We start from the raw sequence: 123,091 nt of genomic DNA on the forward strand, positions 1-123,091 counted from the left end.
CGATTTATTGTGCTCATGTTAACTTGCCTTGCTATAGAGCCATCATTGAAGTGATGAAGATTACAAGCTGCCTATTGTTGAGCTTTTGTCATTAGCTTTCCGCTCAAAGACTTTAGGTTCTTGGACCACTGCATCGAATGGACACCTTCTACACCACGTGATTGTGTGTTTGTCAGTGTGAACGGGCGCGGTGTGTGAAAAAGCGGGATATGTTTAGACTTCATATAAAAGCTGTGAGAACAACTCTCATGCTAACTGTTGCCTAAAGTGGACTAAAAAGGTTTTTATACAAAATTAAAAACAATAAAACACTCATTTCAAAAATGATCAAGAGTTATGTTTGTTGTGTTCATCTTAGCGGGGAGAGAAACCATTTTTATCTGATCAAAAAAAAAGCCTTTAAATTCAGTTTATTCTTCTATTAAAAACCTTTTTCCCTAAAATAAACTATTCCTCAGCTATCTAGATTTAAAATGTCTTTTATTAGTCTTTATGTAACTCCCGTCATCATCATGTTCTTTTTGTTTAAATTTAAAGGGGAAAATGTAATCAAAATAAAATTGATTCAGATATGTAGCTATTTCCAATCACATGAATATTACATAAAAGTAGATTAATTAGCCGTTTGTTTGTTTTGTCAATGGAGGATTGATATCCGTAGATATATTCTCAGTCACTCTGAAGCCAGAGATTGTGAATCCTTTGTCCTCGTCCAGACTCTGGAGGTCATGTCAATGACTGCCTGAGCGGTGCAGTACACTCTCTGACCACTAGATGACAGTAGCACATTCTTATGAAGCAAACTGTAGATTCTTTGTTTCTCATCCAGGATTCATTTACAGAAGTTATGGAAGTCTGAAGTGTAAATCTTGGAGACATGGACACAGCAGACAACATGTTGTCTTTGGAGTGGATCCTTCTAACAAGCCAAAACAAACAAAGAAAAAAATGTGCCTCTTATACAGTACAGTCGAGTTCAACACTGTTCCTGACCTGGCTTAGCTTTCTCAGAATAATCAGTGGCAGAAAAAAAACGTTTTTTTATCAGAGTTGCCTCTGGCTTATAGGGGTGCTCTGGACTTCACAGGGTGTAACAACAACTGATTATGGAAGCCAACATGTTTGCTCTTTCTTCTCTTCAATGGCAGGAAGTTGCTGGCTGGATAAAGTGACACAATGGCTCCCCTCTGTTCCCCGTTTACCAGCACCAGAAGTGGCAGCTTGTCAAGTGGCTCTTGTGCAACGGCATGCAGGATGCAGCCTTACTTTTCTGACTCTTACTTGACCGTTTCGTCAACATTGCTAAAATGTTAAAGAGAATGATCATAGGGCTATATTAAAGACGATCCACACTTGAACACAAGACACGTGAAGTTCAGATTACCATCTTCATTTTCTGAACTGGAACAGAATATGTTAGTCATACATTTAGCTTGTTGCACTCAGCTCAGACACGTTGCGCACCCTGGCAAACTTTCAAAAGCTGCAAAAATAAAATAATAATCACACAGTTAGCTGGCATAGATTGTATATACAAATGGACAGCCTGCTTCAGATGAAATGACCAAACAGTCTGTGCAGAAGAGGCAGAAGAGAATAACTGGAAGAGCTGCAGTCTGGACTTTAAGCTGCTTCCTCTTTAAACTTATTTATAAAACAGCAGAATTCCCTCATGTGAGAACTGTCCACGGCTGAATAGATTCTTGTGTCCGTTTGAAGCAGACATTCTGGGTTGATAATTCTGTGACTTTTGAAATGATGTTTGTCATGGTTTCTCTCTCTGTTTTTGCTCTACTTTGCTCATCCCCTGCACACAGCGCCACCAAGCTGTCAGTCATGGCATGTTATATATATATATATATATATATATATATATATATATATATATATATGTCTGTGTGTGTGTGTTTGTGTGCATTTTGATTTTATATTTGGACTCATAATAGAAGACAAATTCCTCGTATATGTACATGTACTTGGCAATAAAAACCCATTCTAAGTCTGACTCATGCCCCATCTATTAACATACCCAGTTTATGACCCATGCTGCAGCAGTCAGCAGACAGGGCCTCACTCTCAGACAGCTGATGTGCTCGCCCATCTGAATATACAATCTATGATTACAGTGAGCTGAACACACCGCACAAGAACAGAAAGACATTTTAGCACGGAGGCTAGTTGGCTGACATTGGAATAAATGATGGGTTTTTTTTTTCTTGGACATCATACTGCTTATAATTTACAACAGGAGACGTTAATGTATCTCTTAAGAAATAAAAGTAAACATGCTTTTTTTTTAAACACATTGCTGCCTGTCACTTTAAATGGCAACATCTCAGAGCTGCCAGCAGGAATATTTTCTCGGCCTCAGGGAGGGCACCTTTGGGCCAATAAATCCAAATAATAAAACACAAAAACTTATAAGCATTTTATTTTCCTACAAAAAGGGAAACATCGCCATGTAATGACAATAAAGGTGTTCTAATTTGTTAAACGTGCTTTGGATGTGTTCTTCTTCTTTTCAGGCAGCATGTAACCAAACACCAGCCATCTCCAGCCTGTGTATTTTATTTATGTATTTATTTGAAATCTAAATAAGTTTAAGATGTTACGTTATGTTTGGGGGTTCTTCATGAAAAGGCTGGCGAGCAGGATTATGGGACATGTAGGATCAAGTTTTTTTGGAGCTCCAAAAGTCAGGATATATCTTTTGCTTACACTCTCTGACTGCATCATACAAGTGCAAGTACCTCCTTAAGTATGCCTCTTCACTTGGATTACCTTAAATTTCACTTCTGCTCTGTGCCAATCTCCATGTGTTTTTGTTTGTATGTTTGCCATTACTCACTGAGCCAGAAGCCTGACAGCAGGCCCGCACGCATGCAAACAAACACCACAAACATGCAGAAACAAATTACCTCTGGAACCTCTGGAACAATTGTGCCCCTAGTCTACAGCTCTCAGAACTGTGCATCATTTGTTGGACCTTTTCCGGCCTCTTGTTTTCTATTGTTCTTTCTCTCCAATCGCAGGAAGAAGTCAGTTAGGTCTGATAGGTTCAGAGCTGATGAAGGAGTCCATCACGAGCCACTGGAAATATTTGGAAAGGACATCAACATAACATCATACTCAGAGGAGAGAATGACTCCCACAATCATTTCAGAGTGCGATGACAGACATGTAAAATCACCAGCTTTATCTGGGTTTCAAATTAATGTTGTGACTGGACAGGACCAGTGAGAGCAACTGGGCATTAGAAGAGTGACGTATGTGAGATGGAAAATATCCACACCAGCTCGCCCCAGTCTATCCGTCTGAAAGTGCTGCTCCAGCGCCTGGAAAGAATGCTCCTTCTTTTCTCCCGATGACGCCAATGCTATGGCATCATTAGGGCCTACACCGAAACCAATCCCTTTTAAATAGCACTATTCATAAAAACGGCTTGTGCTTTGCACTGCTCCTCACGTGCAGATTGGACCAAGAAGGGAAATCCAGACCAAAAGGTAGAAAGTTCACCCAGTGTGCGCAGATGAGAGGATCCAAATGTCCCCGTGAAGGCAGGAAGAGGGAAAGAGGGAGGGCAGTATTGGTCAAAATAAAACTTTGGCTGCTCAATTTTTTTCTTAAAATAATAATTACGTAATATCTCTTGTGTATGGTCGACATATATGCTGCTGTACGTGAAGATAAAAATGTACGTGGAAATAATATGTAATCCTTTCTAATTTAAGATAAGATATTCCTTTATTCACCTCACAACAGACACATTTACATTGTCACAGCAGCAAAGAGCAAAGATTGCCAACAAAAGAAACTAGAAATTTAAAGAAAAATAGACAATATTGAAATGTATAAAATATAGATACAAGAAACATAAATAGCAGAGACCTGCAGTTTTTAACACAATGATTTCCTCTTTTTCACACTCACTTTCTCTCAATAGCAAAGTAGTTCCAAAGCTGATACCAACAAAATAGCATCTTCTCTGAACTTTTTTTTTTTTTTTACCTTGATATGTAAATCTCATGGCATGTAAGACTACATAATTTATAAAATTGTGCTTTAGATTAAAAAAAAATACTTAGGATATAATCTGCTGAAAAGGGACATTTGTGTCTGATGTGAATCTGCGAAAGAAAAATCCCTTATGTGTTTAAACCAAAGTTACAGGTCTTTTTTGAAAACGCAGTACAAATATTTTTTATAAAATTGAAAGAGAAAATGGAAACAATGAAATGTTCAAAAATGAAATACTCAAGTAAAGAAACGGAAATCGTAGCTCAAGACTTTTTTTGCTTACAGTCCACAAATTGCACGATTCCTAAATGTCAGTTCACTCCACTGTGTAGGTTTCGCGAAGTTTGAGTGGCAAGAAAACAGTGAAGCCAAAAGTCGAAGCTTTCTATTATGTCATCATGATGTGGCTTTAAGATGGCACTGCTAGAACAAGCAGAAAAGCAAACTGGATGAAAGCAAAGCATGGCAGCAGAGCTGTGTGACTCCCACCAGAACCAGAAAAACAGCTGTGTGTCCACAGCTGTGTGAAATATGATGTGTCTTGCTCTGCCTGCTGCTCCCCAAGGATGCATCCGTCATTGCTGCATCCAAGTTCCCCAACAACAAAACTATGGAAGTCACTGAAAAACCCAGCATGTTTCTGTTCATGTGCATGTCTCCTTGTGGTTTTGTATTTTACATGTTTTGTTTCCTCTCAGTACTGTAATAAAACCCATCCTATTAGCCCAAGAAGCTGGCTGTGTGCCCGGCTTTCCTCGAGGTGGAAGTTTAAACATCTATAAGCTTACATAGTCTCTTAACAATAACCAGTGGGAAACCTCATGTGAATGTTTTCTGTCTTACCCCGTAGGGAGAGAAAGAAATGACTTCATATCAGAGGTATCTAGGAAGAGGAGTCTGCATCTCCAGCTGAACTCTTGAGGCTTTGAGGATGCATTGCATCAGCGCAATCAAATAAATCTTTTCAAACCGGCTTTTGTAATTTGGTGAATTTCTTAAAAAGGTCCAAACTGGCAGAGGTGGACTATAAGTTAAAAAGGACAAGAAGGGGAATGACTGTTGAAGTGGGAAATATTTACTTTTTTCTCGATTTTATAAACATAAAAATTCCAACTTAAAAAACCCAAACATAATAGATATTCTAGGCTGTGTAATATTGGACCATTAGAGTATTTGGTTTTACCATAATATGATAATATATTTCAGTCCCCCCAGTCACATTTACCCTGTGGGGAAATAAATAAAAACAAAATCTGTTAAACACATTCACTGGTAGCTGAACCACATGACATTGACATTTGTATCTCTGTTTCTGTATTCATAAAAACTCCACTTCCAAGTCCCATCCATTGTCATTTGTTATACTTCTGTATGACTATATATTTACCACAGTCACCTGAATCGATATACACTGTCTCACATGTACCTGATTCCCCAATTACCTGTCCTTATATATTTGCCTCTTTTCCACAATCAGTGGTAAGCTCTTCAAGTTTTCTGCACCTTCAGCAACCAGTAGACTACCTGTTTTTACCCTTCCAGTGCCTCCTCTAAATCATAACCTGCTCAAAGTCTTCCTGCCTCGAGTTGTATGATTGTTTGGACTATCGTCCTGCTCCTATAGTGTTGAAGCCTGTTACTTATAGCAAATTTATAATAATGAAAAAAAAAAACCTTACATTTAAATCATTTAATCTATCAATACAATTTTGGCCACTAGAGGGCAGCAGGAACAAGGGGACACAGCTCATTTCAAAACTTGTTAGCCAATTCAGCTGTAAGGAACCATGTGGCCACCTGGAGAACCTGCTCGACTGTCATTTAGCTCAACCCGACTATTTACCTGCTAAATGCTCTAGCTAAATGTTGTCTAGCTAGTCACTAAAGTTTCTTGAATTATTAATTATTATTATAATTATCTCACTATTAGCTACCTTTCTTAAAGAGATTATTATTTTCAATGGATTTTGTTTAAAAAACGATTAGATATATATATTTTAATTAAGATTATTTATTGCCAATGTTAGCATGCTAACAGGTGAACGTTTCTTCTTTGTGCCAGAGCACATGTTAGCATGCTATCACCAACATTTCTCTTAAAACAAAGCTGTGTATCTGAGTTAAACCTTAAAGAGGCTACACAGTTGTTGGTTGCTTCGTGTGTCTTTTTTTAAAACAGTTTCTATTCTGCAGATTGAACATGTAAAAAAAGTTGTAAATGTTGTTTTCTGATCCTGCTGCTGTCTCCTCAAGCTCACATGACCAATAGCATAGTTTGTCAGGGTCAGACTTTGTGTTGTAGAGGTGGTGGGAATAAGGGATGTGTTTTTGCAAATCTGGGAAAGGATGTAGAATCACTTCCTGTCCATGTGCCCTATCCCCTAATGGACAATTAAGTGAATCATGTAAAAGTCCCTGCTTGTGGTAAACGTCTCACTAACCCCCATCACGGCAGGAAAGTCACTCCTCGACCTTAATGAATACCATATTCCTACAGTACTGTTTTGTGTTTTTCTCTTCCATGCATAAAACTGGCATTCTCCCAGCAGGAGCTCGGCTGTGCTGACATTTATAGAAGTGAGGCTTTACAGTAGCGGTTTTGTATTTTGATTGTTTTATGCAGATGACCTCATTTCCTGTAACAAAAGGGGTTCACTGGTCTACCTGTGAAAACAATGCTTTGCCCTGTACTCTCTGGCGATTAGAGTTTCCATATTGTGTGTGCCGAGCTAGCACATTTGTGTCTTGGAAATGGCATGGAAATCTGTGTGTGTGTGTGTGTGTGTGTGTGTGTGTGTGTGTGTCTGGTGGTATGTGTAAGGAAGGCATGTTAAAGGGTGGTGGTCTTTCCATTTGTGGAATAATCTGACTGGGTAGGGTGTACACAGGAAACTTGCTGATAAAGCTAACAGGTGCAGTGTTGAAAGCATGAAGCTAATGAGATAACTTGTATGTATAATGTGTTTTTTAATACCTTGTAGTAGATATAACAGCGAGGAGATAAAATACATCAACTTTATTACATCGACTGAGAGAACCTCAGGATTTTACAGCGTGTTACCATGGCTTTGGAGAGATTTGTTTTTTGATGGAGTAAGTTCAATTTTCCTCAAAGGGATAGTTCTGTAACAGTTCTGTAATCTATGTACAGTAGATAACAGTAAGTACGCTCCGTGTTTGAAGACTCTGGTCAGAGTTACACGAAAGCTATGTACCACTACAGATGAGGTCAGGGGAAACACGCACTTTAGCCACTAATAAAAAGCCTTAAATGTAGGACAACATTTCAGTTCAAGTGTACACCGTATATCCTACCCAAACTAATTTTTTTTACCTGCTGTCTCACTGGTGCCAGTGTGTGCTGGGATTCAGGGCTTGATCTCGGGTTACTGCTGGGAAACAGGCGTAGCGAGAGTCCAACAGGTGATGCGCTTGATGGAGCGACTTGTCATAACACTGCAGCGCTCCATCACAAGAGGGCCGCTGCTGAAAATTAATTACACATCGGGATGACTTCAGGAGGTTATTTATAGTGTCTCTCTGGGATTTCAGCTGAAAGGGGATCCCCTCGGAAAGATTGGAAGTATCTCCAAGAATAATCTGCTCCTCTGGACTCTGAGTATCATCCTGTTTGACTTGTGGACTACACAAAGTAATGGGAGGTCATTCAGAGGCTTTGGATTTTTAAAGCTCTGCTCTGCATCTGTGAGGGGATGTCAAGTTTTAAGTGTTGGCAATCAGTAACAGACAACAGATCTGTTCAGCCAAATGAAGAATAGGTTAAGCTCGCTGACGCTCTGGAATGTCGAGTTGGTTTCTGTTTACTCTGTTCTCTCCACTTTTTTTAAAAGTTCACATTTCATATAAATCACCAAAAAGCAAAACAGATGCGCAATAAATACAACAAACCAAAAGAAGGCGTTTGTCTTTTTATAACTTTTACTCAGTTTAGAATTGTTCACTGTTCAGTTTTCATAGGATATCAATACTGCAGAGTCCCCTGAGCTGTTTAAACCAGCAGAGATTATACAGCATTAAGAGGGCACAATAAGAAGGTCAAAACACTGTCTTACATCAGTTTGATCTCAGTCTCCTTCCTGTAATGACCAGACACTCCAAGCTGCTCATGCAGAAGATGTTATGGTTCAACACATCGATGGCGTTCCCCCTTCAGCTCCTCAAAGGGAATCAGACAGAAATCTGGTCATCAGGATCGTCTTTTGTCTGGGTTTTAAGGGTTAACTGAGTTTCTCAAAACATCAGGGGACTTCATTATGATCCTCGAACAGATTTACTTCACTTCTGTGTCAGACAGCATCCTGATAAAATATTTCAATAGAAACCTAAAACCTAGAGATTAAGCTCCCAAAGAGAGAGAGAGAGAGAGAGAGGAGACGAGGAGTTCAAACTGCCATAAATTCTTGGCGGAGTAACGTGAACTGGAGCGACGGTTAATGATTAGAAAATGTCCTGATCTGCCTCATTTCATCCTAGGGTGCTGTTTCCCACAAGCCAAACTCTTTTTCCATGAAGTTGTTGCACTGAAAGTCATTGTTTTGTGTGGGGCAGGGATGCTTATATTTGATGCAATTAGTCTTCTTTCTTGCGTGATAAAACTTTCAAATAAAGATCATTGTCTGGTGTTGGATGTTTTGGGAAATGCATTCCTCTTAGGTTGGTACAGACTTCTCTGGGATGTTTTGGATATGTGAGTGGAGTGTCTTTTCCGAGCATAAGTCATGGCTTCTGTCCCAGAGAGTGAAGGGTAATCCCCATATTTCATATCCTTGGCTGAAAGATATTTTCCTGTAACTGTGCCACTTTTCAAGCTCCCTTTCTCTTTTAAGGGTTGGTTTGACTTGTAATTCAGCCAAAGTGCCCTTTAACAGTTAGTTTACCTACATTATTAAAAAACTATGTTTTCTCATGCCCCTTCTTTGCTGGGATGTTGGTTTTACTTGGGCAGGTTTTGAGACTGTAAAAACATTGAATTGCTGGTATTATTCAGGTTATTACTGTTACAGCGACAACTGTCATTAGATCACTGGAATAAACTTTCCAAGCCATCCTTTTACGTCATGTCCTGCCTATTGAGACACCGTCCCACCTGTCCAACGGGGAACATCTCCTGCTGTAAAGTGCATACCTGAACAGGCAGGTCAAGAAGATTTTATGGGCAGCCTGTCAAGGAATTTCCCAGAAATATTCATGAGTGGATGTGCGAAAATGTCTGAAGTGAGAAATACTGTTGTTGTTGTTTTTTTTTTTTAGAGAATTAGCCCTTTTAGTGTTAGTTAGCAGTCACACATACACTCAACACGTGTATTGGCTGTCTGCGCTCTGCATTGAGTGTCTCTAGATTAAAGGGTTTTGTGGTTTCTCGCTCACATTAGACTGTGACCCTGCAGGCGTCATTGTGCTTTTGGGCCTCTTCATTAGGCCCCTGCAGAGTGTGGCCACTCACCCAGGGAGGAGAGGTCATCTCCCAGCCTTTAACTAATCACAACCTCCCTCCCCCTTAGCAGCCAGAACCCCTCACCCGCAGCTGGCAGGTGAATCAACGCACTCTTTGTCGAATCACCTGAAGGTCTGTTTTCTCCCCTGCAATCTTTTTGTGTGTGTGTGTGTGTGTGTGTGTGTTGTTGCTGATTACAGGGGGGAAAGGCTGTGAGTCAGAGAAGTACCTTTTGTTTGTTTGAACCAACAGCTGCTCCTCATTCATCACTTCAGTTTCTTCTTTCATTATTTATCATCATGGAGGACTCTTGTGAGACATGGTTTGTGATCATGTCTACGATACGTCTGCAAAATCCTAAATTTATGCTTCGACAATTTATGTATGGAAAGTTTGGTAAATGGATAACTGACGGATAAAATCAGGTATAAGAGAGGGATTAAGGAGGAGGAATGGAGAAGTTGGGAATCCAGAGAACAAGATGGATGAATGTAGGATTTTGACAGGCCCTATATCAGAGAGCAAAGTTTAAAACACTTTGCTTTAAATCACTATGGCTGGAAGGCGTGTCCCTGAAGCTGGAGGGAAGTAGAAGCCCCATGCTGTGGTAATAAGGGTGCCCGGTGCCTTGACTCAGCATGGGTGCTCCTTCAAGCTGAGCATGTTTGCGGGAAAATTCAGCTGCAGCGAAGTGTAATTGACGGGATCTGGGTAGAACATTGTTTTTTGTGTTTTTCATCAGAAGAACCGTCGAAAAAATTCCACAAGTTTAGAAACTCAGCATAAGGAAATATGAGCTGGATATGAGGAAAGCGATGAAATGTGGGATTATTTCACATGGATAGTTAAGTCATCAATGAGCGCCCAGGAGAATTATAAAATCTATTCTCTACAGAAAGACAGTACAGACACAGATAGCAAACTAATAGGTCTGACTTTTTTTTAAATGTAGCTGTTTGTACTTATAAACAGATCAAACAAATGCACTTTAAACCCCAGTATGTTAAAAAGTGAAGCACAGGAGTCAGCAGCCTCACTCTGATGACGACTGCAGGAAGTCTTCGTGCCCTCCTGTGAAACCACCACTTGTTCCTGTTGCATCACCCGACACAGCTCAAAGTCTCCCCAGTGAACAGACGTCATTGAACTCACATGGAGTGAGCAGGAGTGAAGTCACAGACGAAAGGCAGACCAAGTTATACATGAATCATGTCATCGTCTGTCAGGTCGCCTTTATGTCCAAATCCTGGTAAACAATGCGTTCCATTGTTTTTAATCATCAGATGATCTGAGAGTGAAACTTATCATGTGGTTAATAACGCCAAAGAAGAAGCAGGCCACCCTTTTAGATGAGTGATAATGTTCTAAATAAAGACACTTCAGATCCCGAGAATTGGGAACAATCAACCGTTGTTCTCTCAAACACACAGATCCAGCTTGCCTCGATTGAGTTTCTTTGTGATGTGGGGTGAGAGCGAGGTTGGTATCAGTGAATCATTTCAGCTGTCAGTGGGAGTCCTCAAGTAAGTCACACGTGTTTGTCCTTGTATCACCTCAAATCTGCGTTTTAATAGACCAGTCTTCTTCCAGACGAGGACACCTGGCAGGTTTGGAGTCAGAGGAACCAGATGACACCTGCAGATCTCAGACAGCTCACCTGCTGAAGCATCCAAACACCTGGTTCAGTCTGGACACTGAGGTCGTTCAGTTCGCCGAAAAGAGTTTGATCGACTGTCTGTGAGTTTATCAGACTGACGCGTTGACAACAGAGGAGAGAAAAATCACATCTTGGAAGCTTGTGCAGATTTTCAGCAGAGTCACGGATCAAAAAGTTTGCTTTAACTGAAAGATTTATAAATCTTTCAACATGTGCCAAATAAATGTATCAGCAATTCATAGCTCAGTCGGAGCCTTCACTGTGTGACTTGAGGCTGTATCTGAACAGACTTTTGGATTACAGCAGGTCTCATTTTAAAGCCAAATTTCAGCTCCATCACGGGTCGTTTGCCTGCAGTCTACAGTGAGATTTTGTTTGGCCCATTGCACCAAGCCAATTCCCCAACTTCAGGCAATTAACCTTTTCTAAAAGCACGAGTACACACTGTGATATGAAAGAAATAAAAAATAATTTACGGACAAAGCCATGTCAGTCGAGCTGTGATGACAGCAGGCATGCCTGACGTTCTGTATTAGCATCTAGCATCAGCTTCAAAAGAAACTTTCTCAATTGTCAGCACACCCTCCTAATTTAACCTGTACAGTGTGAGGACTCAGGTCATTCATGAAAAAAAATTGTGCAGAGCATGTCCAGCCTTAGGGTCTTTAACATATCAAAGATAGGCCAACATGCACGAAATAAACCTGATTCCTTTTCATCTAAGCATATGGTGGTGGTTAATTGGCTGTAGGGGGTTGTGGTTTAAGACCTAAGGATGGTTTACATGACTAAAATGGAAATAGCAGGTTATGAGCTTAAGGAAAGCCTTACTCATACAGCGCACGCAGAGAGGCCTCCAGAGCTGTGTCATCAGGACTCTCAGCTGAGAGAATGGTTCCTCTAAATGACCCCACCCAGCTGGTCCCTGTTGTCCCAAAAAAATAAAAATCTCTACTCTCTCTCTTTCTCTCTTCACCTCTCCCTAAGTCACATCACCAGCAAGGCCCGCACCACAACTGAGAAACATGGCAGCAATTATAGCTGCAGGACCGGGAACATGCAGGGTGAAGTCAAATCTCAACAAGCTAAGGAAATCAAAGCTCTCTCTCTGTGTGTGTGTGTGTGTGTGTGTGTGTGTGTGTGTGTGTGTGTGTTAGCATGCAAGAAGACAGATCGTCTTTTCAGCAGGATGTCTGGAGGATGGGTGTTGGTTAAAATGTGTTAAAAGGGATCCAGACTATAACCAGCTGTTTGTGAACACGGTTGTATGATGTCAGTCTGAAAAATATTTTTTTTGGTTTAGTTTTTGGGATACAATGACCAAATCCCTGGTGCCAAATGTTGATTTTTAATGAAGAAAAGATTAACGCTCTTAATGAATGACATGAGTTCATGAATCCTTATGGTGCGGCTTATGACATCAATTATGGTCATGTGAATGGGAGCTACTTGGCCAAACGTTTGCACTGGCAGTGCCTACTGTATGTTCTAAAGACCAATGCACTTTCATGTTACTGTGGCCAGCATGTCACTTTGCACGCAGGTCTCTTGAGACTCAGTTGAAAGTAAATAAACGTTTAGAACATGGTTGTGCTCATCAATGTCACTCCTACCTCAGCATCCAATCAAAATCAAGACAGGACAAGACTTCAAATTTCAACAGCTTTCAGTTTCTCTCATCCCGACTCAATTTTTAGGTTGTATAATTTCTAGGACAGATTTGGACTTTTCTTTTCAGGCTTTTTTTTTTTTTTGTAAAATTCCCTTGAAAAGAAACTCACTTTTAAGCCATAGAGGAACTTGAAACAGACTACCAAGGAAAGCGGAAGTGCTACAACTTAAACTAGCAACAGTAAGTGCAGATAAATAGGATTCTGAAATTGAGGTTATGAATGTTATCAGGGCAAAAAGCACCGTGATTCTTTTAATTCTTTCATTTTACCAGAGCTTTGTTTTATGTTTTCCCCGTGCTTTTCAATCAGACAGAGGTCTTTATTGTTCACATCACATGGGGTATTACAACACAACAAGGTATTTCTTCCAAGCATAATCTAATTCCTCAGTGACTGTGGTTCAGCCAGATCCTGATGAGCTGAGATGGGTCCGTCCAAAAAAACTGGACTCGCCCATGACAGCAAACTCCTCCGGGAGTCCAAACTTCCTTGTTACTCATGGAAACTGTTGTACTTACACAGATAAGTTTACTCAATTTTTCCGGTTGTCATTGTCCCCTGGTTGCTGAGTTAGGACAATGACGAGGGGCTAATCTCGATTTTTTTTATCGTATGTGAATATGTGTGCGTGTCAATGAGAGAGACAGATTCAAACTGGCGGCTGTGTTGTTAAAGGGGGAAATTTCTGCCCTAACAGCTCCTGTACCTTTGCAGAACGCACGCATGGCTTGTTCCAAAGCACTAATAGAAACCAGACACATTGCGAATAAGGACCGAGGCTTTCTCTGCACAGCTCCAAAGGGAACCACTGAGGGAGTGACGTGATGGAGGAGGAGAGGCAGAGAGGAGGGAAAACCAAGAAAAAGGGGGAGAAATAAAGAAAGGAAAGAATAACTAATACAATTAGTAATGCAATTTTATATGGAAAATAACTGAAGCACGGACAAAAGGAGACAAGGCAGGGGGGACAACGGGAAGTTGTGGACAATTAAAAGTCAGAGTCGGGAGAAGTTTGGGGTTGACTGAAGGGTCAAAGAAATGCAAAACGTTGTCTCATAAGCAGATTGTGTTTAGTTTAACCAACAATTGAGTATTTATTTAGGGAGTTAACATAAGTAACTGGCAGTTTCCATCATTATTAAAAGAAGTTGAGATTAGCTTTGGTACATTAGGAGTGTAACAGATGCAGTCTAATAAATCATGGGAAGGATTAGAGTACACTAAACAAGTTCAGAACGGTGTAGATAAACTGTTTGCCTCTGAGCCTGCCTGAGATGTAAGCGCTCACTCCCTTTCGGAAATTTCTCCATCAACCCGCAAGATGAGCAACACTGACGGACAAGGGTGAAGCCCACATAGCACTTAACTGAGATAATTCTGAAAATCTGATCCTCCTGTACATGTGAGAAAATACTCCACTACTTGACATATTTGTGATTTGAATTTAATGGGGGAGAGCACCTAACTACAACCACATGTACACACAGATAACCACCCAGCTTCAACTCTGAACTCACTGACAGCACACTGAAATGAAGCCAGCAGAGTGTCAGAAGATAAACACTGACAGAGAAAATGTGAGAAGTTGAGGATGGTGTAATAGCTTTTTTTTTTCTCCTGTTAAACAAACTCTACTTGAAATGGGGATAGAGGGGGAACAATTGGAAATATTGTGTAATTTCGAACATTGAGACATCAGATGAGTCATCATCATTTTACGAATCAGATATTTTCACAAGAACTCGAAACCCTTATCCTGCTTACAGCTGCCTCCCATCACGTCTCTTCTCCTCTCATATTTGAAGAAAACTTCCCATCACATTTTCTTCTTGCTCTGTGTTGCTTTGTGTTAAACGTCCTGGGGGTAAGAACAGAGACGTCCCCTCAGACTTTTTCTGCATGCTTGTAATGTTTGTCAGGTCATAAGCTGGGACAGTAAGTACCAGTTATTTGGTTACGTGCTGATAAAACACTGCTGAGAAACTCGCTGCCTTATTTAGAATTCAAGTTTAAAGAGGCTTTGAGTCACGAGGCATCAGCAGCACAGTCTCTCCCAAGGGAATGGAATGAATCAGTATTTTAACACTATGTGTTAGAGTTAGTGTTCAGCAGTCTTTGTCGAGGTAAGGTATTACCATGAATGGGCAATTCTCCCCGGGATGAGATATTTAGTCTCCAGGTGGTGATGAATCAGCTTTAGGAACGGTGTCACTTCCTCCAGGAGTCTTTAAAACTTGAAACAAGCAGGTTAAATGTTGTTTTATGTTCATTTCTAAACAGCTCTTAAAACAGAGAAACAGGAAATGGATCAGTCATCATTGATTTTTTTATCGTGAAAATCATCATGCTTAAATACACACGAAGTCAACTTTTCTCGAGCTGCCCTTCAAATTGAGCATGGACCAGAAAACCAAGGTCAACTTTTCTTTGAACTTCAAATGTGTTTCCTCATTGACTTCCATTTTTACCCATGTCACAGAAAGGAACATAGAAATGCTCTCATAAGTCTTCCTTTCCAGTTTAATAATGTCCTTATATTACTTATTATTATTTTGGTTTATATGCATCTCATGGAGTAGTTTTATATAGGAAAATGGCTGAAGGCAAGATTATGCCTTCCTGTTGTTTTCTAATGGGGTGCTTCTCTTTTTTTAAATGTTATTTTCATTTAAATAAGAGAAAAAACCTCTTGTTGTTAATTTTTTTTGGACATTTTCCCGTAGGGAAGACACCACAGCTGCTCCAGCACATAGGAGGTCCTTCACTAAGCCCTGAGCTGTGTTATGTTACATTACGGGTTATGTCTGCTATGTGTGGTCAGGATAAAGCATTTTGTCACTACATGAAATATAATTACAAAAGTATTCTGTAAAAGCCAGACTGAAGTGCAGTGGAAGTGTTTGTCATGATTTTCCAATAAAGAAAATAATGTTTTTGTTTTTTCGTAAGGGGCCTGCAGAAAGAACAACCACACGGAGACTTTAACACATCCAGCTAAACAACATGTGACGTTAGCTCAGTTGTGAAATGTATTTTTCCCCTTGATAAAGCAAGTGATTCATCAGCAGCACCAAAACACAACATTCCTCAACACAAACACAGGAAGATGTGGATTGTTTGACCTCCGTACTTTGCTGTAACAACATGGCACTCTCTTAATAATGCAGCAGTAAAGCATGCCAAGGGAACCAATTAGCAATAGCCACACATTTTGGTTATACAGAGGTACACTTTAAAAGTGCCTTGCTAATGTGTTTGGGGTTTGGTTTTAACTTTTACTAAGAAAAATAAAAAGCAAGCTGGAAAAGCTATTTTTAGTCCAGAGACATTTGTTTGAATTATGGATTCCTTGCAGACAGGAGAGTAGTTGTACAAGCTGTTGCAGATTCAGTTTTAACGACTACCCCAGAAGCAAAAAGCCCACTAAAAAGATTTTCCATGGAGAAGGCCCAGTGCTGGATGCAGCTGCAATAAAAATACCTGCCTGGATTTTTCCCTCTATTAGTTATTGTTTGAATTAAAAGATGATTTTTAAACTACATGTTCAGGTTGTATGACTGTCTGCTGGTTAAAACATCTGCTTGTATATTTAAAAGCTCGTATATCACTGAACAAATAAATTCAGAGAACAGGTGGAGGTTTGGTGGATGTTTAACACGTGAACATGTGTTGTGTCAGATTTCAAATAGAGGAAAAAACCTGCAGTTGAATCTCAATACTTCTGACCTTGCACCATGTCATTCGAAATCACACTTCCTTGACCCTCTCTGCTGTTTGCTTGTGTTTGTTTGAGATGTAACTCCATCCAGGCTTCATGCCAAGTTGTCTCTAATACCTTCATCAATCTTAAACCCCTCTATACACAGACATTTCCACGCCAGTCATCTCCCATTACCACTCATCTTTGTGCCTGGAGGGACCCACATGCATATAAGGGATGGGTATGAGATGCTTTACCAGACCACCATCGGATGTGACCTCTCTGTGACTTGTACATTAGCAAGATGACAGAATACCCCTTCGCATGTTTGTTCACACCGACTGATACGACGAATGCACTCGTCATAAACCCCTAATGGCTTCTATATAAGGTTGTGCAACTGTGCATGACACCTCGGTGGTCTGGACAGCATTAACATCAACATTGACTTATAAGGAGGAGTGGGGGGCAGATTAAAGGGAGTCAAGAGGAGGTGTAACATTTTAACAGTCATTGTGTGTCCTAGTTCCAAACATTGTTTTTAATGTTTACAGAAAGTGACAAGGCTGAAGTATGGCACATTCTTTTAGGACTTCCACATTCAAGAGCCATAACGATATTAAACAGTCTCGGCTAAGTACAGTCTGGACCGGACATGAAACACAATACACCAGGAAGTTGTTGAAAAAGTGGGAATAACAGTGATTTTTAAATGGTGAGTCACCAGAAATGATTTTCTCAACACTGTGTCTGTTAAAAGAAATCATTTTAAAAAAAGATTACAATTATTAACTTTATATGTGCTTTTTTTTCTCCATGTCGACAAAAACTTGGATTGAGGGCTGACTTTCAGCGAGGGAGCTGCTCTGCACGAAACCCTATATATATATATATATATATATATATATATATATATATATATATATATATATATATATATAAAAACATAAATAAGGTGCTCAGGAAGTGGACTGGCACCTCTCTAGCTACCAAACCAATTTCCAGACTTCGTCCATGCCAGGACTTGAACCAGTGACCCTCCCAACCGAAGTCCCTACAGACTGAGCTACTGCCACCCAATGCCTGCCATACTTCATGTTAGCGTTAAACATTTTGAGCACGTAAACATTTAACTAATTTACAGCTGTGCCTCAACCTTACAGAGCAGCTAATGGCTGCAGACTTTTAGCCTTGTCATATGAATCAAAAGGAAAACAGTTCATGTATATAAACATGTAGGCTTGCTAAATGATCCTGTACTTCATAGCTGTAAAAAAAAAAAAAAAAAAACCTGTGATAAATGTAAACCCCCACCACAGGAAGGAAGACAGAACTTGAAGAGATAAACCAGAAACATTCAGGAAACCACAGTATATTCAAAAGTTATGCTCGTAAATTGGTGTTGAATGTTACACGGTGAAAGCAATTGTAAGGAGCGCACTCTGAAAAAAACATATTGCTCTATTGTATAACACTAAGAGGAGATATTATGTGTAGCCTTTGTTTTTGCAGACTCATTGTTCCATCAGTCCATCTCAGTCAGTCAGTGGAGGAAACACATGTCACCATTCAGCTGATGAAGTATTGAAAGCCACTAAAGTGTTATTGTGTCTCCTGATTGGGATACAATTATACATCTAATACAGATTTGGATTGGCTTAAAATTGTCATCTCTATTCTCTGTCATGTTGTTTTGGAAACAATAACAGGAGGTTGTAAAAAGAAGAAAAAAGAAAATGTTTATGTCTGTGATTAAAAGAAGAAACAGTATGGTTCTCTTTTCTTATCCGTTTCTTCTTTAAGTGCAGTTTGTTTTGGTCATGGGAAGCCGGGTGCCCTGTTTCCATTTGCATTGTGTCAACCATGTTTGGCTCAGGGAGTGGGTGTGGGAAAGTAACAGCGGCAAATTGGAGGGAATGTGTGGATGGTTAAACAAGTGTGTGTGTGTGTGTGTGTGTGTGTGTGTGTGTGTATTTGTGTGTGAAACAATACCCCGAGGCTCTCCAGTGATCACACCGGTTCACTGCCCTCTCCCGCTGTACCCCAAGATTCACACACACATTTTACAGCTACATTCCTTCACTCTGAGGCCAAGCAGCACGCTCGCCCCAATAGCAAAACACAGGAGAGGGTCAGGGGGCACGCCATTACTCTGAGAGACAAATAAGCCATCCAAATAAAACATGACACCATGAACACTGGACCTGAATGCCAAACTGGGTGACTCGCTGGGCACACGTCTTCATCTTTCAAGTCAAACATTCCTGTTCACAAGTTTTCACAATGAAGGAAAGTGACCTGCTGTTGGAATCATACCCTCTGTGGTTTATTTGTTGTTCCTCTTCTAGTATGATGACTTGCAAATATGGCCGGCTGTGATCCAGCTCAGAGTGTTGAGGGTTTTATATTTCATTCATGGTATTTAAAAGGAATTTTCAGCAGCCTTATATAAACCCCTGATACATGATGACAGAAAAAGTAGTTGAAAAGACTTATTTGCCCTATGTGAGATAGTTGAAGCTAAAAAGCTAAATTCCCACTGATTGTGCCATGACATTAGTGCCTTCATATACCAGGATGCATTGCTCAAAAGCGGCTGCAAAGTCTGCTTGCCCTACTGAAGTTAATGCTGGAACTGCTGGTATAAATAGTGAAACATTTTATAAGTTACCAAAGTTTTGTTCTCATTATCATCCTTTTTATCCATATTTAAGTTGTTGTTTTTTGTTTGGTTTTTTTGTAGTATGTTTTGTAGATAGCTTGCAAGCTAAGCAAGCCTAGCTTGCCATTTTTGTTTGGCTGTGGGATTTCATCATCTTGGTTTGTCTACTTGACCACTCTACCCCAGTGACCTCCCATTAAATGATGTCAAGCATTTTAACCTGCCTCTTAAAAGTTGTGTTTTAAAGCAAACAAGTTCAGTGATGTGGGACAGAAACTAAACACTTCCTGAAGCACGAGGCTGGCTGTAAATAAAGGGGGGTCAGAGCTGCTGCCATGGGACACTTGTTGTGTGTTATAGAGTGTAGAGAGAGGCTGATGAGGGGTCGTTCCCCCCCCAGCAGCTCGCATGCAGCTGCTTTACAGCTCTGCTGCCTTGCACTGATTAGCAGATGTACATAAAAAACAAAACTGCTCATTTTCAGGCGTTTTGTGGCTGTTTTAACGAGGTAACTAAACAATGGACAATGTTTGGATAATCTTGCTCCCCACACACGATGTCTCAATTTGTCCGGATTGACAGTAAAAGTTCAGAAGAGAAAACAGTGATGCAGAAACTGGGTAGGCGAATCTGCTTTGTAAGGAGCCTCAGGGATGCATTCTGGTTCTAAAACAATCATATGATTCACTCAGCTGCTGCGTTGCTAAGAGCTTGTGTTGAAAACAATGGACAGTCCACTTAACAACACCGTCCAGCTCAGGACTTCCACCGAAATGACAAATCTGTCATCCAGTATGCAATGAATCGCAGACCGGCTTGAGTAATCAGTAACACCTCAACGCCCTTCCTCCTTATATATGGGGAATGTTACAGAGCTGAAAGTGTGTGTAACGTAGATACAAGGAGTAGCAGCTAGTTGAAACAGGAAGCACAGGCTGACTTTTACATTGGAGGAATTTCCTGTCTCTAAGATGTGTATCACTGTTTCTACAGTTTAGGAGAGACGGAGGGAAAGGGGAAAAGGAAGGAGGAGGGAGAGAAGTTCACCCTGTGTTTAAAAGACATTGGCAGACAGGTTTTAGGCATGAAGTCTAGATCACATGCAGGTTTTAATATAAGCCACAGTAGCCCATTCTTCTGAAACACTATTTTCAACAGTATAGCCATTCACACACCACATTTTCCATCCTTGATGAACAAGACATTTCATTGAATGATAAATAAATTTAAATTAATATTAATTTAATATGTCCTAAAGGCACTGACAATTTCTTCAAGCTAATAGTAATACACATTTACAGTTTAAAATGTAGCTAGCATAATGGTGAAATGGTTGAAGTAGTTAGCTTAAAGAAATTTACATGTGATTTAAATAACTAGCTAAAATAACCAAAAACAATTTAAAAAAAAATTGAGATTATTAGCTGAAGTAGCCTAATGGATAAACAGTTGGAACAATAAGCTTGACTGACACAACAACATTCATACATCCTACATAAAAAGGTTGGTAACCACTGGCTAAAAGGAACAAACAAAAGTGATACACACACACACACACACACACACACACACACACACACACACACACACACACACACACACACACACACAGTGACAACAGTCAAGGGGATGTGTGTGTGTGTGTGTGTGTGTGTGTGTGTGTACAAGCTATCAAGTTGCCTGTTGTAGCCTTTATTTGCTGTCTATTCTCAAGTGGTAAAATGGTGTTTGCTCTGTGACTTAAAACACTTACAGTTCCCGAATGGCAGACTTCCTGGTGTCTCCCCTCCTTGCCCTATTTGAGCCCATCAGTGTCAGCTTAATGTTTGTGCTGGAAAGAGAAATTATATGAGGTAAGCTAGGTGCCTCTGGAGCATATAAGTCATTGGAAAGTGATAAAAAAAAATTAAAAAAAATCTTTTTTTTCAGAATTTAGAACTGAAAACACTTACGTTTGAAGTTAAAGAAAAAATTTAGACAATTAAGGACATTTTGGAAAAGGGTGAAGTATTCCTTGAAGGCTTTTTATGATTGCAGGTGACAGTTTGCAGCATGTGTTTTAAAATTGTTAAACTGCCTCAAAAATATGTTTCAGGTGCAAAACAAAGGAGAAGCAGTGGCATGAGAACAGAGTTGACACTTTCTCCGATAAAACCATGTGACCACTAAGTGGCCTTCTGGTAAAGCTATAAATAATCTGTCCCACTATATCGGAAAACATATGGCCAGTTACCAAATTGGGAGAGAGTCAGTGTGTGTAGGTGTGTGTGTGTGTGTGTGTGTGTGTGTGTGTGTGTGTGTGTGTGTGTGTGTGTGTGTGTGTGTGCATATCAGCATGTACATATATGCCTGGCCTTGCAGTAGTGCAAATGTGTCAGGTCTATTTAAAAAGTCGGCCAGCAGTGTGCAGTCCGGTGAAATGCTCTTTAAGTGTTTTGCTGCTCTTCAGACCTGTTGCCATAGCGGCCAAGTCATGATGTCAAAGCAGAGGCATTGGAATAAAACCACACCCCCTTGCAACAGAAATCACAGTTGGAGGGAAATGGAAAATATTGTTCAGTTAGCCAAACCCAATTACACGTCATCAAAAAAACAGAACAGACTCTGGCCTCACACAGAAAATATGGGACACAGTTGTGTACACGGATTTGTTGGTTAAATTGCTACTGGATGACTCTAAATCAGGAGAGTGGGAAAAGGAAGAGACCAACCTTTAGATCAGGGATTCTCGACTGGTCTAGCCTCAGCACCCACCACCAAAACAGCTCCTTATGTCTAAAGTCACGATTAACAAAATGAAATGGGCAACACTGAAATGTAACGAAAACTTAATTCTAAGAAACCTGTTGTTACCCAGCCTAAATACTTGATTTGGATAAAAGTCCCGCCTCTGACAAGGCAAACAACCAATCGTAGTTCAGGTCAGTATTTATATATCCACCCAAACAGGCTGACAAGAAGCATACTGGCATGTTTGGTCCAAAATTAGCGAGCATTATCTAAAAGACAGAAAATCCCATCAAATAAAAGTAAACTTTAAATAAAGCTGTTTTCAAAATGAAGCGGCAGAAGTATACAGATATTTATCTTACAAAACAGAGTTAAAGAAACAGGAAAGTAGAGGTACTCATGTAAAGTGCAGATACTTAATGCCTCTGCTTCACTACATAAACAAACTATGTGTACCTTGGTCACCTCTGAATCATTAAGACTCTAAAGAGACAATGACTCAGCTTATATCAGTTTTATCTCTTCCCCCAAATATGTGCTGTCCCACCTCTGACTAACCTCAAACATGAGGTCATGGGACTTTGTGGAGGACTATGATGACTGCCAGTGGCTTTAAAATATACAGACACAAATTCAAGTGGTATGAGTTCACATGTAATTCATTTTAATTCATTAGTGCCTTTGCGGCAAACATTTTCTCAAGAAAATCTCTCATGGAGTTTTTGAAAACCAGACCTTGACTTCAGAGGGAAAGTTTAAACTTCAAATAAACTGGCTTTCTGTCAACCACATCTTCAACTCTGAGCTCTCCTTCATCTACAATCCTGTCCTGAGGAACCAAAAACAGAGTGAGAGAATGAGATCCCTCCAGGATTAGGGCTTTGAACCATCAAGTGCCCCCAACAGCTGTGAAGTGGCCCCCCAAACAGACACTCTGGATTACTCCTCATCTGTCTACGAGCAGACTTCCAGACCGGTTATAAATACGAGCAGCACTTGACTGAGAGTTCATGTTGCTACTGCCACACGGCCAAATTTAACCCCTGTGTTCAATCCCCGAGGCTTCAAGTGAATCAGCTAAACCAACAAGCACTAATTCCAGCCGGCCCTGGATAGGTTTATTAAAGGTCTCATTTCTGTGAGTAGTTGCTTTACGCAGCCTAACCACTTTCCTCGGTCTCGTGTGACTCACAGGCAGGAATACATAATCTTCCCACACCCTCACCAACAGCATCAGAGGACATCATGTGCCCGACTTAGAACCACTGTAATTAGCTAGAAATACATATGGATCACACATTGAGTTTCAAGGGTGTGTGAAAAAAGTAATTAGTGAGGAGATGTTAATATAAGTCCCTGCATCATCATGAGAGGTGTAACTTTGAGATGTTTACTCTAAATGTGGAGCAGAACTTATTTCTGAACGCAGCAACGACAGAAAGGAAGAGATGTTACATACAGCACAGCTTGTTAAAAACATCAACACTAAACCTGTTCATGATCGTTGCCACTGTGACATCACCTTTGACATCATCATCACCTTTTTTACTTTCTTTTTTTGAGCCCCGATGTTCTTATTCTGGGTCTCGCCATGTTGTTTTTACGCCAGTCAGCAGTGGATGGTTGTTTTAATTAGTATAAAAAATAAAAAACTTTATTAATCTGGTACCTTAAAAACATACAAGAGCTTTGGTTAACAAACGAACCCCCCAAAAGTCAGAACTACATGACTGGATGCATCACAACAATATGAATGTTGAGTCAATAGGGATTCAGTGCCTTGCTTAAGGGCACCTCAGCAGTATACTCAAGAAGTGCCCTGGCACCTCTGTAGCTATACCAGACCAGCTTCCATATTTTGATCCACAGTGGGTCTTGAACCGGTGACCTTCTGGTTTTGCAACCTGGTAAGGCTAGCAGCACCCAATAGGGTTAGGTTCATTTTTCTTGGTACCCCCTTTGGGTAGATTCCCTTTTGGAGTCAGTCTCAAAGGGCCGAATGAAGGGTTGCATTCAGTAAATCTAAGTTGTCTTCAGCTTTTTGGCATCAGAGATTGCTGCTTTAAATGAGGGCTTGAAATTCTGGCAACAGAGAACAAAGCAGTGCTTCATAGCAGTTTGGATTCCTGACTTATCTATGAAAACCCAAAGAGATAAAAACCACAAGATTTTCTAGCATAAGTATCTAAACATCCAAGTATGTTGGTTTAAAATGTTAAGCTGATTGACAGTGTTAAAAAAAAGTTCCAGATAATTGAGAGATAAACTCAAAAGGAGGATTCTTCTTTTTGTTAATGATCTCTGTGTCGCTGATAACAAAGCCTCTGATCTCAAAAGTATAAAAGGTGACTACATCTTATAGCACACTGGTTATCAGACATTATATATACATATACATATATTTATAGCATTTATTTATATTTATAGCATCCCAATAATCCATCCAGCCATATATACCTAATAATTCACTTTTCTTTAACCACATCTGTAAATGTTATAATCACTGTACATATTTAGCACGAACTCTTGCACTTCTGGTGAGATGCCAAACCTCATTTCGTTGCACTATACTTGTATATGTGTGATGACAATAAAGTTGAATCTCATCTCATCTCATCTCATTAGTGGATGATGTTTTTGTAGAGGGGAATCACAGGCTCCTCCTCCCCCTCCAAACTTTGTCACGGCTGTGGGAACTCCCAGCCTCATGTATCATGAGTAGGTGAGCAGAGGAGGCGTGTGTCTGGAGAGAGAGAGAGAGAGAGAGAGAGGCAGAGAGGAGCGAGGACGCACAGAGGAGCTGACGGAGCATTAATGACATACTGGCCGGTTAGAGTTACAGGGATGCAGTTTTAGCCATAATCCACCACTGTTTCAAGCTCGAATCTGCGGTCTCGAGCGCGCCGAGAAACTGGAAACAATTTCGCCATTTGACAAAGGCTTTAGTGGATTAATTTATTCTCAGTGATGGGCTTGGAAGGATTTGACGCGAAGACGTCGGGGATAGCGGACCTCCTCGCACGCTCAGTCCTTTGTATGATCGGACTATTACTCACTTTTTCTCAGCCTGTCTGTGAGGCGTTTAACTTGGACGTGGAGAGCCCAGCTGTTTACAGCGGACCTGAAGGGAGCTACTTCGGATACTCTGTTGACTTTTATTTGGCTGATTCTGCCAGGTGAGTTTCTCTCCAACCCACAGTTAAAGTAAATAAATAATTGTTATCTATACAAGAGGGGCTTTTTCCCCTCAGCAAACCAACACCAGACCAAAGCCTGAAACATTTGTTTCTGATTGAAGTCATCACTTGTTGAACATTTTGCCTTCTAACTTTCCATTGCCTCAGTTTTACCGGAGAACTTCAGGACATTTCCGACCCCTCTCTAAAGGTTACAGGGCAAACTTCCAAAAGGGAATTACAGGATTCAGCCAACTTTTTTTTTTTGGATGTTGAATGTTCTGCCTCTGACACTGAATCTTGGCTTTGTGTACATACTGTGATCTCAGGACACATGTATCCTTTACGCACAGTGCGCACGCCCTCCCTGTACATGCAAGTCACTGTGATTCAATGTATTTAGGAAATTACATTTCTGTCCTAAGTGACGTAAACATTAAAGCCACTGTACTGCTAATCTAAAAGAGTGGCTTTTTCCATCATTGAAAAAGAATCAACCCCGACGAGGATCAAAAAACCTTTGGAAACCCCCCTCAAAACCGTAATCTCATTCCGCCACATAATGACATTTAACTCTGACCTTTTAATCTGATCTTGCTTGATAAAGCCTATTAACTGCAACCCTAAGTAATCACATTTTATTGGTTTGTGACGCTGCTGAGGGTTGAGATGCTTCCATGCTCTGTTGGGATGTGATCTCTGTGACACCCAGCATGCTGGAAATGTCTCGGCATTCTTTCTGAAGAGATTTTGGCGTCAGTCATTTTGAGATTATTAAAGTCATTCACACATGCCTGTGGTCAGGTCCAATTCCCCAGCAGTATGAGGAGAAAATACTAGTGTGTGACATCCTGGCTGTCTTAGGAGCGTTAACAACAAAATACAGGAAAAAACAAAAGGAACCAGGGTTTTGGATGCTGACAGATTTGCCTTTGGGTTTTGTACATACTGTCAAGCTTTGGACCCAACCCTGTAATGCTAATAATGACTAGCAAAAGGTTCTGTGGCCAGAGTCAAGGTTTCACTCAGACGTAATCAGACTTCCTGGCTCAGCCTGTGCCTCTGCCCACTGTTCGACCAGCCAGCATGCTGGGATTTGAGAAAGGGCTTTGTGCCGAGTGGGCCTTCAGCCTTCAGCAGCAGCTCTAGTTTCCCCTGTTTCTCCTCCCTGTTTCCCTGGACGGCAGACACTCAGACATGGGGAAACGTCTCCCCCACCTCCTCCCCTCTTCCCCCTGCCTTTAAAAGCCTGCTGCTATTGCTCTTCGTGTCCCAGCCTGGGAAGCTTCAGGAGAGTGGTATGATTTAGGACGTGAAGCTTGAATGCATAGACCCTCTTCTCTCCTCAACACCCCCTCCTTATTTTCCTCCTATGCTGATGTCATCCTGCAGGGCTTTTTAATTCATCCACCACCTATAACCCCCCTCCAACCACCCAACCCACTGTCTAGCCTCCCCATTATTCCCCCCCTTCGTCTCATTATGTGTGAGACACAGGAGACGTCATCATACTGATGACTTAATCTGAAGTTTTCTTGAGTCGAGAAGCCGTTGAGGAGGAGTCGAGACAATGGTTTATACAAGCAGAGAAAAAATAATGTAAATGTAGCTTCCTGAAAACCTGTAATTTTCCTTTGGATGATGTGTGCTCAGAAGTCACATGTCAAACAAAACAAAGTGAGAGCAGATTTAAGAGCATGAATCGGAGCTTAATCTGGAAACCACATACATCTGCCACTTTTCATCCCCGGTTTCTTAGAAGTCGACACATGAAAAAATATCAGCAGAGTCTGGAAATGAGTTTCTGTTATCTCTTGTTACTGCCGTCACATCATCATCTCCCACACTTTGGGGAGACAGGGAGAGGGGGAGTAGATAGACTCCCCGGGTGAGGTCAGTTGAGGGTTGAAGAGGGAGTTGTAGTGGAGCTGCTGTAAGCCTGGCTCTGACCTTTATGAACAAAATAGTTGCTGCTTTTGAAAAACTTTATTGTCGACTGAATGACCAATCGCTGCTGTAGATGCGGAAACAAGGGAGCTAGATAGTTCTCACATCCATAAACGCTTGTCAGCCCTCCAAACACAAAGGCTCACTTTCTCTCACTTTGGCGCTCGTCATTGACATCGAGTTTATATATCTGTCGTGCCCTCCGGCCTCCGCTAATAAAATTAAGTTTGGACGCTGTCAGACAGCCCACCATGGAAGAACGCCTGAGGACAGAGTCTGTGAACTGTGTGCGACGGCTCCTGTCAGAAACAGACAAAAAGGGCAGGAGGATATATGGTCCCCTGTTGTGCTTGTATGTTATTTCATGTTCTGTGAAGATGAACTCTTCTGATACACGCGCTCCTCTTTATGACTTCTGAGGGCTGACACTCTCCAAAAACTAAACAATCACACACCGCTAACAGACTCCTCTTTGGTTTTCACCGGTGCCAGGCAGTGATAAGGGAGTGGATCATTCCGAGATAGAAGAGGTCAGAGATCAGAGGGTGTAAATAATAACAGACCTTTCCTGGAGGGAATGAGGGGATGAGATAGCTACTGGTACAAGTCCACAAAAAAAAAAAAAAGCAGAACTTTCGAGGGATCATGCATTTTAAAACAATGTTTTGCTCTAAGTGAGATACTTGTGGCGGCCACTTTAAAGCTGAACAAACTTTTCTGAAAAGAAAAGTCTTTGACCAATCAAAGTCAGATTTTTTTGTTGAGTTAGAGATTTTATCAATGAAGGACCGGCAACTTTTCGGCTGTCTGGGCAAACCTCTAAATTCTCAGCATGCTCCTGTGGATGAATCAGTTTCCCATTCACAGTTGCCTTATGGTTTATGACGATCACAGTAATTCTTGCCAACATTCAACATTGAGCAAGTTAGCCTCTTAGCAGCATATAGCTAGACTGTAGCTAATAAAATCACACTACATAAACCAGTGTTAGACTCAAGTGTCAATAACCAAAGCAGGGGATGGGAAAAAAATGAGTGTTGACATAGCAGTCTGCTAACAATGTTTCTGTTACAGAGTTCACAATGGTTCTTGCAAAATTATTTTTCAGCCCGAGATCTCAAAATATTGTCTTTAACTGAAATGTATCAATAACTTAATTAATATTGACGTTAATATTTTAAAGTGACTGCTGACTGACGAGGCAAGCCCTCTTAGTCTGAAGAGGATATGCGATGACAAAGAACCCTCCGGTAGAGTTAGTAATCTGTTCCAGTCCACACACATGTTTCAGGGATGTGCCGATGATGTGTGTTGAGTCACCGAGGGTTCGACCATGACGATCACATGCAGAGGTCAACCAGTCCATGTAGGTCACTCTCCTGGAGTTCACCCTCTCCAAAAAGGGTTCGAGTTATACTAATATTGACATTGGCCTGGTCTCTCGTTTGACCACTAAAGCATCAATGTTTTCTCTGACTACGCTGAAGTCCCTCTCCATTTAAGATCACTCTCTTCTCTGTTATTGTTTTCACCAGTGTCCTCTTTCTATGGACTTATTTCTAAATCAAACCAGTTAAGTGTTTGAGCTGCAGGAGCCCCGTTTATATATTTGAGCTGCCAAGTCTTTCTTCATCCAGGTTCTCGTCATTGCCTGCAGACAATAGAGCCCTTTGTCCTCACGACAACATGTTTACTTGTTTTCCATTTTAGGAGTTAATTAAACAAAGCTTCTGTAATTCTCTGTTGTCAAACTTTATATGCACCTATGAGTATCAGGCTGGTAGGCTGGGCATGTAAGTGTCTGTTGTTGTAAAGGTCAGTGAGGATATACTTAGCATGGCTACACAGCCACTCTCACATTGTAATGTTCCCGTCTAACTTTTTCTGGTCTGCTGGTAAAGGGAGCTTTACAAAATGAGCCTGTGTGTGTTTGACTTGAAAATGATGTCTGCGTTGATTGTGACGACGTGTTTAAAGGAGCCATGGAGCCTGCTCCTGTCACGTCTGCAGCAGTGGGTTTGGGAATACCCCGAGGACGTCATGTCTACCTTTAAATGGAGTCAGCCATTGGTCAGGGTCGTCCTTACTCACACTTAGCTAGATTTGAATCTCTTACTGCCAGGAGGCCTGCTTTGTTTTAACCCCAGGTCATGAAATGACTCACATGTATGGTAACTTGATAAAGGCTATCCTTTATAGAGAAACAGGCCAATGACGCCATCGTCCAATGAAATCCTCCTGGATGAAATTCAAATTTGCATCAGAATTCATATTAAAGATGGTAATAGGTTACTCTATTACTGTCTCTGGTTTGTATGTATGCATGTGCGGGTTAAGTCAGAGTTGGTGGGGGGGGGGGGGTTGCAGATGAAGTGTTTCAACAGCTGCCAACCCCCCTTGCCCCAATCACCACATTTAATACAACAGCCCCTCTCTCCTGAGGTGAGAGGACTGGACCCCCTGACGTGGGCATTGTGGAGAGGTGTGAACCACCAGCAGTTAAACTCCCCGCGGGAAGATTTTAGAGCAGTTTGACTGTGAAAGGCGAAGGACGGATGGTATTTGGGGGTGGGGTGGGCACAGTTTGGTATGAGAAAATGCATAGGCCTGAACACAAGTCATCTTGATGTTGCAGGACGGTTCACATTTCTCACTTGCCACTTGTGAAATGCTAACTTCCTAAAAGTGTAAAATCATCTTGTCTAAACTTATTTCAAATTGGTTTTGGATGTCTGAACGCTTTCCTGTGTGACAATAAACAACGTTGTTGGATTTCCTGCTCTAGCAGCACTTGTAATTTGCAGACCACCTGTTGTTAAACCCAACTATCCTTTTGAGGATACCAAGGAAGCCGTTTTGTGGTGATGGTGGAATCAGATCCTGGACTGTTTATCTGATCAGATCTGGTTGGTGCGGGTTCAGATCTCAGCTGCTCTCTTTCAACTTCATTCAAGCATGTGGAAAAGTTTATAAATTGTTAAAGTCCTGACATGCTCCAGGCTTTAAGAGCAACAAACAACTCCCTTATCTCTTTCTGCGTCTTGCAGTACCATCTGACCGTTCGTAAAAAAAATGTGGCTTTTGTACAGCACAGTAAACTCTCTGTAGACAGCACACGCCATCCCAACAGGCACTGCTACTCTCATCATCCCCAGACTCCTGGACAGCAGTACTGAAAACACGTGCGTGTGTGTGTGTGTGTGTGTGTGTGTGTGTGGATATCGAGCGTCCAGATCATCCATATGGCAGTACAGACTCAAACAGCTTCTGTCTGGCCTTGGCTTTGAGAAGACGCAAGCAAACTCATATGGCTGAATGTGGTCTAGGATGAGTCAACACACACTCATTTCTGTCATTCAGCTGAGCTCACTCTTAGTGCAAATGCATTTATCTAAAAGTCAGTGTTACAGACAGTGACATCATTCAACTATCAATTAATATATTGACTATGGGCACTAACAACCCAGCTCAATTATCTAATTCCCATTGGTCTTAGCAATGTTTAATTTTGTAGATGAAGTAATTCTTTAGAATAGGTTGGACATGTTTGTTGTATTTGGGCAAGCTTCATTTATTCTCTGTCTGAGTGAGAGTCATGAAGGTCAAGTGCTGCCTCTGGCTCAGATCAGGTCACGGCATTTAAAAGATATATAACCACTTCACTGTTCAAGCATGTGTTGATAACTCAGTGTACACTCCATGGGTCACTGTACATGTTTTACAAAGGTGTTGCTGAGGTTTGAAGGCCTCGACTCCCCCCCCTCCCACCCCACCCCAACATCTATGTTCTAGGGTTTGTTAAACCATGTTTATGACTGCAGATGGTGACTTTGGCAGGCTTAGCGAATGCAATTTTTTCCCCTTACTTTCGAGATTAAAGCTTTTATAATAGTGTTCGAGTGACATCAGCTTTGCAGCTGGGTGGAAGACAATTAAAAGTAGAATGGGGGGGTTCTGGGCTCAAAGAGAGGGGGCAACAGAGGAATTTGCCCTCTTTTAACCCCATTCTGTAACCTCATCATAAACCATATTAGCAATGGCTAAGCACGCATGACCGTGTCATATCAGCAAGTTCCAGCACCCCTTATTTCTCAACCCCACATAAAAAAGTGGTTTACAATCTGCCAATTATGGTGTGGTGGGAGATTTTTGGTAGCATTTTAGCTTCACATGAGACAAACACACTCTCTGTTAATCGTGAAGCTGTTGTTTACACATTCCAAACGTGCAGCTCGAATCATTTACAGTAGTTTTAATTAATGCTTAATTGTCAGCTGAGTGGTTAAGGTCATTTGTGGCTGCTGTGTGGCAGCTGGTGGGGCTGACTTTGCAAGACATGTGAAGCTAATGTTTCTCCTCAAATGAATCCCCCACTAAGGCATTGCAGACGTCGCTTGTGAAATAGGTTTGCTTTTTCTCCATGGCAACATGACACTTAGAAATGAGCAAGTGAGGATGGCTTTAATTCTCCAGTAGCCAAAACATTTGACTAAAGTTTGGTTATGGCTTTTCAGCTTTGCCTGCTGTGATCCCTATCAATCTCTCTGTGAACAGCCTTTGGTCTGAACTCACTTTAGCAAGTTTTGCTCAGCCTGAGGAGTCTGTTGTTATGCAGAACAGCTGCCCACCTACAGTTACATATATTTGCATACCCATCCCAAGAGCCGGCAATACACTCAACCTTTTCTTAAAAAGGAATTTGTAATTCAGCTCTCAGACGACTGCACTTACAGCTTCATTAAATGCTAATGATACAAAAGCTTTACCTTTAGAGCACACAGCGAGCAGATAAAGTGTTGGGCGGTTTAGACAGATCCTTGTCTGATAAGGCACCCATTAAATGCTAATTTCTCCTAATTTGCAATACTTTTAGATAGCCATCTTTGAATGTGTGTCCTCACATGTGTTACTTTCCTTATAGGGAAAATGTGCTCCAGCTGCAAACTTCCTGAAAGCATGTGCTGCTTGTTTTGTTATTTCCTTTATTATTTCCCTCTGAAAAGCTGTCATGGTCAATTATGCCTGGACTCATTTCAGATCTGTAGCTTCCAGTGTCCTTGGCTTCCTGAGTGTGTACATTCTCCTTCAGTGGTGTCATGCACTGCATCAATGTGCTTACACTTAGTTTACTTTTTTTTAAAATTTGCCCAAGAAAAATCAGGGAATTTCCACATATTATTACATAAATTCATCTTTTTATTCAGCAGAGTTTTATCTCTAGATGAAGACATAATGAGCCCCACAATTTAAAATAAAAGAAACAGCTTGACAGAGTATGATTGTCAGATATTTACAGAATGTGTATTTGTGTGAAAGTTTTGAGGCAGCAAACAGGAGATCCCGAGCTGTCTCAGTGTGAGGATCCCTGAACACAAAGCCTCCTCTGCAGGTGGAGCTCAGCTGCTCTGGGTATTCCTTTGTCTGCAAACGAGGTCCGAAACTGTTTCTTGCTCTCAAAGTCAAATTGTTTCTTTTTTCTCTCTTTCAACCCAAACCAGGATTTACTGGTCTACATTCAAAATTGGCATTGTACATCCTCTGAAATATCTAGACCAAATATAATGGTTGGATCCTAAACTCATAACTTCTGCTCGTAGTCCATCCTTTTGTTCTGCGTCAGTTGTGTGCTTACAAAAACTTGGACTCTGACATGATTTAAAAGCTTTGTACTGACCACCAACAAACCCTGACCTACTTCTGTAACATTTGTCCACAAGCTAGTGAGTGCTTTTTGTGTTTTGTCATCTGAGGTTATCAATCGCTTCTGAGGGATGAATTTGTCCCACAAACAAAGCCTGAAACTATTTACCATAAGCAGATAGTTATCATGTTAAAGTCTTGTAGAGCTGTATCTGCTTTGTCAGCCAAGTCGGAAAATAGAGTCGAGTTATTTTCCTGTAAATAACCAAAAGCAAAAGGAGTAAGCTATATAAATAAACTTGTCTTGAATTGACCAAAATGTCAATCTTATACTGAGGTAATAGTAACCAAATAGCGTGTTTAAAAGTTAAAAAGGTATCTCTTGGGCTAAATGATGTGTTCTATTCGAAATATCTCTCTCTCTAGATGTCCACTGTCAGTTTAGTTGCTCAAAAAGTCGAGGACCGATAAACCTGAATGATATATCTGATGCTCTCAGAAAAAAAGGATCACACAGCAGTGCCACATTAAAACAGCATTGGAGCTCCGACCCTGAGCGTGACATCATATAAATATGGTAAATTACTCGTTTAACTACAGTTTGACTCATGCAAGCTCCCTGTCTCCCTCTGCACCCTTTATGAGTAATACCCCAAGGGCAGGATGCTAAGTTTAGCTAAATTGTAAACCTTCATGCACTATTGGAAGATCAGGGGCCGGAAAGGGTGGTCTCTTCCTGTTTAGTAGCCCCCTAGACACCATCGAGTCTCTATGGTGCCATGCCTCTTTAACCCACATCAATGCCAGCGATTTTTCTGTGGTGCTTGTTGGGTCAAATCGGTCCAGAATGATGTAATGGCTAATCTGTGCACTTTAGCAGCTCAGTCTACTGGGGAATATTTTTTTGAACTTCCCCATGCTGGCGTTGAGGCTTCTCTAGTGGCATATCATCCCTCACTGCCCCTTCTTCTTCTCTTTCATCTTATAATTCTGTCCTGTGTTTTATTGGTCCTGGACTATTCATTACCGCTGGGATTTCTTTTCTATGTCAGTTGAAAACGTCTGTTCCCTTTCTTTTTTTGTACACTGTATCTCAAAGGACAGGGAAGTTTGGTGTCACAGCTGTAGAAACACGAGTGTGACTCCACTTAGCCCGTCTGCTTTCTTGTTTTCCTATTCAATCTGCCCCTCAGGGATGCATGTGTGACTGTGTGAGTGTTTCTCCTTGTGTGTCTGAATGTACAAGTGGCGTGTATGTGTTTTTCAGGCATCACATGTGCACATGTCAAAGCATCAGTTTCCCCTGGCTGTATGGGATTATGTAAAACAGTGCTGCAACCTGTTAAAATATTTTGCCTCTGAGTCAGAAGATAGCTAGGTAAGCGGTAAAATGTGCACACTGCAATGTGTCGAGGGGGGAGGTCTGGAATGCAATTTTTAATCAAGGCCAGGTTAAGAGCTTCAAACCTTTTCAATTTGCAGGTTTGTGGATCCTGTGGTTTGGTTAATGAGTAACATCAGATTTAGAGTAACTTTCCTCTCTATCTGCCTTTTTTTTTTTGCAGTGCAAGTGTAGTAATAGGAGCACCCAAGGCCAACACATGGCAGGTTAATGTTACAGAGGGCGGATCTGTCTTCTACTGTCCATGGAGTCTCAACCAGTCAGATTGCCATGCCATCGCGTTTGATTCTGAAGGTAAGACTTTTATGAGACCTGTTGGTTATTCTGACTTTTTCTGTTATTCATTCATCTGCCAGATTACCTGAGACAAATATCTACACTTAATCCACTCATGAACTCCCAAAAATGTGGCATCTCAACATTTCATGAACATGTCCGGAGTTTAGCATGAAAAAGCTACTGAGTATTCAATGACCTGTTTATGGATGATGAAGTGGAGGTCCAGTTTAAACCATTTGAATATACCTGAGGTTTTGCTGATCACTTTTGAAGCCACTAGAGCATTTCCTTTTGTCAGCAGCAGGTCTGGATCAGGCGTCATCGTTCCACTCCACTGAACTTCCTGGACGCATGATCCTTTCTTCCTGTGTGCATCGTCTCTTTAGGGGCCAAAAGGATAATAGGGTGTTGAAGAAAGGATTTTTTTTTTAAAAGTATTCTCCTTCCTTCCTTTAGGTTGTGTTTGTTATGCCTTGCCCCAGGAAATTTGGGAGATAAGCAACCAATAAACAAATAGATCAGACAAAGAAATGTGCTGTTTGTGTATGACAGGTGAAGTAGACATCACCGGTTGTGACAAAAGAACTGGGCAAAGTGGTTTTTGGGAACAAAAGGAAGTGTGTAAGATTGTCTTACGATGGATTTATGTTTCGGTGTGTTGACAGAGTTACTCTGAGTCTGTTTGGCATAATGGAGCCATGGAGAAGTAAAGAGGGACAATGAAAGCAGAAAGACAGTGTTGTGACTAGATTTAAGATTAACCACTAAAAACGCACAGTAACAGTATGTATTACACATATAAGGAGACAGTTCCTGCTGTACTCTTGGCTTCTTTCCATAGAAATCAAAGCTTAGCATTTTGCGCCAACTTAAATTTACAATCCGTAGTGCACAATAGGGAAAGATATTCCACTGAGTGTTTCACAAGCCTGCTTTAACAACATTTATTTTATTGGACACCGCTGCTTGGTACCCTACTTTTGTGCTGCTTTTCCTGCAACATAAAATGTGTTGCACATCCAGGGGTGCTGGCTGGAGGCCACAGTGAGTGATGTCATGTGCAAGCGGCGAGGCCTTACAGTGAAGGCTAGTCCCCCGGGTTGTCAGAGAATGTCCTTCAGATATTTTAAAGGGGCTTTGAAGGAGCTGATTTGAGTGCCAGAGGTGGCTCTGACATCTGGACCATGGCAGGATTTCCTTGTTGTCAAGCGGAACATGGACATCTGCATGCAAATGTGGCCATGCCAAACAGCTGTTACATGGATGACATTTACTACTGTGATTCATTTACTGTAGCTCCTTTTCTTTCCAATCCTGATAGTAAATACCACAGCAATAAAAAGGACAAGCAATGATGATACTGGCTGTTCATCACGTTCTGAATCCCAAGACGTCAAACACTGCAGCCTTGTCAATGGTCCAAAGCTTTAAAATATGTCCAAGGGTACAGCTCTACCTTTATTTCTAGACTCCTATTGTTCATAATGTTCATGTGGCAGCAGAGAGAGGAACAATGAACCTGGCTTTCATCCAGATGATTAGAGTTCAATTTCAAGGTGGGACAAATACTCAACATTTACCAAGTGAAGTTAAACAATTAGGCATGTAAAGGTTAGTTTTTGTGTTTGTTTTATAAACCCAAACTATGATCTTTTTCATATTGCTAACTAAATATAACATCATACTGATAGTTAAACTTTTTCCTTAATAGATCTGAGATCTTTTTCCATATTTTTTAACACCAAACCAGTTACCTCCAGTTTTAATAAATACCATTTTTTTTAAGTGAGTTGACACGGAGACTTTTGCAACATTTAAGGGATGCTAATGATTTATGTACATCGTAAATTCAAACAAACATATTTCTTTTGTAGTTTCCAAGCTATATTTTGAACATTATCATTAAGGTTTCTTTATTAATTGTCACTGATGCTACAGTGGTTCCCAGATTATCATAAATCAAAGGGTCAAATAGACAGGACACAGTCTTTCCTCAGAGAAAAGGAGTGCTGCTCAATTATAATTGATCTTCTTCTGGATTATTGCTTACTGGTATATTTTTCTAACAAAGTGGTGTCATAGGTCTCTCAGTCTCTCGGTATGTTTGAGCTCTGACCCACAGGCCACAGACCCTCTTAATTAGCCTAACTAATTAGGTCAAAGTGGCTCGAGGCCCCCTCCCATCCACTTCCTCTATCATTGAGATAAGAGCCTTTCTATGGATCTGAGATGTGAGCGAGGGCAACAGGGATGGTCACAGAGGGGTACATACAGGATGGGAGGAAGAGAGGCAGGTTGAGGAAGCAGGGGGCGAGTAAGGGGAGGGAGGAAAGAGGGAGAAACCAGACCCCCTTTCCTCTGCTCTGTCCCCCTCTGCTCTCCCGCTGTCGGTACTCCCACAGGGGGCGGCTGATGTGATGAGTGAATTTGGCCATTTGTCTTCCATAGTGACACACAGATACACACACGCACACACACAAGGAGAGGCTCTAGCCTCACTAATGGCCATCCTCACACACGCAGTTCAAAGGCAGACCAAGTCTATGAATGCACTCAAGCTCCCTGCACTCTTCTGCTCGTCCCGGGAGAGACCAAGCCGGGCACCATGTCACATCAGGGCTAACTGTCCCAGGAGCTTTCAGTCCGATTACATGCTTTTCCTTCGCGGTCCATCTCTGGGTTCCCCGGCTATCTCCACTCTGGATCTCCCTTTTTTTCATTTGCATTTCACGTGACTCCGGCTGGCCGGTTTCACTCAACTCCTAGACAACAAACAGAACTTTTCATCGCCCATTAAAGTGACACAGAACAGGACTAATGCTAGAACTAATGCTAACATATGAGAACTTGGCCTCTTGACCTCTTTGGGCGGTGAGGCTGGTGTGTTTCCTCTGACTCACAAAGACTACAGTGACCCAATTAGTCTTATTTTTTCTATAACCCCAAAATACAACAACACATATCTCAGGTTACCTGAAGAGCAGGTCTGGATGGTAGTCTCTGATAGATAACCAACATTGATCCACCGATGAGCAAGCCCTTTGCAGTCGTAACAGGCCAAAACCTCTGGCAGAACAGAAATGAATTTTAACGTTCATGAATGCGTAAAGATGTAGAGAGAGAGGATCATAGTAATACTACATGGATTACAAGATTACTTGTCCGCTACTACTCGCGCTTGCAGTGGTAACACGACTCAAATTAACACGGCCACTGCTCAGCTCTTACCTCTGTGGTGGCTTTACATCGGCCTTATCTAAACAAAGACCCCCCCCATATATTAAAATACATAAGGCGCTTAAAGGAAAAGCAGCGTGCAGCTCGGGCAGATTAGTTAAAGTAACAAGCCCATAAAGATCTGTTTGAAGTGGCGGTCATGTTATTGCCTGTATGGCTAAAGCACTTCTTTTCACACATTAACTTCTGACCACACCGAGGGGGAAGGTCTCCTGTTAGCCCACAATAAATAACATAAGCAGAAAAGCCCAGTGTTGGAGATTAAGCAGAAATACGGTCAGGTTATTAAAAACTATAATCTCTCTGCTTACTGTCTTGGGTGAAGTGAAGCTGGAGAGCAAAATCTCCAAAGACAAAAAAAAAAGGCTAGTAAAAGAAAATGGATGGCAAGATGGATATAATATTAAAAATGAAAACATAGACTAGGGAGACAGAAGTGTGTGCCTAAACAGAGATGACTGCGAGGTTGCTATGAGGAAACTGGGCCAGAGTGTGTATGTTTTCGTTGGACCCCCGCCCCCTTTCGCTGTTTCCACAAAGACACAGAGCAGCTCCAGGCTGCCGTGTTGGCTGGGGAGGAAAGCCCAGGGGCGGACAGGAGTGGACGGAGAGGCCTGACACACAGCCTGCTTTCTTCAAACCCACATTAGAGGTTGTGATCTTGGCAGTGTCCATCAGTTCTCAGTATAAATGATGCTCTGCACATGCCGGGGGGGGGGGGGGGGGGGGGGGCTTTAAGGACTGTGAAGAGTCAAGCAGATTGGTTGTCTCACATCGGCTTTGGAGGCTTTTGACCTCACATTTGCACTTTCCTTGTCGATGTAATCTCATACTGATTTCATGTCCTCGCACAGTGTCTGAGACTTCCTTGCCAAATCAATTTGTTTGCACTTCAATCTTCCCTGCAGCACAGATGCTACATCTGTCTTCCAATAAAGTTGTGTTTAAAACCTGACTCCCCAGACCATCTGTCATGTCACCTGTTGCTGTCAATGCGTTGAAGTGGGAGATCAGCAGGGTTAGTGACCAGGTGGTCAAACACAGTGAAAAGGTCAGTGAGGTTAAGTTAAGTTAGCCCAGTCCAAACCAAGAAGAACTAAGAGCTCTTACTAAGAGATGTCTTAGATGGAGATGTTCAGATTTGACCTTGCCAACACTAATCCTGAAACATACCGACTACACTTCTGATATTATTGTGATTAATGTGAAGAAAAGCTTCGAGTAACATTACACTCTGTACTGTACACACACTTTACCTCAAACCAGCTCACTTTTTGGCAGCTGAGTTGAAGTCATTTGTTGATTCCAGTATTGTTATCTGGACGAGTCTAGTCCTGACCACTGGTCTGGCAGAAAGCACCTTTTTTCATTTTCTTCATATGATTGTCTTTCGGTGAAAAAGGGTGAAACTAGAATCAATTGTCCAGATGTTCACGGGGGTCTGGAAAGATTTCCGATATTCAATGTCCAACTGATGGAACGTATTTTTTTTGTCAAACAGCTTTAGCTCAGTGTCATTTTTCTGTTTTTTTCTCCTTCTTTTTTTCTAGGGGATCGCACCACCTTGATAAATGAAACAAAACATCAGATCGATTTCAAGTCCCACCAATGGTTCGGCGCCACTGTTCGGTCTCACGGTGACACAATCCTGGTAAGGAAACACTCTCAGGCATGATGTGGGAAGATGACAAAGAGTGTTAGCGTTTCCACTTTTCACCACACCACTGGTTCTCTCATGTTATGACTCGGGCTCTCAGCCACTAAGGGGTTAAAAACTCTCTACTTTGATGTGTTACCATGACGTCAGGGGGAACAGGTATTTTCTTCGTCAGAAATTTGTCTTTGACATTAATGCCCATTAAGCTGTTGACATCCAAGTACAATTTTCACCTCCTGTGACTCTACTCACTGTAAAGAAATATTTCTGCCCTCCTCTGGGACATCAAAGTTTAGCCGCCTCTTGTTTGGTCTGATAGTTGGGGTTGTGACCTGGGTTGAGTTACACGAATACCCCGCTCCAGATGTACCAGTGACCTCAGCCCAGGTCTCCTCCTGAGTTCACCGGGGTGTTGTTGCAACTGGAAAAACATCTCCCACCTAAAAGCTCACCCCATACATCAACGCATCTCTCTCCCCCTCCCCATCTCTCTCCCCCTCCCCCTCCCATCCACCCCAGGCCTGCGCCCCTCTTTACTCCTGGAGAACAGAAAAGGATGTCCCCCGCTCTGATGCTACCGGAACATGCTACCTCTCAGCGCATAATTTCACCAAGTTTGTGGAGTACGCTCCCTGTCGAACAGGTACTTGAAACCTCTGTATTGTAATCCTTCAGTGATGTAAGCTTTGACCAGTCATAAACATAGCTTGTGTTGAAATGACCCTACTCCTCTGAAATGGAGTTGGGACAGGATAAGGTGTCATAAATCAGGTGTCTTTTCCTGTCATTTGTACTAGTATTATTTCTTTTTCTTTTTCGATTGTATGCCTCGAAACAAGATGTTCTGGGACGTTTTCACTTTGAATAATTCACCTCCTGTTTTTAGAGATCAGTGATGAGATGGGACAGGGCTACTGTCAGGGAGGATTCAGCGCTGACTTCACAACGGTAAATCTGTGTTTCTTTGAGGCAACCACCTTAACTTTCTGTCATTATAATTTCCTTTAAAAACTTTATTTAGATTTAAATGGATAAGAAAAGTCTACAGAGTCATAGTTGGTCATATATAACTTCGAGAGTGATAAACTTTTCAATGTTGTACACTAGTAATCAAAACGTAGCAAAATAGTAAATTGGCCTTTCTTCATATAAACAGAAAGAACACATATACGATCATCATTTCTCCCAGAAATTATTCCACTTGTTTTTCTGAAGCTTTAATGAGAATGTGCTCAGTATTTTAAGTGTCTTGTTTTAGTAGAGATTCATGTTACCTGCCCTGTAAGTGTTGATAAAAAGTTTGAACAGGTTGTTTTCAAGAACAGTCCACTCTCCGATAAAAGACGTTTTTTCTTCTGTCTCATTGTAGTAATGCCAATGTTTTTATCTTTCAGGATGGCAAAGTGGTATTAGGAGGACCAGGCAGCTACTACTGGCAAGGTATGGTGGACAAACCAATCCACTGCATTGAAATCCAACCTAAAAAAATCCCACTTCAAGTTGATTTTCATTCCTTTTTGGTTCTACTTTAGGTCAGGTTATCTCTGCAGCTAAGGAGGACATCATCAAAGCGTACTACCCAGGCTATTTCATACAGTCTGTGGAGAACCAGATCGAAACCAAACAGATTCAGTCTAAACATGACGACAGCTACCAAGGTAAAGAAGCAAGCGTCGCCTTGGCACCTCTATTAAAACAATCTTTTTTTTTATTCTGCCATGCACACTAAGACTGTATTTGTACCCTCACCTACAGGCTACTCAGTCGCTGTTGGGGAATTTAGTGGCGATCAGGTGGAGGGTAAGTCAATAAAGTCAAGTATGTACCGTCATGGCCAATGTTTGGTGAAGGAGAACACATAAATATTACAGCTGAAGTGAACTCTATTCGATGTCAGCTACAATATTTTACCTGATTATTGAGCTGGAAAGTAATCACTAATGGAATTCTCTGATCCTCCTGCTGTGTTTGATCTGGATATTTCCCTCCTAAATCTTTGCTTCGTTTCTCTGTGCCCCTCGCAGATTTTGTGGCTGGCATTCCAAAAGGACTCAAACTTTATGGTTTGGTAAGAAAGCTTAATCATCGCTCTCCTTTTGGCCCTCATTTTGGTGCTTTCAGAATAAAACGACGGGGGTTTAAGATTTGGGGCTGTTACAGGAAAAAAGAAAAAGAAAGAAAATAGTCTGAGTGCTATTGTCACAGTGGGATTTATTTTTGCAGCAAATTCCATACCAGAGTCTGTGCTTATATGAGACCATATAAAAAAAGAAGTTCACCATATGTGGCTGCTGTGTTGCAGGTGTCTATCCTGAATGGTACAGATCTGAAGACCATGATTAACTACACTGGCGAGCAGGTGAGTCTGAAAGCTCTTATCTCGAACCCTCAACAAAAAGCTCCTTCACGCTCCACGTCCTCTGTATTTTCTTTGCCCTTTTCATCAATTTGTTGAGTCAATGTAAGAAACAATAATTTCCTTCGCAGCAGTTTCTTAACTAGGTTTTGGTCTCCTTGGTGGTTTGCTTTAAAGCTCAATTATTGAGGGGAAAGAGCAGTCGCAATTTGTGCAAATGGTTCTGGGAATAGAAAGCACCAAGCTCGTTTAAACACTGATGATGGATTCAGCTGAATAAATAAAATCACAAGAGAATTTTGCTTACGCACTGTAATTCAGACTGTTTCTTCAAAGCAATGTTTGTGCTTTTTAGATTAAAGTTCATGGCAAAATATTCAGAAAATTGAACCGACCTGGAACAGAACCAGTAACAAACTGGGCTGAACCTGTAAAATCCATCAAGCCTTCATGTTTCCTTCAATGCTCTCGTTTTTCTTAAAGAGCGAGTTTAAAGGTTTTTTTTTTTCGTTTAATTTGAGAACAAGCTCACTCATGATGGTTTTTTTGGATTAAGAAAATCATGGAAACACTTGTGTTTACAGATGGGATCATACTTTGGCTATGCAGTGGCAACAACAGACATCAACAGTGATGGGTGAGTAGCAGCCTTTTTCTTGTTTTTCCCACCCTGTCTCTCACGTCCTCTTTTGTGGCCAGATAACAAGTTGGCAGAACCCAGATTGGATGCCACCACTACTCATTAAAGGCGTCCTTTTGTCTGAGCTGGAATGACTTTGTGTGATTTAACTTCACTTGTCTGCAGGAGGGCTGATCTGCTGGTGGGAGCACCAATGTTCATGGTCCGAGGCTCCGACGGGCGTCTGGAAGAGATGGGCCGGGTCTATGTTTATCTACAGCAAGGCCTCCTGAAGTTGACACTCCTCCTACCTCACCTGACCGGCACGCAGGTCTTTGGGAGATTTGGCAGCACCATTGCACCATTGGGAGATCTGAACCAGGATGGTTTCAATGGTAAGAATGAGGGAAAAGTTCAACTGAAGTCATTTTCGAAATACATTTAAAAGAATTTTGCCAGAAAAGACAAAAATTAAATTTGGTCAAAAGAAATAAAGTTCATCTCATATAAGTACATTTCTAAGCTGCTCTTTATATTTAAAATATTGATAACAATAATTGATAAGATAATCAAGTTTGTAAATGCTTGCCGTCTTCCTTAGTAAACCTGAAACTGTATGTTTTTTTTTATTTCCTCCAGCCCGTTATTCATTTGCTAAAACATTGTTTTATGACCACATACTAGCTGAAGTAATGACATAATTAGCCTCAGATGTATTCTGTTTTTACTGCTTATTAGCAAACATTAGCATTAAGCTTGACTCCCCGTTGCGCCTTTGCTGGCTGTGGACTCTTGTTATTTAGAAGACGTTTGAATGTGAATGTTGGTGTGTTCACATTTTTGAGCGCTTATTTAATAAGACTCTAAAACTTTTTCTGACTTCGATCCTTTGGCAGACGTGGCAATCAGCGCCCCGTTTGGAGGTGAGGATCGGCAGGGACTGGTCTACATCTACAACGGATACTCAGGAGGTCTCAGGGAAACTCCGTCTCAGGTGATCGCTGGTCAGTGGGCTGCTGGGACTTTCCCTGCCAGCTTTGGATTTGCCCTCAGAGGTGATAAGGACCTGGACATGAATGGGTACCCAGGTGAGCGAGGTTTGATGTGTGCGAAAAGACTTACTAACTTTAAAAATAACTTTTTTGAATATGTTAATAGTCCCTTTCTTTGTCCCACAGATCTCATCGTTGGTGCGTTTGGTGTTAATAAGGCAGTTCTCTACAGGTATGTTGTTTTGAATCATACACTTCATGTTATCCCTTCATATGTTTGTTTCAAATCTAAAGTCAGTGTCGAAAAATTCTGTATACTTCTTTGAATGTTTGATGAGAAAACCAAAAGGCCTACTTGACTTTTTACTAAAAATGAAACAAAAACTTGCAGTTAGCGGTTACTGACTCAGTGTCTTTCTCCTACATCCTCTTTGTGACCAACAGATCGCGCCCAATTGTGAACACCAGTGCCTCTCTGACAGTTTACCCCACTATGATCAACCCCGAGGAGAAGAACTGCATGATCTCTAATGGAAACAACAGCGTTCCTGTTTCCTGGTGAGTGTTCAGCTTGTCCCGTCGCAACACTCAGCATCCTGTGACTCAGGCTTCATTTCTGCTCTGTTGCTATTTGTTTGACCTATCTCCACAAAGATGGGCTTCCCAATTTCCCCTCACATGCATAAACAATCCAATCCTGCAGGAAGTTCTGATAAGAAATATCCTCTCCATCAGCAGTCACGGTATTAATAACGTACTGTGGGCTGCTCTTATCTGACCTATTTTCAAAATGTCTCAATATCACACAGTTTCTGTAGTGCAGCATTGAAATAACATGCTGAATAGCAGCATTGTTAGCCCTTTATGGCCTCCTCCAAATGTGCACAGTGTTCAGTTCCAGAAAAGGGGAAAGGAAACAGACGTTTGCTCGCTGCTCGACATGGTTGACACTGCACTCATGTGTCTGCCCCCCCCCCCCCCCCCCCCCCCATTCCAGATCCTGATCCATGAAGGAAACTCTTGTATACACATGTGTCTTGATTATACTACGTTGCCTGGCGATGAGGAGTTTTTTGGTGGGGGTGAAAAGGAGAGCAACAAGGGATAATGGGAGGGAGAGGAGGGGCTGAAAGTTTTTTTCTGCTGTTGCTTTGAATGAGATATTGTTTAGTGGTGGAGCACAGCTGGGAAACATCAGGACACGTAGACTACTGCGAGTGCGCACGGAAAGACACAAGAGCGAACGTAGAAAGTCATTGCTACTCCCGCGTCTTTCTGTCTCATTTTTCCGCCCTTCTTTCCTTTTCCTTCCCTTTTTTCTCTCCTCACTTCCTTGACTATCTGCTCGGTTTCCCTTGTGTGGGTTTACATGTAAAGGATTAGGGGTTTTTGGGGTTGCAGACTGTTGGACAGCAGCAGCGTGTTGTGCAGCTGATGTCATGGGAGAGAGCTACAGGCTTATATAGACAGCCATTGACTGGTCAGCACTGAAACCCGAGTCGTTGGCCCAATTTCACCCTTCTTAACTCTGCTATGTCTTTGTGTGTGGGGCGGCTGAGGGTGGGAAACAGATACGAAGCAGTCAGATGCCAGGATGCCTCCAAAAACGTGGCATGTCATTCATAGTATTCAATGTTTTCCCATTACGCCTGGAGCCCTGTGAACATGTGGACCATGTAAGGACACAAGCAAAGTGGGCTGTGAGAGAAAATTGGAGAACAACCGAGGGCATTTAAGGTGTCTTGTGTGAACTTAATATTTCAATGAAATGAATGAACATGCGTCCCTCATTGTCTCCTTGTCCCTTTTTGTTCATAACAGCGTCAACCTGAGTTTCTGCATAACTGCAGATGGGAAGCACCTTCCAGACATCCTGGGTGAGCCAACTTTTCTCATCTGCACTTCATTACATGAGCGGAAACTGTCAAAAAGCCACCAATGGTAATGTTTTAAATCCATAATAGTCTCTAGGTTAAAGTGTTTTGGCAGGTGATGAAGCTTTTCGAACTGTGTTGTCACAGAAAAACGAGCGCAGTATGCCAAACATCTTCATTTATCAGCCTCAGACCTCTCAGTCCCTGTCTGTATCAACCCGTGCTTATTATCGTTAATCACTTCATCCTTTATATACGAGCGTTCCTTCTGCCATTAACTCCTTGTCGCGTGGGCTACATTGTGTGAGCGTCTGGGTATTTATGGCAGTCGTATATAAACCTGTCATTAGGTGACTCAAGAACATTAATCATGCTGTGAATACTCATTTGTGCGTGTGTTTGCTACGTGTTGCAGATTTCCAGGTGGAGGTGCAGCTCGATAGCCATAAGCACAAGCAGAAAGGGGCGGTGAAGAGGGCTTTGTTTTTGGATTCACAGCAGCCGTCACAGCAGAAAACTGTGACGGTGAGGCGTGGCGAGCGTGTTTGCAACCACACCAAGATCTACCTGAGGGTAAGCAGTATTTCACACGGGTGGAGGAGGATGGTGAAGAGGATTTTCCTTGTTACTGAAGTCATAAAAAAATCCAAAGCAGTGAATGTTGTGTTTTATTTTGTAGAAAATGATCAATTCTTCGTCATTCTTTCAAGCATCCTCTCCTTTTAAACACCAAAACAAACGTTGGTATTTGTTCTCCTAACTGCAGGAAGAGAAAGAGTTTAGGGATAAACTCTCCTCCATATTTGTGGCCTTGAACTTCAGCTTGGATCCGTCAGCGGCCGCGGACTCCCAAGGCCTGCGTCCTATCCTCAACTATCAGACCACCAGTGTGATTGAACAGAAGGTACTTTGATGCTCTTTTTATCAGAGTTAACTAAGCCTGGAGTGATCTTCAGTGAATCCAACATCAATATGAGGAGGAAGAGTGCTCCCTCAAACTGCACATATGGTTCTAAGATGGTTCAGACTCATTCTCTCTGGACTGATGATAAGAAAATCGGCATCATTCCCCGTATCACCGGCCAACTTCTCCCTGTTTTCCTCTTGTCCTCGATGAAAGACTGAATCTGTTCCTTTTTAATGTAACTCCTTAACTACTCTGCTGGGAGAAGGTTCAGGATGTCTGGAAAGCTGTCTAAAAGAAAATGTGAGGCATATGCACAGTGGAGTAAAAGCCTTTCCCAGCAGTCTTTGCTCTCAGTCTGTTTGCGTGCATAACAGTACGCAGGTGAGATTTAGACACAGAAAGTTGGTATATTTTTCAAGGCAGGGTACAGCCCATCTGTTTGAAATCTCTCGGCATTTCGCCGCTTTCCTTCAGGCGGTGAGTTGATTTTGCTCGACATGTGGCATCCTCTCAGCTGTGGCACAGCACGCACCATATGTGAGTGCAGCATCAGGACTATTTGAAGAATCAGCAATCATCGTAATCGTATCCCCCCCCCTCCCCCTCCCTCTCTCTGTCCTGGTGTGTGTTCTATCCTTTTCACTGCTGGATCAGAATAAACCCTGTCATTGATGCTTTTTCTAGAAATCAGAGCAGCCAGGCCTCCAACAGATGTGGTCCTTTGTTGAGTTGAGACCTTGAGACAAGCCCGGGCTAAAATATTGACGTTAAACCTGAAAAAAGCAATTTTTCGCCAAGTGTGATCTGTGTTTATGCGTTAGTGAAAGGGGAGTCAGAGGGCTGCCAACATATTTCATTAATCTTTTTTTTGGACTGTGTGAATGAAACAGTGTGTAATCACAGTGCAGGGTGACTTTAATACAGCAGCCATGGCCTTGATCAGACACATTATGCCCTATTGATTTCCACATATGCTGAGAGAATGTGTGGCAGGCCTCGTAACATTTCATCGTCTCTGCCAAACTCTTTCTCTCTTTAAGTGTGAGAGTTAAAGAGGGTTGATTTGCTCAGGAAATTTGAACTCGGTTCTCCTCTTAAACATATTCCACATGTTTCTATAAGGAGTCGTGGCACGATGACGGATCTATTAATTGTCACAGCTCTCAGATCGGCGTCTGTTTGTGCTAAAGCAACTGTTGTCACCTTAAGGAAGCCTGGAAATTGATGAAGTTGTGCATCAATGCCCTCATTGTTCTCAAAATGAAAAACATCTGAACACATGAGCGTCAATTTGATTAATGACCTCAGCTCATCTTGCCAAGTTAGCGTTTTGATTTCCTCTGCTCGCCCTCATTATGTCACATGAAGAGGCCGTTGTTGTTGCCATGCACAGATGTACAGATCATACTCGCAGCATGTTGTTTACCATAGTGTCCACAATTAGAGCCTCATGCACGGTGTAATGACAAGGGTGGGCACTTGGCTCTCTCTAATCACCTCTTCCATTTCTATTTATTATCCTCATCGTCAGGAGCATCATCGCACTGTCACAGTCGCAGCGGGATGCAATTTAGCGAGCCGCAGGGCTTCCCTGCCACACGCTCAGCGGTTATCCACTTATCCAGCCGTGTTTCTGCTCCTTTGTTGTCTTTCCCCTGACTGTAATCTCTAAACCCTCGTTTCTGCCTTTCAGGTCAACATACAGATTCTATGTCTCAGTATGTTCCTTTAGGCTACACACCCCTCCCTCTCCATATGATCATATGCTGCTGTGGTTGGCAGGGTGGCGCAGTGTGTGGTGAAAGTGCGGTTCGCCACTTAGTGCTATGATGTGGGACGCTGGTGAGAGCAGTGGAGCGTGCAGCTTTGTGCGCAGCTCCACTGGAGTATCTCCTCTCCTGCGCTGGACTCTTCCACCGTTCACCATTTCCTACCCCTTACGCCACAAACAGAAAGCATGTGTGCGTGTTTTCCGGGGACAGCTGGTTTAGGGGAGTGTGTGTGTGTGTGTTTGTGTGTGTGCCTGTTATGACCTCACTGAGTCAGTCATCGTCCCTCTGAGGCACAACATTGTTTTGAACTGTCTGATGGGCAGCAATGATGTCTCGTCATTAAAAGGGATTACAGTGCAGGTGTTTGGTGGTGGTCGAGAGGAAGAGTTGGAATGTATTACTCATACCACATGTTGCATCTTGCTACACTCATCCTGTTGTCTCCTTTAACAAAATAGATGTGATTTATTTCCTGTGCCTAATTCCCTTCACGTGTAAAGAACTGTGTTTTACTGCGAGATCATTATTCTCTGCAGCCTCTATTAAAGTTTTTATCGTCCCCTTTGTGCATCTTTCAGACTCAGATTCTGCTTGACTGCGGAGAAGACAACATCTGTGTTCCTGACTTGAAGCTGGCAGTGCACGGGTGAGTCTGTTCATTTCCTTATAAAAACCCTGAAGCATGTCAGATGCATGGAATATGTCAAAATGTGAACAGTGAGCAGGGTCATAGACGTTGAACTCTTCACCTTCACAATAGAAGTGGGGCCTTGGATTTAAGTACTAAATTGTAAATACAGCTGGGTTTTTTTTGTTCCTCTGCTTTGTTTAGCTTAGCATACCAGAGGGGGCTGTTAATAGCCTCAGTGTTAGAGTGGAGCAGGGATACGCCATCCTCTGAAAACAGGAAGCCTCTCTGCTCTACAGGTGCTACAACAAACAAGTTAAGGGTAAAAGACGGGCGAGATGAAAGGGATCAGCTTGGAAAGAGTCCCAACCTCGCCTACGTCTGCAGCCGTCAGGAGCTCGCCACACTTTGATTCGAGAAATCTGCTAGCATTTTTCTCAAAAATAACAGCCTCCCTGATACTCCCTTCTCTCCTCTGTCATTTTGATCTCACATTCCTATATTTATCTACCATCTGCCTCCATCTTTTTTCAATGTATAGCTGATCCATAGCATATGGTACAACTGGCTCAGGATGTGTGTTAGCAATGTGGCTACTGCAACTCAACAAATCGTGCCATAGACGCCGTCACTACTACCACTTTCTTTAGTGCCTCATAGAAGTTAAAGGTATTTACTCAATGCTCATGGTTCAGTGGGGGGAAGAAATGATTAATCAATTCGGCCATTGACCATATCTACATCACCCTTGGGCTATAAACCAAATGTCATTCAAAAGTATCTTCTGTGCTAACTTGGCCCTCATGTCAAAGTAAAACTGTTTTAAATATCCCGTAAGCTTCCACTTGAAAAATGCTTCAGAAGTTCCTTTCTTACATTTTCAATGAATACACGAAACAATAATACAAACGTTTACTCTGAGACGCTAGCTCGGCAGTAGCTAATGGTGGACTGCTGACAGAAACGTTTGTGTTGTCTGCCCTCGTGGCTACAAAAATGTAGCTTCATTTATTGAAGTAAGGACCACTGTTCCTTTAGGGTTTCATTATCAAGTGTCACTCAGTTGACTTTCACCCATTTGGATGAAATGGTTAAATAATCTTTTGTCATACATTTACAGTGTTTAACGTGGAGCACAGTAACAGTGGCCTACAACAACACAACAGTGTTTGAGCTTCCCGACCTCAGCATGACATCAGTATGTGACGGCTTTGGTGTGAATGTAGTTAATGGAGCTTCTTTTTTTGCTCTTCCAAAGCAAATAAACTACATGACAAAAATATCCCTCAGTGGAGCTTAAAGGTTTTGTGGCGTTTTCAGTTTTGAGCCTGTGTTTGGTTTGAGAAGCACTATGCCAGTTTGAATCAGACGATTATTTACGCACATGCTCCCCCCCCTCTACTTTATAAGAGGGGGATGTAATTAAAAGCGTCTGTGTGGTCCTCCATATGGAATTTCTCATTGTTCTTAGTTGCAGAAAGAGTAAGAGGGAGTTAAGGAGGGAGAGAAGGCAAGAAAAGGGGGAGGCGTTAAACACTCCTACGGTCTGTTTTACAGCATGTAAGACTTTATTACCACATCGGAAAAGTTTTTGTTTAATGGGAGGTGGGCCGAGGGAGATAAATCCTTGTGATGTTGTTTTCTGCAGTTGGGCACTTGGGGTAAAATAGAAGCATGAAATGTTATTGGTTTCATTCGAGCAACAAGGATTTAATGCCCGCTCCTCTGTCAGCAAAAACAAACAAAGTCTGTCATTGTTTATCAAATATCACAACACAACTTTAGCCATCTTTATTTGTTTAAGGAACCCTGACACCATTTAACCCCCCTTATTGACCTTATTAGTAAAACATTTTTTTTCTCTTCTGCCCCTTAGGAACAGGAAGGAAGTCTACCTGGGTGATGACAACTCGCTGACCTTGACTTTCAACTACAGGAATGAGGGTGAGGGAGGGGCGTACGAGTCAGAGCTGTATGTAGTGCTCCCTCCTGAAGCTGACTACAGCGGTATCGCCCGAAATAATGAGGTGAGAAATGCAAACTCCCAACAACTTATTTACCATTATTATTGTTTTTTTTGCTGTGGTTTGACCAACCTGGCCTCATTTTTCTCAGAGCCTGACCCAGCTGTCCTGCATTTATGACACGGAAAACCAGACCCGATACCTCAGCTGTGATTTAGGCAACCCCATGAAGCCTGGTACCGACGTAAGAATAATACAGCTTCTAATCCTTTCCCCCCTTAAACTGTAAAAGGACTAATGGTTGAGAAGACACACAACTGAAACCAAAGCGTACTGAAAGTGGTTAAAAAGTTCACACTATCATCATTTCCTGCTCTTTAATGGAAAAAATGACATGTTATCAACAGGTTGAGTGTGAACAGCACAGGAAAAGTCAGAATGTGTCAGGAAATGTTGTGACAGGACGCACAGACTGTGCCCTCAGCTCCCTGCTGGGTAGAGTTCCCCTTTTTAATGATGGAGTCACAAGCTGGCAAGCTGGCACACTGTTAATAGGTCTGTGAAGGAAAATGTTGTCAAGTGTTAACTGGAAGAGAAGAATAGACTATTCAAAGTTCAAACTTTGTGTTCGTGAAGAATCTGCTGCTGTGTTCTTGTGTGAGATTATCAGATTGTAGCATTATTAATGTAAATGTAATGACAGGAAGCTTGTGTCTGCTGGCAAAGCATTCCCAGACCGGCACACCCAACAATATAACATACCTTGTAAATGACGAGATTATGAGGAAAGCCTGAGAGTATTGTACAGGACAAAGTATACTAACCTCATAGAGACCTGCTATAGTTTTAGTTTCGATACATCAAAATATTTTTTCCTTCATATATCTTGTTTTTTCAGAATTAGTTCGATGTGCCGGGTTCATATAGTGTTTATAAACTGACTAATGAATGCCTAAAATCAGATATCTGTGTGCAAAAAGCAACTAAAACTCTGCTCCAAGATTGTTTTCCTAAAAACCAATCACTCCCTCGTCAGAATGTTAATTATGGCAACTGCTGATCAAACCAAAAGCTCTGAAAAGTTAGCTTCCAGCGGCCGTATCATTGCCAGACAACTGCTTATTGGTCTCAAGATGTTTTTTACCCTTTATGTGTGATAAACATTTTGATGTTTTATGAGACGTTCCCATTCTTCAGATTTAGACAGTTCTATTGCCAGAGTTTGCTTCTGCACTTACAAATGTTTTACTAAAACAAGATTCACAACACTATTTTGAATATGCAACTTGGATGCAACTTGAGCTTGAATCTGCCTGAGACAATTAAAATTGTTTTAAAGAAATACAGAGAACCCAGGGCTTGTTTTCCTCTTAGTCTTAAATCACCTCTGCCAGACTTTTCCTTATGAAGATAAATCTGGTTATCCAGAATGAGGTAAATGGAAAATGTTATATTTTGTAATCTACCCTCCCTTATTTAGAGATGATGATGATTAATGTGCTGGATCTCTTTGCAGCTGTGGGCGGGTCTGCGTTTCACGGTGCCACGGCTGAAGGACTCTCACAAAACTGTCCAGTTTGAGCTGCAGATTCGCAGGTACGACTTGATGTGACCATGTAACACAGTCTGTCAGTGCGTTTTGATTCTGCTTCGTTTGCACGAACTTTGATGTCTGGAGTGATTCCAGTGTCCGCTAATCAAATCTTTGTTTCCACAGCAAAAATGAGAATAATTCCCACAGCGAGGTTGTCCCCTACAAGCTGGAGGTGGTTGTTCAGGCTGATGTCATTCTTCAAGGGTGAGTTGAGTGTTAAAACTCCCTCATTTGATCTTTTTGGAATTTCATTAAGCCTGGAGTTCTCACAGCCTCTCTTCTCTCTTTAAAGCGTGTCTCGGCCAGATAAGGTCTTCTTCCCGCCGGCCAACTGGAAAGTGACCAAAAACCAAGAGGTGGAGCAGGATGTCGGTCCTGCAGTGGAACACATCTATGAGGTAATCAGCTGTGTATCTGAACTGGGCAGACTCAGTGCGGCTGAGTGGACCAGAATAGAAAGAATAAAGCAAGTCGAGTTCCCAATGCCGCAGAAGAGAAAAACTTAAGAAAACACACTTCAGATAAGAAAGTGGGATTTATTTTCTGTAAGAATGAACAGTGTTTTACTAAAATGTACTGTAACATAAAACAGAAGTAATAATTCCTTGTGGAACTCAGTTCTGCGCTGCTAGTAAAGCATAGAAAACTTTGTGAAAGGAATGCCAGAACAAACTTAAATATGCTAAACCAGTTCAACAGTGGATAATAAAGAGCGGTTACACTGTGTAGAGTGCCTGAAAGTGAGAGCTTCCAACAGTTGCAATTTGCTTCTTTTTTTTTTTTTTGCTGACAATGTGTTAGATAAGTTCTCAAGGTTTGGTGGTTTGTTCTTGTCTAAAAAAGGGGAACCTGGCAGAAATGTTTGCACAAAGTCTGAGACAGAGGAAGACGTAATGCTGTTTGTAGCGTTGCTGCCACAATACAAAATAAAAGTTTCTTACAGTAGTGTTACAATGCCACATTTGTAGATTAAAGAAAATATGTGGAATATTTCTGTTTCAGCATTGGAAGGAGATGTTACAGCAATCAAGCTGCTCTTATAATTCTCTGACTTCAATTTGATTTCCTTCTTCCAGCTTGTGAACAACGGACCCAGTCGGATCAGCAACACCCACCTTGAACTCCGCTGCCCGCTCAGCGTGCAGGGCCAGACCCTCCTTTACCCCCTGGAGTTCTCCACAGAAGGCCCCATCAACTGCACCGCCGACAACCACATGAACTACCTACACCTCAAAGTAGGTTGTCTCGCACGAAAACACACGCTTCTCGGGTTCATGTGAGGCCAAAAAAAAATCAGACGGCAAACATCCCCCACTGGTTCCCAGTTAGATGTATGATTAACAGTTGTCTCTCTGCTGGTTGGTCCACACCCACCTTCCTCCTCCCAGCTTCTCAGCCCCACCCAGGACACTTGCCCCACCACACCTTTGAAGTTGCAGCTCTTCCCTTTGCTCAGCACAGCATGATGAACCATGTCAGACAGCAACACGCAGCTTTGGGATTTTGTTGACATTTGGTGCATTTGTTTACTTGACATATGTTTTACAGGGCTGTTGGTGGTCATCCATTTTAGCAGTAATCTAATGGGGGTTTTTTTCCCTGGTGAATTGTTAAGTACTGTTTGTTTCCAATAGAATCCATGTGGAGCAGAGTCCACATGCTTCTGATTAATGACGAAAAGCCTCAAGGTCACGCTAACATTTAGCTCTCATATTGACAGAAAGGGTGGTGTGCTCTTCTGCCTGCTGAGGTCACTTTCTCTGTAATCCTAATAGGTTGTGTGTGTGTGTGTGTGTGTGTGTGTGTGTGTTTGTGTTCGCTCCTCTCTTAGCTCCAGCGCACATCCACAGAAGCACCGATCCTCGCACTAAAGGCTCACGAGCATCGAGTCGAGAGGAGAGACGTCAACAGAAATCAGCTTGCTCATTTGACAAACTTGGTAAGTTGCTAAAAAAGTCAATTCAGCTGCCCATTAAAAGTCAATGACTCATTAATCCCAGGAAGCCCAAAAGTTGTCACATATTCTGCCATTTGATTCACTGCACTCTTGTTTTTTTTCACCTGCGTCATTGTGCACGGATCAGTGCAGAAGCAACAGATCAGAAAGCCACGAATTGAACTGTCACATGATGACTTTTCTGGAGATTATTGTTACCCAGATTTTTACTGGGAGCCCAAAAACCCACACAAACCTCCCCCTTTAAAAAAACCCCGACAGACCCCAATATCAGAACTATAATCACTAAGTAGATAAGTTTTCAATCACGACTATATTTCAGAGATAGGACAGTGGTATATATATATATATATATATATATATATATATATATATATATATATATACACACAGCCAGATATCCACCGTATTACATGTGTGAATGAACACCACCAGGCCAAGAGGTAAAGTCTAATGTAATAGTCGACTTTAAAGTGAGGGAATGAGGAGCTTCAGTTAACAGTTTAGAGTTAATGTGTTTATGTTGTTAAAACTCTTAATGTGTCACTTCCAGGGCAGCTCTGGACTTTGTGCTAAGCACGAAAAAAGATGGTAGATGTTGCTCCATCACTTTAATTGAAGTGAAGAGGTCTGGCTCTGGTCTTATATGAGGCTCCTGGGATTGGCTAATTAGGTTATGATGTCGTTAAAAGGGAGGGGTCAGAGGGCACAGGCTTGGTCCCCTTGTGGTGATTAACATTAAAGAGTCTTTAGTAGTGGTGGAGGGAAAGGAGGCTGAGGGGACAGGGGGCAGAGGAGGATTCTTAACAGTGAAGCAATGGTTACTTCACAGACCACTCTGTAATTTTCAGCTCAGGGTGTTGTGAGGCCCACACACACACACACACACACACACACACACACACTGGCCCTATTGATCCACCCAGCTGCAGGTAGCTCCTCGCTCTGCCTCCGTCTGTGGATACCTGCGTCAACCAAAGAGCTCTTTGTCCTTGTGCCTGTCGCTTCTGACTGTGCTCGTTTATCACACATGTCCAACGGCACGTTAGCATAAAGGACCCCATTCTGCTGTTTTCCCCAAGTCTGCACTTTCAGTTTTCTATGCCAGAGAGGACTGAAAAAGTGTCTCTTGATCAAAGAGTTTGGCGATGCATGGCTGAAGCTGTCAAATGAGGTCACAGTGAGAGACTTTTTAAATGACCTGCTGTCATTGAAGAGCTCAGTTTGCATGAAGAACAAAGGACTAGCTTTAATCGCAGTAATCATCAAAAGTCATGTTTTTAATGATATGGAAACTTTTTTTTAAATGTTTTTCCAATACTCTCAGGTTGTCATACTTGATTTTTGTTTTTATGGAGAATGTCATTACTCATTCAATCATCATTGTAAAGATTGTATGTTTAGACAAATAGCTCTACAATGATCAATAATTGGAGAATAGATCATTCCAGGTTGTTCAGTGCAGAAAAAACTTGCAGAGATTATGGATCAAAACCAAGAAGTGTATAAAACGTAGACATAATTTAAGCGATGTCACCTATTGGTTTCTGAAGAGGCGTCATGATGCCGAGTAAAAAAGGTGGCCATATTGGAAATGCTACCTCAACCTAACTTTGGATCAATCTTGTCACAGGCAGCTGAAGTGGGCCTCAAGCCTCCTGGCAAACAGCTAACACGTCCACCTGTCAGTCACATCAGAATTTAGGTCAATGTAATGTAACTGCCTGACAGTTCGCTTCAATATAATCTAAACAGGTGAGTTATAAACAAAACTCCCTGTGCTGTTTTTGCTAACATCACCCAAAACTGCTTCTCAGATGCTGCCTAGCAAGGCCAACATTTAATTTGATCAATCTATGGGAACAGCCTCTGTGCCCCCTGAAGCTCCAGATCATGACCACATAATCCCACCAGGGAGGAAATGTGGGGTCTGAGGCATCTTTGGCACGGGTCCATGTTCGAGTCATTTCCAGAGACCCGGTGCCCGCGGGCATGAAGGAGGTCTACCACAAGGAAGTGGACTGATACGCTCTGAGTCTGTCTGAATACTCTCATTAACTCTAAGACTGAGCCTGAAGGAACGAGGCAGGGTCTCTGCTCTCCTCCTGTGTTTGCCCTTCTCGCTGTAATAAGTAAACTGATGCGATCCCTCAGGAAACCCGCTGAAACCTCTGTGTCTGGTTGGTGGTCTCGCTGCAGACTGTGCAGCTCTGAAGCACAGTCTGTGCATGTTTTACAGTGTAAAAAGTATCAAGCGGCATTATGGGGATCTAATAAAGACTGAGTCTTCTACAGTCAGGAAAACGGGTTGGTTTCAGTGGTTGGGCAATAATATGGAGAGTGGCGCATGCTGCATTTTTACAGTCTCATGACATTCCTTCAATCTAATTTGAAGCAGGCGTGGAATACAGATCATAACATTGGCCTCTTTGTTTTATTCATCCAACATGCAGCATTAACACGGCTGTTATTTACCCTTCAAACATCTTCTCTACCAGAGTTTTTCTTTCTTCTGTTTTTACGTCACCTGAACATTTGTCGTTTCACAACGCAGGATCAACTTTGTGTGGATAATGTTCACATGTATGCAACCAAGTGACTTAAATAACCTCTTGTCTCTCTGTTCCTGTAGTCGTGTTCTAACGCTGAGTGCTGGACGCTGCAGTGCAAAGTGGGTCTGCTGGAGAAAGGGACAACAGCTATCCTCAAAGTGCGATCCCGCGTCTGGGCCGAGACTTTCATCGAGGTTTGTCAGAGATGACTCTCGCCTTGTCACACTCACTACACATACGTTCTTCATTAACATGTCGACAGAGACGAGGCTTAGATGGCTGACAATATAAATGAGTCTTCACCCCAAAATGTCACTGCGTATTTTCTCAGTTCAGGCCTTGGCGAGAAACAAGGGAGCTATTTTTCATTTCGCCTCAAAGAAGAAAACTCAGGGAGTTAAAACCTTAAATGTGGCTGTGGCACAGATACAGAGCTGCAGTAGTCAGTCTCACATATTTGTTGATGTTGAATTGGCCCCAGCATTGATTCTGGCTCAGTTCTTAAAGCTGCCAGATTGAACAGTCTCGCATAACTGTCTCAACAAATGCGACAACAGTTGCTGAGTGAAGCCGACTGCAGATTCTGCGACTTTGCAATTTTTGATTCTGTCATATGTGCCGTGTTTTTAGCTACAGACTGTTTACCCACCCTGCATGCTGGAACACATGGCATATTTGTGAATGCGCTGTAAATTCATGATCCGGTTTCACTGCTGCTCTCCCGATAGGAATGCTGAAGTGAATTTCCTCTAAAGCGCACATGCAGTCTTTGTTGCCACCTAGTGTTGAACTGGTGTACTGCATATATGTGTGTGTCTTATATTTTTTTCTCAAACCGTGTGTTTTTGGCCCCTCAGAGATCCTACAAGCAGTATGTGATGGAGTGTCTGGCCAGATACAGCGTGAAGAAGATGCCGTACGCCATCCTGCCCAAACATTCTCCAAGTGGACACAAAAAGGTACTTTTGATCTTTTATTTTTTGTTGTTGTTTTGTTTTAATTCATTGGTTAATCAGAGGCCCTACTTCAAACATTTTGTTGATTTTAATTGTTGAGTTCATCTCATGAGCTTGTCTTTCTGCTCTCAGGTGGTGACCCCAGTTGTGTGGAACAAGCCTGATATCGAGAACTCGGTTCCTCTGTGGATCATCATATTGGCCATTTTGGCAGGTTTACTGCTCCTGGCTCTGCTAATATATGTCCTATATAAGGTCAGTGCTTATGCATGTAATTATTACGGTATAATTAATAATCTTGACTTTTAACTGATTTGACATTTTCCTATTCCTAATGTCTGCTCGTCTAAAAATTATTCTTGCAGTTCGGCTTCTTCAAAAGGTCTCTACCGTACGGCACGGCCATGGAGAAAGCTCAGCTCAAACCACAGGCTGCCTCCGAGGCCTAGGCGGGCTAACAGAACCACAGTACCTGGCCATATGATTGCAATGGAGAAACTCGATGGATGTAGAGTGGATCAGGATGCAGTTGAACGAAAAGAGAGACCACTGGAACTCCACTGTGCTGCACTAGAAGAGACAAAAATCCAAAGATCTCCAAGCCAAATGAATGTTTCTTTAGTTTTTTATTTATGTTTTTGAGGACAGGTTGGGATTGTTATAAGTAGAACTTTCTCTCAATGCCTCGAGGCTAACATGAGACTGAACGTGTAGGAAGTGACTACAGTCGAGGCGCGGGCTACAATCAAGTATGATTATGTGGTTTCTCATGATGGAGAGTTCTGTGTTAGCCTTGTTTTGGTGCTAGTGATCTGATGCTTTCACATGTAGCATGTGGCAGCCAGGAGCTGTGATTTATGCTGCCTGCTGAGGGTTAAAAGTATCTGTCTGGTGTCTCCTGAACACGTGGTTCTATTGACAGAAGATCAGTAAACAGGTTTCCGTTAAAAATGCAAACCCGGCCCAATGCAGAGGATTATTACCTGCCTAGAGTTTGAGGACACATCCAGTGATAACTCATTTTTTAATATTTAAGTATGACATAATTCAATCCCTTATCTGCTTCTGCTCTTGCCTGATGCATGCTGGGAAAGGCTAGCCCAGCACCCTGCGACCCATGAGCAGGATAACGCGACATAGAAGACGCACGGGTGGATGTCTCTGAACTGTTCATGATACTGATCACTCTCACTCAGGTTGGTGGACAGCGCTGGGTTGTTTTTGCACTCAAAGGAAATCTACTGATATAAATCCAAAGACACCTGAGACTGACTGACTGACCTTCCTTTGAGTTCTTATTTTGACTCCTACTGATGAATGAATTTGTTGGAATATTTCTTTCCTGTTTTGCTCATGTTCAGAGTTACCAGTGTTTGTGTAGTCAACTGGGATGGGACTGGAACCACCACAGACCTGTGGAACCTCACATCAGGCCTCGGAGCAATGTGGTGCCTCTGCAAAACAATGGTGCTCTTTTAGAGAGTATTTTGCTGTTTTGGCTCCTGCTTGATTTAGAAACCATGTGCAAGCAAATGACTTTAAGAGAAAACCACAAGTTTATAAGCCATGTTGTTTATAAGTCTTGATCCAAAGAGGGGACAATCAGCTGTTCTGTAGCCTGTAACAGAAAGTTTTAGTGTCGGAGCAGGTGGGATCAATGCTTCCTTATCAAGTGTGGAGGATCCATTTTGTGCTCACAGTCTGTTACTGTGAACTCAGAAATGTACTCGATTTGTTCTGAGTAATAGAAGACCCATTTTTAGCAAAAAAAAATGGCTGAAATTCCCCTTCCAAAAGGCTACAGGGACTGAACATTGAAATGCTTTGTGTTTTTATGTACATACATTTGATGTGCCTTAAATGTCAATACTTCATGTCTGAGGGTTCGAGGTGAGAGATGTGCGAGTTTGCATGTACCTAAGTGTGACTACATGCATTTGTGTGAATGGTATATTTATGAATGTTTGTTTTCTGTATGACTTGGTTATTATCTGTCCCGTTGCTTAGTCTTGTTTGTCCCCGTCACCTCTGTAGCTTCAGATGATTGAGGTTAAGCCATTCTGTGCGTCTGTTGGCCACGTAAAGAAAGTCAATATTCAAGATTCAGGTTGCAAATACAATAACAAGAACCTCAGTGGAAATAATGGAGAAAAAGCTGCCGTCCAGATGTTAGCGTCCAACAGGATGTTATGTACCTCGAACAAAGGGATAACAACTCGGCACTGGGAACTCAATGTTGTTTGGAAGTGCAATATTTATATCTTTTCTTTTTCTTTTTTTTAACAGTGCTTTCTTTTGTTTCATGTTTTATTTTGTGAAAAAAAAACCCAGAACATTTTGTGTCATTGTCTGTCATAAGCACAATCAAAATCATGTGTGACGTTCTGGCTTTTCACTGTCACGCTTTCACACCAAGTGCGATTCGTTTTTTTTTCTCTCCACTCAAATTGTACTCACCACTGCGGTTTTCAACGTCATAAAAGTAGAATTTTAAACTGTGTCGTGATAAACTAACAACTATATTGACACCTGTTTCGATACCATGGCAACAAAAAAATATAAGTGCTAGAAACCAAGTCATGCAATTTAGACTTTAATTTAATGCATTCACATCTGTCCGACATGTTTTATAAAATAGATGTTTTTTAATGCTTCGGCGCTTTTCATTCATTAACGTTGTGCAGATTGTATTGTTTTAAAAAGCGTGGTATCGAAAAGTTTCAACACTTTTTGACAACCTTACTTCATGGCTGGACCACTTTTCTGATTGTACTGAGCTTTTCCAAACCACTGTCTGATGCAGAACCCCCCCCCCCCCGCCCCAGAAGAGTCCAATATGTGAGTTGAGCGCTGGTATGTTGAAATCATCGGATATTTTTTGTATGCGCTCTGCAGCTGCACCTGTCCAAACACCAACATGATACTAACCATATGTTGAACAGTTGTTTCCCTCATCACACTCTTTTCCCTTCCCTATAAGAAAGTGATTTACTATTCGTGAAAAGATCCACAAAATCCCCATTTGGGTTTTCATTTAAAACCTTTAACATTGCATTTGTTAAGTTTTTCTGTCAGCTGAACATGTCAGCCCATTATTTATAACCACAGGAGATCCATTTTTTTTTCTTCTTCCTCCATGTTACATCAGGAGAAGGCACTGGTTTTTATATTTAATTTCACGTTTAAACACATTTTCACTCTCCAGAGACTTCAATCAAAGAAGTTGTACATATTTATGACAAGGAGAGTATTTTTTTTTAATTCAAAGGAAAAAATGATTTGTTGTGAATTTTCTCACCCCATATTGGGGGGGACATTTTGTCAATGGGGAAGTTGTTGGGGTTTTTTTTTTTTTTTTACCTGTAATTGTTTGTACTTTAAATAAAATATTTCTCTTGTTACAAACTTGCCCCCTTCATTTATCTGCACACATAGAGGTCACAACAGTGGACAGCTTTTTAAAAGCCTCTTCTACTAAACACAACGGTTTTAATGGTACTGTTACACATCAACCACTTGGTTGTTGTTAATGGACTAAGTCACCCCACAAACTGGCCACGTGTCGTAAGTGCACTAGAAACTCCTCAAAATGGATGGCTGCTCAGGAGCAATGAACCTGTTAAAATTTCACAGTATTGATTTTATAAGTGGTGAAAATAAGGATTTATGTTGTTGTTTTTTTTTTTAAACTGCACCCACTAATGTCTGCTCTTGCGATGTTCTCGCAGCTTCCTGGCAAGTCAACTCAATCCCCAGACAAGTAACTTACTCCTTACAAGTGAAAAATAAAAAAACCCCTAATATTTATTTTTGTGCATGAAATGAAAGGGTAAAAAAAAAACATAACTGAGAAAATAATTTATTTAGAAAACAACATTGTATGAAATATATGCATGTCAGTTCATGGCAATGCTGCCAATTAAAGGTCTTATACAATATATTAGTTTTAATATGTAAACACTAGTGCACAAAAATGACCTTAAGTGGTTTGTTATGGCAAATATAGCTGATATGTGTTCCTATGGCCCTTTTATGCAGAACCACCAAAGTCCTTTTTTTCAGATAGCTGTATGAAAATGTTACATCAATGATTTTTGACACAATATTGACACTTTGTTCAGCTGTACAGGTTGTCAAAATGACCATCTCTGGGGTAAGTCCAATGAATAAAACACCCTCAGAGGTCATTACTGTGCACACTGCACATTCTCAAAACAGTTTCCTGCTGGACGTTCATCCATCTGTGTCCAAGCTTGGGTCCGTCCAGTGTTGAAGTTTTTCTTCATCCAACTAGAATCAGTTCTGTGGTTCAGGTTTGTGCTACAGTTTTACAGCCTCTGCACATCAGCAGGCGAGACGTCCTTTCACTCTAATGTTCTTGACAGCTGCGTTAGCTTGCGCTGGTTGTCGATCACCTTCAGGTTAGAGATGTAGTGTTTGATGTTGCTCGGACTACGCAGAGGGAGGGTGATGTCTGAGTCTGGATAAGAAGAAGAAACCATTCAAGAAATGTTTAACTTGAAAATGACTTTTTCCAAGATTGGAAAAACGCCTTTACAACTTGCTAATGTACAGTTAATGATATCATAGATGTTACTTACAGGTAGATAATCGAGCTGCAGGCACTTCCGGAAACATCCGATCTGCCAGGAACCTCTGTGGAGATGATGCCACTGCAGACGAGAAACAGAAGATTATGTACCGTATATATCCTGCATGCATCAGTCTGAGCCAAAACCAAGCCACCAGATAACACTGCCGATGTCTCACAATCAACTGAATCCCTTACCATAAGGCTGGCTTCTGCATACTTGTACACTCTTCACTGTCTTGGCAATCATGCGCTAAAAGGAGGACAAACAATATTTAAAGTCAATCCGATACTGAGATGAATAACTGAGCTGAACAATGATACTCAACACTTTTCTTTCTCACCATTTTCTCAAAATTGACCAGTTTGTCGACATAGTTTGGATTTCCCTCGTTGATAAATGTCATATCTGAGAATAGACAGGAAAATGAAACTTGTTGTGAATAGTTGTTTTATGTATACTGAAGACGCTAAAATGCTAAGATGTGTTACCTTTGAGCAGCAGAGGCATGAAGGGGATGTATGGAGGACTGAGTTTAGCCACAGCCAGTCTGTAGGCCCTGTGGTTCCGTGAGGGGTCCTAACAGTAACGAGAGCACCACTGTAACACTACATTTCTATAATTATAAGGAAATATTGTCATGTATGTTGTTAAGTTCATTCTCTGGAATGAAAGCAAACAACGTATCTCACCATCAGCCTCTCATACGCACAGTAAATCCTTTTTGTCTTGCTGGGTATTCTCTGTGACAGACAATAACAAGCATATTGTTGCATGAGACATTACCAGAATCGTTTGTTCAGTAGACGTTGAGATGACATTTAATATAATCTTGACTGCTGCATTCAGGGCGTCCTCACCTCCCAGGTCTTGTAGAGCCTCTGCACTGAACTGTTGCTCAAAGCGAACATCACAGCAAGGAACGAGTTCAGATTCTTCTGCTCCTTTAATCTGTGATGGAGAGGACACATGGTTATATACTGTAAGTTAAAGGCTGACAGTGATGTTCATGAAGAGGCACATGTAGCAAAGTTAGCATCTCTGTGACGCTGTACTTTGAGCTACATTCTCACGTCAGCATGCTAAGCTAACATGGTCAAAGTGACAAGAAACAGATTAACTCTGCTTCCACACGTCATTTCCTGAGTTGAGACGTGGTTTCTTCTTTCTTTCTGACATAGTATGTCTTTAAGCTTTAGGTCACAAGGCCGAGAATCAATGCGCGCTACGAAGACATCTATATTATGTTACTCAGAGAAAATATTGGAGCGGAAACTTAATTAAATATACATCAAAAATTAAATGTTAAAAGGACTAGGAAATTGTATATGGCACCAGCATTTCCTTTTTTTGTATATTTACGCTAAATGCTTCAAAGTCAACTTAGTAAACATTGTATAGAATTTTTCTTAAACTTTTTTGGACTCGAGGACGACTCCCATACATTTTTGCAGTGTTTGAAACATACATTCTGGTTATCATGAAGGTTAAACCTGAGCATGTTGACACAAATTAAAAACAAAGTTAAACTTTGTTAAATGTTTGTTTGACAGTATTTTGTCATAAACTAATGTCGACATGAAAAACTATTAAGACATCGCAAGAATCCACGCACTAAGCACAACGCAGCCTGATAGGAATGGTTTAAGTACATTTTAAGGTATTTGCTCATGGATACATTAGCTACACAAAGCCACATGAACAGTCAAAAGATATCTAAAGTGACCACATGTTTTTATAATGATTGTTTGTATCATTTCATAGTTATCCATCCATTCGTTTTCAGATATGGCACTTAAAATCCCAACTATCAACCCAATGGTGTTTCCAGAGGAATCCTATACAGTAGACCTATATCACATGAAAGCATTGCTGTAACTGTATCAAACTATCTCTTACACTGCTGCCACCTTTATGAACTTCTTGAGCAGAACAGCTCGTTTCACCAGGTCTTCACAGAGGCACAGCTCGGTCACAACCCAGTACTGCACCTCATTGAAGCGACGCACAAACCGCTCCAGGTTAGCTGTGATGGCACCCGGGAATTTGTGGCGTCCAAATACGTAATAGATCAGCTCCACCTATGGAGACAGGAACATCGAGTTACAATGCTCACATGAAGTACACAGTAAACAACAACTGCAAATCAAAGAGAGAAAGGTCAGGTGACTAAATGAATGTTTCAGAAACATGTGAAGCATGCAGGAAGTGTTGTAGAGAACAGATGATCTGATGGCTATCAGAAAGTCAGATTACCGATCACCTCACTTACCTGACAGACTAGCTGCTCTGCAGCTCTGTCTCCTGCCCTGCAGCATGTGTTTCTACGAGGGTTTCTGTCAATCAGGTACAGATACTCCCTCTCATTGATCAGTGCAACTGGAATTTTTTCTGATTGGATCAAGCCCGACATCACGGCTCTTAAATCTCAGCTGCTGCAGTCTGCTCGCCCCCTTCACCTCTCACTTCCAACAAAACCAGCATTAGTGTGCAAACTCTGTTGCTCTGATATTTTAGATTGTGTTAGTTTCTGAGAGACGTATTGACAGTTAGCGTGTCGGTAATTTTGTAAACGCATTCATTGTAAAACAGTGATAATATTGAGCCATGTATCAGTGACGAGCCCTTTTTGTTTGTGCAGTTGTTTTCTCCCGTTTGTGATGAGGAGGTCTGGTAAGACAACTCATTTGATTTTTATTATTTTGGCCATTAACTCACGTCCGGGGAAAATTAAACTGCTGCTTCAAATCTAGATTTGACTGATGCTGGCTTTTTTTGGGCGTGGGAAAGGTGGGGTCACTCAACATGTTATGCCAAGGTTTCCATAGACCGGGGAGAAAACATAGTGCAAAAAGTTTTAATGCCATAGATTGATGTAATTTCTGCTTAGTTACCTCGTGCACAGCATTAAAAAGTTCCCAGTCATGATTAGTGAGCTCATTGGCGATGTCTTTAGAGCCCATCTGTTCCAGGATGTCGGTTGTCCCCTGCTCTGGTCCCTGCTGCTCCTCCAGGGGAATCTATTAGATCAAGAGAGAGGCGTAGTTTTGTTGGGTTGTTCCTTCAAGGAACTTTCTCTAGTGCTTTAAATAAATCCACACATTAAGCTCAACATAACTTATAATAAACTAATACAAAATAAGTCTGAAGTGATGACATTTCCGATTCGATTTCACAAAATGAAAGGGTACGAGATGCAGCGATGCCTCACCAGATGTTCCACTTGGCTGCTCGTGCAGATGAAGAGTCTCTCGTTGAGTCCCAGGGCGGTGTAGACCGCAGTCGCGTCCAGCTTTAACTGAGCTCTGTCTGTGTGCGTTAAACAGAACACAAACTGATTTCAGCTGCAATGAACCAACAAATAACAGTGAAATATGAATGAACATTAGTCCGGCTAGATTGGAAACCAAAATTAATTATCAGCTCTGAACTCTTCATCATAACACTATGACAAGTGCCAGCAGTTTTAAATGAAAAACAATGTATTTAGCTGGGGCCCTAACAGACAAGAGCTCCTGTGTTTATGACTTAAAAACTGGGGAAGTTCAATGTTTTTTTTTAGATATTCATTTATCAAATGATACAATGTTGCTATGATTATTTTTCTTCCTTTTTTGGTTTGTAAAAACAGGTTAAAAAAGTTTGAGGAGGAAAAAAAGACATTAATGGAAATTGTTGCAATTTCCTTTTTGGCCACAAGGGTCTGAAGTTCTCACAGAGCTGACTCTACCCCAGGTGAGTTATACATTCTTCAGTCAATCCATAATCAAGGTAGCTTCAAATCATATATTGTGATAGCTAGTTAATTTTAAGTATTTCTGTAAAATCTTTTTTTACCTGTTTTAAAGTGATAAAGATCAGAGTAACCTCTAAGGGTTTCAATACTACTTCTATTTAACAATAAGTGTCATCAATTTCATAGTCCCACCTCCTGTCGAGTTCATTTTGACCAGAATGTGATCCCCTCCAGGTTTCACTACGGCGGACATCACCTCCTGCACAGACGAGTTGACTGGGAGCATCAGGGTGAGAGGTTTTTTGTCTGGCCTGAAGATCTCATACAGAACTGTACAGACAGGACACAAATGCTGAAATGTCAACATGTGCTGACGCGATGATTGATGACATGCAAAATGATGTGTGGCAGTATGAATTGCTCGTAAACAGGAACTTCATGTGAGGTAATCTGTGAAGTGATATGGATCAGAACGAGCTGATTACATTTCGAAGATATACAGTTTTTTTTTTTGATTCAACTGATTGGGTTGTTTAAGTCACTCGCCTTTGTCTTGTCCTCTGATTGGTTGTAACCTCCCCACTGGCTCCTCACAGTGTGAAAACCAATCAAATTTCTGGATCTGTCAATAGCATCAGAGTGACTCAGCAAGTCAGTGACATTCAAAAAAACTGACAACATGACATTTAACCTGTTTTTTGTTCCATATAAATATATCTGATAATATTCTGTTCACCTTGGTTAGGGACTGATATCCATTCTCTAATCTGTAAAAATGCATAAATTAAGAGAAGTTATATTTCATGATAGACTGAGAAACGCAGGAGGGACTGCAGATGTTCTAAGATAATAAAGCAGACTTACAGTCTTGTTCTCCTCCTGTCCCTAAATTGTTCTTTTAGCATGTTGGACAGACGGAAATCAGCAGCTACCTCCTTCTTCAAACTCTGTTCCAGCACACAAATATTCAAATGTAGAAATGTAATGAATGAACCCGTATAAATAAATATAAATACATTATTTCCTCTTAAAAACATAAGAATATTCCAATAAATACAGAAAACACTGAAATCAACTGAATGCAATCAAATCAAGCCTGCTGCCTCACCTCCAGAAAATCAAAAGCAAAAGGGTCTTCTTTCAGCAGAAGGCCATACAGCGCCACCAGCTGGCATATCAGCCTTACTACCTTCTGCTTTGTGTTGAGTATGTAAGAGGACTTCTCCAGATCGGATCCCTCAGAGAGCTCTGCCTGGTAGGTGCGATGGCGGTTAAGGACAATAACAAACACAGTACAAACTAAGATTCATGGTTGTGTGTGATTGTTGTTGGTCACAGGATATTGGTGTTGTAGTGCAGGACACAGCTGACTGGAGGGCATGAAGACTTTGTGGGTGAGCAGAAAGTCGCTCACACAGGGATCTGAAAGAAGAGAAACATTAAAATAATGAGGATAACCTGACAAGCTATGTGTGATCATCTGGAATCAGTAAGTGAAAATAGGATCCTACCTATGGCGTCATTTCCATTGGAGTCCAGCTTCATCGTTTCCAGCAAGTGTTCCAGGATTTTCTCAGGTGTTCCTGACATAACTGTGTACCTGCACACAGCGGGACAGGCCGGAGGTGTGAGTTCATGCAAACACTGTAGTTCTGGGTAATGTAGTTTGATTTTGCTTTCATTATCATTTCTCTGCATGCGATGTATCCTTGTGATTCTCTGATTCCTGTGTATTTGTCTGTTCATACACATCAAGAGTTTTTGATGTATTTTGTCTTTCCCTTCCTCATGTTGGTAGCTATCTGCTAACCCATTCTAGCTTAGTCTATTTGCATACTAACAATAGCTAATAAGAAGGAAAAAATAACTAGGAGTTCCTAGCAACAGTAAGAATAAACACATATTGAGAGGTATCTAGTAATTAACATGTTACGACATCATAACAGTATTGACATCTTAACCACGTTTAACAAAAGTATCTGCACACGTGTCTATTACTATATTAAAATGAACAACACTTGTGACTTATTTGCAAAATCAATTATCTGCCCCACCCTGGATAAGCCTCTTAATGATCGTGAACTGTCATGTGATGTAACGGTTAGAACGTCTCGGAGACAAGTGCGTCATTCATGTCCTCACTTGCAGTTGTTTCCGGCTCCTCCCTGTTCGGTCCGGACTGTGCTCATCTCCAACACCAGCACGGTTTTCCCATGCTCTTCTAGTCGCACTGTATTTGCTTCCACATCCTATAGAACAGCACACACACACACACACACACACACACACACACACACACACACACAAACACACACACACACACACACACATACTGTATGTATGACAAACGCAGTATGATGCATATTTGCAGACCTGAATTTGCCGTCCATAAAGACAAACATGCCTGTGGTGTTTATACAGTCGCACGTGGCCCGAATGCATGTTAACACTGCACGTGCATTAAGTAGCTACACAAACACACCTTAAGGATGCGTATGAAGTCCTGTTTATCAACGCGCAGGAAGTGGCAGTTGTCTTCTCTCAGGATGATGGTCGCAGAGCGAGGTGCGTCGTTCAGCAAAGCCAGCTGCCCAAATTCCTCGCCTTCGTGCAGCGTCGTCACCAGACCCTGCATGCACAACGCTTTCATCATCACGCTGGAAAACAAGGCGGTCACATGATTCTGTTTTTATTGCAGCTAATAAATGTACCTTCCCATGTGTGATCACATTTACAGATCCTTTCCAGATGATGTACCAAGACGTCCCTTTGTCCCCCTGACTGAACACTAGAGCGTAAAAAAAAAGAAAAAAAAAAAAGAAGGTCACCACCAACATCTGTCTTTCACACGCAACACTGTGTAAACAATCATAGTTGGATGGAGATCACGTTTACTGCACACCGGCTTCATTATGTATGTAGTAATTTCATATTCAAGACCAGATGGTCTGAGTGAGAGATGATGAGAGGAGAAAATAAGGACACATGATCACCGCCACTGTTAGAATGAATAGATCATGACACGAGCAAGCTTGAATATTCCTCATGTGGCCTGATTGGCCTGATGTGCAAAGAAGACACTGACAGGATGTTTGTGCACACCAGAGAAGCAGTGTACTGCAGTGTGGTTTTACTACGCCATAAATCTGTGTGTGTAAGCAAGGCTCTCCACCAGCAGAGCTAAAGCGTCAGCAGAGCTGTCACACTCACGGACTGTTCCGGCCTTGGCGTGTGATTCAAAGACCAGCACCGCTGCCAGCTCCTTACGCACCTACAACACAACAAGGCAACAGTCACACTGAGCTGCAGAGTAATAGTAGTCTGACAATCAGAGGAAACAGCATGCATTATCTGGTTGATGTTCTGGAAATACACAGCTACTACAACGAAAACTGGCCTATAAAATACATTTAAATGTAGCTCGTGTAAAATTAAATCAAAGTGCTTGTCTCACTTTCGACACCCAAAAGGCCTCCACATTTAAAATAATTTAAAGAATACAACAAATACTCAAAAAAAACCCTCTACAATTAGTGACTTTAATCATGAGGGAACAGATGTTAAGAGCATCCTGTAATAGAGACGTACAGATGTGGAGAGATGAGCTGCAGCTTTGACATGGAGAAGCTCCTCATAGATAACCTCGAGGTCTTCAGCGCTCCTCTGACTGGGACTGCACAGACAGAGAGGACAACATTTGGTAAGACGACACGTGACCACCTACTCATGTTTTAAAGAGGTCTGACATAACTAACTTTTTGCGTAGAATCATGGTGAGCAGAGCGTCAGGACCGAGCTGGGAAAGCAGCGACAGACTCTCCTGCAGATCCTCCTCCGAGTCCTTCTCATCTTTTATTTGGTTCAGGCCGCACTCAGAGTCCTGGAAGCGGTAGAACTGGGTGTCCTTGTCGTGGAAGTTCACCTCGTTTTTCACTTGAGCGAGGCAAAAAGAAGCAGAGGAACCAAATGAATGACACTCAAAGAGGACAGACCCGTCGAGACTCGAGAGTGATTGCATGAAAATGAATCTAAAATGCAGTGATTACCTTTAAAAATGGGGAATAATTGAACACATTTTTCTCTTCAGTGGAATTCAACGGTCTTAAATTTCCTTTTACAAATACATAGAAATAAGTGCATCTGTATTGTGAGTGATCCCCTTCATGTGATGATGGAGCTTTTATATCCTGATTGGAGTGGTCTCTTACGGGGTCGGCTGTGTCCAATCGAGACGGCAGAAGCTGGGAGTTAGTGAGCACTTGACTGAGTGAGGACACATTGTGAAACATCTGCTCGTCCGCCCAGACACCAAATTTTCAAGCTTCTTAACAGTTTCAATGAAACTCTTCAGACATCATTATCAGAATATATCAAAAAATACAAGAATATGAGTTATTGCTAAATTGTTACTCAGGGTTGTACAATCACACCAAGGCATGAGAAACTGACAGTTCATAGAAATAATATAAAATATGATACTATGTGAACATGGCCTTTATTTTCAGCTTAGACATTTTTTTTTATTTTTACTTTTTATGCCTTTATTCTAGAGATACGAGTGGATAGAGTCAGATACTGGGCAACAACATGCGGCAAAGGAGCAACAGGCTAGAATCGAACCCGGGCCGCTCGCTGTCAAATGCTAGGCCTCGCCCAGCTCTTTAGTTCTTACCATGTACAAGGATTCCTTCATCCACCAGGACCTGCCACATTCCCACAGCCTGGCTTCTTGATTGCAGGCTGTCATTATGCTTCATCAGCCAGTCGACCAGCTCCTTCCCCGAGCAACACTGTCTGTGAAGGAAATGTAACATGTGATTTTTTGCATGCTTCTGTAGACAATGTTGCGATTTTGACAGTCACGAAATCCTGCCACCAGTGTGAGCACCTGTATGATTTCAGGTGATATTTTCTGTCTCGGATCAGACTGGGGTTCCTCTCGATCATGACGCTGTACACTGATCTCGCTGCTTTTACGACACGATCTGAAAGAAACTTCAGAAACATAAAAGAAAGAAGATTAAGCATTTCCACTACCCAAAGATGAATGTGAGTTTTGTTCAGATTGAGGATATGAAGAGCAGTTTGCGTGCATAAATAAAGGAGGCTTGTAACACAGGCTGTCGTGTTTACTAAAACGGCCAACTCGTGTGTTGGCAGCCAACAAGAAAAAAAAAAGTGGTGAGTGAGAAAAGAGAGGGAGAAAGGACTATTTTCCAACAGTGTTGAGATCATGTCGCATGCAAGTACGTCAACAGCGTGAGTGGAGATTTCTGTGGGTGTTGGAGTGTAATGTGGTGTATGTGTGTGTGTGTGGGGGGGGTTTGTAGGGAGGTGGGAAAGTGTAAAAATGGCTGTGTTAAACTCTCTCCCACCTCGCTTAGTTCTCAGCCTCTACAACTTACACACTTTCACTTTCCGACCACCCTTAGTGTCGTGTGTTTCCTTTGAAGCTCTCTTTTCCCCTAACTTCAACCTCTAGACACGTATTCACACAACCCACAAAAGCTGACTGCAGGGGTGCAAAACCTGTAAGCCAACCATGCAAAAACAATTGGCTTATTGAACTCTAATGTGCTTTGTTTGTGCCTGCAATGCGGCTGTACAATTCACGCAGCATGCTATGCTATTGCTTCTAAAACAAATCAAACCCCCAAAACAGCATTACATTTATTCTTTAAAAGATAAAAAAAAAGTTTTAATCTGCTCCTTCCTGACTAACTCCCTCATTCCTCCTGTCTCGTGATTCCACGAGTGGCTCAGACAGCTGCATGTTTGTTCTTTGTGTTTTCCTCGCGGCTCTGCTGTTTGCCTAAGGTGGTGGTCTTGACATGCACACAGAACTGTACAAAGACCAGTTACTGATCAAGTTTTCTCTTTATGAGGAGGAGAGCAGATGTAAAGGAAACGGGGCTGCACAATCAATCACAATTTCCTTGTCATCCCAAAGTGAACAGGTGCAACAAACCCATTCACACAAATACTGCCAGAATACCAAAACACAGGACTGTGGTATATATGCACACTCAGCATGCAAACATACATAAGACGTTAGCGACCCTCTGATCAATCTGTGAACCCATAAAGTTTAAACTATCCTCGCGTAACCAGCAGCTAGCAATAAAGAAAATCCTGCTTTATGTTCTCGGCTTTGTTTTCAGTTGGACTAGCAACTTGAGAGGCAGGGGTGAAGTCGGGTTTGAGACACAACATCTATGTTACGTATGTGATGTGCACTTGGATGCACGTGCTTGTTTGTAGAAATGAAGTAAAGGCATCATTGTCAGCAGATGATCCAATGTGTGCAGGGTTCACGCTAAAGCAGATTGTGCATCGTCTCTTTCTTGATTTCCAACATAGAAAATTACACCCGGACTACAAATGGACACCTTTCGCCCGTAAGTCATGTTTCTTGACCTTCGAATCTGCATTCCAAGGTCGAGTCTGTTAATGGAAATAACCTTCAGATACAGTAAGTGTACGTCTTAGGTGGCAAATGGGAACTAAGAAAGCATAATAGCTCAGGAAGAAAAGCAGAGCAAGAAGATTGGCTTGGTGAAGAACAGCCCTTCTCCTATTGGGATGTATTTATTGCATGACATAATATCACTTTCTTCCTTGCAGGCTTAAGAGGGAGCTAATGTTTAACAAGAACATTCACCCTTGAGAGCCTTCACCTAGTTTCATCCATCTCATTCAGGAGACTAAAACGCCTTCTGACCTTTCACAGACCCTCTTACACCCGTGTCTTGATGACGCAAACACAACATCTACCCTTTCACCTCGACTTGGGGCTTGTTCCATCCAAGTTCACAGACGCCTGCACCTTGTAATACAAACAACCACCTTAACTAATTACTGTGGGTACCAATGTTCTGTACAAATGTTGACCTGTCATCTCCTCAGCTTGTTCCCAGACCTGACATCAACAGAGTAAATGTGGCCAAAGCGTCCGCTGTGCCCCACTTGAGTTATGTTCTCAGGAGGTCACTCGTACTCTCAGGGGCCCAATTTTCCCTCGGGACTCCCATGGGCACATTCTCAGGCACGTCAACAAAACTTATGTTCCTGATAAGGCAATTTTCCCATTACCTAACCCAGTCCTTATGAAACAATGTCAAAAGTTAGAATATTTCACTGAAGTCATTGCATGGAAACCTGCAGAGAACGGAACGATTTTCCTTTCCTTCACTTTTTGATCTCTTCAGTGCACTGTGCTTGTTCTTGTTTATTGTCTGCATGTAGGCCAGCTAATCATGCTATCTCAGAAGGCAATTGTTCCCAGTGAGTCAAATTACACTGCAAACACCTTTCCCCAAGTACAACACACACAGCTACACTATAATTCTCACCAGACACTGAGGTACGGGCCATCTGTGAAGTCTGAACAGACAGTCATAACACATTTTATGATTGGACTTTATTGTGCTTTTGAGCCGTTATGTAACAGTGAACAACAAGTGCTTTAAGACTGCTGACGTAATGTATACTAAAACATACTGTTTTTAGCTTTAACTGATCAAAAATGACTGCAAACATAATATAAGGCCAGCTACACAACAGCTGCTGAACAACCTGTTCAGTCTGCTATAAGTAAAGCATATGCTTACACCAACATAAAGGCTGTTTGGTTTGAAGAAGGATGTAATGACATTCATCACTATTTGCAGTTTTGTCACATTTTTGTCTTCCTCTTCCGTTCTTACGTAATGTCTAATTCCATTGACAACTATTACAATCAAATGTCCTCTGGGGGATCAATGGTGTACTGCATTTTTATATTACTAGCACATTTAAATTGTATTCTTTAAATGGTTTTCTCGCCTGATTCAGAGCCCCGTCAGACAGGAGTTTGCAATGCATGCGTGGGATCTCTCCGGCTTCCTCCCACAGTCCAAAGAAAAAGCTCATTAGTTTAATTGGTAACTCTACACGGCGCGTAGTTGTGGATGTGAGTGTGGCTGGTTGTCTTTCTCTATATGTCAGCCCTGTGATTGACTGGTGTACAAGGTGGTCACAAGGTGTACCCGGCCTGTTCGGTCCATTGACAGCTGTGATTGACTCCAGCCATTTAAGTTGTCTTTAGTGAGACAATCTGGTGCTAATAAAGAAGAAGCAGTTTGCTGACACACTTATTGCTATAATTGCTAACACTCTCAGATTCTTAACATTACAGTTGTAAAGCTATTTGGGGTGTTTCCAAATTGGTGTAAAGTGTGCAGTTGGTGGTTTGTTATGATGCATTTGTCATTGTGGGGTGGAATGATGATGAGTCCAGAGAGTGATCCTCTCTGTCTCCTTTGTAGGCGAGACATTTCTCTCTTTCTTGCTCTCTCGCTGACCTCGTGGGCTGAGCTGTGCGAGAAGCAGCTTCAGATGAGCACTGTGCGCAAGTTTGACGAGGAGCTCAGTGCAGCTCTGTGGAATACAGATACCTGACTTCTCCCCTTTCTCTGCGTGAGAAAAATACAAGAACTTTTCCATCCTGAAACTCTTGACTGATAAGCATAATATGTTTTTCCAGCCTTCTAAATTAGGTCATTAACATGTCAAACTTTTGTTACAACAATGACAAATGAATCGTGCAATGTGCCCAAGGATCAGCAGCTATAAAGCTTGTGATTGCATTTGGAAAATTCTAATCAGGGTGCATTTGTCTCAAGAAAAAGAAATGTGCATGTTTCCCATAACACCGGTTATTAAAAACAATCAATCTTGTACACAGAGATCAGAATGTATGATGCTTCTTAGTGACTTTAAGAACCTGGAGCCAACACTTGCTAAGCAACCAAACAAAGCTCCAAGAGGTTAACAACACCTGCCTCCTGCAGACACCATTACTCTCTATCTTCTCTGCCCAGTTTTTTTTTTAGCGTCGTGAGATGCTTCCGCCCTGAACTCAGTCAGAATTCATTTTCCATGTCAAACCCTGTTATCAGTGTTTTTAATGTTCTCCCCTTAACACACAGTTGGAGAAGCTGAGATAAAGCAGTGTAAGGGGCCTGGGTTTCATAAGGTAAGGCAAAGGAGGGTGGGGAGGGTCAATTAACTTTGAATCCTGAAGTGCCCTTTAGACTCCTTGTGACTGCTTGTCTCGCGAGGAATGTGTTTTTGTATTTTTTTTTTAAGACTCGCTTGAGTAGTAATGCAGGATATTATAACAACAAAAGACCAAGATCAGCAGTTTGAGAGGATGCAAACACTGCAACTCTGGATGATAGCAGAAGTCAGAGCAGCTGAAAACCACGAGGCTGGTGACTGTTTAAAGAATCACCATAAAACGTCTTTGCCAACCAGTGTCAAGTTATCTAATAATGAGCTGAGACACAGATTTGCATGATACTATATGTGACTGTTATATAAGTCATACATTAAAAAAAAAAAAAGACTAGATAGATATCACACAGCTTCACACAATGACCAAAGAAAAACTTTCTATAACCCAAATTTATCAAAAATATTTGTTGACAATGGTGAAGGTCTCATTCTATAATATTGCTTATTTATCCGACAAATATGTGAGCAGGTGGGTATCTGACTCTGCATATTTATTCACATTTAACCTTTAAAAAAAGCAGTGGCCTGTTGCAGCAGTTCTGTCTTAAGTTATGGTGTGAAGCCCACACTGCACCCTACATTTAAACTAGTCCATTTTGGAGAAGACACTGCTGACACCAAATAGCCGCTAAAACTGTCTGCCTCTACTCATCCTACAAGTTTTCCCAGCTTTCCAAGTACACACTATGCCAACCTAATTGTATGGAGAACTTTACACCTACTAGGAGGAACAGTAGGTGTAAGATTTGAGTCATAACAGAAGCCTACGTTGGAGCTATCTCAGTTTGTGCATGATCCTAAATGTTAGTATATCTACTATATATCTAAGTATGTCCAAAATGTCAACTTCGGTTCAAACAAGGCGACAGTTTATGCCTACTGTAACTGTTGCTACCCGGTGCAGAGGTCAATGGATCCTGGGACAGGATGTGTAACAGATCCTTATTCTTGTTTGTGGCATAAAAAAAAGTAGTTTTTGAATGTCATAGTGAGCAGTTAGCATAAACATTTCATGTTAGCTGAGAGGCCTACATCTACGGTTAAGGCATTAAATAAAAAACCTCAAACCTGCTGACAGAAAGAGATCATAACCAGGCCGTGCTGATTCCTACAGCTCAGCATGGACGAACCCGCGAGACAATCAACATCCACAACACTCACGCTCGAGGTAAATAGTGGAATAGATGCCTTAAATTCATTCTTAAGACAGGTTTGATTCATTTTCATGAAAGATATGTGTTAACTCTGCAATGTATGTATGTAGTGCAATGTTCTGGTACGAGGCCCCTTAGTACCAATACTTTTTATTTTCTTACTTGTATATACATTGACACACACTGTGTAGTAAGAATGCTGTTGTGGATATGGGTTTTCCATTTGCTTCAAACACAAAGACCCAGAACTGCTACTTGCTAACTGTAGCGACTGTACACCAGCTGGTGATGGCACAACACACTGTCATGGGGGGGTGTAAAGATCAAAAAATGAATTCAATTACACTCCAAGTGCAGGATCAGTCATTATGTTTTGCTTTTTTTTTTTTTTTGGAAATATCAGATAATTGAAATTGTCAGTGTTAGTTTGGATTCGAGGGGTTTGATTAACACGTTTTTCATAACTTTAAGTTAAAAACTGCTGATATCTGGCTCCTCCTCTGACAATGGCTCTCTTAATATCTTCAGCAGGAGTTTGAAAACACCACTGGGAACACTGAAGTACTCCTGTGGCCGTGGGGCGGAGACGTACCAAAGCATAGCTCACATCTCTGGCATACACACCTGCTTCATTGTGTCCTTTGGACCGAGGGTTTCTTGCAGCGGCGTCTAGAAGGGAAGCAGAAAAGAGAGAGACGTTACCACCATTGAACCATTTCTGCATATCTTAAGCCTCTGAAATAAAAGCAGATAACTTTCTTTAAAGCAACATTCCTCTGGAACAAGCTGGACCGGATGTGATGATAATCTCCAACCAAACAAACACACAGAACCAAGCTGGGCTGTCCACGTAGAAAGATCTCTTCTTTCCTTCATTGGCATGGAGGTCAACACAAATACATTATCTCAACCTGTGCAGCGTTACCATTGTCTCCAGTGGGATGTGGGTGGGTGTGAAGTGTGTGTAATGGAGTGGGAGGAAAGAGTACACAGACCTCAGCAAAGGAAAGAACAGTCTGTGACCACGCAATTTTTTTTAAAGTGGAAAGGTACCACCTTTATCCTCTCTTATTAAAGTACTTAAGCAAATCTGAATCTTTTGAAGATGAAGTCTTTACAAATAAGTGTAATATAAAACGTCTTTAAGTTTCAGATCAGCTGTGTTTAACTTAAACCTGGTGTCGCATGTACAATCGTTCAAAATTCCCATGTCTGTGCTTCAGTCCAGGCTGCATTTCCTCTTTCTGGATGAGGTTTTTATGTCTTTATGATCCCTCACTCTCAGCTATTGTTGTCCGGCTGTATTCCCAAGACAAGTGCTTTCAGTGGAATTAAAGAGATCAGAGATGAATGAAGTCCTTTCTGAAGGCAATTAATAAGTTCAAATATTTCCAAAACTGTTAGCTCGGGGGAAAAAAAGTATGCCAAGTTATAACATGGCATAGCCGATACCTAAAAATACTGTGTATGCCTACATTGATCCAGAAACTGCAATCAACTCATCACATCGCTGATAAACATCTGTCAAAAGTCTTCAGGCTTTTAGCAGAAAGATGTCGTGGCATGTTCTGTCTGCTCTGCAGCCTGAATGGCACATTGCCAATTGTTTTCATTTACTCATAAAAACATTATTGGTTCCTACTGCAAGTCTGTTACAGCGGTTTAAGAGAAAGACAAACATGATGCAGTATAACACCCTGTAATTTGGTTCATCTTAAAGTATTTTCAACTGAATATGACTCTATAAATCCAGATATAAAACAGTTTCTTGCAGTTATGACCCAACCAAAATGACAAGTTCCCCATGTGTAAACCAAAAATGTTGAATCCTTTTAAAGCAGCTTTTTGAACACGCACAGGCTCCTTTCTGAATCTTTTTAAAACAAATTATTTCGGTCTGCTTTGTCTCCACGTTGCAGGAAACATGACCAGGGAAATGAAGCCCTGGCATATCCTAATGATGTCAACAAAAATGAGCTCAGTTTTGTCCCTGATAGAGGTATCTGCATGCGTGCCCTCAGAGAAGGAATTAGCAGATGCCTCAGTTCCAGTTTAATCGTTCTCATATCGCAGCTCAATGAACACAGATACTGGATCTATTTCAGGGAAAAAGGAAAACTCAGCTTTGGTGGATATCAAAACAAAGATGTAAGCACATCTATGAAATAACCCTTTTTATTCAAGATTTTCACATGGCAGCCATTTTCTTAAGATAACCTAAGATAAGATAAGATGAGGTTTTAAAAGTTTATATTCCTGGTTTGCTGTCAACAAAACAAACAATTATGTAATCTAGGAAGTGGTTTCGCTAGATATTGTAGTACCCTAAACTTTACAAAAACATTGCTCAAAATTGGATTCCTTGCTAAGTTCAAGGATTACTTAAAATTAGTCAGCCAAAATTATTATACATTGTAACTTACACTTTTACATTAAAACGATCAAAGGATACTGGGAGCTAGGAGGCTAACAGTTTTCTAATGTGCTAACGTACAAGTAGGCTTTAAACCAATCCGTTTCCATCCAATATCACTTTAGCTCAAATTATGATTGCTAAAATAACTGATGCTGATTTTAGCTGTAGTTAACTTAAAATGTATGGAAGGGGTTTATAACCAACTAGCACAATAAGTCTACCTCTTCCCGCTACAGTTAACTTATAAAGAAATGTTAGTAAGCTAGCTTTCCATTTAACAACTGTCATCTTCCGTACTGTGTACACTATCTAATAGTAATGTCACTGGGAAGTTGTTCAACGCTTATAGATGTTGCTTCACTAAACCTCATTTTTACAAAAATACTGGTTTTCTACCCTGAAAGCAGCTACTGATTAAATTTGACCAAAGCAGAGAAACACTAGCTAGGCTCCCTAAAATGATTGTTTCTTAGCAAGGATTTAACAACTTTCCTTTTGGGAAACATAACTATTTTCAGTAAAAAAAAAAAAACTGACTATGCAGTTGCAAAGTTGCAGTAATCCAGATGCTGTAAAATAATAACTGGTTGTCAGATTTTCTCCAATACATAATTTGTTAGCCTGGGAAACAGCAGTTTGACGTCATTACAACATCTGAGCTTCCCTCCTGGAGAAGGATGTCAGAGAAATATATAGCCTCTGTAAAATGGAGAATTGAGGCTTAGCTTTTCCATCAATATACAACAAATAATGCACCCAAATACACAGACAATGCCAGGTAAGTGCTGATTTTATGAGGTGCTGTCAGCTTAAAAATGACACTTTTGTGTAGATATTGTGATTGACCAATTAAAAAAGGAAGTATTTTTGGAAAAGCTCTTGTGTGATTTATAATGTGAGATAACCTGAATAAATAAAAACTCACCAGCAGCAGAGACGACAAGTTTAACTACAGGTGACATTTGAGAATATGTTGAACATGTTACGTTAGACGAGTGTTCGACTCTAAGGTTTTCAGGCCAAACCAAGACGCCATAGCCAAAACATAATTGTGAGTTATATTTACAGTTTATTGTAGTCTAACCTTTTGAGCAGCTTTCTGTAAAATATGGCGTTGATATTTGGCTTTCAACAGCAGGAAGTTCAAGATTGTTGAGATTTACAGTCGTCTTTGACCTATTGATACTTAAAAGTCAAGTAAATTTAGAACCTTAGAGTCCTCACCGCTATGTGTCTTCCTGCGACTTGGAAACCGAACCCCTTGCTCATTCTTCTACAGAGTCTTCTGTAAACTGAGTGGGGGTGTGTGGTGAGGATAAACAATACACTATTAATAACCTGAGTTTGATTGAAAAAAAACCTTTGGGCCTTGTTGCCTCCTTGTGTCCCCACACCCAAGCTGCTAAAACAATAGCGAAATCCACTTGAAGCTTTCTTGTAATATCTGCCAGCATGCTTTTGGGGGGATTTAACCGTGTCATAGTAGAGGGGGAGAAGAAGCAAGTGTAACAAAGCTGCATCTGTTGTTGCTTTCACACATTTAACGCTCAGGACAAAATGCAGCTATTTAATTTGCTTGTATAGTGGATGGTGTTTACACTCACAAAAAAAAGCTTTCAGGGCTATTAAACATCCACGCACCAGACATTCAGTATCAGCCAATTTACTTAACAGATTATGGTTTAGATTCATCAGTGTCCTCTGGCAGTGGTGTCAGAATAATTAATGGAATTCACAGAAAGCAAATGTCATCTCTGAGTTGTTATTTTGTTATTTTCATCCCTATATGAACAATGCTGTATACAGATCCCACGCAATACAAGTGAGTGGTAGTAATGGAGTGAAATATGCTGAAGGTGGCGTTTAAAGTTGTTGGAGGTATATAACACAGTAGGCTATCTGTAGGGGTACAGTGGTACTCCACAATATTGAGTTACTTTGTTTTACTTGTGAATGGTCATGTTGTGCCATTCAGTGCTTCAGTTATTTGGGATACTGAGTCCTACTTATCACTCATTAAACTTGAGCTACTTTACAACCTTGGTAAATTGCCTTCCAGATTTGGACCTTTAAACAGAGATTACTTATTACTTATTAAACTATAATCCAACAACAAAACGTATTCCAAAATGGGTAACTCAGCATAAAGTTTATTTAGACTACCTATGATATTGTAGTTCATTGTGAAAATACACCACGTCTACTTGTGCAATTATGATTTTAATAAAAGGACGTGTACTTTTACAATGCAGCCTTTTATTTTCTCTTTAAAATATCTGGTTAATTCTACAACTGATCAATAAAAGAAGTACAACCACATCTTTAATCACCTCCTCTGAGTATCTTTTTGTGCCACTTCAGTTAACTGGAACAAAAATACGTTGGTGTTTTCCATGAATACTTCTCTAAAGAAAATAGCAGAAAAAGCATACCCAGCTGATGCCTCGGATGCTCGGTGTTTCCACCGAGAATCGGTCCGGGAAGACTCGGTAATAATGACTCCGAAACAGATGCATCTTGCCTCAGATCAAAACAACCGACGAGCAACTTTCCTGGTCACAAGATCTACCTGCAGACATTATTTCACAGCACGAGAGGATCGATCCACAAACACCTCCTGTTACTGTACAACGACGACAGTGTCAGCAGCTCAGGACTCCGCATTTTGTCAGCTCAAAAGAAAAAAAAAATCCAGTCAGGTTCCTGTTCTTCGCCTCCTGCATCTAAACTAAGACTCTGCACCTCTCCAGACGAGTCCTCTCACTGAGGAGTGTGCGTAATGCTCTTCAGCCATTCTGCAGCACAGGAGCGCTGCTGAGTTGCGTGTGTGCGCTTTTCTTTGGCTTTTTGGCAGGAACTACCCGGAGTCACCAGACTGACGGCCTCCCAGGGAGCTTTCACCGCCTCATTATCAGCGTTTGATGGGTTTACTGACATGATTGAACCGCATGTGTGTAAGGACAGGTACATGGTGAACGTGTTGTTCGTTTTAACTTCAGAAAATGTGACGTGGCTCTTTCACTGTTTAGAGGTGTCAAAACTGGAGCCTATACTAGTGTCTTCAAATTTGACCAAAAAACAATAAATACGACAAAGACACAAAAACATAGATATATATTTCCACAAAACAACAACAGCTACTACTACTACTAATATGAATAATTATAAACATTTGTTGTTTATTGCAATTATAACAATAACTCACAGCATTATTGAAATGACCACTAAGAATTATTTTTGGTGTTAAACAACCTATTGAAGACATCATTTGTAATCCCTTAAAATATTGACATATTGGCATGTATATGCTGCATATATTATGTTTCTCAATTTTCTCCAGATATAAGTTTTCCTCTTCTCCATAATTTATTTTTAAAAAATCAGGTCATTCATAATAAATAATACTAATAAATTATTTATTATGATACTAATAAACCACTCAGACTCTCAACAGGCTCAGAAGATTGTAAACTACAGAGTTGATCACCTGACTCTGTTTATGTTCACATACTGGGTCAAGGTTGGTTAAGGAGGCTGACGTTCCATGCAGGCAATGTATGGTATGTTGTTGTTGTTGGGCTTTTTTTGACAGTGCGTCCCCGACTATACTGTTCATGTTTAGGAGACACACACACACATACACACACACACACACACACACTTATCAGGCTGTCCAGCTGTCTGACTCTGCCCGCTCTGTGGGCGCTCAGATAAACTCTACGTTGGAAAGCAGTTAAGGTTTATAGAAGAGCACTTAATGTCTTTCATCGGTAGTTTTGTCATTTCTCAGTTTGGCAGCAGGTGTGTGGCCTTTGGACAAGTGTTAAACTGTTACACACCCATTACAGGTTTATAGATTCATAAAACTCACACTGCTGTATATTATACATGCAGGTGTGATGCTCAGCTGTGAATAAGAGAATCAGCTTGAGCTCTTTTGTTTCTGGTGTGCATGTTGGAGATGTTATACCATTCTTCTTTCCAAATACAGATTATAATAACTCATATGTCCATGATAAGAACAGATTCAAGTGCAATCTTTTTTTAAATGGAACATGTCTAAATGTAGGCCTAACCTACTAAGCCTCCTCCAAAGTTAAACCTTGCATGATGCACATTTTACATTGTTTGTTTTCTAGTTTTTCAGTGAACATATTGCCAAATTGCGGCCATTTTTCTCCAACATACACATGTCTAACAACAGACTTTGTTTTCTGGCATCAGCTTGATGGATGATCTGAAATCAGCACTTCTAAACTGTTTTAAAACATTATCCAGTTACGTCCAGCCATAACGATCCCAGGAGCAGCACGGTGCTACTTTCTGTCCAGGCCATATTGTTTTGAAGCACTAAAGAAGTCTCATGTTTTTGTTTTTTCAAGTTTAATGAACCAGGGCATCAGATCAATGCATAGAATGCCATTCAGATACTAATAGTAATATTGACAATGAAACCAAAGCCAATATTGCATGTTTGCCATTTCAAATGACGTTATCTGAACCATTTGAGTTAGTGAGTAAATACTATTGTATTGACTGAGTTGGCATTGGCAGTAATCGTACCAGTTTGGATACAAATATTGAGACTGATATCGAAACCTAAAACAACATCAATTCTGAATGTTTGTCATTTGAGACACTCCATGGGTGTCAGAACCAACCTAGCTTGTGGTTAATGTTATTTTATTAACCTTGTGTGTGTTGTTACTGATATTTATATTGATATCAAAACTAATGCCAATCATGCTTATTAGACATTTTTGAGATACCCTAATCCTTATCGTAACCACCCTAATTTGTGGGTAAATGTTCTCTTGTGAGTTCTAATTTCTGAGTTATCAAACCAATTAAACGCCAGTGTTTATTCTGACGCTAACACTGAAACCAAAACTAAAACCAACACAATACTGCATGTTTGGCATCGAGATACTCTGTCATTATCAGAACCTTAGTTTTAGTTTGAACGTTATTCCATTTACCTATTTTTTTGTTTTAGAGTATCGTTACTGCTACCAGTGACGATACTGATTCCAATACTGACTCCAATACCATCACAGCATTCTTGGCATTTGAGATACTCTTTTCAGTATCAGAACCACCCGAGGTTGTGGTTCAATGTTGTCCTCATTGATTTTGCTTGGGTTGTAGAGTAGAATAAGTCGACTTACTTCCCACATCTCTGGCGTGCGCCGTCTTGGCGGAGAGAACATGGATTTCACCATAGTTTCCATACTGAGAACGTCTTGAACAGTATCTGTGTGAGACATGGACAAACATGATAGGATAACTTTATTCAAGAGGCAGGGATATTTTCATTTCCATGTGTTTCCTTCGGTTAAAGCAAGGAGTCTTAAATCTGCAGACTGTCAAACAAGGACAAGAGACCCATTAGTTAACTTCCTTTTCACCTCCAGTTAAAACTGGATCACGGTCAACTGTGTCCTGCAGGCTGGACATGTTATGTAAGGCTTGTTTAAAGCCCAACTATTGTTCCTGAGCGGAGCTGCCCTTCCTGTTCTGAACTCAGCGCTTGAGTCAGATCGACTCGGCTTTCCACACACATAAGAACATCTATTCTGTCCTTCTTCCCATGGTTTATGTTTGTGTTTTCACTCAGCAAGGAGACACAGACATGCAATGTGAAAAATGGCTCTTTCAATGCATCATAATAAAAGTCCTACACCTGTTGCTCCAGAATGTTTTCTCTGCTTCAGACATCACTGCCTCTTTCTTAAAGCCCTACTCCATTAGTGCCTGTGGTGAGTGAATGACTGAAGCCCACAGCTTGTCTTTTGATTTACAACTCTGCCTTTATCAAACGCCATGACAGCTGGTACATTTCCCCTTCGTACTTTGAAGCTACTATGTGGCGTATCTAATAGAATCTGTCAGAAAAAAAACAGCCACTTCTTACCTCTAAGTCTAGACCTCTGTGGAGTCATGGGGACGCTCCACTCACTGCTGTCCATAGAAAACCAGTATCAAAGCAAAACATACAGAAAATCCTGTTTCAAGTGCCGCCGGTGAGTTTTCTTTGCTCCTCTGTCTCTACGAAATGCCTCAAAGGGACTCAGAGATGCCAAATTAAGAATGTTCACGATGAAGGAATCCAGTTCTGCTTCTCATGACCTCCTGAGGGAATGTAAACTCAATGCTTTGTCTGATAAGGAAGGGCACATTGCTTCCTTCTGCATGATAGCATCTGCAAAAAGTGACTGTAGAAACAGGGTAGCTGTTTTGATGGATGTATGTTAGCTCTGTATGAAATCTACAAGGCTTCAGCCACCCTGAGAGCAAAAACAACTAACTCCGGGGTCAATCTATACTGGATGAGGATAATCTTGGAATTCTGAGAAAGTCAAACCGGAAAAACATTCACAGATGGTAATAAGTTTGTGGCCCGGGGGATTGAAACAAAAGCTCATTAACACTGCTGAATTGTTTGATGACCTTTTTCAAAGATCAGAGCCCAAAGTCAAAAGGGCAACAATTGACAGAGGGCAATAAATCCAGGTTACGATCACCTTGAACTCTTTGGTGAAATGGGTCTCAGGTCCCTCCTTGTTTTGCACAGCAGGAGGCCTCAGCTGATATGCCTGTCTGGCATTTTTAAAACAAGTGCTGCCCTCTGCTGAAACTAAAGATGCTCTGCACCTTGCATCAAATCAGAAAAGTTTCTTTTATAGATTGAAAGGTTGAGGAAACGATCGAGGGACATATTGATTCGTTTGCAAGAAACAATGGATCAATACCGCTGTTAATATACACTACTGAATATATACATCATATCTGATCTAACATTAATAAAAAGGAAAATATATGTGAATAAACATCCAATACTAAAATCTACACTAATAAATGTAGCTAATGCCCGTATGTTTTCCTCAACTGGATCTCTCTCCTGCTTTCTCTCTCTCTCTTTCAATATTTATTTTTGTGTCTGTTGCTATTTAGGTCCTCCGGGAATGGGAGTGGGATTTCCTGCAACACACTATACGCCCAGGGAAATGTGTTCTGCCAACTGTCTTTGTTGTGCCTGTCTAATTGAGCGTGCACACACACACACACACACACACACACACACACACACACACACACACACACATGCACACACACTTTTTCCTTCCTGTCCCCTGGTTAGTAAGCAGTGACAGACATGTTTATGTTTGACCCCACAGTCAGATGAGGACTGAAGCAGAGCGACAAGCAGACAACTGGAGAAAAGTTCATTAAAACAGATGGATAGAATTAGCCGACAACACCTCCAGTTCATCAGCATCGTCTTCACGCTTCTACCGCATGTTGTGCTGTCACATGGTCATGCATAGGAAATCACTTATTAAAGACTAACATGGAAAGTTTCATTCAGATAATGATAAAGAAATACCACGTTGCAGTTCAACATTTCAAACATTTGTGTATGCACAATTATTTTATATGACACAAAAACTGCCCTTAAAATCTTTGTTGATACATGTAGAGTAACTGGGCAGACAATCTTTCATTGACATGAAAATACCATAAAAGACTCAAGATATGATCAATAACTTCACCACAATATTTTAAATATCATCATTATTTAGAAATCATTTAACTTATTCTGAAATGAGATCAGTAAGTTACCTTTTGCTCCTGTAAGCTTCTTCAGCTTTCACTCTTTTCTGGTCCTCTGCGTTCCCTCCTCTATTTCTTCCGAGGATGATTTCTCAGTCATTTCAGTTTATGTCAGATGTGGGGAGTGTTGCTGAACGCAGCTTCCTGTATCTCTCTGATTGGTCATGAAGATAATGCCCCAGGACATGGACTGTATACAGCATTTAAACACAGCACAGTGTGTTTGCGAGAGAGTTTGTGAGGATAAGATTCAAATAACAAACTGTTGGTTTAGTTTCCTCTCAGTTCAGAGTTCAGATGTGGTTTTCATCACATCCTTGACTACTGCTCTGCACAGGAAAGCTGCAGAGCAGAATTTTCCACTAGGTTTACAGTCAAATTATAAAATATTAACAATGACAAATACCAATATTGTGTTTTTCTGTTTTCTGTAAGAATGTAACTCCATGTGTTCCCTCAGCTGGGATCATCTGATTTTTGGAAAAAAACATTATTGTGTATTTTACTACTATTTTAGTTACTACAGCCATGTTAAGGTTCCTCTAAAACTCATTTATTTAACTTCAAACTGTTATTTTTAATTGGTGTGTGTTACCTTGCAGTTTGTTGTCTGACCTCAAAGACCAATAGATTTGATTATTTTACAAGCTAAATTAAGAAACACACCTATTCAATGTGAGCTATCAGTGGCTTTCAGATGATAATATGTTGTCATCTGTATATTTCACTAATCACAACATAAAACGATATAATTTACCCAGTAGTTCCGGCATTTCAAGTGTAAAACTGCAGTTACTAATTTCTCCTCTGGGGGCGCTGTGTTTCAGAGCGTGTGTGTGTGTGGGGGGGGGGGGGGCTTTCCTCTGCGCAGAGATATTAAATGTACAAGTGATAGATAACTTCGGAGGCAATTGTGTACGATGTATCTTTAACATGCAGCAATGTCATCTCTTTAAACTTGAGTCTGTTAGTAGATCGAACAACAAATACGAACAGGCTCAAAGTCACACGAAATGAGTCCCAACTACTATGAAACAACATCGGCTGAAGACGGAGAGCGACGGTGTTGTGTTTTCTCCATCACAACCTGAGATCTTTGTAGCACTCAAAAGATAAACACTTGTTTGCTAGCAAAAAAAAAAAAATACACGAAATCTGTGTCTGTGGGGTTTCTTTTGGGGAGGGGGGGGGGGGCTGTACTGGGCAGAGTAATCCCCCCTTCACCAACTTATTTCTCAAGCTGGTTGTGCTGACAGGGGCAGGCGTCGTTCAGCAGAGGGTACTTTTCATTTAGTCCTCCTGTTTCCTGTCATTGAGGATATTAGTTACATAATGTGGAGGCATCGGTAAGCTGTTAGCTGCGCTCTGTTTTCGTTTTTAAAAACAAGGTTTGATCTCGCAACGCCTCTTACATACATATATTTACATCGGAGGAGGTAATATTAAACAAAAAATGGCATTCAGTAGAGTTTACATTAGCATAGGTTACGCTACCTTTGGCACCCTGGTGGGATTTTCGGCTTTCTTGATCTGGAACATTGCATACAAGCAGCCATGGACAGCTGCGATGGGAGGCCTGTCAGGTATGTTCACACACCTTTACAAATACCTCTCAGGTGATGTTGTGACATGCAGGTTTGTATTGTTGCCTGATTAAATGTAGGACACTTAATCCTTTTTCTACGTAGTCTCTCATGTTTTCATTCTCACTTTCTCTTCAACATATTGTTTATTGTTCTGTGTCTGCTGGATTAGTCCTTTTGATATTGGTCACATTTTTGCATATGACCAGATTTGGGGGGGCTTATCCCCTCCCACAGCATGCATTATAATTACTTGAATGAATTACTGCCGTCTATAATTAAATTTTCAGTGAATGTGATTAATTTTTATCATGTGAAATTCCTTGTGTTTAATAAGCTGCTGACCCTTTTTTTGTTATATTCTCGGGCCTGTTCTGATTCATCGACATAATACAGAGTATTGATGAAAAATATAAATCAACAATCAGTGGAGATGCATCATCCTTACATTGGGTGACTTTATCACCTCTTATTTGTTTGTTTATTGATTTGGAGAAACCCCGTCAGTGCTTTCATTTTTACAAAGTGCTTAATGGAGACGGCTCTGTGTTGTTGTTTGTTGTACATTCACAATTATACAATACATGTGAAACAAAGTGAAAGTAAAACACCTGGCAGGCAGGCAGGCAGGCAGGCGACTGCTTGGGGCCCCAGACCGGTATGGGGAGTGCATGAGGATTCACAATTTTGCAATGACAGTAGGAAACAACCCTTAGGGGCCCCATCCGACAGCACTCACGGTCCTTCCATGTATTATTGGTGTGAAAACTAAAGTTTGCCGATAAAAGTCAACCAACAAAAAAGAAAAGGAATTAACCATTAATAGGAGAGAAAACAGAAACGGAGAAGGACTAAGCGTCTGGACCCCCCCCTCCCCCCCATCCATTAACTTGAATTAAAGTTGAACAGTAGCAGCCCTTACGCATTGTAAGTTGATTTTTATTTGTAAAATATGAAATAAAAAATAGTCACTGCTATGTTTGCCTGTCAAAGTGTGTTTTGTGTTTCTGCAGGAGTTTTGGCGCTCTGGGCTCTTGTCACACACATCATGTACCTGCAGGACTTCTGGCGCACCTGGCTCAAAGGCCTCAAGTTCTTCATCGCTGTCGGCATGCTCTTCTCGGTTGTGGCAGTGGCCGCCATCGTCACCTTCCTAACTCTCGCCATCGTACATGAGCAATGTAATCTTCTGACTGATGTCGCACGTTTTCAAGATGAGCCGTTTCAGCGTGTCAGAGAACGAGCGTGAATTCATCGTTCTTCTGTTTTCTCTGCCTCACAGCTCCCACCGACCCAAAGAGCCTCTACCTGGCCTGTGTGTGGAGCTTCCTGACTCTGAAGTGGTCCTTCCTCTTGGCTCTATACTCCCACAGATATCGTCAGGAGTTTGCAGACATCAGCATCCTCAGTGATTTTTAGTGGGTGCTTTCCACATTGAAACGGACTTTGAGGGTTTTAAGCTGGAGCTGCTGAACGAGCTTTAGTTACAGAGAGGAGGAAAAGCAGGCGAGGCTAGATTTAAAAGTCGGCAAACTGTTTTACCACAGTGTTGTTTAACAAGCTCTGTATTTGTATTGTTACCTGTTCAACTACTTTTAATGACCAACATCGTGTTTCTGTAAGTCGTGAGAAGTCAACGAGCTCTGCTGCTTTTGAGGAAACGATCCAAATGATGGTGATCATGGAGGAAACAGAGAGGTGTTGTTTCAAACAGGTTTTATCTTGTTATTGTGTTTTTTTTTATTTCTGTAACAACTATCGCTTACAAGGAAATCACTGTAACAGGCTTTTTATCGAGGTTGTCAAAGTGAACGCTGAAATCAAAACCTTCCTTCCTGAGGCTTTTTTTAGATTATGCTAGGTAGACCAAGTTTATTAAGATGCTTGAATGTTTTTACCCAAATGAGCTTTTTCATAGTTGCAGTTTTCAATCCCAGAATAGTTTCATCTCTAAACACTGACTGTCCTACTTTCCATTAAATCACTCTCTGAGCTCCCTTTAATGTCTTGATGCACTTTGAGAAATCTTTTTATTTTATTTAAGTCGTTCTTTTTTACTTCACCTTTCCTTCTCTACTCGTGCATTACTCCTCAGACAAACTGAAGAAAAGGCTGCCCTGTAAAGGCTGTGCTGTTTCTGCTTTGTTCCACTAGGGGGAGTCCTGCTTTCTTCTGTCGAGAAACAGTCCGTTTAAAAGTTTGAACAGTCCACCAAAGCAAACAAAGAGAAGACGAAAGAAATGGATTTGATGAATAAATGCACTTTAGTCTTTGATAATGAAACCCTTGTTTTGCACACAAATCCTGTTACAAAGGGGGGCGGGGGACATGTCCTTTACTTTACTTCTTACTAACTACTTCTCATGTTTTTCTTAGCCTACTTTTTTTTTTTTTTTAATTCTGTAATGCACTATTTAGTGTAACGTTGATTTTACAGTTAGTATTGTTTATGTGAGTCGAGATAGAAGAGGCTTAATGCGCACCATGAAACATGTTCAGTTGATTTCTGTCCACGATGAGAGGATGAATGTTTGGATTTTACATGTACATAAAAACTGATCCCATTAAAGTTGAATTGGTTGATTATTACACCATGTTGCCTTGCTTGAATGATGGCACCCTTATGAATGAGCAATGAAAGTGACTGAGACATTCTTGATAGGAAGGATGGGTATAAATTCTTCCATTAAGCTCACAGGCTCCACCCAGAAGTTGCACAGGAGAATACATATCAGGGCTTACACAGGTAGAAAATGTCTCAAAACGTCTGATATCTCCAGGAGGAGCTCGAGTGAGCACAGTAGAAAAGAAAAAACAAATTCTAATCTAATACTTGGACTTCAGCTGGAGTTTCTCCTTTCAGTCCCCCGCAGAAAGTCCGATTGGATGATGTGAGAACTCAGCAGGATCTTTATCCGGGCTCCGTTATCCATGTGTGTTTAGGTTTTTATAAAGGAGTCAAACAATAGTCTCATTCACAAATCTGGGTGGCTGCTTCATCGATAAGGTCAGTGCTGTAAAGAAACTCTACATTAACAAAGATCACAGCTTCTTGATATGACACTAAAACTGAAACTCTTTAAAAGTCTGATTCTCTTTCACTTTTTCCCCCTATATTTTGATAACTTTTACTGAAATCCTGTTTACAGCTCATCAAATGTTTTAAAAAAAAGAAGACATTCTTTACTAGAAAATAATGTTTTCAAAAAACATATAAAACATAATTTTTTTTTTACTATGAATATCAGAAAATCATTTATTTATTATTTAATCAGGGACAGAGAGAGAGTGGAGAATGACATGTGGCAGGACTTGTGACACCGCAGGTCAGAATTTGAATAGTGATTACTAGGTAACCGGTGTCCCCAAAAGTATTTCTCTGGTTGATTCTAAAAAGGAATAGGGCCTATCCGCATGTTTTTACCGGCAGATATTATACACACGCCAATCACATTTAGGCCAGCCTGTATCAAACAACAGGTGAACATAGTTTCTTGAATTGCCCCCCCCTTTCTTAATTGCAATAAATGCATTAAAAATGACAGTAAATTGGATAGGATGTTGAGTTATCCATTAATTCAGCTTTAGATGCATATATTGATCAGGAGGAAACATTATTCATGATTAAGTTATAGAAAATAAAAATAGTTATAGTCTTACATGGGTGCATGATAGCAGGGTAAGTGGTAGTTTACAGCAGTAGGTCTGACATTCTTTGACTGTTTGGTGTTCACCGTGACAGCCTGGGGAGGCTGTGAGGCTGTGATCTGCTCCTTACTTTTCATCTGTTTGTTTGTTAAACTTTTCAAATCACCTCGTAAACTTGTGATTTTAAACGTGCTTCATAAGTAGGAGTATTATAATGATGATTATTGGCATATAGGTAAACCAATCAAGCAACAATAATGGCAGTGACTAACAATGAATAACAAACACATGCAGTATGTATGTATGTAGGCACACACATACTAACCTTTGAATAGAAAGGCATGTTAGCCGTGGACTTCAGGTGAATCTTTGACGTGTGTGTGTGTGTGTGTGTGTGTGTGTGGCTTCATTCAGCTCCCAGTGAAACAGGCTGCAGCGTGTTGTGCAGCATTCAGCCACATTGACTGATGGACAGATGATCTACGAAAGACACAGAAACTGTTACAAGTCATTTCCACTGGGGAGATGAAGTTCAGATTAAACCAGATTCAATCATGCAGAGCAGCGACTTCTTTCAACGCTGTTCAAATATTTCACTGAATATTTTCACTGAACGGCTGAAACAACTTTAGACTTTTTCCCCTGTATTACAAACATTAACCCTTTAAAACCTCAAATACCTCCCCTCATGTGTAAAATCTCTCCACAAAACGTTTAATAAAGCCCATAATACACAGTACGCTGACAGGAATAAAGTTCGTCCTCCATGAAAAAATATGAAGCTAACGCTAGCTCTGTTTGCTCAACTCGTTTTTAAATGACACATAGTCACATTCAGTTAAATGTTTGACTAAAGTCTAAAGTTATTAAATCATCAAAAGCTGAACAAATGCATGTTGTGATGCATACAGACTATAAACGCTGTTTGGATGATAAAGATATTCACCTACCGTTTTCTCAAACTTACTGTCTGTTATCTGGAGTCGAGGAGTTCCATTCTCCGTTCTGATTGGTTGAGCCATCGCTGGAGACGCCCTTACGTGACTTTTGGCACAAATAACGCGGCAAGAATGTGCCAAAAGTCATGTACTTGTCTGATGTGATTTGCGACCCGCAGAAGTGAAATCGTGAGGTTGTAGTTACAAAGTTGAGGTTGCACAGAAGATTTACGAACTTGTGGAGAAATGTGAACTTGCAAATAAAATAAAAACACCTGAAGAACAATTTATTACATTTGTTAGTTGTAATGTCTAATTGTTTACCACAAATTTGTGTTGAGCAGATAATGAACCTCCATTATTTAAGGTCAAATCAAAACCTTTCACTTTAAATGTACGTTTACAACATAGAATTTAAACTCCCCTGTTTCAACAGCTGTACAACCACTTCATTTGGGAATTCGTTCAATATTTAACATTTGTAGCCCACTTGTTAAGTCGAATGGTATTGGTGATATCTTGATATGATTCATTTGTAATTTTATGACCCTTAAACACATATAAAGCTCATTACGATGTGATTCTCCTCTCTTGTCCTTGAGGTCACAGCACAACTCTGACTTATCTGTCTTCTTAATATGCTTCAATATGTCATAGCCATGACAGAGAACCGCCCGCGCTATGTGATTGACAGGCCCGCTTATAACCTCGAGGACTTCGACAGAGAGTTTGACAAGAAGAGTCGACAACTGCCTGTCGGAGAGAAACTGAAGAAACCTTTCAGGTACCTAATCACAATCTCTCTGCACAGTCGACGCCAACTACATGTCTTCCTATCACACAGACACACACACACACACACACACACCTACACACACACACACCTCCTCCTCCGACAGCTTTGTGTAATGATCAAACAGAGAACAGCCTTGTAGCTATGACCCCATATGATGTTCAGACTTGTTATTGACTAACAACTCGGCGAACTGTTTGTGTTTGTCAGATGCTCTGTGAAGAGACTGAAGGGCTTATTATTCAGACATCTGCCTATTCTGAGCTGGCTCCCCAAATACAAAGTGAAAGAAAACCTGCTGCTTGATGTCATCAGCGGGGTCAGTGCTGGCACTATTCAGGTTCCCCAAGGTCAGTCCAACCTTCTCTTTTGATGCCTCTGTATATTTCCCTCTGACTCATGCTTGTTGCTGCAGTATTGGCTCCAGTATTTGTATTTCTCTATACGCAGCCATGATTTATTTGACATTTACATAAAGGGGTATCTTTTTTGCAGGAATGGCATTTGCCCTGTTGGCAAACCTCCCTACTGTCAATGGTCTCTATTCGTCTTTCTTCCCCCTCATCCCTTATTTCTTCATGGGCACCACACCTCAGTTGATACCGGGTAAATCAGAGTGATTTATCAGCAGAGATTTTCTATGATGACAGTGATAAGTTGCCAGAGCTGCACAGCACAGATCCGCTGCCTGACTCTACCCAGTTAGTTGTAAAGAAAATAGATGTGATACTATTTTTCTGTGTAGGTACGTTTGCTGTCCTCAGCCTTATGGTGGGAATGGCATGTTCGAGTCTGGCCCCAGAGTCGGACTTCAGTCATTTCAATGCCACTCTAAATGCTACAATAGTGGACAGAGACAGGATGGATGAGGTCCGACTGGGAATATCTGGAACTCTGGCCTGTCTCACTGCAATCATACAGGTACTCATAGCTCTATAATGTAGGTCTTTAAAAGTTCAATTTGAAATAGTACAACTACATAAAAGGAGACACATTGAGAGTGTCTTCTGTCTGTTCAGATTAGCCTTGGCTTCATGCAGTTTGGCTTCATAGCCATCTATCTGTCAGAATCATTCATCAGAGCCTTCATGACGGCTGCATCGCTGCAAGGTTTCATCTCAGTGCTCAAATACATCTTTGACATCAATGTTTCACCTCATAGTAATCCACTGGCCATTATATATGTAAGTGACTCTTTCATACAGCGATTAAAGTACAACAAAAGTCTCCATTAATCTGTAAATGAAAATAAATTTGAAATCTATTTTTGTCACAGAGGCTCATCGAAACCTTTCGCAGTCTTCCTGATACCAACGTAGCATCTCTAGTATTCGCTCTGGTCAGCATCATAGTCCTGATTGTGGTGAAGGAGCTAAATGCCCGCTACCGCCACAAGTTGCCCTTTCCCATACCTGTGGAGATCGTCGTTGTAAGTCATTTTTTGTAATTTTTTGTGTAGTTGTTCAGATTTCTTTTGCAGATTGGTGATGACCATATTGGACTTCAGCCGTGTTTTTTTTTCTTCCTCCTGTTCTGCACAGGTTGTGGTGGCGACAGCCATTTCAGGCTCTTTGAATCTACCTGAGAAATACCACATGGATATAGTGGGACACATTTCTTTGGGGTAAAGGATTCATCATAATCATGTGGTGGCCATTTTACTCTATGGTTATGCTCTGTTTCTGGAGTTAAATGCTATTCTTCAAGTGTTGTTTTGCTGTCGTCTAGGTTAGCAAAACTAAACACAGTCTACATACTATATACTATACTACTGAGATGCATATTTTTTGTGTATTTCCCAGATTCCCAGCACCAATCCTACCAACTGTGAGTCAGTGGGGGGAATTGCTGAGCACAGCTTTCTCTCTGGCAATTGTAGGTTACATCATGAACTTGGCTGTTGCACGGACACTGGCAACAAAGCATGGCTACGATATGGATGCTAACCAGGTGGAATAACAGTGTAACTTTTAAATGTTTGAAACGTGCATTCTGTTAAAATATTGTAAATAAAACAAGTATCTTCTTGAACAGGAAATGTTAGCTCTTGGCTGCAGCAATTTCTTTGGATCGTTCTTTAAAATCCACGTGATCTGCTGTGCCCTCGCTGTGACCATGGCCGTGGACAGCGCTGGTGGAAAATCACAGGTCAGTGATTTGCTGCTTGTAGTCATATTGAAATATTTTCTTTTTCTATAAAGTGAAAATACATAAAGAAAAGAAAAAGAAAAACATATCTCAAACTGCGTTGTTGCCCTCTCACAGTTAGCCAGTTTTTGTGTGATGATGGTCGTAATGGTTACACTTCTTGTACTGGGAGTCTACCTGGGACCACTTCCAAAAGTAAGTGGAAAAGGTACTTATACTAGAAAATGGGTTATGAATTGAAGTTTAGTGCAAACTCTGTGTATGATTAGAGACCAATGGAATCTTGTTTTTCCCAGTCAGTGCTTGGAGCTTTGATTGTAGTCAACCTGAAGACCCCAATCCTACAGCTCTCCGATCCATACTACTTATGGAAGAAGAGCAAGTTGGACTCTGTAGGTTAATCAATGGGAGCAATATTGCAGCACAATGAACTGTTGTTCGCTACATATTTTATCTAAGCCTATTGTTCTTTATTTCCAGTGTGTGTGGGTGGTGACGTTCTTGTCCACATTTTTACTCGGCTTGCCTTATGGAGTTGCTGTCGGAGTGGGCTTTTCCATCCTGGTGGTGATATTCAGGACACAATTGTGAGTAAAACAGCATTGTCAAAGAAAATGAAAACATTGTTTAAAATGAACTTTGTGTCTCATTTTCGTAATGATTTTCTCACAGTCGTAATGGTTCAGCATTGGTTCAGATTGAGGCTACAGATATCTACAAAAACCCAAAGGTGTACAGCAAGGTATGAAACTATTCACCTTGAGTTTCTGTTTCACACAAAAGGAATTGCATCTTATTTTTTCCGTGTTTGTCCACAGGGCATGTCCATAAAGGGTGTGAAAGTTTTGAACTATTGCTCTCCCCTTTATTTTGCAAATGCCGAAATATTTCGCCAGAGGGTCATCAAAAAGGTACATTTCTTTCAATTAAACCTAATATGAGGGATAATATGAGCTTATTTATGTAGTAAAATAAGCCTAGTAGTTTGAAGACATACAAGGATCCACACAAACGTGACCCAAATGCTTTGTCGAAAGGGCTGCCAAAATTGTAAGAAAATCCTACTCATAAATGTTTGAAGGTTTGCCAGCTTTTTTCAATGTGTTAATGTTCACATTTAGACTGGGTTTGACCCTGGAAAACATATCCTGGCCAGGCGGAAGTTGTTGGAGAAAGAACAGAAGGAGAGAGCGAAAAAGGAGAAGAAGGACAAGGAGACAAGAGAGAAGAATCTAAGCTCTATGGTTGACATGAAGATCCAGGTAGAATCATGTAGATATGCCACTCATGCTTAACCTCATAACTCATAAGAAGACACAAATCCCCATCACACATATCATCAACATTTCCAGTTAAATACTGTACATTTATTAAATACAACTTGGGTCCTTTTCTGTACACTTATTTTTTATCTACATCCTCTAAATGTAGACCATATCTCAGCTTGAACTGCAAAAGGACTTTGACTTGAAAGATGACCGACTTTCCATCAGCTTTGTCAACCCTGGATTTAGTGACATTGAGCTGTCAAAGGAGATGCCAGAGCCTGAGTTGCCCTTCCACACCCTCATACTCGACTTGGCAGGTGTCTGCTTTATCGACCTGATGGGCCTCAAAGTCTTGATTAAGGTTAAAAGCTTATTTACATACTTCCTCTTCCTCTTCATTCAGCACTTTTAGGTTTGAAGTTTCCAATAAAATAAGATAAACATAAATAATTATTGTTATCATATAAATACTCATCTGTCAATTACTCTGGGTAAGCTAACATTATTTATTATAATTATTATAATTTATTATAATTAGACCAGCTTCTTTTAGCAGTTCTACATCACTACACGTACCTTATTCTCTTTTGTGAATACACACTCTATTCAAATTGAATATTTTGTTGGCCAGTTAATTCTAGCTGGAAACAAGGTCATGATTTGCTTCAGCTGATGGTAAATGATAAGTTAACTTCCATTAGCATGAACAATAAGACATTTCAATATGGACCATAAAGAAACAGAGAGAAACAAAGTGAGAAAATAGATCAATCTAGATTAAAGTAAAAGAGATCATTGTAATTTCTTAAATGTGGTTGAAATTTGATCCAGTAATTAAAACCTTTCATTTTTTTTATTTTTTTTTTATTTTTTTTTTTACAGAGCTCTAACATAAAACCTTTTTCGAACCCCAGCCTTCATTACTGAACCTTTTTTGAGGAGTAATTGTTTTTTTTTTTGGGAGTAGCCTTTGGGTGTATAAAATCATCTTGATTCCTCCACGTCTGTAAACTTCCTCTTTTTTTTCCTTTTACTCCAACGCAGATGAATTCAAGCTACTCGACGCTGGGAATAAAATTATACCTGGCAAATATTCAAGGTAAAGTCTTACATGACTTTTCACACTTGTTAACTTTACAGAACAGTTGTCATGGCAACAGTGAACAAGGCATTTATTCAAATTAAGTCCATAAGATCTGTTAAGGACACTGCTATACTGTGAGTAAAGAGAGTACATTTGCATGGGGACATATACAGTACACTTCTCAACAATTCCCTCAGTGTGCACATTGCTTTTATTTTCCAGTGATGTTAAGGGTAATTGTAGATTTTTTTTAAAGTGGGATTGATGACACTTCAGTATGAAACCAGTCGTCTTCTCTTTGCAAAGCACACGACTCTTACCATTCAGTTCTCTTTTCACACCAAATGACAGTCCAGTTAAAATCCCTCGTTTCTCTCCCGTGTGATATGTGTTGTCTTGCTGCCTGCAGCCCAGGTGTATGAGGAGCTGAAGGCTGGAGGAGCCTTTGATGACGGAAACATTGCAAGCAGTCATCTCTTCCTTTCTGTCCATGATGCTATTCTGTTTGCACAAGAAAAGTCTGAAGAGCAGCGAGACTCTGCAAAGGTAGCTGCAGCTGCTTTTCATAACGTCACATACACACACAAAGACCTCTTAAAGGTTCTAATGTCAGGGATTTAGGACAGGATTATAAAACCTTTCAAAAGCAAAATAGCTTTCTTACTTCTACATTCCTCTCTTGGCAAAGCTTTTGTCATCTTATCTGGTTCAACAAGGGCAACCAGAAAGGTCACAAGGGATTACAGTTGATGTGACACATAAAATGCTTCAACAAATAAAGTTAAATCAAGGTCATGCTTCTGAACACATAATACATTCTCCTTATGATTATGAAATTGGGTCATACTGTGGCTTTTAGTGGTTGTAAGGGAAGAAAATAGGTATGGCAAAAGTCTATGCCACACTTTTATTTATTAAATATTTATATATGATCTATTTAAAGAACACGTGGAGAAGGGTCAGTAGGGGACAGTACGTTGTGGTTATGCACTTTAAGGCCGGTCATCTGCAAACAACAAGAGAAGAAGAAGTATACTAGTATAGTAAAGTATACTACTTTAAGGGATGTGTGTGTGTGTGTATATATATATATATATATATATATATATATATATATATGCATACATTTACATATATATACACACATATATATATATATATATGCATACATTTACATATATATACACACATATATATATATATATATATATATATATAGAGAGAGAGAGAGAGAGGAAGAGAGGAAGAGTATATATATATATTCTAATTGATGGCTTTAGTTAATGGCTTTTAATGACACTTTCAGACCTTCTTTGATGCAACATGATTCTAATTTATATTAAATGTTGTCATATTTAAAGCACACACATAATGCTTTAGGGAATGATTAACCAGTGACTTCATAATAGTTTACCAAAAAACATTTGTTTGTGTCATATTCGCTATATTCCCTTAGATATACAGTTACAGATAGACCGTTTATTTTTTGTGCTTTTGTCTGTTTGACTTTAAATTGTCTTTATTGTCTGCAGGCAGAGAAAGAAACTCAGGAGCTGTCCCTCTACATGAATGGGGAGCTGGATCTAGAGCAGGTACTGGTTTGGACACAACAAGACGATTTCACCAACCTATTTACTCTGACCTTTGAGCCAATGGAAATGATGCTGTATTTTTATTCTTTTACAGGAACTGTTTTGAATTTTTCAAAGGAGAAGATATGAAGGAAACATCATATCTATTTTTTTTTTCACTTTATGGTTGGGAATTAATAAGAAATCAGTATCACTTGACTTTACTGGCAGTACTGTTATAAACCAGCACAGGAGATCCTTCAAAAGACTGACAAAAGTAGATAATGAGGAATTTCTAGGCCACAGTTTGTCCACCTCTCACAGTTACCATGGAGACAACCTGCTGACGGGGCAGTCACAGAACAAGAAATGGTCTTGTAATTACCGGAAAGTGTGCATGGCTACAGCTGTGAGGTAAAGCCAGCCCAGCAGACTTGTTTAGTCTCACGAGACCCTGAGAAAACCTGGACACCATCAGCAGTTTGACTTCTTATAAACTCTGTTGGGTTTCCAGGTATTTCTTCATAAGGAAGACAAAAGCTAAAACAATGGTTGTAATTGTTGCCAGCGACGCCAGAAGAGTGACTTCAACCAAGAGAAATATGTAAGCCAAACAACTTGTGTTTGTTTAGCAGATGACAAAGGCTTGTGGTTTCTGGCATGGTGTGCAGTGTGTTGGTATGCATGTGATGCATGAATGGATTCATTAGGCTATTAAGAAATCCTCCTGAGGTATTCTGGCACACATCTGCTCCTCTGCTCGTCCTTCTTCCTCTCCACAGCAAATTGGCACCACCAGTGATTACAAGGTTTCTATGGCCATCAGGTTTAATTTGAAGCACAGGGAAAGTCTCTCATCACTTAATGTGTACGGTTATGCTTAATTTCATCACCTGCAGCTCACCCTTCTGTTTCTTTTCCCCTCCATTGTTTTTCAGAGTGTCTGTGAAAGCCCCTTGCTTTGCTTGAGCTGGATTCAATTAATTAGGAATTTGAAGGTTACATTTTTTTTTAAAACATTGTCAAATGGTTAAGATGCCTGACTATCTTGTCATACCTCTCATGTCTATGAACGATCAAATACAAATGTAGGTCATCAGATGTCCTGAATTATTTTGTGTTTTTTCTGAAAGGATGATGTTGGGACTGTTGTTTTTTTTGCCATCATGAGGAAGTTGTGTTTCCTTTTTTAAAGATGGTTGTTCTTAGTGTTTGCACTGAGGCTTGTTAGAGCCTGAAATGCAACAACCACCCAAAAAGCAACAATGACGCGAAATGTTATAAAAGAAATGTAACAAAACCCAAAATGTAAGAACTGGTCTATAATGTAACAAAATGCTGAGCCCAAAATTCAGTAAAGTTCCATTATCCATTATCAGGAGAACAAATACGACGTTATGGGCTCAACATTTTGTTACATTTTAGACCAGTTCTTACATTTTGGGTTTTGTTACATTTCTTTTATAACATTTCAGGCTCTAATAAAGCTTTTTCCCTCTACAGCAATTATTTTATCTTTTTAATCCCTTCATTACCCATGAAGAGAGCTCTCAGCCAATTATATCCTATTTTTTATACATTTTGCATTGTCAATAATATTGAGGTTGTAATAAAATAAACTATATGTAAAGAGGCCTTTTTTTTTTTTATTGAATGCTACACAATCATTTTGACCATCTTATAAATGAATGAATGAATGAAGTGTGCTATCATTAAACAAGCACCCTGACATGGTTTAAAGAGGATATATGGTGTAATCCATATTCAGGAAGTATGGGAGAACCAGCAGGTGCACGGTGATTGTAGCTTGGGAGCTAAATGCGAAAAAAAAAAAAAATACCCACGTTGGATTCTCAGCACCCTGGTAAGTTTAAAACGAACTCTGACTCCCATTTCTCTGGATTGTGTTTGCTTGCTGTTGCTGTCGTTACTCAGGAGTTTCTGTTTTGTCAGGTTGTTTTCATAATTTATCTGTTGCTTGATATTTCCTGCTGCACCCACCGCGGTGTAAAACTTCTCTTAAGGTGACTGTTGGTCAGCCGGAGTTTGAGTTTGATCATGCTTGCTGCTTGTTCAAGTGGAGTTTCACTTTATCACGTTCATGCGGTTGTATTGGTTTATAAAGTGCATTAACAGGCTACGTTAGCAGACTTTAAGCGGTAGGCATGTTTGCTTATTGTGTTGGACATTAAATCAGCTCCTGTTGCCGATGTGCATTTAGAGTGTAAGATAAAATAAGATGATCCTTTAGCGGAGACATTTACAGTGGTACAGCAGCAAATCAGGATAACAGAGGAAAATCCCACAGAGCAAAATTAAATTAGAGGATGTTAAAATGTAAAGAAAAAAAAGTGCGTCAGAAAATAGTTAAAACAAGCCAGTAACTTAAAGTCTGTAAGTCTGTATAAACGGTAGCCTGTTGTACGTGGGTAATATTTTTTTTTCTGTGTTTGTGTTTAAATTATTGACATTAATCTGAAATGGGTCAGATGTTCTGTGTTTTTAAATAAGCAATGACCTAGATATCACTTGAAATACTTCCCCTCCTTTTATAGAAGATCAGTCATCGTGTTTCACTGGGATATTTTAAAGACCTATGATGCTCCAACATCATCTCACCTGTTTTACATGATGGCCTATTTTGCCAGATTTCACCTAATATTTGAAAATCTTCAAAAGCAGAAATGGAGCTGCAGGAGAACCTAACAGGAACTCTGGCACACTTTACTTTACTGTTAGGACAAACTTGTAAGGAATGTGGATGTTCTCGCTTCAGTTGTAAACATACCGATACAATTATTATTATGTATATAGGTCATTAGGTCATATGTGTGGGAAGTAGGTCTCATCTTCATTTATATCCGAGTCCCTAAGGTCACAAATATTTTCAGTGCCTTGCTCAGGGGCAGATTTGTTAAACACCTTTCACACCCTTTAGGTTACAAAGTAATCCTTTCTTACTGCTCAGTCTTACCTTATCACATTTCAAGGTGGCTGTTTCTCTAATCTCCTATTTTACCTTTTAATGTGACCTTCTGGATATTGTTACAAATAATTAACACTCATAGTATATATATATATATATATATATATATATATATATATATATATAAAAGAGGTACTGTTTGAATGGAGTATCTCAATCCCTGTAATTGCAAGTTCCCACAGAAATTAATTTTACACCTCTTGCACATTCATTGACCGTGCTGGTTTAATTAACAAGGTCTCTTTTAGGAGTTTGAGATAGGATGGATTTATGTATTAAATTTGTTTACACGCCCGGTGGTTTCATTCTATTGAGACAAATTGTGTGTTGTCGGAGGGTTATCTTCTCATTGAGACTCGGGACCTCGTCATTTAACACTCGCCTGCGTTTAAGAGGAGCGGTCCCTTAGAGAATATTCAGCTGTAACCTTTATGAACCGAGGTGTAAACTTGGGGTGTTCAAATGATAATGAAGCAGGAAGGTGATGAAAGTCTTTTGCACCAATGGGCTGTGGGCTCGCAGGAACAATCTAAGCGAATGAAGTTGACAGAGGAACCAAAACCACTCCTGGAAATTTAAATAGCTTCTGTTTGACATTGATCAAGCGATAACAGTTGGCGTTTAGCATATGAATTTTATAGCCCGACGTGGGGGGGCCTATTGTGCTTCATTAACAAACCCCATTTGCAGCCTGGGAATCATAAATCTTGATTGTGCCATGTCAGCGAATTGTCTTTGGACAGGTTTTGTTTACAAAGTTGCACAGGGCAAATCTGACCACCGATAGCTGATTTTAATTAATGTGCCATATTGTCTCATTCCAGAAGTCCACCAGCAATTAAATGCACCAATAATGGAACAGTCTCTGGTAATTAATTATGGCATACAATTATTGAGTCTGCGTGTCTGACTGGAGGTTGGTTAATTATTTAGATTTAAATTAAGTCACAACCCCGTGTCTGATGGAAAATGCAGCTCACCCTGCTTACCCTGTTGTGAGTTCTCTTTAACATCTTAGAGATGTAATAAGTGCTTTCATTTCACGGTACCCTTGTTTCATTCAAATGAATTGACCTTTGTGGTATGATAAAGAACTGTGAGCTAAGCTCAGAGGTTTCTGAATTTTCCGGCCTTGGCACTACGGTCGCAAACATTAAATGTCTTTTAGTCGGTCGAGTGAATCTCTCAATGAGACGTCAACTCGTACATGAGATGAGACGTTTTTGTTTGACAAAAGGAAAGGCCGATCTGGTCTCTTCATGACACCTGTATACTCATTTCACTCTTCACGTTGTCTCTTCAGTCTGTCAAACCTGAGAGTTTGCATTTCAGCTTATTCTTATTTATCTTTAAGTGACGTCTGTACAAGTCCTCGTTTCACCCTCTTGCCTGGGACGGTTTGTTTAAGCTGTTGTCTCTTAGGGCGCACAAACACTATGCAGCGTGTAAGGAGTCAAAGCACGCTTCACGCTCAAAGTCAAGTTCGTTGGACTGAAGTGTGAGTGCTCTGATCCATGCTCATGCCCGGTCCTGAAAAACAAAAACAAATCCTTGTGTTGTGGCTGTATCCGACGAATGTGACTCGAAGTCAGTAGCAGCCATGTTCTCCGATGTGTGGCCGCAGACTCGACCGCACGTCGGACTTGTTAGAGCCCGAAATGTAACAACGACCTGAACATGTTCTGAAACATGACTGGGAGTTTTAAAGTCTGCATTACAAGTCAACTTTAAATGTCCGAAACATTTTTCGAGGATACAGGATATGGGAAACTTCACGGCTCTGCGAAGAGCACGGTGACACTTCCACTCATCTTTTAGATTATTTTTGTGTGAATGGAAGGAAGGATTTAATTCAGGTTTCGTAGACACACCAGTAAACCAAAGCTGGCAAAGAAAGACAACACTTGAAAAGATGACACATTTGACCTTCCCTCTGAGAATACATGTCATAAAACAAAGATTGATTTGCAGCTTTTGTTTTGGACAGAAATGCAAATGAGCGCCATCAGTGTTTTTTATTTTTTATTTTTTAAATCTTTCATCCCCCCCATCAACTCATTAAACAGAACGGCAGGTACTGTTTGCTCTCCTGTCTTCTTATTAGATGAAAACGGCAGCGTGATGACTGCAGATAGCAGCTCCACACTGAGCCGTTCAGTAGCAGCGGGGAAATTAGACAAGACAATGCAAAACAACGCAGTGTGGTGCAACGCTGGGGGAACTCATTAGAAGAGTACAGCACGGGAGGAAGCCGCATGACGCCGTGCAACATGTCATCGGGGTGTTGTGAGTGTTATTACACAATCATAATTTGATAGCTGCTGTACAATTACTTCATTAATTTTGAGAAGCTTGCATACTAAACCTAGAGGCAGAAAAAGGACACACATGAGAAAAATGTTGACTGCAGTAAGTAAGTCAGAGCTCAGGATTTCAGTTAAATAGTGGAGTTGAATATTTGTGTATCCAATTATCATCTCAGGAGGGGATTGTGATTTCATGATTAAATTCTACTTCTGCCTCATTAGTTCCACAGAAAGTAGTATTATGGAGGAAGATGCTTCGAAATTTACAAGTTACGGGACAGAAGATAGAATCTGGGTGGCCTTACTGGTATTTTGCAGCCATGAACCACTAGGTGGCACTGTTGCAAAACAAAGAAAAGAGATACCTCCTGTAAAAACCCTGAAAAACCCTGAAAAAAACATGAGTGTTCTTCATGAGTGTTTTGTCAGTCACATTTTGTTCACATATAAAGCCAATAGATGAAGATGTAGTAGATAAACAAGACTCAGGTCCAAGTCCTGGAAAATTAATATCAAAAATCAAAATAAAGCTGTTGCTTGGGAGCTTTAGTTCCTGTATCGGTAGCTGAATCAAATTCAGAAAAGTCTTTTCTGTAGTTTCTTGTCGCTGCTTTGATCCATAAATAAGGTTCTTTTTCCCCCCGTGGGTCTTCATTCTGTGCTCCTTGCAGTTTCATATGATGTGTCAGTGTTTCCATGATGACGACTTCCTCTTGGCTCTACCAAGTGGCAACCTCTGGTGTTGAAAAATGAAGCCAATGAAGAAGTATGCAATCCTGCAGTTTGTGGAGGGAGCACTGGAAGTCACAAACACGCCACCGTAAAAAGATCCAATAAGAGAAGTTGTTGTCCTCGTGGGCACACACTGAACGTGAGGGGATTTTTTCAAATAACTATTGTACAAGTGATGTGTCTTATGGATTGTTTTGTTCGTAGCTGACCTGACTGACAGGTGGGCGCCATGTAGCGGTTTGTGAACCGGGTTAAACTCCGCCCCATCTCTGGCTCTCAGCCTGTCGTTAGGTTGACTGAGACAGCGTTTCCACTTTCCAGCATGGCGGCTGCTGCCTGTTGACTTCCCGAGCCCGCTGTTGTTTTTTTTTAGGAAGTCTATTGTTTTCTGAAATGTGTCTTATATTGTTCTTTGTGCATTGTTCAGGTTTTTTTTTGTGTGTGTGAATATTATTTGTTTGGTGAAATGTAGTCCTTTGTGAGCTCTTGTGTTCTCTGAAGCCTTCATAAATATTCTCAACATTCAGCCAGACACGATGCCAATAAACACACAAAGGTGGCGTAAACCCCAGTCACCCTGTATGTAAACATGTTTCTGCAGCAGACGCTCTCGTCTGAAGTGATGTTCGAGTGATGGTGGACTGCCAAAAGAGCCATCAGTCACACTTGAGCTGCATCTCTTAACAGCTTGACAAACTTTGTTAATGTCAGGCTTGAAGAATCGACCTGTCACGAGTGTGGTTCGGCTCGACTTTAGAGACACGCAGCGGCTGTGTCTGAGTGTGACGGAGCACGCTGAGGCCATTAACCACACACGCATTAGTGAAATTGCCCTCTGCTTCAACTGCGTAATGCATCAGAATCATTAACACAAACATTTGCAAATTAGCTTTCTAGTGAGCCTTACATGAAAGCACTCTGAGTAGTTTTTTTATGTATTACTCATTAACCATAAAAAACAAAGCTTACACATAAAATGGAAAACCATGGCAAGTTTTTAAACGAGAGGGTCCGCCAGCTCTGGAGGTCTTTGCCTCGGTACAGAGGGAGGCTGCCGGTCGGCCCCCCTCCGCCAAACCTTCACCATATTAGGCTTGTGAATGCATTTCATTGGTTATCTTTGAACATAGAAACAGAACAGACAGAACAGCCGTCTCCCTGCACAGCATTATGGCTTCCTTCTCACTGCTCTCTTATGTTGACCAGCAGCACGTCTTCACCTAACTTCTTCCTCACAGCTAATACAAAAAGAACTAATGTTGGTTTGCAAAGTTTAACTCATAAAACTATCTCAGTACTTGCAGGTAATAATCAGTTTGTATTATCTGGTAGAGCAGCAGCGTGCAGATTAAACTTTAGTTATGCACCTGTTTGAGTGTGCTCCTTTCTCTGCTGTCTCTTTTTAATTGTACCTGAGGATCTGTGTGTGTCATTAAAATGAAACAACACTGACACATCTCAGTAGTGTCAGCTTTTACAACACTGGTTGCATAGAAGACACTTAAAACTGCTCAAAAGTACAACTACAATTTTCATCCTTAGTTTTCAATAACAGTTACACATCTGCTGTAATGACCGTCCTGGCCACAGGATGGCACTGTGGATTTATCTGTAAACCCCGCTGAGCAGCTCTTGTCTGATCAGCAGGAAAAAAAACAAAAAAACTTTGAAGAAGTCTCAGATTCCCCGAAGGAAACCATGAAAGACAAAGTTGTGAGAGCTGAAGCCGAGGCGATTAAACAGAAAGTCTGAGTGTAAAAAGAGCTGGAGTTGTGATCTCGTTTCCCTGTGATCCATATATATTGAGCAAAGGCAGACTGATGGCTGAGCGGGGACTTGCTGCACCTCAGTGGACCTGCAGATGAATGAAGATGCAAATGGAGGGAGGGGGGAAGTTAAAGCCTTTAGTGACACTAAGAGCACCCCAGAGGCCCGAGCACCAGAACGCTCAGCCTGTGCACATCAAGGACTCAACCCGTCTGTCTGAGCGTCCTCCTGGCACGCGTCACATCCCGTCCATCTACATTCTCACCCAGACAAACACTCGACTCCTTATGCCACGCCGAGCCAATGACAAGAGACAGATGTGCCCTCCTCAGAGAATCCACTTTGATAAGCTGCTGCTCCACCCAACTACCAAATAACCAGCAGAATAAAAACCTGAAAGGACCAATTTTACATGAGAATGGGCATGCCTGGAGACCGTATCCTCGCACGTTGGCTTCGCCTTTGCTGTAAATGTCAATTTCATGTCAGATCCTTTCTCCATTCAAGCATGACGCCTGTGATTGCTTCATCCTTTTGCATGAGAAAGGCTTGAAATGAACATTGGACCTATTCTGGTGCTCATTGACAATGAATACCTGCTAAAGGCTGTTTGCCGACAAAACCCTGATCAAGTCCTGCCAAATACAAAAATGAATTTGTGCTCTGCGGGGGCTGACCTGTAAGGTTGATATAAATAGACACTATGTAATTATAATGATCAGTGGTAATCAAAGTACTGAACTGCAGATCTTCAGCCATGTTTTCAACCATAAGCTGATGTGAGCAGGGACTGACCTCAAATCAATGTTGAGATTTATTAAACATTTGACCTCGATTTACAATTAATGAGCGATTATTTAGTTTTTGTTTTTTGCTCTCTATTGTCAATATGCTCCACTATCAAAGCTGGGATATTGTTTCTAATGAACGAGTGCATATTGAACTATTTTGTGGTGAAGACAATATAACGCATACAAAAAACATGCAATATAATTATCTGTACAGTAATTTCACACATTTATTTATATCTGCTTATACTACTTACCTCCTGCACTATGAGCCAGTGCAAAGAGTTCTGGTTCTTCTCTGCACTGTAAAGTTCCAGTTTGAAGGACAACAAAGAAACATTTGAACTGAAATCAAAGCATCCCTTAAAAACGAAAACGACACAGTTTAGATTTAATGTAGAAATGAACTTCTTTAAAACAGTACAACATAAATAACTTGGATTTCTTGCTAACTGCTTTTCTCCAGTGTTTACATTTGACTTCTTATTGTTCTGTGTCGTCTTCCCTAAAGACGAGATGTGTCCAAACGACAGACATTGCTTCAATGTTGCGGATCAAACGTGTTGTCACGGTGACTCTGGCCTGAAAAAGACAAAATGAAATAATTAATAATGGGCGAGATTAAATCGATTATTTGTTCCAAAGGTCGATTTCGATTAATTCCCCAGCCCGAGCTGTGAACCAAAGAGAGAGCACAAACACATGTACTGTATTGTACATGTATTGTACTGTGCATTTGTGTTAGTGTATTATTAATTTTGACACTGTGTGTACCGGAGTTTGGCTGCAACTTACGATAATAAAACAAAGACATCAAACAATTATTGGTGGTCTGGTTTCACTGATACCATATCTAAGTTTCTAACTTTGTTTAGTGGCAAGCTTCCTGCTGTGTAGTTCTAGAGTTCTGCTCTTCATGCTCAGAGTGTTTATAGTTTTCTTCATCCAGCTTCGGGTGGGACCTGGGCTATGCTAAGCAGTGTCACAAGCAGGATGCCGGCCCCGTGTGGCATGCTGTTTCTGTGAGTCACTCAGGCATGTAGTACTCTGGCTTTCCCCTCCACTGGTTACAGAAACACAGGTGAGCCCACAGCAGGTGAACCTGTCACAGTCAGCACCTGCAGGATCCCAACAGCCAGCAGGGGAAAACTGAAGGACAGAGGAAGTTTAGTTGGGAAGAGTTGTGCCGGGCCACCTGGGAAGTGATGAAGGTGAAACACAGTGTAGTCCTAAAGACACACAGAGGGAGTGACAAACTGTTACACAATGTCAGTACAAGGGCTGTACTGGGCTCAGACTGGAGTCAGTCTGAATGAATCTGGCTGTTCAATCCAAAGCTTTGATTATTCCTTTTGTTTTTCCTGGTCAGCGCCGCAACACAATCACACACCTGCTTACATTAGAATCATGTTTTACTTTGTTTTTCCCAAAACACCCGGCAGATGACAGGCTTTTTTATATTTTTTTAGACTCCTCTTTAAGTGTTACAAATCACGTCACCACCACGTTTACCTATTTAATGTAACTGCATGGAGCGCTTTAGTCTGCTATTTATTCAAGACAACTGAGCTAGCAGCTCCCATGCCTCATGATGGATGTTGGAGAAACAGTGAGCAACAATTTTATTTTATTTTTTATTAAAAAAAAGTGGATAACTCAATAAAAAAGTTCAGAGATCCTTGAGGCTTACTGCTTTCAGCCTCGAAACCAAAGGATTTGTTAAAGGGACAGTCAAAGAAAAAATCTAATTCAAATCTAAGGTAACAATACAATACATTTGCTTCAGACTATTCAAACCTAAAAAAGATTTACGTATAATACAGAAGGAAAAGTCGAAGTATCAGATTTTATTGGTATTTACAAATCTGAACTCTTAATAATGCCCATCTGGCCTCTTATAGCACGGAAGTCTCATACAGTTCTGCTTGGCACTTTAATTTGTTTAAATGTTGATTTATGAACTAATTGTCTGTAATTGCTGCTTAGTGCCACCGTTAATCCAAGCTGTCTGCCTCCTGAAGCACATTAAGCCAGATTTGTATAATGAACTAATTAGTTCAATTATGAAAAAGAAAAGTAAGGGTAGCATAAAAACTGGGAACAAGAGCCTAGAAAGTAGTCCCGTGCCGTGAAGGGGGGTTTTGTGTTGATATTATAAAGCAAAAATCTGCAGACTATGAAAAAGCAAATAATTCTCATTTGGAAACAGCTTTCAGCAGAACTTGAAACTCTCATATTGCAGATTTGTACAGTTTGGTGTCCGATGGCAGCTTCCAGGTTGAAGTAGCTGCAGGATCTCTGATGTCACGATTTGTTGGCTGTTGAACAAATCCCCCTTCATACTTCACACTTACAAAAAAATATATCTCTGTGTTTCAAATCTGGCTTCTGTCAGCCACCAGAAGCTGCCATCATCACCATGAGTGCTCCATTGTCTGCTCGCATTGTCATTGTTATTAGTCGTTTTGGATTGCCTGCGGAGGTATCGGCAGGCTCCGGGGAAGCAGGCGCCAGGCTGGATAATTAGTCGTTCTTCGATGCCAGACGGGCACGTTGCCGTCACTTGGAGGGGGAAATGGAAAGTGGAATCACTATCACAGCAACACCGGAACAACCTTTGGTGTGAGGGCTTGGGTCCAATGCATCTGTCGACAACTAGTTTATCTACCCACTGGCACGATAATAACACTTTGCCCAGATTATTAGTTTATCTGAAACACAGATATTCTTGTCATATTTTTCATGATTAGTTGTGCTTTTCTGGAGTTAATACTGAGTTTTTGCATCAGTCCCAAAAATCAGTGTGGGCAAACTAAGATTTGAAGAATGTACTCCTTCTGAAACTTTTTTTAAAGCTTATTTTTGGGCTTTTTTTTGCATTTTATTTGAAAGACAGGACAGTGAATGGAGTCAGAAATCAGAGAGAAAGACAGCCTCTGTTCATGAGATGCTCAAACTAACCACTAGGCCACAGCATTTTCAAACTTTATCAACCTTGTGAACTTTGCATTAGAAATGATCTGGCAACCTGTGTCGTAATAAAAAAATCTGTTGAGTTAAATAGAAATAAAAATAAAATCAATACACTAAAATAAGTCTAAAAAAAAAAAAGTTATTTGAGTTTAATAAAAAATGCTAAAGTAAATCGCTATTATGCTACAGCTAGCATGACTATTATACTTCATAAGACAATTTAAAACACAAAAATGCAAACAGTAGCTGCTCTGCGGTTTCCACACATCGCCTCATTTTTCACCAACATGACCTAACAACGTCATTAACCAGGCGGACATGTTGATGATCAATGGCGGCTCAAGCTCTTATAGTTTTTAGCCCAAAGACTGAAAGTGATCTTTCTGACAACTAAAATACTTTATTATATGGATTCATGTCGATTTTTACACAATTGAAACTGCCTCCTGTTTCCTCCAAGAAGCTCCCATCATTCAGCATCATATCCCCAACCAAGAGCTCACTGCTGGAGCTGCTGCTGACCCTGTGGTCACAGCTGTTTTGGTTTCTCCTGGAGATTTGGATAATCATCAAAAGTATAGCAACGCCGGTGAGCAAGGTACCGCCGAAGCCCAGCAGGAGGCCATACAAGAGCGGCAGAGCTACATCCAGAGGTCCTTTCTGGTACAGCGGCACAGGAGCCCGCTCCACAATCAGATCCAGGTCACGCCATGACAGATCCCTTACTGAAACACACACACACACACACACACACACACACACATATCAATACATAACACCAAACTGGAAAGAAACTATAACCATCTCCAAGGACTGTTGGAGCATTTTTCGTCAAGTTTTAGCTTGAATGGAAAAACCCGAGAGAGTAGGAAACAAACTGGACAGGTGATAATTACATTTTTGAATTTCGAGGCATCCTGGGAAATACTCCATACAGTGAGAGTGTTGATGTTGAGAAGTAATGAGTTGGAAGCATGCCCACGGCCACCAAATCTAATCCAGCATCTCATCTAAACAGTTAATAGATTGAGGGCTCAGTGAAACATATCATTTGTCATTCAGACAGTCTCCAGAGGTAGAGCCCAAAAACCTCCTCTTGACACCAATAGCCAGGGAGGTTTGAGCTCTATGTACTGCAAAACTTGCCTGAAATGAAATCATTTGAAATCAGCATGTGGCCCAAGATAACGATAACATCATGAAATGGCGGATGTATTGCATACAGTCACATGGCATCATCGGATTGTCTGAGGAATATGAAATGCCCCTGAAACGTGTAAGGTGCAGGATTAATGTAGTTCTCTCTGATTGAATGTCAGCTTCACCGTTAATATGTTTTCACCTGTCTGAAATTATCCAATTGTCTTCTTCCACTTCTTTCATCTTGCCTTGGACTTTTTTGCTGATAAACGTTGTCTTATTTAATCTGCACATACAGTTTATTCATATCAGTGCCATCGTGAGGAGACGTGAGGTTGTGATGCTGTGAGTCAAATTTCGCAGGACCTGAATCTGTTCAGAGGGCCATTTTATTAAATGAAATTATCAATATTTAGCACCAGTGAATTGATAATTGCATCACACGAGTCAGGACAACAACACATCGTTAGCTCAAAACTCACGTTACTTTGGATTTTTCTTTTGGCCCAGATTCTACCTGAAATGTAAAATGTATTCTTTGGTAAGAAAACCAGTCAAGTCACTGATCATAAGACCATTACATTTCTGCCCAGAGCCCCAAATCTAAAGGTTTCAATCATTTAATCTATTTTGATCTATAATATAAATGTAATTCCTTATTAATTATGGAAAAAAAAAATCTGTGTCTGTTTTAAGAGACGTTGATGTTACTTTAAAACCAAAAAGTCAGTATTTCCTGTCAAAATGAATCGGTCACTGTTTCTTGCTCGTTCGTTTGTTGCAGATTTGGGTTGAAATATGACTGATGATCTGAATTTTATTTTTTAAGCTTCTGTTAGGTCAAGGCTAATAACGATACACATGTATTATATCGGAGGTGAATCTTTACGGAACAATACTCAAGTCTAGGTGTCGAAAAGGGGAATCATAAAATCTCTTAGTTCAAGTTTGAAATATAAAAACCTTACCCTTCCTCTTTTTGACCCTCTGGGCTTCCGTCCTTCCATCCTTTGTGTCTGACTGTACAGGTGGGACGTTTAAAGAGCTCACGTATTTGTGATAGTCTTCAACATAGCGTTTAAGGCTCAAAACTTTGTCCTGGTTGATGTTCTTCGCCACTTCTGTGAAAGCATGAGCACATTGACAATCTGTGAGCGTTTCCATGTCATTTCTTGTGCAACAGAATGTGATTGTTGTTTTCTTGCCCTGAACATAATTAGTTCTGGCACGAGAGCTGCGGCTGTCCTCGGCACGGAAGAAAAGATGCAAGTTTGTACCTATGAGTACATCTTGTCAGAACTGCAAACCAGAGCACGATAATTGCAGCATTCTGCATCCACAGTCTTTATCAAAGCCGCCACTGCCCTCCCCCCTTTTATGTCTTATAACTCATCTCTTCCAATCCCCTTCTTGTCTTTTTTTTCCCTCCAAAGCTGCTGATGAAAGGAACAGATGGTTTGTTCTGTGTCTTGTGTCAGCTCCACTGAGTCCTCTGTCAGATCATTTACACCTCCTTCGATCCAACGCCACTCGGCTGTGGCGTTGTGCACACACTGGACGGCAACACATGCCAGAGACTGGCAGCGTGCGAAAATATGCCACTTGTGAAGTTCCAATTAAAAAGAATCTGAAAGTAATGAAGCAATTACGCACTGTTGTTAAAGTCTTGAGGAGGCCTTGTTGACCGAAATAAACCCAATTTTCAAAAAAAACACAGCCATGCACCCAAATGAAGTTCTGTTCCAATTTCTTTTTGTCAAGGGACCTGCTGAGATGTCTCAACAGCACTGTGCTGCACATTAAAGTGAACTTTTAGGCCTATTAGATTAGCACAAAGTTGTTCTGTGCTGCAGGAGGCACATGTGTTCTGTCTGTCTCAATCTGTCTCTCACCGATTGCGATGTCTGTTCTGCCGATGTGCTGCAAGGCGCGAGAAAGCCTGTCGTAGTAGGTCTGCTCTCCATACCTCAGCAGCCAGTCTGTCAGGGCCGTCCGGCACTGAGCCTCGCTATCTAGAAAACATAAAACATATGGCCGTCACACAGACAGGTCTCTGACAGTCTGCAAGCTGCCAGAAACTCGGTGAGCGGAGCTGGACATGTGAGAAACTGACAGCTCTCAGTGTAGTCTGAACTTCTGTCTTACAGCTTATAGCAACATTTCTTCAAGTTTAACGTAAAACAAGCCTCACAATTCAGATGTGTTTCTCAGAGGAGCTTGGAGGAGATGTCCGTCTCGATTTGAGTGTGCACGCAGAACGTCAGCTGTTAATCAATGTGTTCCTCAGTTGGTGACTCACGTAGGACGCCGTTAGGCAAATCAAGTCAGTTTCTTTAAATGTGAAAATATGTTCATGTAGAAATAATTCAAATAAAACTCTAATTCATGTCCCTAGCCTGTTGATGAACTCCCCAATCATGAGAAGAGTCAATCATCTCCGCCTGCTCCACTTTTCAGAAAATGTGTGCTCAAAAAGGCCATTTGGAGACTGTCCCTTTGTGACATCACAAAGGGCACTAACCCCTACCCCAGGTGGGTGACACTCCCACAGCTCTGTGTTTGTTCTGGCCTCAGATTCTGCCTTCTCAACGTAAACCCTTCCCGAGAGTGGGCGTGGTCAGACACAGCTCATTTACATTTAAAGCTACAGACACCGAAACAAGCGTGTTCCAAGCAGGGCTGAAATTAAAAAAATTGAGGGGTTTATAGGCATGCAGGATCAGAGTGGATTTCCAGCAAGACACTTCACACATGTTTTAGAGAGCTCTGAGACTTATTGAAACTGGTTGATAAGCAGATATTATATGATCTTAAACAGTACAAACAAGTTAAACTCAATTCTGATATATTCCCTTTTCAACATCACCAAAAGTGAATTACTGCAGAGAACAATAACCTTTTTTTACTGTATTTAAAGGTAATATACTGTAGGTCAAAATATTTTAATGTTTACATTAAACAATCATGATATCTTGATTCAAAAGTCCAAATATCTAATATGAGTTTCAGGTGACGATTACTGACCCTCAGCAGAGGAGATGTCTCTCTTGGTTCGAGGGTTGACATTTAGCTGGTTGTTCTCTGGTGAGAGCTTTTCTAGGTGCTCAAAGATATTCTCCTCCGGTTGAGAGAGAGTGAGCAGCAGGTTCTTACACTCTCTCAGCGTCAGCAGCTCCACCAAACGCTCCAGCTGATGGACGCCGATGTCTTCTGACACTTAAAAAGCAAGAACACATTTCTAAGTTATCCCGGAGAATAGGCCTGTTGAGCAATTTTGGAGAAGAAGTGTAGGTTGCACTAAGCCGTCATGTTAAGGCATGACTTCAGCAAAGTGTTTATACCGGTTAATGGAGCGTGATGCTGACACTACACAACATTTCTGCATCATGCGTGTGCTCTTAATTAGCAAGAGTGGCCTGAAGATGCCATATTTTACCCCCTCAGCTGCAGAGAATAGAAACTGAATATTCAACATTTCACAACAGAGAACGGAGCATTCAGCGAATTTGGTCTCACTGTGAGTTTGTTTTTCTACAACTGAACTCTTTTTAACACGCTGGCTGTTGATGAAGTTGCACCTGCTGTAGGATTATTGTCTCTCACCTGTGTCCTCTCCGTGTGTTGAACTCAGAAACAGAAAAATGGAGAAAGGAAATAAAATCAAGAGCTTCATGTCAGCTAAAGAGGAACAGGCTTAATACATGCTAGCAGTCTCTAAAGTTTACTTTGAAAACGTACAAATGATCTAGAATCAGTTGAGTTAGAAAACGTGCAGCATTGTTGCTTTTTGTAACAGCCAGTCGCCATGGGAACCATGCCAGCAACAACATGTTTATAAATGCTTATTTGTTTTTTTGTTTTAACTCACAATTACACTGTTTTCAAAGTGAGGTCCGTAAATTCAGTTACTACATTTTGAATTGAATCTGCTTAAAGCAGCACGTCATATTTAAGCAATGCACAAAAAGAGAAACATTTGTTAATGTTACCACATTTCAAAAAGAAAGTGACATGTTTTCATCACCTCTCACTGCACAATTGATTGATTCTCTCAGCCCTCATCGTTCATTCTAGAGCAGGCCGGTCAACTAGACTAGATCAATTTGAGCTCATGTTAGCCTGCTAATAAACAAGCTGTATAAAGTTTCCTGCTCCTACTGTACTAATGTAGGCTAATATAAGCTAACATTAGCACGCTCACTATAGAGTAGGCTAACATAGGCTAACATTAGCATGCTCACTATAGAGTAGGTTAACATATTAAGTAGGCTAACAACACATTAGCATACTCATACTTGAGCAGCTGATGATTATTAATTATATTATGTGATTTATGTAGAATCATTTTAAAGATATAGGATTGTAATAGCCTATCAGCTAATATGTACACACACACATCTGTGTCAGGTTAATAAGAAGGCCAAGATCTCAGCTCCGATCTTCTCTTAATGTTTTATTTTTATTATGTTGTCATGGAGTCAAGAAATTGGAACACTGTAGGTATGAAAAGACTCTTCTGTTTGTGTCCTCGCTTTTGATGTGCACTTCTTGAGGAAAATGTTCTGGGAGTAGTTGAGATGCATCTCACTGTAGCAAGGAGAAACATGTTTAATGACATGATTGTGTGGGCAACAGTAAGGGCATGTTTTAAATTGTTAATTAGCTTCATTTGCCAAACAGTAAAGGTTGTTTGTGTGGGTTGAGTCTCAGACTCTCCGTGTTGGCTGATGAAAAAAAGACAGAAAAAAAAAATCCTGCTCTGGGGCTGAGAAGAACAGAAAGTTGGGCGTGGGTGGTATAATGGCTCTGTGAAGATTTGAGAAGTTGCACTTAAAGGAAAAAAAAAAAAAAGGAAACACTGGGCACAAGGTTGGGAGTTTTATTCATATATGTGAGATTCTCTGCACAGTATCTTATTGATCAAACACATACAAAACACTTTATTATTTAGTTGAAGGGAAAATACAACATTTCACAGAACCACCATAATCTTGGAAAAAAAATATCTTTGTACATTTTCCAGCTTTCAAAATGGGAAAATGTTACTTCTTGGCTTTTGACTGAAATGCCCTCTAGTATCTTGATTGTTAGCTTGTGTTGCCGTATCTCCATGTCTCTTACACTTCACACCACTGAAATCTGGTTACATAAAGATACAGACTCCGGTGGAATGAAGGATAGAACACATGGAATAATCTTGCAGAAAAATGCCTGAATGGAAAGACACAAAGATACACAATACAGCCGGATGTATTCCCATTCTGAGATTTCTTTTGTTGCTCTGATTCACCGCAGTGTTTCCATCACCGTGTTTATTTCAGTAAAGTTTTAAGCCTTATTTTCTGAATTAACTTTCAGGATGGATGCCAGCGGCGGCACCTGGTGCAGAGCGGGTGATTGGGACTGTTTGATTTACGAGGACGCCTCCGAGGTTGAGGGGGAGGCGGTGGGTGCAGCAGGGATGGGATCTTGGCCTCTCCCTTTTCTCCGGGCTGAAGTTTGAGCCTGAGACTGAGCGAGACCAGGCCTGCCCATGCTCTCTGTGGCTGCAGGCTTTCAGGCTTCTTCTGTTGAAATCCTCAGCTTTGGCACGTTTTCACAGGTCTGAGCTGAATGAGAGTTTAGTCATCGGTGATGCACCCCCCACCCCCCCAAACCCCACAAAAACCCCCTCCTTGATCGCACACCGGCTGCCACCAGACACCACACGGCCTGCCTGCTATCTGTCTGCCTCAGAGTCCTGCTGGTAGGGAAACCCAACACTAACCAAACACATCACTCACTCTGCACACCTGAAGCTCCCTGATAGCTGCGCTTTTCCTTCTTTCATGCACTTACTTCCACACGTTTTCCACCCTCCACCCCCAGAATCTCTGTTGGTAGTGCTGAATCTTTAAAGAAAAGCAGCTCCCGATCTTATCGTCTTAATAAATCCCCCACAACTACTTTTGTGACAGATTATTGGTTGCAGTTGCAGCTCTAAACAAATCTAACTTCCAAAGTATTTGCAAACTTTAGATTCCTAGTTTCCTCTGTGCATAGATGAATGTCTTACCTCACTTAAAATGCATTACTCACCTTATTCGCTCCTTGAGCTCCCCGGTGATTCTGAGAACGCGAAAAACAAATCAAACTGCAAAATAAGACATTCAAAGCAGCTTTCACAAGGGGCTGAATGAACAACTCTCACGGTGCTATCTGTCTTCTCTCTGACTTTTTTCTCTACCTGATTCAGGTATTGGTGTTTTTTAGAGAACTGCGTCGACCAATAAGATTCAAGCACCTGAGTAGGACCACCCATCTCTCAGACTTAAAATGACGCCACACCCTGCCATGTGGCGAGGGTTGACTGCCTGGAATAAACAAAGAAAGATAGTAAGACAATGAATACATAAAGTGAAGGTAGTATTTCCAAACCTGCTGTGAACGTACGTCCTCCACTTCAAACTTTTGAGAAAACGAATCAAAGAAATTCCACAAATGAAATGGAATCGAATATTTCTCCAGTCAGGTCCTCTCGTTCATTATTTGATGAGTCTCTGCTGTAATTTACTCATTTTGGTCTCGCTCTTCAGAGTAAACCACATTCTTCATTAGGCTGGAGCCTCTCATTTCAGAAGCCCTTCGCATCCATTTCCATGAAAATATTTGTTCATTTTGCAGCTGCAACTGGAAACACATGCGTTTGCAGACAGTTTAATAGCAAACATTCTTCCTTCTGAGCACCATTAGGTTCTCAGCTCCATGTTTTAATCTATTCTAACAACGCAATTACGGGAACAACCATCTGCACAAGAATGACTGTACTTTTCTGGCCTGAATTAAACCCCAAACACATCCATGAAATAAATAAAAAAACAAAAACATTTTGTTAACAAGAAACTTAGCAGCTCTTTTCCCTTGCTGCAAGTTTATTTATCCTCCTTTAAGACTTGGATGAAAAATGGGGCGACACCCGACATCCCTCACTGAGAAAGGACAGACTTTTTGAAAAGCATTCCTTCCCCTCACAATAGCAGGATTCTGGAGGGGGGTTAGGGGGAGTTGGGTGGGATGGGTGGGTGAGGAGAAGCTGCACCAGCCCCCTCACCTGATGAGATATTTCTCAGGAGAGCACATTCATTTGAGCCCAATCTTCTTTATATGTGGTTTTATTGACAAGGACACCAATATCTTTGAGTTATGAGCTGCTGTTCTCCAGAGACAGACAGAGCTTTACCTCTTAGTTGCAGTGTGAGGCCAGATAGCTGCGGACAGTGCCACTTGTTGGATGTAATCTTTGGGACCTCTGGAAGGTGACAGGTGAAAAACGAGCCGCTGAAAACACTCGGCTCGAGGCAGCCGTGTGCCTGGCTTACAAACCGCACAGAGAGAGAGGGTTTGTATAGCTCCTCCATGAGGCCTCACGCTGTGAACTGAACAAAGCAACACGTGCGCTTCAACTGACAATGATCATATTTATTATCAATCAATAAAGGAATGCTCCTAAAGATTAACAGATTAACTCCTTTAGCCCGGGGCAGAGCCAGGGAGCAGCGAGGTCACTCTAGAAATCTGGTTGGTCGGCCAAGTGGTGAAAAAATCCTATGATTAGCAATTTGCCATGTCAGAGGCGGGACTTAAAAATAAGTTGATGTTGCTGTGTTTCAACAGGCTGCTTCTTAATGAAGCACATTTCCCTTTGGTGCTATTCATTTTGACTTTGGACAGACGTCGTGTTTTGGGTCCTCAAAACAGCGGCTCGTTTTTTGGGTTTTATTTTTATTTTTATTTTTTATTTTTATTTTTATTTTTATTTTTATTTTTATTTTTATTTTTATTGTATATGCTGCTGGAACCTAAATTTCCTTGAGGGAGTCATCCCAAAAGGATCAATAAAGTTCAGTCTAAGTCTAAGTCTAAGTCCAAAGAATCTACCAAGCTACCAAGAAAGGATTAAGACTCTCAGTGGAGATAGAAAGAGAAAGTTAATTCTATTCAATGGCGAGTGGGTCCTTCAAATGAGGCGACACACGCATAAGTCGGAGCCCCAGTTTAGAAATCCCAAAAAATCTTTTTACCCCACTGCCTTGTCATGATCGAGACAACAGGTCATCCTGATTCCGACGTGACGTCTTTAACCTGCTTCTTTTATTCAACAAAAACAAAGCTCTTCATTTAACATCCTACATTTCTGCCAAGGTCACAAACACACAGATCTGCTTCACAGATTCACTTAACTTCTGATGAACTTTTTGATGAATTTTTCAAAAATTGACACGGCGCCTGTGTGAACACAAATAATCAAACATTTCCCTCTCACTGGATTTTGATTATTTCCGTGCAGTCCAAATCTACGCTGAGAGGGACGTGTGTGACGGGAACTCTGGTAAATGTCAGGGGCAGCTGTGTTGACATTTTCTAGAACGGAGTGCATGTGCGAAGGCCATCATTTCCAAAGCTGATGTAACCATAAAGGTAGTCTACATACTTCCTGTTTCAAGGTAAACAGAAATGCAGAAATGATTGTCATTTGAGAAGCTGAAACATTTTCGGCTTTTAAAATGACTTTGAGGGAGCATCGATGGCTTGACTGTTTTGGCGCCCTTGTACAGGGGCAGTGGTCCTCGGTGCAGCGGCTGTGGGTTCAGGTCCGGCCTCGGCCCTTTGCTGCATGTCCCCCCCCCCCCCCCCCACGCTCTACTCACAACGTTTCCTGTCTCTTCAGCTGTCCTGTCTGTTAAAGGCAAAAAGGCCCCAAAAATATTTTTCAAAAAACACCTTAAACAATTTCTGCTTTTTTTTAATACAATCAAATACAATTCTATTAAACCTTCTTTCTTTTTTTTTTTCCATACTGGACTTTATATCACAGACAGAAACTATCCAAGTGCTTAGTTTGAAGTCAATCGTGTGCGAGTGTTTCTCTGGCAAGCTGCTCCACATGAGATAGAAAATATAAAAGCATCTCTTCACACAAAAACAATTTTGACATTTTTTTTTTTAATTCAAATTGGCTGTACAATTGTGTAACTATGTAAACATCAGACCCTGATTGACAACCGTGGCTCCACAAAGTGTGATCGCCTGTTTTACACGCTCTGCTGTGTAGTTTCGATGCCGCTGGTTTATGACTGTGTTCACATCAGATTAGTCTGAGCATGATTTCAGTTTTATACGTTTTGTACACTTAACGCCCATGAGGATTTCTGGGTAATAGACTCTTTAATGTCTCTCTGCTTGCTTAATGTTTCCAAGCCAAGTAAGCCTCCAGGCTTCTCTCCTTTAGAAGTAAAAAGTGCCATTCTGAGACTCATCTTAAGGAACATGTTTTTGGCAACATACAAAATCTGAAAAAAAAACAAAAAAACAAAAACAATCCAGGTGACTGTTTATAAAACTCACCACATTTTGGGGTGAGCGCTGACCCTCACACTCACACACACACATACATGTTTGATGTGTGAAGAGGGGCCGTATTTCAGCGTGACACTCCCTGAAGGCAGCACGCAGAGACGAGGCTCCGTTCAAACACGTCACTGTGAGGAATGTGAGCTTCAACAAACACCGCTTCACATCAGTACAGAGCCTCAGTGTAGCACATGCATGTGTGAGTGTGAAAAGCTTCATTATTGTGGTCCTTCACAGATGCCTGATTGTGATTAATATTGTTGTTATACATTTCAATTGTGACCTAATCTCCCCTGTGATTAATTGATTTTGAGCCTGACAGTGTCAGTGCATCAGATAACACCTGATGCGACACGTCAACACAGCTTTTTTTCTTTTTTTTTTTTTAAAAAGATCGATTTATTCAGAGCTGGAAAGAGAATCATTTGAAAAGTTTATGTGAAGAAAATAGGATCCTAAACTAGTCGCACCGGTCCTCAAGTATTCCTGATTCTTTGCCCGTCTCAGGTAGATGCGCACGTTTCTGTCATGTGCATGGCAACACAAACACTAATAGGACGAGTGCACTTATACACACACACACACACACACACACACACACACACACTCACACACACCGTAAGCTGCTGTAAGCAGAGGCTCAAAGGCATTGATCTACTGGAAGATAAACAAAGCACAGAATAAATATTTAAGTATACTTGCATGAAATTTGGTTGTCTTAATCAAGATTATGCTTAAACACATTTTCCCCTCATGAATTTAGTCACATGAATTTAGTAAATTCCAAGTTTATTCCCATAAATTCCCGTTAATTCCCATGGAAAGTTTCCAACTTTGGAATCCCCGGAGTTTTGCAACCCTAGTCTCTCTGCACTTTCTCCAGTAGGTTGACTGAAAGTACCAGTTTGACCACGTCCCCAACGCTGGAGGAGCACAAAATGTAGAATCATTATTTACGCATATTTCCTGTTAAAGTGAGCAACAAATGTGATGGTTTGACCTGCCGGGAGACGTAGCCTACCACTTTGCAGGAAATGTTATAAATAAATGAATATTGATAATAAACAACCCCAAACTGCATAATTACCAGTCAGTGTTTTATTTTCAACATAAAATCACATTTCCAAAGGGAAACCAGAATCAGCAGGTCTGAAAAACAGAAATTTGAATCTGCCAAAAAGATGTTTTTTAAAGCACATCTCTGTCCCAAACAAATGTTGTGTTGTGTAAAAGAGCTTCAAAGAACTGAGGTGTTAAGGTCACAGTTTTAGATTCTGACCCTGGTCGTCTTTCTATTTTGCACTCGATTCAACCGAATGACTAAAAATGAAGCATCATGTAATCAACATGTAATTGCTAAGATAAGTGGCACTAATGTGTAGGAGTGTATGATGAATGTAGACATCTGCACTTTGTCAGATTATAACACTGATTCAGAATAGCGAACACTGACACGCTCAGTGTAACATCAACATATCCCATCTGCTATACATGCTTCTTGTGTGTTCAGTATGTAGCATAGAACATGCTACATTATAAATACACATGATTGCATGTGTTCTCTTCCACCCCCACGCTTTGATGTATATCTCAGAACTGATGTACTTAATGACCTCATCTTTGAAGAATAAAACAAAGGCGGGTTTCATGTTTAAATGATGTTAGCGACTTCAGAGGCTTTTTTTCTTTGTTGACATTTATTGCTGTGTGAATGTTTGTGTGTGAGGATCCCGGGTGTCGGCGGCTCGGCGTCTGCAGGCCCTGTAGCCCGAGGCTGCCCAGAGGTTGTGTCTTCACCTTGATACCCCCCCCCCCCCTCACTCTCTCTCTCTCTCTCTCTCTCTCTCTCTCTCTCTCTCTAAGGCCCCTGATTGGCTGATTGTGTTCTGACTTGCCTGGGCAGGAATTCAGCTACCTACTAATGCACTTTTATGTCAAAGCAATTTGACAATGAAGAGTGCCATCGTTTTTGCAGCATAAATATTTCATTCCTCATTTGGATGC

At 41.0% G+C, this 123,091-nt stretch overlaps 5 protein-coding genes across 8 annotated transcripts; 3 read left to right on the forward strand and 2 right to left on the reverse strand.

Moving 5' to 3' along the window:
• The first annotated feature begins 24,660 nt into the window (after positions 1-24,660).
• Positions 24,661-59,946, forward strand: itga5 (integrin, alpha 5 (fibronectin receptor, alpha polypeptide)). Its single transcript, XM_079359022.1, has 30 exons — positions 24,661-25,070; positions 34,223-34,353; positions 39,126-39,226; positions 39,752-39,875; positions 40,119-40,180; positions 40,627-40,672; positions 40,765-40,890; positions 40,988-41,032; positions 41,257-41,300; positions 41,535-41,591; positions 42,173-42,225; positions 42,394-42,602; positions 43,104-43,295; positions 43,386-43,431; positions 43,644-43,757; positions 45,021-45,076; positions 45,489-45,646; positions 45,840-45,977; positions 48,331-48,398; positions 50,257-50,407; positions 50,496-50,588; positions 51,861-51,940; positions 52,062-52,142; positions 52,231-52,336; positions 53,015-53,173; positions 53,770-53,877; positions 56,528-56,641; positions 57,305-57,406; positions 57,536-57,658; positions 57,769-59,946. The coding sequence occupies exons 1-30, from the start codon at positions 24,862-24,864 to the stop codon at positions 57,850-57,852; spliced, it is 3,180 nt and encodes a 1,059-aa protein (XP_079215148.1). The 5' UTR covers positions 24,661-24,861; the 3' UTR covers positions 57,853-59,946.
• Positions 59,947-61,246: 1,300 nt separating this feature from the next.
• rapgef3 (Rap guanine nucleotide exchange factor (GEF) 3) lies at positions 61,247-86,947 on the reverse strand. 3 transcript variants are annotated; one of them, XM_079359709.1, is made up of 29 exons: positions 86,730-86,947; positions 85,982-86,162; positions 83,527-83,612; positions 76,567-76,611; positions 70,620-70,726; positions 70,404-70,525; positions 69,487-69,664; positions 69,320-69,404; positions 68,942-69,002; positions 68,443-68,519; positions 68,214-68,360; positions 67,874-67,980; positions 67,243-67,331; positions 67,068-67,153; positions 66,840-66,983; positions 66,596-66,678; positions 66,468-66,498; positions 66,278-66,353; positions 65,924-66,061; positions 65,207-65,304; positions 64,890-65,015; positions 63,895-64,076; positions 62,856-62,946; positions 62,688-62,738; positions 62,487-62,574; positions 62,339-62,403; positions 62,193-62,247; positions 62,005-62,076; positions 61,247-61,883 (listed from the first exon to the last, which is right to left on the reverse strand). In XM_079359709.1, exons 3-29 carry the CDS (start codon positions 83,587-83,589, stop codon positions 61,768-61,770), a joined length of 2,583 nt encoding a protein of 860 aa, XP_079215835.1. In that variant the 5' UTR covers positions 83,590-83,612; positions 85,982-86,162; positions 86,730-86,947; the 3' UTR covers positions 61,247-61,767. The 3 variants fall into 3 exon arrangements, with proteins under 3 accessions (XP_079215835.1, XP_079215833.1, XP_079215834.1); XM_079359707.1 differs by lacking the exons at positions 85,982-86,162; positions 86,730-86,947 and adding an exon at positions 84,273-84,372; XM_079359708.1 differs by lacking the exons at positions 83,527-83,612; positions 85,982-86,162; positions 86,730-86,947 and adding an exon at positions 80,791-81,190.
• Positions 86,948-87,103: 156 nt separating this feature from the next.
• On the forward strand, positions 87,104-90,144 carry slc48a1a (solute carrier family 48 member 1a). Its single transcript, XM_079359711.1, has 3 exons — positions 87,104-87,555; positions 88,569-88,736; positions 88,838-90,144. The coding sequence occupies exons 1-3, from the start codon at positions 87,426-87,428 to the stop codon at positions 88,972-88,974; spliced, it is 435 nt and encodes a 144-aa protein (XP_079215837.1). The 5' UTR covers positions 87,104-87,425; the 3' UTR covers positions 88,975-90,144.
• Positions 90,145-90,499: 355 nt separating this feature from the next.
• Positions 90,500-99,896, forward strand: LOC306833998 (solute carrier family 26 member 9-like). The gene is made up of 21 exons (XM_079359710.1): positions 90,500-90,562; positions 92,799-92,925; positions 93,145-93,284; positions 93,430-93,540; positions 93,680-93,855; positions 93,954-94,118; positions 94,211-94,363; positions 94,476-94,558; positions 94,737-94,884; positions 94,969-95,086; positions 95,204-95,277; positions 95,379-95,474; positions 95,563-95,669; positions 95,755-95,824; positions 95,901-95,993; positions 96,204-96,344; positions 96,514-96,711; positions 97,395-97,449; positions 97,844-97,980; positions 98,967-99,026; positions 99,121-99,896. The coding sequence occupies exons 2-21, from the start codon at positions 92,801-92,803 to the stop codon at positions 99,130-99,132; spliced, it is 2,262 nt and encodes a 753-aa protein (XP_079215836.1). The 5' UTR covers positions 90,500-90,562; positions 92,799-92,800; the 3' UTR covers positions 99,133-99,896.
• An 11,041-nt stretch (positions 99,897-110,937) lies between these two features.
• On the reverse strand, positions 110,938-115,453 carry tmdd1 (transmembrane and death domain 1). 2 transcript variants are annotated; one of them, XM_079358899.1, is made up of 5 exons: positions 115,301-115,453; positions 114,722-114,913; positions 113,590-113,709; positions 112,666-112,818; positions 110,938-111,282 (listed from the first exon to the last, which is right to left on the reverse strand). In XM_079358899.1, the coding sequence occupies exons 1-5, from the start codon at positions 115,368-115,370 to the stop codon at positions 110,948-110,950; spliced, it is 870 nt and encodes a 289-aa protein (XP_079215025.1). In that variant the 5' UTR covers positions 115,371-115,453; the 3' UTR covers positions 110,938-110,947. The 2 variants fall into 2 exon arrangements, with proteins under 2 accessions (XP_079215025.1, XP_079215026.1); XM_079358900.1 differs by lacking the exon at positions 110,938-111,282 and adding an exon at positions 111,460-111,567 and having other exon boundaries at positions 115,301-115,449.
• Positions 115,454-123,091: the final 7,638 nt, after the last annotated feature.

Source organism: Symphodus melops (assembly GCF_947650265.1).
Source record: "Symphodus melops genome assembly, chromosome: 13".
In the NCBI taxonomy this organism is placed as follows: domain Eukaryota; kingdom Metazoa; phylum Chordata; class Actinopteri; order Labriformes; family Labridae; genus Symphodus; species Symphodus melops.

Bases quoted from the DNA above. Each gene is read 5' to 3' on its own strand.
- itga5 (XM_079359022.1), top strand. From the start codon at position 24,862: ATGGGCTTGGAAGGATTTGACGCGAAGACGTCGGGGATAGCGGACCTC. The intron at 42,603-43,103 runs GTAAGAATGAGG...ATCCTTTGGCAG, and splicing joins GAACCAGGATGGTTTCAATG to ACGTGGCAATCAGCGCCCCG. The intron at 52,337-53,014 runs GTAATCAGCTGT...TCCTTCTTCCAG, and splicing joins CAGTGGAACACATCTATGAG to CTTGTGAACAACGGACCCAG.
- rapgef3 (XM_079359707.1), bottom strand. From the start codon at position 84,327: ATGGACAGCAGTGAGTGGAGCGTCCCCATGACTCCACAGAGGTCTAGA. The intron at 69,003-69,319 runs GTACGTCTCTAT...GTTGTGTTGTAG, and splicing joins CAGCTCATCTCTCCACATCT to GTGCGTAAGGAGCTGGCAGC. The intron at 62,404-62,486 runs GTAACACATCTT...GTCTATTCTCAG, and splicing joins CATGCCTCTGCTGCTCAAAG to ATATGACATTTATCAACGAG.
- slc48a1a (XM_079359711.1), top strand. From the start codon at position 87,426: ATGGCATTCAGTAGAGTTTACATTAGCATAGGTTACGCTACCTTTGGC. The intron at 87,556-88,568 runs GTATGTTCACAC...GTGTTTCTGCAG, and splicing joins TGCGATGGGAGGCCTGTCAG to GAGTTTTGGCGCTCTGGGCT. The intron at 88,737-88,837 runs GTAATCTTCTGA...TCTGCCTCACAG, and splicing joins CGCCATCGTACATGAGCAAT to CTCCCACCGACCCAAAGAGC.
- LOC306833998 (XM_079359710.1), top strand. From the start codon at position 92,801: ATGACAGAGAACCGCCCGCGCTATGTGATTGACAGGCCCGCTTATAAC. The intron at 94,885-94,968 runs GTGGAATAACAG...CTTCTTGAACAG, and splicing joins ACGATATGGATGCTAACCAG to GAAATGTTAGCTCTTGGCTG. The intron at 95,087-95,203 runs GTGATTTGCTGC...TCTCACAGTTAG, and splicing joins TGGTGGAAAATCACAGGTCA to CCAGTTTTTGTGTGATGATG.
- tmdd1 (XM_079358899.1), bottom strand. From the start codon at position 115,370: ATGAAGCTCTTGATTTTATTTCCTTTCTCCATTTTTCTGTTTCTGAGT. The intron at 114,914-115,300 runs GTGAGAGACAAT...TTGCTTTTTAAG, and splicing joins AACACACGGAGAGGACACAG to TGTCAGAAGACATCGGCGTC. The intron at 113,710-114,721 runs GTCAGTAATCGT...TATGTTTTCTAG, and splicing joins AGACATCTCCTCTGCTGAGG to ATAGCGAGGCTCAGTGCCGG.